Here is a 144,179-nt window from a genome sequence, read left to right as displayed (position 1 = left end):
CCTAGCTGCTATTTAGGTTTTCATCCCAGTACTTTGATGGGACTTAGAATAATGCAATGAAAGGCTAATCATTTGTTAGACGTTCCAAAGAAGGCTTTAGGAAAATTATTTCACAATTTGAGGTGAGTGAATGCATGTGTTATAGTTCAAGATGAGGGCTTATTTATATAATCTCAAATTGGCTAGTGAATATGTTCGTTCATTTAAAAGCTGTGTAATTATTTAACCTGATTTAAGATGTAAGATAACTTAAGAAGACAGGAATCCTGCTGTGAAAATAATTGGATAGTGGGTTAAGTTTGGAGCTATTGCTTCATATGGATTTATGAATTATGAAAATAAGAATTTCCCCCTTGGAGTTTCTGCTGTGGTGCAGTGGGTTAAAGACCTGGCGTTATCTCTGCAGTGATGCTGGTTCGAACCCTGGCTCAGCAGAGTGGGTTAAGGATCAGGTGTTACCACAGCTCTGGCATAAGTCAGTCCCTGGCCCAGGAACTTCCATTTGCTGCGGGTGCGGCCAATAAAGAAAAAAAAATTTCCTCCTTGTCTTCTTCATCCTTCCTCCCTATTGATACACTCCTAGCCTCCCAACAGGGCACCACTTTTTCTCCTACAGGTTTTCTGTGCCCCGTCCCCAGGGCAGAGAACGGAAGGGCCCTTTGGTACTTTCCAGGATGCTACAGCAGGCTAGGTCCTGACCTGGAACATTTGAAGCCTCTTTGTGTCTATTGCTGAGGAAGGTGCTTCTCAGAGGCTGGTACTATTATAAGCTATCCTTATCATTTAGATGTCTGCATGTAATGTCATTGGTAATTTTTTCTTTTTTTTTTTTTCTTTTCTTTTTGTCTTTTCTAGGGCCATTCCCGTGGCACGGAGATTCCCAGGCTAGGGGTCTAATCAGAGGTGTAGCCACCAGCCTACACCACAGCCACAGCAACGTGGGATCCAAGCCGCACCTGTGACCTACCCCACAGCTCACAGCAATGCCGGATCCTTAACCCACTGAGCAAGGCCAGGGATCGAACCTACAACCTCATGATTCCTAGTCGGATTCGTTAACCACTGAGCCACAACAGGAACTCCGGTAACTTTTTCTATTTTTAATTCTGAGAAGGAAAATTTCCCCCTATCCTATCCATTGCCAATATTTAATCATCTAATAAATACATGTTTTCTTATTTCTGTTCTTCGTGAAAGGAAGACACTAATTCAAATTCTTAGAAAAGGGATTACCTTCCCAGAAGAAATGTGCATTTTATCAGGGCCCCTGATCCAAAGACATTAATACCTGTATCTCTTATTCTCTGTAGGGTTGCTGAGGGTGGATTTTGGGGGAAGGGTCTTACCTAGTGGGTCCTAAAGCACGTAGCCATGTGGCTGCCCACACTGTCTTTGTATAAAGTTATCCTGAAAGCTTGGCAATATGAAAGTGCAGCACTGTGTGTAAACTCTGAGGGTCAAACAGTATGTGGCCTCCCAGTTCATGGAGCAAAAAAGGTCAAAGTCCAAGAGGAGCTGATGCAGGAGATGGGGTGATGGTGGCCTCTTGCCCCTGAGACCGGTATTTCGCCATCCTCCCCACAGCTCATGTTTCCATGACCTTCCTTAAGTGGCAATCAAGCAGTGTTGGGTCAATGTCACCATCTGGTGACTAGTGCCACAAACCACCTGACCTGAAAGTTGTTCCTACTTTCTGGAACAAATTAGACAGAACAAAACCCAACTCCCAATACTCTGCTTTTCCTCAAGGATTAGCATTCACAACTTTTCCCTCTTTAATTGTCATATTGTAATAATATTTTCTATTGTGAATACATAACTTTTTAATAGATTACTCGTTTATTTTTTTCCCATTTAAAGCATATACCTTAATAGTTTTCTGCATAATCACATCACCACAATCCACTTTAGAACCATTTTAAGCAGCCCCCCCAAAGAAACCCCATTCTCCTTAGCCATCACCCATTCTCCTTAGCCATCTCTGCTCCCTCGCCCCCTCCCTTTACTTCCTGGTCCCCTATATGATTTTAATTTTAAATTAAATTAAATCTTTGAAGGCCAGTTCAATGATCTATTTGCTTTTCTTTTCTTTCTTCTTTTTTATGGCCACACCCGTGGCATATGGAAGTTGCCAGGCTAGGGACTGAATCCAAGCTGCAGCTGCACCCATACCACAGCTGCGAAACTTCAGCTCCTTTAACACACTGTGCTGGGCCAAGGATTGAATCCACACCTCCACAGCAACTGAGTCACTGCAGCTGGATTCTCAGTCCACTGAGCCACAGTGGGAACTCCCTGGTGATCTACTTTCTATGCCTAACGTTGTTTCTATGGGTAAATGTGTTCATAGTTACAAACTATTGAAATGTTAATGGCATTGACTTTTGGTTTGCAGCTTCCTGATAATTTGGAAGAAAAAAATATAAACATATATTTGAACACATATCTATATATCATCAAATACATATTTTAATTCAATATCAGGGTGCAAAGTGTGTCATTTTCTTTCACCCTTTGAATAAAATATTTTCGGAACCTCCATTTGGCTGTAAAGGCAAGAAATCCATTCTCACTCATTGTTAGACCCTCATTACTGCAATTTGAAAGGGTTAGTCAAAGGTCCAAGGTGTTTCAGGCAAAGTCTACTGTGAAGGGTCCTCTGTCTTTGGCCTTCGTGGTCACTGCTGACTGTAGTGGAAGCCAATAGAGGGAAGATGTTTCTACTGCTTTGTCAGCTGAGGTGCAAAGGAATCTTTGCCAAGTATTGAGGTTCCTTTCTCAGGGTCAGAGCTGTGTAGATGCTCCAGACAGATGTTCCTTCCCCAGGGGTCCTGCCGTCTCCCCAGAGTGCTTCCGTAGCTGTTCTCTCCCTGTCCTCTCACTGCTCAATGCCACCTGCCCGGGTGGGGAGGGTCCCCATCCCTCCCTCAAGCCCCCATCCGGTTAGAGCAAGCTCTTTCAGTTCAGGCCACCCTGCATTCCCACTCCCAGCCCAGCAGACCCCGATCCCAGCCTCTCCACCCCCAGAAAGCAGATAGTTTCAAAATCTCTCAGTTCTGAGCTGGGAGTAAAGGAAGCCACAGATCTTCTGGATTTCAGTCCTTGCTTGTCACCAAGGTTGGGTTCTGTGGGAAGAACAAGTGCTCCTCACGCTTTCTCACCTCCATATGCACACAAATAAAATAGAAAGTAAGCAACAGTAGCAAAGAAAACAAACACAAATTAATGTGGTATCTTAATAAACTGCCTTTAAATATGGATTCTTGTGATGGGACTCTGATGTTCTTAATCTGCTGAGGCATCTTCCACATTCTCAGTCATTAAATGTCACACTTTATGAAATTGTGTCGCTGAGTCTTTGAAAAGAGTAATAGAAAATACTATTTGGATCTCATTTGGTGTCTCTAAAGACACATACCATTCTAATTTTTTAAAACTGGGATAGGGATTATTCCAGAAAGGTTTTCACCTTTGTGTAGTATGCACACTCAAACCCAAAACATTTAAAGCTAATTTTTGAGATAAGAGGCAAGTCTTACTGGCAGAGTTGCTGTCGCTCTCATGTGGTGTCTCCTACAGGTAGGGAGAGATCCGATGCTAATATTTCCTTTCCTTGCTCCCCTCTCTAGATATGACTCCCTCTAGAAGCATTAGCTTAGTCAGAAAGAGTTAAACATCTACAAGGAGCAAATCTATTATTTATCTTCCTTTAAGGAAAATCACTTCTAAATCAGCATATGAACATTGGATAATACATTTAAGAATTGAAGGGATTTTTTATACATATAATGGTTTTTATTTTTTTCATTATAGCTGGTTTACAGTGTTCTGTTGATTTTCTACTATACAGCATGGTGACCCAGTTACACATGCATGTATAGATTCTTTTTTCTCACATCATCATGCTCCATCATAAGTGACTGAATGATTTTTTTTTAAATGTTATTTTTCTTTGAAAACCAACTTCCTTCATTTTTCTTGAAAAATTTTGAAAAATCCTGCAGAGCTGGGTGATGATAAATGCAGCCCTTGGCCAGCTTTGCCTGTGTTGGAGTGTTGGAGGTGCTGATGTAGGGTTTTTTGTTTTTTAAGTTATTTCAGGGGATAGAGCTTATTTCAATTTCACCAATTTGGAAAAAAAAAAAAAAAAACACCCCCAAACAGTGCTGCTTCATTTTGGTTGAATAATTCACAAATGGGCAGATGGAAGTACACATATAGCTACAAACTGAGTGTCCCTTCATATAAGCATCCTTCTGTTCAACATTCCTTACCCAGTTCCATCATGGTTAAAGCAGTACTTGGGAGGAATGAACAAGATGAGGGTCTTCACTAAAATACCTCATTGACATGGTATTTATTAAAAACTCTTCTTAGTGAAGCTATAGGTCTCTGGAATCTTCTAGAAAAAGGATAGTAATCAGTATCCAGGCATTGTACTGAAAAATAAACATCCAGTGAAAGAAATCTGCTCCTGGTTCTGAGTTTATTTCCGCCCCCCCAAAAAAATGTTGTTTTGGAAAAACACAATTACTGCTCTACTCATTCAAAACATGAACAGAAAATCAGAACGAAGGCCTCTACCATGTTTTCCTGAGCCACTCAGCCCAGGGCTCCTGCAGAGCAGCAGTGGGGGTGGCATGACTCAGGGAATTTGGCACCAGGCTAAACTCTTGGGGCCATCATCTAATTTTCAGTGACCGTGTGAAAATTACTTCAAGGGTCTGTGCCTCTTCTTGCTTTTAAGGTGAGGTGAATAATATCAGCCTCCTACCAAGAAAGTTGGGGGTGAATAGCAAATGAGTACAATTGAAACTGCCTTGCTAATACATTGTGAAGAGCCATGTGAACTGTGAAAAGATAACCCCACCTGATGTAGCATGACTGAAGGTGAGGGATGACACATAGCCTGGTGCATTTTGAGATCTACAGTTCAGCCATGATGTAGCTTGCAGTCCTTTGAAGGCTTTGTCATGGTTTAAGGGCATGAATAACTTGTTTTAGTCCTAAAGAAATGAGACTTTAATGACTTGCACAATCAGGCACGTCAATAAGAATCTGGAAGACCTATGTCTACTTTTAGCTTATCCTAAGAGCGTAGAGGTCTCAAAAGTCCTTGAGTCTACCACTGCCCATACCCAGGGGTAGAGGAACCACATTCCATAAGTAGGGCCATTTCCCATGAGAAGACACTCCCATCTCCTAGTGAATATATTGGGCAGCAATTCTTCCTGATATTGACATGAATTCTGATTCCCTATAACACCCATCTGTTAGGTCTGGTCCTATTCTCTGAAGCAACAAAATCAGTCTATTCCTTCTTTCATATAACAGACTTTCAAATTGTTGAAGTCTCCCATTTTTCTTGAGTTTCTATATTCAGGTAAAATATTTCTGTTTCTGTTCCATATATGACAAGTTGCCTGTAGATTCTCATCATCAGTGACATCTTGTAATCAGCCCAGCTTGTTTTCGTTTCCCTTAAAATGTAGTCTTCAGGGAATTCCCATCGTGGTGCAGTGGAAACTAATCCGACCAGGAACCATGAGGTTGTGGATTCGATCCCTGGCCTTGCTCAGTGGGTTAAGGACCTGGTGTTGCCATGAGCTGTGGTGTAGTTCACAGACGCGGCTTGAATCTGGCGTTGCAGTGGCTCTGGCATAGGCCCTAAAAAGACATTAAAAAAAAAAAAAGTAATTTTCAAAAAGGATCAGTACCTTAAGTGGTGAGTTTAATAGTTCAAGGTTCAGCAAGGCATCTTTTATTTGAATTTTCACCAAATGGGTACTGATTACCACTATGGATATAATGCTGAACAATATAGACACAAGTCTTGTTCTTATGAAGCTTGTGTTTGGAAATTGTGGAAATGCATGGAAAAGACTCTCCTTCCCCCCAAAAAAGACAGTTACAAAAAGCCAATAAAATACTTCCAAGTCTTGAGAACAAACCAAGAAAAAGAAGAAACTCAGAACCCAGAGCAGAATTCTTGTGGTGAATATGGCTGAATGGAGCTCAGTGTCTATTTCCCCTCCTTCCTTTTCTGCATAGCCTGGAAAGCTAACACTGCACATCCCAGACAGCCTTGTAGGTGGGAGTCTGCATAGAAATTAGGTTCCACCAAGTAAATGCAACTCAGGTAGACCCTTGTTAGGGAGTTATTAATGCAATGAAAAGACACTAAATGATTTTAAGCATTGTTTTAGCATTTATATCTTTAACAGGTTTAGATAGCTGGTAAGACTAATTTCTTATTTCTTAAAATTTTTAAGCTTTTTTTTTTTTTTTTTTTGGCTCAGTTATCCTTTAGGTGAATTTCAGGATAACTTCATTGATTAAAAAATCCAACCATGGATGATTATAATGAGTTAAGCTTTAAAATTAATGTGAAAAGAAGTGTTTCAATTTTCCATCCTTGACATATTATTTCTCTCCACTGATATAAATTTCCTCTCTCTTAAAAAATGGAATACTGGAGTTCCCGTCATGGCGCAGTGATTAACGAATCTGACTAGGAACCATGAGGTTGCGGGTTCGATCCCTGCCCTTGCTCAGTGGGTTAATGATCCGGCGTTGCCTTGAGCTGTGGTGTAGGTCGCAGACGTGGTTCAGATCCCACATTGCTGTGGCTCTGATCCCGCGTTACTGTGGCTCTGGCATAGGCTGGCGGCTACAGCTCCGATTAGACCCCTAGCCTGGGAACCTCCCATATGCCGCAGGAGCAGCCCAAGAAATGGAAAAGAGACAAAAAAAAAAAAAAAAAAAAAAAATGGAGTGCTAAGCCAAACATACTAAATATTGCTACAATAAGGAGTCATTGGGGGTATTGTGAGAACTTACAGTAGTGGAACCTAAGCCACACTCACGATTAGAGGCAAGTCTTAGCAAAAGGGACATCTCAGTTGAGTCTTACAAAAGGAATTGGAGTTCACTGGGCAGAGAGAGAGGTGAGGGAAGAGACTTCCAGACAATTTGATCCATTTATGGGGAAATCCAGAGGCAAAAGAGAGTATGGGGTCATGCTTCTAGGTACCACGGGAGTTTAATATGGCTAGCACATAAATTTCAGAAAAGGGGAACAAAAATGGAACAACCCAAGTAGGCAATAGCCAAATTATGAATAGATTTGTAAGCTGTATTTGGGTATTTAGTGTATATTTGGAGTTTAGATGGCAGAACCAGCTTGAGGAAGTATGAGAAGGGCAGGGATGGTGACGGAAAGGGAGGTGTTAAGTTGAGTGCCCAGGCTTCTGGCTTTGGACCTGAGAGAAGGGCTAAGTTTTTCACAGAGACAAGAACAGGAGATGAGTCATATCTGGTGGAGGAAAGATCCTTAAGTCACTTCTGTACATGTTGGATTTGTGGTACCTGGGGACACGCAAGCAGCAATGTCCAGGGGATGTTTGGATTACAGTCAAAGAAGATCAAAACCAGAGATGAGCAATGGAGATGGAGAAACTGATTTTTTTTTTATCATTGTAACTGAAGACACAGAAGTGGACATTATCAGTGAAGGACAGTGTGAGGATCAAGAAGTACAAGAGAAACAGCATGTAACTTAGACCCTTTGCTTTGAAGCCCGAGGATAACCTTGGTGACATTAGAAGTCCCATTGCACTGGTGACTCACGCTGCTCTCATGTAAACTTTCTGACACATTTCACACAAACTCTAGCAAGGTCATCTGGTTGCAAGTGGCAGAGACCCAACTCAAATTACTTTGAGAAGGAAAAAAAAAAAGAAGCATGGGTTCAAAAAAGTAGGAAATCCAAGGTGAACTTCAGGCATCACTACATCCAAGGGCTCAAAATCTTATTTCTGATTTGTAAACTCCTGTAGAGAATCTCCTTCTATATAACAGACAAGATGAACCCCAGCCAATCCAGCTTACAACCTCAAAGCTTAGCAGTATCGGTGGAAAGAATATATACACATTAATCTTTTTTTTTTTTTTTTTGTCTTTTTGCCATTTCTTGGGCCACTCCCGCGGCATATGGAGGTTCCCAGGCTAGGGGTCTAATCAGAGCTATAGCCACCGGCCTACGCCAGAGCCACAGCAATGCAGGATCCGAGCCATGTCTGCAACCTACACCACAGCTCACGGCAACACCGGATCATTAACCCACTGAGCAAGGGCAGGGACCAAACCCGCAACCTCATGGTTCCTAGTCGGATTCATTAACCACTGAGCCACGACGGGAACTCCTATATACACATTAGTCTTAAGGAAGGCACCAATTGGTCCTGCCTAAGTCTTTTGTGCAGCCATAATTCAATTGCAGTGGCCAGGAAAATGGAGCAAAATCCTTAGACATCACGGATTAGGATCTCTAAGAAAAATTGCAATTCTTGAAATCCCCTCCAGCCCTTCTGAATCAGAGTATCTGGGGAAGAGTTCCAGGAGTGGCTATTTCTTACAAGCTGCTTGAGTGATTCTCATTGGGGTGGGATAAATAGGGCAGGCTCCAGAACTGGCTGGGATAGGATGCTGCCTAAGAGAACAGGTCTGTGTCTGAGAGGACTTCAGGTCTGTGTGCCCTATCAGTCTCAGTGACGTTGGAAAATGTTCAGGCTTTCAAGTGGACGTGAAATGACTTGGGGTGGAATCTAGTCTGAATCAGTTTATTAAATGTATGACCAGGGAATTCACTTCACTCCCCTGACATTTAGCGCCCCCATTTCAGCACAAAGGAAAAATACTTGCCCAGAAGTGTTGCACAAGGTTAAATAAAACAATATTTGTGAGGTCTGATTGCCCTCTAGCTTTTACCATTACTCAAGCTCCCCAACCCCATGACAAACCTTCCATATTTTTTGAGGTCCCTAACACTGCACTTCCAGGATGCTAAACTCTGCCTACCTGCCCAGACCCTCACTGTCTCTCTACTTCTCAGCCTCCCTACTCAGTGGCTCAGGGAACTTCCTGATCTCCATCTTCTCCAACTCTAAACCCAGGATACAAACACAGAATTTATTCTCGGAGTTCCCGTCGGACGCAGTGGTTAATGAATCCGACTAGGAACCATGAGGTTGCGGGTTCGGTCCCTGCCCTTGCTCAGTGGGTTAATGATCCTGTGTTGCCGTGAGCTGTGGTGTAGGTTGCAGACACGGCTCGGATCCTGCATTGCTGTGGCTCTGGCGTAGGCCAGGGGCTACAGCTCCAATTAGACCCCTAGCCTGGGAACCTCCATATGCCGCGGGAGTGGCCCAAGAAATGGCAAAAAGACAAAAAAAAAAAAAAAAAAGAATGTATTCTCATGTACAATCTGATGAAAGTGACATTGTCTCAAGGTGAAAGCTGATCGGGCTTTTAGAGAATGACAGATTGCAGGAGAAATAGCAATTATCACTCTTTTCCAGGAAAAAAAAAACATCTCATATAAAGAACCTGATAATAGACTGACTCATGAGACCCCTCCTTAAAGAGCCACGTTTAGATAAAATAGACAAAAACCCACAAATGCTGGGCTACATTCTCCATATATTTGGTTCTTCATTATGTTTTAATTTTTTTTCAGGTGCCATCTTGGGAGAAATTAAAAAAGCAAAGAGGAGACAGATAATTGACCGGTAATTTAAAAAGAAGATGACTCTGCTTATGAGAGCCCTGATGGTGTCGACACAGCACACATTAGAAATGGGACAATGAAAGAAGTGGTGTCAGTGGTCTGTGAACTCATGCCCCCCATAAGTACTTCCCCGGCTCTCAGAATGCTCCCGAATATGTGTGGGGAAGAGGTTTGTACAATTGCTCTTATGTGAAAGGACAACCTTTTTAGCTTCTAACTTTCTTGGATATTAAATGCACTGTGCTGTAGTTGACATATTTTGCACTGCTGTGTGCTTGCTGGTTTGGTGCCAGAAGATAAGCTATCGGAACTGTCACCCAGATCACCCAAAGACCTTTATTCTATGCTTTGTTTCTAACAGCTAAGTGGCATTTTTCTTCTAGAGAGCTCAAAGTGGTGGCAAGATACTATTTTGGTATAGTAAAAATACCATATTACTGTATTTTTTTCCTCCTTGTATTTTCTTTGTTGAAACAGCTCATAGGTCTGGACCTTCCTGCCTCCAGAGAGGAAGAGGCAAGATAAACTTAGAAAGCCTGGCTTTAATTTCTATATCCTAAGCCCTGGAGGGAGGAGAACATTTGTGGGTTTGGGGAAAGTGACCTTTGGTTAAAGGATTCTGCAGATGAGAAATATTCCTCAGGACCCAGAACCCAGGGCTGTGGGAAAAGAGGTGGGTGAATTTGTGCCCACCTTCCTGGTCATGCTTTGGGTCCCAGAAGCAGAAGGGACCAAGGCAAAGCATGACCATGGGGATCAAGGTGGTTCCCTAACCAGACTCACAAACTCAGTGTATCCAGGTTTCCCGTAGGTAACATACAGGTGAGCTTTGTATGTGGTGTGAGTGGGAGAGAAAACTCTAGATCGTGTGCCTTGCCCATGTGTTTTCAATGGACAACAATGAAACTAGCTGCCAGCAGAATCTTCTCCCAGGTTCAGATTTATAATATAGATGCCATCATTTTTCCTTTTGCAAATGTTCTGTTCTACTTGGAAGTCAAGGCTGGTGCCACTTAAGGGGGTTCCTGCTGCAAGGAGTTTAAGAGCATCCTCCTCCTTTATATGCAGGACATCAAGGGCTCCTGACATTGCAAAAGTTTCCCTTTAAGTGACAATAGGAACCCAGAACAAGGTCTTATGGACCTCTCTGTGGGTAACTCAGAAAGGCCAGAAAATCTAATTGAAACTTAATGAAGGTACTTCTATGAGGGCCTAAGTTGCTGTGGTCCACATGTATGGTCTTTGGAACTTTAACATGATTCCAGAGGTGGAATATTTGCAGAAGTGGAGTATTTGCAGAAGTGGAAGGATAGGCATGTGTCCCTTACACTGAAGACTTTAGATATCACTTCTCTCAGCTGGACTCCTGAGTTGTTGCAGCCCCTCCCTCCTGACATTTTGTTTCATTTTCTACTTAAACCCTTCACACTGGTGGAGAAAAAAAAATCACTCAACTCACGGGTGTTCAGCTGGTCTTTGAGTTTTGCTGGGAATTCTGGACTGTCCCAGTTATTTTTCTTTTTGCCATTGTCTGTGATGACAATTCAAACCACCTACTGTATGACCTCCTCCCTCTGGCTCAATAAATGATCTTGTTTTCTTCTTGTTCTAGATTCTTCTCTCCTGCCTCTGTGGCTGCCTCCATGAGTTTTTTTTTTTGTTTGTTTTGTTTTGTTTTGTTTTTTTCCTTTTTAGGGCCACATCTGCAGCTCCCAGACTAGGGGTCAAATCGGAGTTGCAGCTGCTGTCCTATGTCACAGCCACAGCAATGCCAGCTCGAGCCATGTCTTCGACCTGCATTGCAGCTCATGGCAACACCGGATCCTTAACTCACTGAGTGAGGCCAGGGATCAAACCCACATGCTCATGTTTACTGGTTGGGTTCCTAACCAGCTGAGCCATGATGGGAACTCCTCTCACTAAAACTTTTGAAGTAGGCTTCTGGCTGGGCTTATTGCATCTCATCTGGGTTCCCACTAGTCAACAGCACAGTCTGAGAGATCTCTCTGAAACAGATAAGCCAATGATTTCTCTTAAGGGCCAAGAGTAATTATTTTAGGCCTGGGGAGCTCTATGATCTCTATTGCAAGTATTCAAATTTACTTTTGTAACACGACATCAGCCATAGACAATATGTAAAAAATAGGCATGGATGTGATTCAATAAAACTAGTGACAAAACAGGCAGTGGACCAGGTTGGGCTCGTGATACATGGATTGCTGCTACCTGTTCTGAAGTATAAACTTGAACACATTCTTCCCATTGCCTTTAAAATAAATTATAACTTCTTGAAAAACAGCTTAAGAGCCCAGCCAGACTGCTTACCATCCGTCTCCAACACAAACTCAGCTCCAGCCATGTTGGAAGACTTGAATTTTCTGCATCATGTTTTGATCCACAGTGGACCTGGCAGGTCTATTTGGGGCTGATGTTCTTACAACACAAGCTTAAGAGGCATGAACTGAAGAAGGTTAGTTATAGCTCTGTCCTTACTAAAACTGTGATCTTGGGCAAGCCTCAATTTCTTCATTTATGCAAATAAATGGGGATCATTATATTATCTTGGAATAATAACATTAGCTCTCTCTTACGTAATTCAGTTGCTTAAAAATAAATGGTGTAGTGAAGAGGAAAAGCACTCATAAGTGTAAAGCATTGTATCACTGTCCATCTTGTCTACCTAGGCTTGGCCAGTCCCTGCCTCTTCTTTCCCCCATTAGACCATCTCAGCCGGTGCTCTCTCTGATCCTGATCTCTCTGATCCTGATCTACCTGCTTTTATGGTAGTGTGGGTCAGCTACAGCTCAGCGGAGCCCTGGAGGATTCAGGCCACCTGTACCCTCCTCAGATCGACTCATTTGTTCCTTTATAGAGCAGCCCACTCTCACTTCCCTGCCCAGCCCCAAATCTGGTGACGGAAGGTCTGGCCCTGTCCCCACCCATTTCTAGAGCAATTTCTCACTCCCATGAAGGCTAGTTAGAAAATGACCTCCCTCTCTCCCTCTGTGTGTATATGTGTGTGTGTGTGTGTGTGTGTGTGTGTGTGTGTGAAACAGAGTTGGGAGAGGTGGTGACAGACAAGGGGAAAATCAGGCTACTCACTGTACCTGGACCTCTCTTGTTCCCTTGCTGTCCTAGGAGGGGACAGTGCATTTCCAAATGGAGGAATTATGGACTGAGCAGATTGTAAGGAAAAACAAGTCAAACCAGTGCATGCTTCTGGATCTCGATGCCCTCGGTGGGCCTGGAGATTATTCCCACATATTTACAACACCAGAATGTGGTCCATAATTTAACATCAAACAGGACTTTTTATCTTTATATTTACCTTAAAAAAACCGCTTTATACCTTCTATCTTTGGTTAGCTTCTTATTTAAGATTTTTCCGACTCATTCAGGCTTGTTAACTAGCCTATTGAAATTTTCTGAGGGCTCAAAATAGGAAACCAATCTTCCATATTCTGTAAAGTTTTGAAGAAACAGCAGCCCTGACATCTGGGCATTGGGATCAATTACACAAGAGAACACTATAAAGGAACAGAGTAGAGCAGGGCTTTTTTTCACTGTCTCAAACTAGAGCAAATTACTTTTTCATAAACTGGAAAATGTACTTTTTTATGCTTGATAGAATATTCACTTTTTGGATTAAAAAATTACTAAGAATACCATGACAGGTATTTACATACATATATTTCATCTGCTCTGAATGGTGCCTCTTACGAAGAATCGTGTGTGTGTGTGTGTGTGTGTGTGTGTGTATAAATATATATATAGGATAATATAGAATTTTCACAAAGGAGGAAGTTCTGCAGGCTTTCCTATAATTGATTTTCATTTCAAATTTGATTAGAAATCCATTTCATTGTCTTAATCTTTCTCTTTTCCTGTTTTAAAAAAATTTCTTTATGTGAATTAATTAATTATGCAAATGCTTCCAGACCCTGCATTATGGCAACTACTATATATATATCCCAAGTATTATGTTAAATATTAACCTGCAAAAATAGAGCTACCCAATCTAGTGTTAGATTTTATGGCATCTTGGGAAAAAAAATCTGTCATCTCCTTAAGGTTCTGAATGAGTATAGAAAGGCTTCATTATGAATCAGATATAATAATTATAAACCTACACACCCGACAACACAGCCCTTAAATGTATAAAGCAAAAATTAACAGAATTAAAGGGAGAAATTATTTTATGATAGAAGGCTGAATGCTCCATACCCTACCTTCTGTAATGGACTGAACAGCTAACAGAAGATCAATAAGGAAATTGAGGACTTGAGCAGCACCATAAACAAACTGGACCTGACAGACATACAAAACACTCCACCTGAACAAGCAGAATGCACGCTTTTCTCAAGTGCATTTGGAACATTCTCCAGGATAGGACATGTGTTAGAATACAAAACAAGTCTCAATAAATTTTTAAAGTTTGAAATCATCTGAAGTATCTCCTCTGATCACAATGAAATAAAACTAGAAATCAAAAACAGAAGGAAAACTGGAAAATTCACAGGTTTGAAGAAATCAGACAGTGAGCTCTTAACAAAATTCAGTGCATAACAAGGATTATTATTTGTTTGTTTGTTTTCTCAATTCCAATTAGGAAACTGGAAAAAGACTCTAATGGTCCAACTGGAGATTAGGTACTTTTCCTGGGACAGTCAGCTGGGGCCGGTGTTAGAAGAGGCCAATACTCCTGCAGAGACATAATGGGGTTTGGGTGATATCTCAGGAACAGGAAGGGGAACTGATCAGACAGGATGGTAAGTCTACCACACTGATAGTGATCTGTATAAAGTTTAAAAAGTTCTAATAAAATTAATATTTAAGATACAGATGGAGAAAGGAGGCTGGTGGGATGGGTCCTCTATTGCTCCACTGGGTGAGGGGAAGCTTTGAGCTCTGTCATCCAGGCAATGTTGAGTCTCTGCATCTGGAAGTAGCAATGGCCAGTGAACCCCAAAGTAGGTATCTCTGGCTTTCTCAGCTGGAGAGAATAAAGTATATCCAAATGTCTCATTACAACAATGTCCCCTGAGCTAAACATACAGAGTTAGAATACAAAGAAAAAAAAGAGAGATATAAGAATAGAGATATAACTTAGAGGGATGCCAGAAATACTCTTGTATTTGTGCACATCTTTAGAAGCCTATGGGAAGGTTAGGTTATCAAGATCTGATGATTTTATGAATATCTTTTTCCTTATTTTAATTCTTTCGTATGTATTTCATTTCTTTCCGTCTTTGTCTCTGGAGATCAAATGGAAAGAGTGCTTCTGCATTATAGGAATGTGACTATGAATTAATTCACCATCTAGAAATATGCAGCTGGAACAAGATCCTTCTGCTATTGTCACTTAAAGGGGAAGACCTGGTAACAGGTAACAAGTCCCTTTCTCCCTTTTGATAATCTCCCTGTTTGTGGTGTCCCTCATTTAAAGGTGCTCTTCTTATCTGGATGCAGCTGAGTGACAGGAACACACCAGAAGCAGCTCAGAGCAGACAGGAGATGGGTGGTTCTCAAGGCAGAGCTTTCTTTTGTGCAGAATCTGCTGAACTTGCCTCTGTTTCTGGTAATTAACAGGCTCTTCTTTACCCTTGTTCTGGGAGAACTACCTTTACTTGCCCCTGGCAGTGACCAGTCATACTTCTTCAACAGCCTTGTGAAATCCCCAGGAGAGAAAGGATAAGAATAGCTTTCAGCAAATCTATGGCAAGAAGAAATTCTTTTCTAAGGAATTTAAATTAGGAAATATACTGACTTTAAACAATATTTGTGCCATATCAAAACCTGGGTGAAATGTCTTAAAATATTTTAGATTTATTTAAGTTCATTTGATACATAAACTATGTGTCGACTAAAAGAAACCTTCCTGAATATTCTAAAAATATAGATTTTTTTTTTACAATATTGGAGAAAACTTGAATTTTCCTAAAAATCCTCAAACTCTACGTGAACTTATTAAGATTTCATTTTGAAATCACAGATCTAAATTAATTATTCAATTAGTCACTTTAAATTGGAATTACAAGGCTGATCTGTGACCCTAATTGGCTAATTTCTTGTAAACACACTAAGTACAATATATTAAAAGTACACAGATTCATTAACAGAAATATTAATGTTGTGGATTTGATTACTCAAAAATTTCTGTATTTAATTCTAAATCTTTACAGAAGTGAAAGATGCTTATCAAGGAAATAATTATGCCTTTGAAAGCAATTTTGAAGATATTGTCTCTGCAGTTCTGTAAGTGTTGAGGTTTTCAGCTGGGACACTGGATTCTTGTGGATGACACTGATGGGACATGTTTCAGCCTATTATGTCATGACCCTCTAAATAGGATGGTCTGGAAGTTCCCATTGTGGCTCTGTCAGTTAAGGAAGGATCCATCGCAGTATCTATGAGGATGTGGGTTCAATCCCTGGCTTCGCTCAGTGGGTTAAGGATCCGGTGTTGCTGCAAACTGCAGCATAGTTCAGAGATGCAGCTCAGATCTGGTGTTGCAGCTGCAGCTCCAATTCCACCCCTAGCCCAGGAACTTCCATATGCCTCAAGTGGGGCTGTAAAAAGAAAATTAAATAAATAGAGAGGTCTGAAGTCACTCGTGGTCCCTATTCTTGTGATTACCCTATTCTTTTATCTACTTATAGAGCATAAGACTCTCATTCAGCAGCTACATAAATTATTCTCTTTACTCTTTCTGTTCTTTCAAGAAGAGCAGGGAGAAGGACCTTCTTCCAGCCACGTTTTTCTAGATGATAAACTAATTCAAAACTTGGTGGCTTTAAAAAAAAAACCAAAAAAACCTCCATTTAATTTTCTCACAATTTTGGGTGCTAGAAATGTGGACAGTGGATTTCCCATCGTGGCTCAGTGGAAACGAATCTGACTAGCATCCATGAGGATGCAGGTCCGATCCCTGGCCTTGCTCAGTGGGTTAAGGATCTAGCATTGCCATGAGCTGTGGTGTAGGTCGCAGACTTGGCTCAGATCTGGCGTTACTGTGGCTGTGGCTAGGCTGGCGACCACAACTCCCATGCGACCCCTAGCCTGGGAATCTCCATATGCCAGGGGCACAGCCCTAAAAAGGTAAAAAAAAAAAAAAAAAAAAAATTGGACTGGAATCAGCTGGTCCATTCTTCTGTTTCACCAAGTGACTTCCATTAATACCACGTAGAAGATCATCCCAGGAACCCCACGGCATTCCTGATCCACAAAACTGTAAAATATGATAAAATGGTCTGAAAAGTCCAAAGTGATTTCATTCTCATGTCTCATACTTTGGGAGAATGGCTGGAAGGCTGGGACTGTCCGTCGGAGCGCCTACAAGTAGCCTCTCCAGCGGTGTGACCTCAGGGTAGTCAGACTTCTTATGTAGACTCTAAGGCACTAAAAGCAAGTGTTCCTGTAAGCAAGGTGGAAGCTGCAAGGGCTTTTGTGATCTAACCTCCGAAGTCACATAGGGTTCACTTGCCACTAGACTTGACTGGTTGAAGCGTCACAAGCCCCCTCCATATCCAAGAAGAGGCGACATAGGGCCTCCCTTTCTGTAGCAGAAATGTCAACCAATTTGTGACCATGTTTTAAACCTGCCACAAAGCTATTAAGATAATTAAAGGTCTTTTCCATTTAGCTCAAAAGTCTTTGACTTTAATGAGTGTTCTTTTCAAATCTTTCCTGTAATTTGCGAAAACATAACTTACAGATACTGAAGCAACATCTAACTAAACTCTAGGTACATTGCATGGTATTGTCTCATAATCTGGTCACAACTTTGAAAGGTCAGTCTGTTTGGTAAAAAGACCTTGAAAGATCATTCTACTTGATGAAATCAGATATAAGAAAATGTCTGTACTTCATTTGCCATCTCCTGAAATAAACTCAGAGGTGAATTGTCCTGGTCTTACATTTACTATTTTTTAAAATTTTCCTAACTGATTAATATGCTATGAAGAATATTTTATGTTTTTAGATATTCAGTTCAACAAATATAAAATGAGTATCTTCTGTAAGAGAAGTGCATATTAAAGGTTTGGATTTTATCAAGTGTAGGTGGTTTGAAAGTCATTCAAAATGAATGAAATAAGATGAGCAATTGAAGTAAGACATTTTTGAGGATACTGTGCTAAGGTGTGAGCATGTCTGCAACTGCTTCATTCAGTCCGGCTTGGGAACCAAGTTCCTTATGCTTGTCTTACTGTATCTGTAAGTTGACTCCTTCTACAGGGTTCTTAATCTCTATTCCACTTTTTGAGTGATCTGTCCATTGGCCCTCATTGAAATAAGAATTGATGGCTGTTGAGTAAATATTTGTTGACTGACTAAATGAATGGCCAGTTTCAAAGAACTTGACTGTGATAAATCATCTTTTCACACTAAAATTATACTGTTCATGATTTAATTTTTCAGGGATCAGAAGGCCTTTTAGGTTCTCACTAGTACCTTTGGTCATCATTGTACATAATCGGTTATCATTGTTTTTGCTGTTCAACTTATTTTGCTTTTCTGAGTATTTTGATTCCAGATAAAGACGCACGTACTACATTTCTCTCCAATTCAGAGTCAATGGACTCATATACATACCAACCCCAGCTCTTCTCAGTGGTGACTGTAAAATAGCCTCAGGAAGAGAATCTTGTTTGGTTCCAGTGAAATGCACTGAAGAAAGCACAATGTTTGATGTGTCAAAGGCAAGATAATATTACAAAATTGCCACTCCCTTAATTCGGCTGGTTTTGATCTCACATTATAGTTGTGTCCTATAATGTGGGTTTGGAGAGAGATGTGCTTATGCTGCCCCTGATTTAGTTTGCAGGACTGCTTACCTTTTATTTTTCATTGCTTGCTTCCACCTCCACATTCACCTCCTCTTTCTTCTCCAAATACCATGATCTTTCTGTTTTGTCTTACATGCTTTGTGCAGCTCTTGAAAATAACCTACTGTAGTTAAAGGGGCCAGAGAAGAAAAGCTCTCTCTGTGATTTAGGCTCATGATTTCAACTTTCAAAGGCCCTCTAACTATAGCATCTACTTGGCTTGGGAAAAAATGTGTTTAGATTGGGATCAATTGATCAGGTTTCTTGTGCTCAGAATATCTGAAGGGAGTGCTGAACAGAGGGGAGGAATGAAATGTGAGATGCGATTCCTGGTCCTGAACCCTTGCAGGCTGAGCTGTGTCATGGTGGGAAACAATTTAGGGGAAGTGTGACATGGGCCAGTGGATATGTTTTCTCTTTATGCTATTGCAGCTAAGTGACTGGGCTGTCACTGTTTTGCTATCGTTTAAAAACAAGAAGTATTCCTGGTAGGAGGGCCTCTAGCTATTTTTGATTTATTACCCAATTTTCAGACACTAGAAATTAACAACAAGAACAAGAAATGAAAATGAGCAGAAACTAGCAGGAGCTCTACAGTGATTTTTTTCCTTCATAAGAATAAATAGCGTCATTTCAGCATTAAGACAAAGCAGGTGTGGCCTCTTGAGAAACACCAAGGTTTCTACTATCTTCTATTTTGGAGAATCTCATCATTGTATAATAACGAAATTGTGCAAAGAGCTGATCATGAACATTAGCCTTTTTGCCAAACTAGTCCATGAGGTTTTAACAAGTAATCTTTTGGGGAGAAACTTTTTTTTCCCCTCTTGAAAAATTAAGTTGGAGAAAGGAGGCTTGCTGAACTAGGGTGCCTAAAATTGTAAAAGCAAATATTCAGTAAAATAAATTTTCACACACAAAGATTCTCATTTGCTGACCTGGCCTCTTTTTCTGTGGAATATAAATTTGTCCGACTCAGCAAATTTTGCCACATGGTTTTTACTCAGCTAATGCAGTAATAGATTTTTTTAAATATTTAAAAAACATTATATTATGCTGCATTTGTTAATGATAGCAGTGATCAGTCTTATTCTGACTTTAGTGAAAATAGATGAATTTTGATTTAATTTAAAATTGATGTTTTTATTTGAATCCATGTTCCCTTTGGTTTGGAAAGGGTCTCCAGGACTTCTTTCCATCCTGATTACACATCGCCACAGTGTCATCGTGGTAGAATGTACTTCCCTGCCCTGTTGATGCTGGGCTTGTCCTTGTGACCTGATTTGGCCATCGGAGTATTACTGTACATTACTAAAGCAAAGTTTTCAAAAGTGTTCCTTTCATCGGCCCCAGGTAGCTGGAACACCTTTTGTGAAGCTCTAAGAATGAAAACACTTGTAACAATAACAGCAAAAAATTGGACCTGAAAATTATTTCACCCTGGGATCACAAAGCCCAGGCTAGAGCAGCCCAACCACTGCAGTGTGCAGACCTATGAGAATGCAAATAGTTGTTTATTGTTATAAATCATTGAATTCTGAGTTTATTATGCAACAAAAAATGACTAATACCTTGCTTCTAGAAGTGGTTATTGTCTTTACAAAAACCCAAAATATATGGGGGCAGGTAGTATGAAAACTAGTGTAGAAAGCTGGAAAACATACAATCTGTGTTATACACTGACAAAACATTTGGTTAAACTCTCATCTGCTATACCCTTGAAGGCAGAAAATGTAGCTTAATGACCTTGTGGAATTAGATAGTTCAAGGCAGAATGTTGATAGCATGAACAAGTTGGTGTAGGAAATGACCTCAGAAAAAAAACCTGGCCAGTTTACAAATGGAACTGAAAGAAAACAGAATCCAAACAATACTGTTTGGGTAATGAAACTGTTTCTCACTGAATCATAGCAAAGGCCGTGAAGACATGGAACAAAGACATATCAGAGATGGAATCTGTAGCATCCTTTTTTTTTTTTTTTTTTTTTTTTTTTTTTTTTGCTTTTTAGGGCTGCCCCCATGGCATATGGAGGTTTCCAGGCTAGGGACTGAATTGGAGCTGTAGCCACTGGCCTACACCACAGCCACAGCAATGCCAGATCCTTAACCCACTGAGTGAGGCCAGGGATGGATCCTGCGTCCTCATGGATGCTAGTCAGATTCATTTCTGCTGAGCCATGATGGGAACTCTGTATAATTGGATTGTTTAGTAATTTCTTTCTTTCTTTCTTTCTTTCTTTCTTTCTTTCTTTCTTTCTTTCTTTCTTTCTTTCTTTCTTTCTTTCTTTCTTCCTTCCTTCCTTCCTTCCTTCCTTCCTTTCTTTCTTTCTTTTTAGGGCCAAACCCTGCAGTATATGGAAGTTCCCAGGATAAGGATTGAATCGGAGCTTCAGTCACTGGCCTATGCTACAGCCATAGGCATGCAGGATCTGAGCCATGCTCTCGACCTACACCACAGCTCACAGCAATGCCGGATCCTTAATCTACTGAGCAAGGCCAGGGATCGAACCCACATCCTTATGGATACTAGTTGGATCCGTTACCGCTACGCCACAATGGGAATTTCCTAATAATTATTTCTCTTGTGTCTTATCTCTAAGAACTTTTTCTTATCTCAGAGAGTCAAAGAGATATTCCATTTTTTCCCAGGAAGTTTATAGTTTTAGTTTTCACATAAAGGTCAATGATTCTTTTTGAATTAATGTCTATGGTCTGAACAAGGAGTTAATATAAATTTTTTCCCCTCTATGGATATTCAGTTTCTTCAGTACTATTTATTGGAGAGTCCTTTCTTTCTCGTATTAAATTTTATTGACATCTTTGTTGAACATCAAATAAATGAGTTCTCTATTCTAATCCATTAATCTACAGATTTATCCTTATGCCAAATAGGAAATTCACTGTTTTAATTAGTGGAGTTTTTTGTTAAGTTTTGAAATCTTTTAGTATATTTCCTCCAAATTTATCTGTTTAAATCAAGATTATTGTACTATTTCAGGTCCTTTTCTCCACATATATGTTAAAATCAATTTATCAATATCTAAAAAAAAATGCCTACTGGTATTTTGTTTGGGATGGTAATCAACAACTTAACAATGATGAGTTTGATGCATGAGCCTCGTCTGTCTTTCCATTTATTTAGATCTTTAATTTCAGTAGTAGTAGTTTAGATTTCAGCAGTAGTTTTTTGTTTTCGGTTTTTTGTTTCTTTGTTTTTTTGGGTAGTTTTCTCATAGCTTTCAGCATAAAAGAATCTGCTTTTCTTTTGTTAAATTTACTTCTAGGTATTTGCTGTTTTTATGCTATTATAAATGGACTGTTTTTTAATATTTCGTTATACAATGGCTTATTGCATGTATGTGGAAATGCCATTGACATTTTAAGACACTGACCTTCTATTATGACTTTGCTAAATTCTCTGATTAGTCCCAACCATTGATGTTGATTCTTTTAGATTTTCTACTTATGTAATCATGTGATCTGCAAATAGTGGCAGTTCTACTTATACTTTTACTCTATTTATTATATTTATTCTTATTATATGAGCTAAGACTTTTATTTCCCTGTTAAATGGAAATTGTGAGAGTAAACATCTTTGCCCTCTTCTTAATCTTAGGGGAAAAGCATCCAATGTTTTATGGGATAGTATTAGCTCAAGGATTTTGTTGTTAGATATCTTTTATTAGTTTGAAAAACTTTCTCATCCTAATTGCTGAGAGTTTTGTTTGTTTGATTTTATCATGTACAAGTATTAATTTTATCCATTTTTTTTACTTCTACTGAGATGACTTTATATTCCTCCTCTTTATTTTCTTTATGTGATTGACTTTCTAAAGTTAAAATAACCTTGAATTCCTGGTGTAAATGCTCCACTAGATCACGATATAGTATTATTTTTATATATCACTCAATTCTATTTGCTACTATACACTTTAGGATTTTTTTCTATCTTTGTTTATGAGATATGAGACAAATTTCTTTTTCTAATAATATCCACTTTAGGTTTCAGTCACAGGGTTATGCTGACCTCATAAATCAATAGTGAAGTACTCTCTCTATTCTCTGTAAAAGTTTTTCTAGGATTGATATTATTTCTTCCTTAAATGTTTGGTAAAATTCTCCAAAGGAACATCTGGGCCTGGATTTTCCATTGAAGGAGGAAGTTTTTTACTTGCATATTTGCTTTTTAAAAACAATATACAGCTCTTTAGATTTTCTATATATTCTTGTGTCAGTTTTGGTAAGTTGTATTTTTAAAGAAATTTATCCATTTCCTCTAAGTTGTCAAATATATTTCCATTAAGTTGTTCACAAAATATCCATTTTTATTATTTTAATATTTGTAGGTTACATAATGGTTTCCTCTTTTATTCTACCCTCATATTGGTGATTTGTGTTTTTCCCCTTACATTTTGATCTGTTTTTTAAAGAACAAACTTTTGATTTTTATTCTGTAGGATTTCCTTTATGGGTTTCTTTTTTCTTCATTATTTCATTTTTTTCTATTTCCTATAGGTTTAATTTATTCTTCCTTTTCTAGATTCTGGAGACAGAAGTCTACATGATTGATGTTAATTTTTCTTTTTTTCTAATTTATCAAATACTTATAACTATAAATTTCCATTTATGCATTATTTAGCTGCATCTCAAAGATAATATGGTATATTTTCATTATTATTCAGTCAAAACTAGTTTCTAAATTTCATTATTATTTTGTTTTTGACCCTTAAGTTACTTAAAAACGTGTTACTTACTAACCAAACCAGAGATTGTTTGGAGAATTTATTATATTCTTTTTCTTATTGATTTCTAGATTCATTGTGATCAGGAAACAGACTTTAAAAAATTTTTTTTTCTTTTTTCTTTTCAGGGCCACACCTGTGGCATATGGATGTTCTCTGGCTAGGGGTCAAATCAGAGCTACAGCTGTTGGCCTACACCCCAGCCATAGCAACACAGGATCCTTAACCCACTGATTGAGGCCAGGGTTTGAACCCACATCCTCATGGATACTGGTCAGGCTCATTACAGCTGAGCCACAGCAAAACTTCCTAGGCTTTTAAAACTTTTATCTCTCCTTATGATCCTACACATGGTCTGCTTGGGTATATGTACCTTGTGAAGTTAAAAATAATGTATATTCTGTAGCTGTTTTTATATCATCTTATAACATCAATTAGGTTAATTTGCTTAATATTGTTCACAGCTTCCATATTGTTACCAATTTTAGCCTACCTGTCCTATCAATTACTGAGAGAGGCATGCTAAAAACTCCAATGATGGTTAATCTGTCCATTTTTTTCTTTATTCTTGTCTTTTTTTTTTTGCCTAATTTCTTCTGAAGTAACATTCTTAGGATTATTATGTTTCTAATGAATTGACCCATTTATTTTATGAAATATCCCACTTCATCTCTGGCAATATCCTTTATCTTGAAGTCTATTTTATCTGATATTAATATAATTATACCAGACTTCTAATTATTAGTATTTGGATGGTATAACTTTTGTCTTTTTGTTTCATCCTATTTATATCCTTATATTTAATGTGTGATTTTTTGCCTAGATATTTGTTTCTAAATTATTTCCTCACTAAAAGGAAGCAGATACCCTCAGAGAATGATTGAGTTCATGACTGAAGAGACAAGGAAAAAAAAAAAAAAGAGCTTGGAGAGTTCCCGTCATGGCTCAGCGGAAAGGAATCTGGTGATGCAAGTTCAAACCCTGGCTTTGTTCAGTGGGTTAAGGATCTGGTGTTGCTGTGTGAGCTGTGGTGTAGGTCACAGATGCAGTTCAGATCCTGTGTTGCTCTGGCTGTAGCATAGAAAAGCAGCCATAGCTCCAATTCAACCCCTAGCCTGGGAACCTCCATATGCTGCGGGTGCCGCCCTAAAAAGAAAAAAAAAAAAAAAAAAAAAAAAAAGAGCTTGGAATTTTCTTTGTGTGTGCCAGAAATTTAAAAAGCACTAAAAATGAAATTGGGGCATGTTGAAAGGATATGCGAGCCTGCTTTAAGGGTCTCCCATTAGCCAAATCCAGGACAGTTTGAACATCAGAATAGGTTAGGAAAATAATAAGTTATAGTGCAGTAAATAAGAATACACGTGTCCAAACTGGAAAGGAAAAAAGGAAAGAAAGAAGGAAGATGTGTGTGTGTAGGCTCTTCCTTACAGTAAAATGTCAATCGATAAATATAGAACAAATAATAGAGTTTTTAAAAATCATCAGAGCATCATATTAAAAATACAGACAAGAAACATACACAAAAGTAATTTAAATAATTTATGGTAGTATATAGTGTAATAGGGGGACAATCTGATGAAGAAAATGCTATTACATTATCTAAAAGAATTTCCCAGAAGTTATTAACCATAAAAAAATAGTAACTTTTCAAGTAAGGAAAACAGATAACACATCATCCAAGTCCTTAGTATTACCACTAAGTAGAAATAAACATATATCTCTAGATATGATACTTCCAGAAGATTGTAATATCATTCATGGAGTATTTCATCAAAAATGGGTAGCCTGAATCTAATCATAAGGACAAATCAGAAAGAAAAAACGAATTTAGGGAAATGCCATAAAATAATTGGACTATATTCTTTGAACATGTCAGTAAAGAAAAAGAAAAGCTGAGAAACTTTCAAAAATTGACTAGTATATATGTTATAAATCCTACATTACATTGTTTATTTTTGTTTTGGGTAGAAGCCTCTTTAAATTTTTAATAAAAATAGTATTTAAAATTTACCCACATGCTTCTCTTTTCTGTGCTTTTAATTCCTTCCTTGATTTGTGATTATTTCCCTTCAACCTGAAAAACTGCCAGTAGCATCTCATGTTTTCTACTTCTGCTGACTTCAAATTCTCTTAGCTTTTGTTGTTTGGATTTGTTTGGGGTTTTCAGCAGCTTGACCTAGGGTAAGTTTAAGTGTGTTTCTTTGTATTTATACAATTCTTTGAGATTGGCTGAACTGCCTCAATATGTAGATTTACGCCTTTCATAAATTTTTGAACACTCTTGGCCATTGTATATTAAAATATTTGTTCTGCCACATTCTCTGCTCCATCTGGAACTTCATTTGTATGTTAGAACATTTAATATTGTTGTTCATTTGGTGGTATCTTTTCCTTCTCTTTTTAGCTTAGGTAATTTATATTGATTTGCCTGGATGTATTATGTGTGCTTGAGGAGAGAGCCACACAAATATATTAGAATATCAAATGAACCATCTCCTAGAAGAGAAAACGGTCACTAAAGACCTGCACATCCATCAGTAGGGGAAACATTTTGTAAGTGATAATGATCTTCCTTTCCTCTGGTTGTTGCTCAATCTTCCTCTGTTTTCCTTCAGTGCATGTCAGTTAATTCTTTGTGAAGTAGTTGGAGTAAGTATAGTACTGTGTCTGTCAAAAAGTCAAAGAAAAAATAATTGATCGGGAAAATTAATTTTTTTAATTTTTTATTTTTTTTGTCTTTTTGCTATTTCTTGGGCCACTCCCGCGGCATATGGAGGTTCCCAGGCTAGGGGTGGAATCGGAGCTGTAGCCACTGGCCTATGCCAGAGCCACAGCAACGCAGGATCCGAGCCACGTCTGCAACCTACACCACAGCTCACGGCAACGCCGGATCCTCACCCACTGAGCAAGGGCAGGGACCGAACCTGCAACCTCATGGTTCCTAGTCAGATTCGTTAACCACTGCGCCATGACGGGAACTCCGGAAAATTAATTTTTAATTGTCAAGGTTGGATATTTCTGCAGTAAGTTTAGGATGAAAAAGCCCAACTCACTAGTAAATCAGTAAGAGTGGACCGTGAATGCAGGATTTCTTATTGATGCCGTTCAGATACTAATCTGATGGAGGATCCGTATGCGCAGATCTGGTCAGTCAGAGAATGAATATGTCCCGACAACAACCATAATGTATCTTCTAAAAAGTTTTTTGGGAGTTCCCATTGTGGTGTAGTGGAAATGAATCCAATTAGTATCCATGAGGATGCAGGTCAATCCTTGGCCTTGCTCAATGCGTAGGACATCCAGTATTGTTGTGAGCTGTGGTGTAGTTTGCAGACTCAGTTCTGATCCCGAGTTGCTGTGGCTGTGGTGTAGGCTGGCAGCTGCAGCTCCAATTTGACCACTAGCCTGAGAGCTTCCATATGCCACAGGTGCAACCCTAAAAAGACAATGAATGAATGAATGAATAAATAAATAATGCTTAACTTTGCTCATAAGAAGATGAATGAAAATGAAAATCATTTTACACTATTTTTCTTCATCATTGCAAAGATGAAAAAGTTGATAACACCGAAGTTGGTAAGACTGTGGGGAAACAGTATTATCTTATACTTGCTGATGGTCATTTAATTGGTACAGCTTTTATGAAGGGTCATTTAGCACCTCTTTTTTTTGATCCATCAATTCCATTTATAGAAACTGAAATGACATATTTACCCATTGAAATTATATTTTCATGAGTGTATTACTTTCAGTATTGTTTTCAGTAGCAAAAGATTGGAAATGACTTATATGTCTAGGTACAGGGAAACTAATCATATAAATTAGGGTGTACCATGTAATGTAATATCAAGGAAGTATTTTTAAAAACAGATAAAATCTTCTAGAAAGAGATAAAGTTATATTGAAGATATATAGTTTAAATTAAAAAAATAAGTACAAAGCAGTGGATATGGTGTGCTACCAATTATATAAAAAAGACAAAATAAAATTTTGGAGTTTATATATGTTTACATTTACATAAGTATATATTTTTGCAATACATGAACCTGCTCAACTGTAAACTATCTTTAGAATGAAACACAAGTAAATGATAGCATTTGTTTGCCCTCATGAAGGGAAATACATATATATATGTACACACACAATATACATGCACATGTTAGACATAGAACAATTTCTGGTAATAATTTTAAAAAATTGTTCTGGAGAATTTAAAGAATTTTTTCTCTAAAGCTGCATGTTATTCCTTAGACATGTTTCTTGATTAAACAAAGATGTACATTCAAACTTACTGACACAGACTCACAGACGTGGAAAACAGACATGCGGTTACTCAAGGGGAGGGAATGGAATGGACTGGGAGTTTGGGGTTAGTAGATACAAACAATTACATTTAGAATGGATAAGCAATGAGGTCCTGCTGTATAGCACAGGGAACTATATCCAATCACTTGTGATAGAACATGATGGGAGATAATACGAGAAAAAGAATATATATATGTACGTGTGTGTGTGTGTGTGTGTATGACTGAATCGTTTTGCTGTACAGCAGAAATTGACAGACTATTGTAAACAACTATACTTTAATAAAAAAATTAAAGAGATGTATTGACACAGAAAGATGCCCACATCACATACCACACAAAATTGCATATATAGGCATCTGTGTGTATGTGTGTGTCTATATATTGATAGACACTTAGAAGAGGGATGTATATATACACACACTTGCCCCTAGAGAGATGCTTGGAAGTAGCATAGGTGCCAAATATTATCCATAACATCTCCCTCTAGGTGATAAAATTTGCAGGATTTTTGCTTTCTTCTTTGTGCTGAATTTTGTAGTCGAATTTACTACACATAATGAATATGTATCTTTTCCCCCCAAAGAACAAAGTTTTTGTAAAAGAGTACAAAATATTCATAAGTTGGAAAAATTGATGCTAGAATGAATAATAGAATTAAGTGCAGTGTTTTTTTCTAAATTGCCACTTGAAATTAGAATAAAAACACCCCATTTTAAAATAATAATTGCTGATTCCCTTCCTTAATAGTGTACCAGGCTAGTAAGAGCAGTATTTTTCTAAGGTTCCAGCTATTTCCAGGTGTCACAGTCCCACACGTTTTCATGCCAATGCTTTCCTGGATACAATGTTGTTTTCTCTTGCAAAGAAAGACTGACACAGAAAAACATGTGGGAGAAAAAAGGCACTAATTCTCCAAAGTTTTTAGACTCTTTTATTAGATAGGATTTGCAGACTGAACAAGCCCAGCCTTATGTAGTCTCCTATAGGAGGGATGGTTTGGCCTGATACTTATACCCTTTCCTGAAGGGTCACTAGGTTATTTCTGCTCTCCACCCTGTCCTTTGGCACTGATTAATTTTCCTGAAGTTCCTCTCAAGTTTTGAGAAGCTGCCAGCACAGATGCTCCCTACACTAAATTGTTACCTGACCTCTTAACCCAGTAACTCCCAACTTATCATGACAATACGGAAGACCTACAAAAATTTCCAAGGCTGATCGCCAGTGTGCACCTACTAAAAACCAAAACATAACATACATTAATACATAAAGAGAAAAATATTGCCTTTTTCCTGTGCTCTGCCAGTTCTTCATGATGAATAGACTTAAACTTGTTTGTCTATCCAATCTAAATCATGAAACAATCTAGGATTTTAAAATATATCTACAATCTTAGTCTACTTAGCAAGCATTGGGAGTTACTTGGCATCTCAGGGGGTTACGGATCCACTGTTGTCACTGCTGTGACTCAGGTACCATCCCTGGCCCAGGAACCTCTGCGTGGTATGAGTGTGGCCAAAAAAAAAGTCTCCTCTTAGCAAGCACTGTAGTGCCAAGGACTACGGTAAGTAGCTTATGTTCTTTATCTCCAACTTGCCAAGGAAACTTCATAGTGTTTTCCATAGTGACTGTGCCAATTTGCACTCTTGGCAACAGTGTACCAGGGTTAACAGTGCACTCGTTTAAAGAATGAGAATTCTTTACACTAAGTTTGCCAACTATTCCACATCATGCACACCAAACCTAAAGGAAGGAATAAAGAGGGTGTGTCAGCTAAGCCTGTCATTTTTTATTACATAAGCAAAGTTTTCCAGATGCCCCATTCAACATGCTTCCACTTGTTGGTTAGAACCATAGCACAAGGCTAGTCCTGGCTGGAAGATGTCAAGCGAAAGGGGTTGGAGCTGACCAGAATACAGGTCAAGGAGAGAGCGTATAAGAGAAGACAAGAGAAGGGTGAATGGGGCTGAGCAGAAGCTGGGGAAAAGGACCTGTCGCCACCCCTGGGAAGGTTGTGGTTGGGGATGGGAGAAGGATGGTGGGTGATGTAGACACCTGTGCTATCTTTACAGTTTTGCATTAGACTTGACTTTCCAGCATGGCTTATGTAAAATGGATTTTCTGTGTCTCTCTTTTATTCATTCCACAGATATCTATCAAGAGTCTAGTAGATATTCCAGATGGTTTTCAAAGGAACACATAACTCATGATTGGGCTATATGTGTGTGGTGTGTGGTGTGTATGTGTGTGTGTGTGTGTGTTCTATGTATATTTGGTCTTTGTCCCTAGTTCCTGGCACAGAGCTCCTAAAATTCTTGAAAGGTCCTGAAGGATAAGAGTGTCTTGTATTACTCATAATGAACCCTTTGGGGGAACGCCTGAGCCTGTGCCCTTGAGGTGCCCTAGGGTGGGGTTCCTAGATGGTCTTAGGATGGGGGCTCCTTACCGCAGACTAAACTTGTGGTTTTACAGCTTGGGAACTCTCAGCCCCACCCCTAGATGATCAAAGAAGGGGAAGTGGGCTGGATATAAAACTCTTGAGTTTCTGGACTGGTGAACACATGGAGTTCTGGGCGGGTGGTGCCTCTTGAGAAGGCAGGTAAGCTCAGCACTACCCCTTCATACTTTGCTCTATGTATCTCCTCCACTTGGCTGGTTCCAAGTTGTATCTTTATTTATTTGTTTATTTACTTTTTGGCCACACCCACAGCACATAGAACTTCCTGCTTGGGCCTGGATCATAGCAGAGACTCAAGCCACAGTAGTGGAAATGTTGGATCCTTAACTTGCTGAGCCACCAGGGAACTCCTGAGGTGTATCTTGTATAATAGACTTATAATCATAAGTAAAGTGTTTTTCTGAGTTCTGTGAGCCATTCTAGCAAATTATCAAAGCAGAGGGTGGAGGGCTCTCAAATTGCAGTAAGGCAGAAGTGTGGACGGTCCAGGCACCTCATTCGAGCTTATTTTAGAAGTTGGGGCAGTCTTTTGGCACTGAGCCCTTTAACTTATGGGATCTGATGCCAACACTGGTACAGAGTGGAGGGTTTTTGTTCATTCCCTCCCCCACAAGCATATTCTCTTTACTTCTTTCAGAAAACAGCCTTTAGTCCTCTGGTCCTTGCAAACTTTTAACACAGTTGGTGTGAGATCAAACTGTAAGTATCTATATCCTTGGTCTGTGTGGCTGGGGTGAGTTTATACAAGGAGAAGTTGGAGCAAAGGCAGTGAGCCCATAGCATCAGCATCAGAAAATTGGTGTTGGAAAAAACATCATATGTTTGGTATCAGGAAACAAAACAAACAAACAAACAAAAAAACCCACACACCAAAAAACCAAAAAGGCAAAAATGGAACCAAAACCCCATGAACAACAATAAACTTACCAGTATGACCATCAGTTTTCACATGCTAGTTAGAACCAAAGCTCAGCAGTCCAAACCCTTCCTTCAAAGTTGCAAAATAGTGATTCTTTGAAGCCAAGAGAGCAGTCACATTGCACACGTCTCCAGAATTCACAGTGCAGGGAGCTGAGGTCAGCATGTTCTACATATATGGATAATCAGCTCAATTGTTCTGTCACCAGGTAACCCATTCCCATGAGACAAGTCTTTAAAACGTGGACCCACGCCCAAATGAACCCTGGTTTGCTAAACTATTAGAACACACCGTAGAGGTGTGTTTTCCCACAGTCATGTTGGAAAAACACAACAATATTGTGAGTTGTAAACACTTGTTATGGGTTGGATTGTGTTGCCCCCAAAAATATATTGATGTCCTAACTCCCAGTACCTCAGAATGTGGCCATATTTGGGAACAGGGTCATGGCAAATGCAATTAGTTAATATGAGGTCACACTGGTGTTGAAATGGCCCTTAGTCCGATATGACGGGGGTCCTTATAAGAAGAGAAAAAATACAGACACAGGAGGGGGGAAGGCCATGTGATGATGAAGTAGAGATGGAAGCATTGCAACTGCAAGCCCAGGAATGCCAAAGGCAGCCAGCTGCCCACAAGAAGTTTGGCCAAGCAAGGAAGGAGTCCCCCTTAAAGATTTCAGAGTGAGCATGGCCCCACTGATATCTTGATTTGAGATGTCTTAGCATCCAAAACTGTGAGACAATAAATTTCCATTTTTTTTCTTTCTTTTTAGGGCTGCATCTTTTTTTTTTTTTATGTCTTTTTGCCATTTCTTGGGCCGCTCCCGCGGCATATGGAGTTTCCCAGGCTAGGGGTCTAATCGGAGCTGTAGCTGCCAGCCTATGCCAGAGCCACAGCAATGCGGGATCCGAGCCGCGTCTGCAACCTACACCACAGCTCAGGCAACGCCGGATCGTTAACCCACTGAGCAAGGGCAGGGATTGAACCCGCAACCTCATGGTTCCTAGTCGGATTCGTTAACCACTTCGCCACGACAGGAACTCCAGGGCTGCACCTTCGACATATAGAAGTTCCAGAGCTAGAGGCTGAATCAGAGCTGCAGCTGCCGGCCTATGCCACAACCATAAGCAATGCTGGCTCCTTAACCCATTGAGCAAGGCCAGGGATCAAACCTTCATCTTCGTGGACACTAGTTGGCGTGGACACTATGTTGGGTTCTTAACCCCCGAGCCACAAAGGGAACTCCTCCATTATTTTAAGCCATCCAATTTGTGGTACTTTGTTATGGCAGCCCTGCAAAACTATTACAAAACTGATATATTTTTATTTCCTGTTATATGCCATGGAAAAAAATACCGGAAAGGAAATATTTAGGCTCTTGATAGAAAAGAGACTTTTTACTCCTTAGTGTTCTTTCTGGAATTTGACTTGAAATGATTTATTCTAGGATTCTCTTTCTCAAGGATTACCATAGTGTGTTTTATATCTTTGGCTAAAACACAATTAAAAATGATAATCTTTCCATTGAGACTGGAAAAATTTTTACCATTAGGACTCTATTCTTTCTACTGCCTGGACCACGGGCTATATTGACTCAGTGGCGATTTTTCCAATCTGTGCCCTCCTGCTCCACCAAATGTCACCTCCACAGCTCTCCCTATGATCAGGAGCTGGAGTGGTGCCTCGAGGCCAGTCTCTTCCTTGCATTCCAACTTCGTCCAATGTGGAATTGATTTTCCTTTAAGAAACCTTAGCTTTTTTTTTTTCTAATAAAGTATAGTTGACTTGTAATGTTTCAAGTGTATAGGAAAGTGATTTAGTCTCATATATACATATATAAGATTCTCTTCCATTGTAGGTTATTATAAGATATTAAATATAGTTCCTTCTGCTTATACAATAGGTCCTTGTTGGTTATCTATTTTATGGATGGAATTCATGGCAAGAACCATGAAGTGTCTGAGACCTTACCCTATTTACGAGCAAACAGGTAATCATGGATGATGGCAAAAGACAGGAGACTCTGGGGTCAGAGACAAAGATATGACCAATCATAGCAAAAGCAGTAAACTTTCACGTTCATTTGAATCAGAGTCCCATGGCCCCCAAGTCTCTTGGAGACACTGCAAATAGCCCTCGATGAATGCCTATAGACACACTGAGTTGGATTACAGAACACTGATCTTGGGGAATCTTTCACTTTTAGAGTGAGATTACTCCTTGTCTTGGGGAGATGTGCCTCATCCCTCAAGATTGCTTCCTGCTGATGGACTGGTAAATAGCATCAGGGCCCTGCATTTTGGCATACCAAGCAAGGCTGTGCAGGACCACTCAGAGCCCAGGGCAATATAGCTTCTCCCAAAGGGGCAGAAGGTAGAAAAAACTACAGATGGCGTGAGATGTGGCCTGTTACCTGTTCCTGTACAATCCATGAGCTAAGGATGGGTTTTGCATTTGAACTCTGAATAAGAAAATGTTTATACCTCACAAAAGAGAATGCTATTCTTTTCCTTCATAGATGTATATTACAAAAAATTTACTCAATTATTGTTAAAGTACCTGGACTTTCATCAGCAAAAAAACCTCTTTTTATATAAGTATCTATATAATATTGTTGTTTTGTCTCTTGGCCTGCAAACCCTAAAACTATCTGGCTCTTGATAGAAAAAATTTGCAGACTCCTGATCTAAAGTTCACAAAAGGTCCTGCTTATCTTCCATTTTTGTAACTGCTAATTTCACTGCTAAGCTTAGAAGAAATATATGACTAACCAAATTAGTTCAAGCATCTGCAGATTCTTTTTTAAAATATAATCTTTGAATAGGTAAACATGTATACTATTTAATTCAAATAAAAATTTAAAAGGCTTCTTATCAGCCTTCCTCCACTAGTGAGGTTGATCGTAAGTGTCCCATCACTAAAGCCAGGGTTTATCACTGAAAAACACCTTGGCTTTGTATTGAGTCTGATAATAAAGAAGATGAGCATGCTTGAATGAGAGAGATAGAATATTGCTTATCCAAATCATTTTTTACTTGTATCATTTCCTCTTCTTTTTCGGATCCAGCTTGCCCAGATTAACTTCATTTAGTCCTCAGACTCAGTACAAATGTCAAACTAGTTAAAGTTGGTGTTTCAGTTATGTATTGGAGCATAATAAACTACCCCAAACTTAGAGACTTAAAGCAATAACAGTGTATTATGTCTCGGATTCTATGGGTTGACCAGATTGTTCTCCTGCATTCTGCGGTGTCAGCTGGAATCCCAGGTTGGCTGAAGGACCCTAATGGCCTCAATCACATTGTGGGCTGTTAGTGCCAGGGGCCAGCCGGGAGCTCAGCTGGGACTATTGGCTGGGCCCTTGGCTTTTCTCTGACTGGGTCTCCCACATGGGCTGCCTGGGTTTTTTACTTCCTGGACATGGGGCTCTAAAAGAGAGCATTACAAACCTAGTCTAAGAAGTTATGCTCCAACTCTTGAATACCATCAATCAAAATATATCAGAGAAATATATCCTGGTCATGTGAAATATTAACATTATGAGAAGCTGGGTGAAGGGTACACAGGAACCCACTCTATTATGTGTTCAACTTTTCTACAAACTAAAATTATTTAAAATAAAAAGTTGACCAAGAAGTAAGTCACAGGTTAGCTCAGATTTAAAGGAAAGGGAAATAGACCCCATTTTTTGATGAAGGAATGAAAAGGTTATGTTACAAGAGAGCCAGTAAGATGAGAGGGTTGTTACAGCAACCTAGTGAGCTTCCAAACCCTGTTCAGGACATTTTAGTCATGGTATGATTTGGAGAGAGAGAGAGAGAGAGAGAGAGAGAAGAGAGAGAGAGAGAGAAAGAGAGAGAGTGTGTGTGTGTGTGTGTCTGATTTCTAATTCTTTCCCATCTCAACTTGACAATCTTCCTCTTTCTCTTTTGAACCAGATCTTAAGTACCTCTGTGGTCATATTGCCATTACGCCTCCTTGGATCATGTTTTCTGGGAATGATCCAAGAAAAAATAGGTTGTCTTAGGTAAAGTTAAGGAGCAGTCACTGACTTGACTCCTGTGATGTGCTGATTCCAAGCTTGAGAATCAGACACAGAAATCTATCACAGGCAAATTGTACATGAGCTATAGCAGAGAGTGTTTTTTCCTGGAAGACCTGGGTCTCTAGGTTGTAACCTCTGGAATCTAGATGAACCACTCATCCTCAGTATTGGCTTTGTGAGCTACTAAACCACCTTTAGATTTGAAAGCTTGGCTGTGATAATTTGGGAGTCATTTTTCAACACCTCAGAATTTCTTTACATTACATTTGGGAGTCTGCCTTGGTCTTTTCTGAAGTCTCAAATTCTTATTTCTGCTCCTTTAATTTCCTTTCCTACCATAGTATGGGAAAAGAGGATTTATGGCAGAAAAAGGAGAAACCTGGGATTATTTGGCACTGAAATTCTATCTACATCTTCACTGTTTAAGAAACCACCATATTCATCAATGAAATTGATCTGTGCTTTACCTTTTGTGCTGTCTATGTCGGATTTAGTATACTAGAATGCTAGTTTTCCAAAATGAACTGGAAAGACTTCAGTCTTTGCATGTTCAGCAAAAATTTAAATATCACAGGAGCCATCTGTTCTTTGAGTAGGGTAAATTTTTTAGAAACAGATCTTTGGTAAGTTTTTCAATTTTTTTCAGTGACTATTGAAACATTCAGATTTTCTATTTATCCTTGAGTCAATTAAAATATTTTTCTTCTAAAAAAATCAACACTCTCACCTAGACCTTCAAATTCATTGGCAAAAAGCTACACATGGTACCTTATTATGAACTTTCAAATGCATCCCCATCTGTGGTTTTACTGTCTTTCTCACTAAGTTGTACATTTTTTGGTTTAATCTCTTTTCCTCAATTAATCTTAGCTATTCTTTTTTTAAATTTTTTTTGGAAGAAAAGGCTGTGATTTTATTTATTAATTCTACTTTGCTGTTTGCTTTCTAATTCATTAGCTTGATTAATTTCTTCGGCTTTCTGAGGACTCTCTGTTTACTGATAAGGTCTGGGAACCAAGATAATTGAGTGGTAAATTTTCAATGTGGGTATGAAAGTTGTCTAAACTGGTGGCGGGGCACATGGTGGAGAGGAAGGCTGTTGGATGTGATAGAGGCTTCTGAATGGTCAGTAAATGAAGTTGGGAGAGGAGGGACCACTTCATTTTAGTATGAGTGATATCTAGAGATAGTCCTTTTGAGTGATTTCCCTGCAGTGCAATGAATAATTTAAAGACGTTTAGAGGAAGTAGAGCATAAAGAACAGAAAGGAAATAAAATGAGCACATTTAATGGTGCTTAGGTAGATCTACCCTGCTCTGACTACTGTCAAGTTGTTTTATAGCCATCAAGAGCTTATGACTTCCAGGGAAAAAATTACTCTGAAGGTTATACTTCTAAATTTGAATTTATGAAATATCTTGTTATTCACGACACTTTTTCTTCCATCCAGAGCTATGAACTCCCCACATCAAGATGTAGAATTGTCCCTTCTTGAAACAAAAGCATATTCGTAATGAGCAGAAAGAGGTTTTTGTGTCACTGGGAAAGCAAATTATCTTTCTGCCATTTTCATAACTCAGGGAGAATAATTGAGATTGAATTCAGAATGGAGGACTCTGTCTCAGGCTTCAACACCTTATAGACTATTATAGAGAAGCAATTCCTTGGATTCTGATTCCTCTGAGATCAAATGGCTGTCTTGTTGAATTTGAATGCAGAGCATATAAAACTTTTCCCAGCATTTCGTGCAAACTGGATAATGAAGTGTTCATATACACTGCTTTTAGCCATGTCCAACAATTTAATTACATCCAACATCTTTAATTCCCTGGCCCCAAGAATCTGGACCCCACAAACCTCTTAAAGTGATATTGTTTGTATTAGTCTCTTCCATCCTACTATTACCTCCTATTGGGCCTCTAAACCTTCTCAGTGGCCTCAGTTTTTTTGCTCTGAACTCAACCATCTTTGAATTTTTTGCCCACCGTCACTTTCCCCTTACAACTAATCACTCACCATCAATTCTAGCTGCAATGCCTTTTTTTTTTTTTTTTTTCTTTTTAGGGCCGCCCCCGCGGCACATGGAGGGTCCCAGGCTAGGGGTCGAATCTGAGCTACAGCTACCAGCCTACACCACAGCCACACAATGCAGGATCCAAGCCGAGTCTGAAACCTATACCAAAGCTCATGGCCCTGCAGGATCCTTAACCCACTGAGTGAGGCCAGGGATCGAACCTGCAACCTCATGGTTCCTAGTGGGATTCGTTTCTGCTGTGCCACAACGGGAACTCCTGCAATGCCTTTTAAATGTAGTTCAGACCCATTCTTGCTTTCAGAGTCAGAGGAACTAGGAGTCACCAAGCTCCTATCGTGTGTTAGACATCGTGGCAGACATTGCTGCCTAACGATGTTTATTCTCCCTTTTCCTTTAGTAAGAAAATCCTGATTTTTTTAAGCTGGATACATAATTGCTCAGCTAAAAGGAAATCTAATTAAAAGGGAGTGTGCTGGCCTTTCTTATACCCTTTCTTTATCCAGCTGCCCAAGAGAGGGGTCAGTCACTGAACCGTAGCCTGCAGGCAAGAACAGTAGAAAATTGGGTGAGGGGTGTTATTATGGACTAAATTGTGTCCTCTAACCCCAGTTCATATGTTGAAGCCCTAACCCCCAATGTGACTGTATGTGGAGAGAGGGTCTTTAGGGAGATCATTAAGGTGAAATGAGGTCATAAATGTGGCATACTAATCTGTTGAGACTGGTTTCCTTATTTGAAGAGGAAGAGATTCCAGATATCTCTGTCTCCATCTCTGTCTCTCTCTCCCTGTCTCTCCTCTCTCTGTCTCTCTCTCTGTGTGCACACAAAAAGGGCATGGAGGAAAAATAGTGAGAAGGGGCTGTCTACAAGCCAGGAAGTGATGCCTCACCAGAAACCAAGCCTGATGTCACCTTGATCTTGGACTTCTAGCCTCCAGCACTGTGTTGTTTGTGTCACCCAGGCTGTGGTATCTTGTTGTGGCAGTCCTAGCAGGTGAGTACATATGAATGGGGACTCTCTATACGATACTTGTAACTTTTCTATAAATTGACAATTATTTTTAAATAAAAAGCTTATTAAAGAAAAAAAGAGTGAGAAGAAAGAAAAGAAAGAGAGGCAGAACACAAAAGAGTCAGAATGCAGAAACACAAAAGCAGGCTGTGTTGGAGAATGGCTCCCCTCCACCGCCTCCCTTTAGATCACCCCCTGCCATTTACAAATTCATTCCTTTCACTTTCCTGCTTTACCTCCCTGCCTTCTTCCTCGTGCTTCCATTTGAGTAGAAATCCTCTGCTTTTACAGTCCTGCTATCTTCCTCCCCGCTTACATCTGTATATTTAACTTTCTTGGATATAAGAATTAAGCAAAGTATGATATGTACTACAGGTACTGCCTGCAGCCGTGTTGTTTCATGATTATGATGTGATTCTTACAAAGCACAAGGCCACAGGCAACACATATCAAATGAATGGCATAGATGCTAAAGACACCTGGATTCCAGGAACCAAGGGAGTCTGGTAGGGCCTGAACAGATTCTGATAATATTCTCTGTGGGTGTAATGATATAACAAATGAGGAAACTGAGGTTCAAAGAAAGCAAGTAACTTTCTAATGTTACCCCCTGCTATGATCTGAATGTTGTGTCCCTTTAACATTTCGTGTGTTGATATCCCAACCCCAAGGTGAAGCTCATAGAGGGGAGGCCTTTGGGAGGTAACAAGGTCATGAAGGTGGAGCCCTCCTGAATGGGATTAGTGCCCTTTCAAAGGCTCCAGAGAGATCCTTTGCCCATTATTCTGCCAAATGAGGATACGATGAGAAATCTGCAATCTGGAAAAGACCCTCAGCCAACTCTGCTAGAACCTTGATCTTGGGTTTCTAGCCTCCCAAACTGTGAGCAATAAATGTTTCTTGTTTGTAAAGCCACCCAGTCTGCAGCCTAATTGGACTAATCCATCCCCTTACCAATCCCAGTATGTCTGCTTTAGTAGAGAATCCTAGCTAGCTATTTAGTCCCAAACCTAGAAGTGCCTGGCCCACAGAGGCACTGATTAAATGCCTGTTGAGTGAATGACTCAGTCCTCTTTGATTATTACATTGGAGTTCAAAGGGCACAGGCTTAAATTTAAATCCCTGGCTACTTTGCTATATTATCATCATCCTCGAATGATGGTTGTTAGGACCTTTGCCTAAGAAAAGAATAATTGAATATTTCTCCAAATATTCTCCTTTTATGCTCTGACACTGTCTTTGTGCTTAACAACCCCACATACCGTCACCATGACAACCCACTGTCCTTAGTCCCATTCAGACCATTAGACATACTTTATAAATAGAATATTCAGTTTCATTCTACCCAATTTTGCCTTAACTTTTTTTGTGTGATAAAGCTGGAGATACTAAACAAAGCATTAAGTTTTTGCTTTAAGATTCAGAACATGGTGATTTCCTGAGCTTTTAATTTAGTAGTTCAAACAGGTCATGTGAGACTTGTCATGAGCATTTAACATTTAGAAAATATTAATTTTGTTCCCATAACAAGTAGCAAGAATCTTCCATCTGGGTAGGTGTAAAATTAGGTGACAGAAACACGAAGATACGCAAAAGTGCCTTTCTTTCCCCGGGGAACCTAACAACACAATACCTCATGTATTTATGTATATGATGCATGAATCTGTAAATTTAAAATTCGACATAATATGGTCAGAGAGTGTTCCTCTCATTTCTTCTAACACAAACACAACCAATTATTGATGTCTTACATTTGCAGTTTATTTTTGATTTTACTCTGAGAGTCTCAACACTGAATGAAGGGTTTGAATCTTAACACTGAAGGGTTTATAACTAGTCACATGACAAGAAAGCCAAATTAGGGGAAAAAGAGACTGCATATTAATTCCAATCAGTGGGTTTCTTCCTGTTTTATTTCAAAATACATCTGGTAAAGAAGCATTTTCCTTTACCTCAGGTAATAAAATGTGCTCAAGGAATCTTTTTGAAAAATAACAGAATCCCACCTTATTTAATTATATTTTATATCCAATCATAAGATTATCTTTCAGATTTTTCTAGGGATGGGAAAATGTGCAGAACTAACTAGGATTGGTAGTAACAATGATAATGCAGTTTATTATATGCCTTAGGCATGGGGATCTGCCTATTTACATCATTATCTCACTCAGACAATCTTTATGAAAACCTAGTGAAGGATGTACTAACACCGGCCCCAAGGAGGAATCTGGGGATTAAAGAGATTAAGTCGTCTGTTGAGCTCCTAAATAATGGAGGTGAAGGGGAGGAAGTTTTGGATCTTGTTGGTACTCAACTTCATTAGCAAAAGGTTGACCTTCATTTGTTCTTTTTTTTGGCATGTGGAGGTTCCCAGGCTAGGGGTTGAATTGGAGCTACAGCTGCTGGCCTACACCACAGCCACAGCAACGTGGGATCTGAGCTACATCTGCAACCTACACCACAGCTTGCAGCAACGCCAGCTTCTTAACCCAATGCTTGAGGCCAGGGATTGAATTCATATCCTCACAGGCCCTATGTCAGGTTCTTAACCTGTGGAGCCACAATTCTCACCTCCATTTGTTCTCAAGGTAACTGTCACATTGACCATTTGCAGCAGAATTTTTTTACTACGAGCAAATATTCTATTAAGCCAAGACATTTCTAGCCCTTGGCCATACACCTTGGGTTATTGATGTCTCTCCTGTTATGAATAAAACCTACTTCTTGTCACCCTGTAATATCAAGGTATCTCCAGCTAGACTCTGGAATCCAGAACACTATCCCTGAGGTCACTGCGATGCTGATGTTTTCTTGTAGATCTTCCTCCTCTTCTCCAGGAGCTCTGTTCTGCATCCCTGACTCACAGCACATTCTAATGGATCCAAGAGGCAGTGATACAATGTACCTTAGTTAATAAGCCCATTAGCAGTCATCACCATTGTGGGTGGAAGAGAAAACAACTCTCAGTTTGGGGTGAAATAAAAATACACACAGTACACCAAAGCATCGGAAACGGTTGGGAGTACAACCAGGAAAGTCACAGTTATTCCCTTAGGGACTCCATGCTGTAAAAAAGCTCATTAAAATATTTTATTCCCATCTTTCCATGACTGAGAAGCATTTCTTAGTGTTAAAAACAGAAGAAGAAGGAAAAAAAAAAAACCTACTGAAACTAAAACCTAAAAGGTAATGGAAAGAATTAGTTTTCACCCAGAGGCCTCTAAAAGGTCCAAGAAGAAAAAAATCAGAGTTGTTAAAAAAAGAAAGATAAAGCAGAGCTCTTTAGGATTTCAGAGTTAATGGGTAGACCTCCAGAGTGCTGGCCACTTGAAAACCACTGAGATGAACATCCAAAAGACTTCACTAGGGAGCAGCCTAATTACTCAAATCTACAGTGACTGAGGGGAAAAGAGGTTGCTCTTCAAGATTCTTATCTTCCAGGGGTGATTAAAATATGGCCCTAATTCCAGGATGCATGGTTGGATGGCATGGACCAGGGTTTCTCAGTCTCAGCACCACAGACACCTGGGCCAGGTGATTCTTTGTTGTGGGGGCTGTCTTGTTCACAGTGGGATGTTTACCAGCATCCCTGACTTCTGCCCACTAGATGCCGGCAACATACCCCTCCCTCAGTCATGACAATCAAAAATATCCCTAGACATTGCCAAGTACTCCATATGGAGCAAAATCACTCTAATCAAAAACCAATGGCTTAGACACTCCTTTTTCAAGCTCCTATTACGTTTATGACCCAGCAGACCTTCTTTAGGAAACTCAAATACATCAGGTCAGGCCAGGGGTATGGACGTCTGCACTCCTTCAGAGGACCTTGAATCCCAGCTCTTTCACTTACTAGCTGCATGGCCTTGGTCAAGTTACAAAATAATAAAAGATCAGTAGTTATTATTTATTAAGTGTTTATGCATTCACTTTTTATCCAGAACGTACTGAAGGAGCCAGGAAACATCAGGTCTTAAAGATCATGGAACTAAAAGCCTAGTGATGAGATGGAAGTTAATCAAATTACTGCTCAGGTAAGTGCTTAATTACCCAGTCAGATGAGTGCTTTGAAGTAAAGTACACAGCATTAGCATGTAAATAGGTCCTGTGGTTGGAGAAAGATTCAGGGTTCTGAAAGATCGGTATGGTTGAGCCACAGAAAGCAGGTTTGCTGGAGGCCAGCCATTCTGCTAGGCACTTTCCTTGTAGGATGGCAGGGAGTGGATTCTTGCCACAAGATATAGGTACTGTGGTTAATACCCCTATTTTTAAAAACTGCTATATTTAAAAGTTACATTTTCTGTCTAATGCAGTTGATTTTTGTATATTGCTCTTCTATCCAACAGTCTTGCTGAAGGCTCTGCTTAGATCTTATAAATTGTCTGCAGATTTTTTTGTGTTTTCTATGTAGACAAGCATAATGTTTATACTCATATTGCTAAGACTCAAATTTATCACATGAGGCTCTGTGATGTTGTCACCAGGCTACTGTCACATGATTTGAGAGCAGGGAAACTGGGGTTCAAGACCACATCTGTTGTACTTCACAGACTGTGTTCTTTCCCCATTCAATTGTGCTACCTCTTCATTATCCCATCTTTAGTATTTTGTTTGAAGTTTGATTGATTTAATTTTAATAATGAAGTATTTCATACATATCACAAAGATACAGAGAAGAATGGAATAAATACCCATCTATTATCGTTCAGCTTGAGAAATCCCAAGTTACCAATGGAATTGGAGCCCCGACTGGGCTATTTTCTGATCTCGGTTCCCAATCCCAAACCATGTTCGCCAGAGGTAACTACCACCCTGAATCTAGTCTGTATCTTTCTCATACATCTCATTGACCTTTCTTCCATATAAGAGCAGCTAACCTAAAAATATGTTGTGCAAGTTTTTAAGTTTTATAAAATGATATAAAATTATAGGTCTCTTTTAATAATTTGGTTTAGTATTTTCTTTTGAGGTATCTATTTTCTTTTTCAGTGTATCCATGCTGACACCTGAAGCTTTAGTTCATTTTTTCATTGTTCTGGAGTGTTCAACATATAAATATGCCACAATTTATTTATTATTCCCCTATTGCCAAAGTGGATTATTTTAAAGTATTTTTACTATTATAAACAATGCTACCATAGTATTATTGTACATATCTCTGTACACAAGTGTAGGAGTTTCTCTGGAGACCGTATCTAGAAACTGCTAGATTGAGAGTATGTTTCTTCGATATTGTTAGGCATTGTCAAATTGCTCTTCAAAGTGATACCAGCATAGAAACCCTGAGTATGTGAGAGCTCTCCTTGTTCCATATCTTCTCCAGATTTAGGACCTGTCAGTTATATATGATTATGTATCTTCCAGTCTGTAGCCTGTTGTTTTACTCTATCTATTGTGACTGTTATGCAATAGTCAATCCTAGTGTCATCAAATCTATCAGTCCTTTTATTTATGGTTTGTGCTTTTTGTGCCTTCTTTGACAAAACCACAGAAATGAATGGTTTATAGAGGTTCTTTACATATTTGGAAAAGCAGTGGTGTGTTAGCCATAGCTAATGGTTTCCTTTTAATTTCCTTGTCATGTCTTTGTTATTAGTCTATCTTTTTCATGTTGACTTGTCAGTTATACACGTTGCAATATCTTTTCCCAGTTCATAGATTATTTTTTCACTTTGTTACATAGTGTTTGTTAAGCAAACATCACTAATTTTGAGGCTGACAAATTTATCATCTTTCCTTTATTGTATATACATTTAACATGTTATTAAAGAAAACTCTCCTTACTCAAAGCCATGAAGACATTTTTTTTTTTTGGTCTTTTTGCCATTTCTTGGGCTGCTCCCACGGCATATAGCAGTTCCCAGGCTAGGGGTTGAATCGGAGCTCTAGCCGCCGACCTGTGCCACTGCCACAGCAACGCAGGATCCGAGCCGCGTCTGCAACCTACACCACAGCTCACCGCAACACCGGATCCTTAACCCACTGAGCAAGGCCAGGGACCGAACCCGCAACCTCATGGTTCCTGGTTGGATTTGTTAACCACTGAGCCACGACAGGAACTCCCATGAAGACATTTTTTAAGAAAATGGTTAAAGATATATTTTTCAGCGTAAGTTTCTCATAAACCTAGAGATGACTTCTGTAATGTAATAATGTAATTACATAGGGATCCTATTTAGTATTTTCCTATATGGATAACCAATTGTTCCAGCATCCCTGAATCCCTCCTGAACCCTACCTCGGTCACAAAAACATTAACCAAATGTGTACAGATCTTCTTCTGAACTATGGCTTCTCGTCTATTTTTCTTTTCTTGTCACATTGGTTGCATTGCTATAGTTTCATCATAAATCTTAATATCTAGTAGGTATGTATTGATCTTATCCAATATTATTTTTAATATGCCTTACTCTGTTTCTCCATGTAGATTTTAGGGTAAACTTTCAAGCTCTATCAAACCTTGCTGGCATTTTTTACTGGAATTATATTGATTTATAGAAGAATCTGAATGAAGAATTATAATTTGATTACTTAAATATGTACAACTCTCTACTTATTTTGGTCTTTAATATCGTCAATAAAGTTCATAATTTTCTCTGAGTCATGCACATATTTTATAATGTTTATTTCTAGATTACTCATGTTTTAAAATTATGTTTTCTAAATGTTGCTAGCATGTAAAAATACAAAAGATTTTTATTTTGCTCTTATATCAATGGTCTTGCTGAACTTTCTGCTTTGAGTTCACAAGTTGCCTATTTTCTGGATTTTCTGTGTAGACAACCATAATGACTATATCATATGCCAGTACTCATATTTATCACATGAGGATCTGTGATCTTGTCACCTAGCCAAGGTCACATGTTTTTTTTTTTTTTTTTTTTTGGTTTTTGGTCTTTTTGCCAATTCTTGGGCTGCTCCTGCAGCACATGGAGGTTCCCAGGCTAGGGGTTGAATCAGACCATAACCACCAGCCTACGCCAGAGCCACAGCAATACGGGATCCAAGCCGCATCTGCAACCTAAACCACAGCTCCTGGCAAGGCCAGATCCTTAACCCACTGAGCAAGGCCAGGGACCGAACTCTCAACCTCATCGTTCCTGGTCGGATTCGTTAACCACTGCGCCACGACGGGAACTCCAAGTCACATGATTTGAAAATAGGGAAGCTGAAGTTCAAGCTTGTGTTGTACTTCAGATCTGTTGTACTTCATAGCTTGTGTTCCTCCACCACTCAGTTATGCTACTTTTCATTAGTGTTTTGCTTGACAGTTTTTTTGGGGGGGGTATTTTTCAATTGTTATTATTTTATTTTGCAGACTTTTTCTTTTTGAATTGTTATATATTTTATGTATATTTTTCTTCCCGCAATTGCTAAGACTTCCAGCGGTAGCTTGGACTTGTATTAGAATACTAAATAGAAGCAATACAGTGGACATTCTTGATTTATTCTGGTTTTAAAGGAATGCTTCTGCATTTCTACCATCAGGCATGATATTTACTGTAGATTTTTAAATATATATTTAAATATATTTATATATTATATGTATATTCATATATATATATATAAATTTCTTAATAGATTAATAAATTCCCAGAGTTCCCTGATGGGCTAGTGGGTTAAGGACCCATGTTGCCACTAATATGGCATGGGTTCCAACCCTGGCCCAGGAACTTCTGCCTGCCACTGGTGAAACTAAGAAAAGTAATTCCTTCTGTACAGAGATGGCTCAAACATTTTTATCGTTAATGGAAACTAAAATTTTTCTAGTGCTTTTTTTCTGCATGTACTTAGATTTTTTTCTCTTCAGTCTATTACTGTGATGACTTCTACTATTGGAAATGGTGAACTACAGTAAGAGATTTGAGCCTCAGTTTCTCAAGTGCAAATTGAGAAAATCTTTACTTTGCATAATTATGGTTAGGTGAGAAATAAATTAGATTGTGTCTATGAAGAATTGCCGGGGGGGGGCACAAAATAAAGGCCACACCCATGTCTTCCCCTTTCCCCACCAGACCCACTCTGTGCTCTGGCTTTGAGCCCTAGTCCTGTGTTAATAATTATGACTCCCTTGTTTCTGTTTCTGGCTAAGTTCAGCCAATGGAAAGTAGTAGCGGCTATTGGAGCAGTATGGGAGAAGAGTGAATGGGGTGTTTATTGTGCCAGCCATCTCTTCAGGCCACACCAGATTATCTGTATCTTTGCTCAAGATTTTGGTTGCTATCATGCAGCCCTCTATAGAACTGCCCCATCAGATTCTGCTAACACTCCACCTCCCGCCTCTTTGAGCCCAGAGGTGATATAACTCTTCATGCCCACCTGCTCTTACCAAACTCTGAGTCCTACTCTCTTCACATTGGATTCCTTAATCTCTGCCCACATCTTTGTAAAATGTCCTTTTCCTTAACTATCTTCAGATGATTCAGTCTGAGTGCCTTTGTTTCATCTTAGGAATCTGATGAATACAGAGACAAATAAATGCATTTTTTTATCCCATCCCACTATAACCTGGGTATGGAAATGGATGAGTTTTAAATCAAGCATTTCTGTTCAGTGGAACATCTATTCATTGTCCTGATTTAAATATTGAATTAATAATTATTATCTCTGATGGTGTCAAAACTGTTTTCTCTGGTTATTGATTGGAACTACTTGCAGCTTTCAAATCAGAGTTAAATAAGCAATGTACATAAAGAGCCTAGCATGCTACTTTGAGGCATTTTAAAGGCACTTTAACATTTGTTTTGTTTAAAAGAAAGGAAGGAAGGGTATTATGAAAGGTTTCAGGAGCGGAAATTTGAGCCATTTTAGTAATTTTCAAGCTCACTGTGCTCTGCAAACCTAATATTACCTCTAATTTGTGATATTATAATAGAAATTACAGAGCACAAGTCAGATCTGGAAAGCAAAGATAGGAGAAATTATTTAACGTATCAAAGGAACTCAAGTTTAATCTGATTTTCCTCTGGGTTATGCCGACAATCTTTCTCATTTGGAAGGTCTTCCATAGCTTTGTAAAATGTCCTGGGCCAACATAATGGGCCCGGTAGAAGCTAAGTTGGAACTGGAAAATTGTTCAATAGTCATCCCAGCAAGAAACTAGCAATTCTTTATTTGATGGAATTCTTGCTTAGAGTGTATTTTGAATTATTCCAGGATAAAAAGAAATTTCAAGTGAATTAAAAAACCCAAGGTATTAGAAACTACAGCTCCCAGCTTTTTCAAAGGTTAAACAAATACCTCTGGAAAAAAAGAATTATCGCAAACAATAATCCACTGACCAATCTCTTGCTCGGTGTTTAAAATTCTGTATTTAATCTATACAAAGTATGATACAGAGTCTTGCTTAGAAAATAGATAATATGATATTACTGAGTTTGGTTACTTTCAAAAATATTCTAGATAGCCCTATATATAATGTCATATCATTGAATCTCTATATATTCCATCTTCCTCACCAGTAATGTTAGAAGAACATAGACTTGTGTTTAATAATGTATTTAAAAGCTCTAATAATTATATGAAAACAAACCAAATAGAAAACAAAGAATGTAGACTCTCTGGATTGACATTTAAAATCCTACAACGCCAATTCTATTGTGCCTTCCTGTGCTATAAAAGAGTTACTTCCCCAGTCTTTGTTAAAGGTGGAGTTCTAGGAGTAACTCAGGTTCTAGCATTAGAAGAGACTCTTACTCTGAGTTACACAGAGGGAAAAGCAGAGTTCGGGGCACCATCTCTCTCCCCAAGAGAGCTTGTCACCGGTAGCATGTTGGTATCAGCAGCAGTGGCTTTCTGATTCAACAGCCTCATGCTGTGGAAGAGCCAGCAGTTCCTTGGAAGTTCAGCCCATTTTTGCAGTCGTCTCAACAATTCTGGGAGTTGCTTCTATCCCTTAAAAAAAAAAACAAAAAAAACAAAAAAGCAAAGAAACAAAAAAACCTTACCTTAATGGAGTTGCCTACTGCTAAAAACCCTGCCTAAGACAGTTCTAGTGTATCACTGCACCCACAGTAGAGCTGAAATCAGTAATAATAGGAAAGGAATATGACCTCTGAAACTGTAGGGTTGATTCTCTTAGTCTTGCACAGATACTATGCAAAGTTTTTGGAATACAGCCCCCACGAAGAGCTCCTCATGAGAGTTTTTGAACGTGGTTGTGGGGACTGGGGTGTCCAGGGAGGGGGCAAGGAAAAATTAACAAATTAAAAACAACAAAATATTAAACATGGCTGCAAGACACCTGACACTTTTTGAAATCAGAGAATTTAGGAAGGGACAAAGGAAAAGAAAGAGGAGAGAGGAGTTCCCACCCTGGCTCAGTGGTAATGAACCCAACTAGCATCTCTGAAGACACACGTTCCATCCCTGGCCTTGCTCAGTGGGTTAAGGATCCGGCGTTGCTGTGAGCTGTGGTGTAGGTCGCAGACGTGGCTCAGATCCCTCCTTGCTGTGGCTGTGGTGTAGGCTGGCAGCTGCAGCTCCAATTCAACCCCTAGCCTGGAAACTTCCATATACTGTGGGTGCAGCCCTAAAAAGACAAAAAAAAAAAAAAAAGAGAAAAGAAAGAAGTATATCCAACACTTTATAGATATTATTACATAATAAATAATGCCATCATGATATACCAAATACATTGAGAATGTCGATCTTCTTTTAGATATGAGAAAACTGAGGCTTTGCACCTGGGATTTAAATCCACATCCATCTATCCTAAGAACATACACTGTTTTTAATTTAATGTAGTGATGGGAACAATGGGGATAGGGAGAGACTTAGTAAACTTTTGGGTTATCTTTAAAAAAGTATTAATTGAATACCCAGTCTGCAGAATGAGATTTAGAACTGTGAAAATTTTCCCCCTTGGACTTTAATTAGAGATGTCTGATTTTTTTCCTCTACATAAATTCAAATCTTTATACTATGGACATTTACTGGACAAATTTGAAATGAGGACATAAATGTTTCCGGATATTTCTTCCCTCTCCTGAAAATTTTGCTGATTTGTTCTTGATAGTTCCTATAAATACCTCTGTGGGATGGGAAAGTGTAAAGTTAGGAGGAATGACCCGGCCAGAATGAACTATGATTCATGATAACATGTAATTCCCTTAAATGTTTAAATTTAAAATCCGTGTAAATGAATAACCTTTTAAAAGACATGCTGCATCACCAGTGGAGTTTGACAAATGCTTCTAATTACTTAATGCATTACATAGGTAAGAAAGCTAAATACTCTTAGACCTCATTGCTATTTCAGATCAAATGAGAGATGGGTGCATTGATTTGCCATGCATGTTTGTGTGTGTGTGTGTGTGTGTGTGTGTGTGTGTGTAGAATTCATTCAAAGAAACTTTTGAAATCTCAGATGTAAAAAGAGATTAAATTCCACGTGGAATGTGAAAAAAACTCTTCAATTGGTTAATACTGACAATTCTCAACTATAGCTACAATTTATTTTATGTTAAATTATATTCTAAAGCTAATTTGTCTGTTCTTTTACGAGATTAATTTATTATATGTAATCTAGCGCCCCCTTGTGTAATAGATTTTATTAACAAAGTTTGGGAACCAGTATTTGTATACTACGGATACTTTCCTGTAAATCATGTATCTGATAAAGTTTTGGTATCCGTGGCATATAAAGAATTCTTACAGGAGTTCCCGTCGTGGTGCAGTGGTTAACAAATCCGACTAGGAACCATGAGGTTGCGGGTTCGATCCCTGGCCTTGCTCAGTGGGTTAAGGATCCGGAGTTGCCGTGAGCTGTGGTGTAGGCCGGCAGCCACAGCTCCGATTAGACCCCTAGCCTGGGAACCTCCATATGCCACCGCAGTGGCCCAAGAAAATAGCAAAAATACAAAAAAAAAAAAAAAAAGCAATGAATTTGAATATGCATTTTTTCTCTAAATGTATATTCTTACATGGCCAATGAGCACATGAAAATATGGTCACATTTGTCCTTAGAGAAACGTAAAATAAAACCACAATCCAATAGCACTTCACATCTTCTTGGATGGCTTATATATTGTGTTTTGATTTCCAATTTTAGTCCTTGGATCATGGTATTATTTTATCTTTATTTTTTGGTTTGTATTTCCAAAGTCATACACAATAAAAAAAATATAGAAAGGAGCAAGGTTGAAATTTTCAGGTTTCATGCTTTGCCTATAACTGTCATTGAACCAAAACCACGTATGCATTGGAACGTTTCTTAAGAAAATCAGATTCATTCTCAGGAGGGAGGAAAAATAACTTTGTAAAACAGGAGAATTAGTTCTCAGAGATTCTTGGAATTTCAGGGTAAGAAGAAATTGTGGTGATGGAGCGAGGGGCAGAATGTGGCTGACATTTGTTTTTCCTGTGCAAATACAGCTGTCACTGTGTGGTGTGGCACAGGCTACAGGGCATGGTTAGTCCTTCCATGGAGCATGGGTTTATGACAGACTTCTCTTTTTTTAAAAAATTGTGGTACACATACAGAGAACAAACTACTCATTACCAGTAAGACGGGGAGGGGCAACATAAGAGGTGGAGAAGTGGGAGTTACAAACTATTGGGTGTAAGATAGGCCACAAGGATGTATTGTACAACACAGGAATATAGCCAATATGCTAACAGTAAGTGGAGTGTAACCTTTAAAAACTGCATATGTTGGGAAAATGAGTCATCGTCTGTGAGTCTCCTCTTCAGGAAATATTGCTGTAAGACAAAAATCAGTTGAGCAAATATAGTTTGGGGTGCTTTGTTCAAAAAATGTGATAAAAATCACGTAACATAAAATTTACCGTCTGAACCATTTGTAAGTGTGTAGAGTACAGTAGTGATAGGCAGAGGTACTTTGCTGTGCACCAGAACTCTAGACCTTTTCATCTTGTAAAATAGAAACCCTGTATCCATTGAACAACTCCCCTTTTCCCTTCCTGACAGTTTTCCTTTTTTCAGGAAATCTCATGTGAACACCAATATGTGAAGAGGTAGAAGCTATGTTGCCGTAATCCATGGCAAGGGAGGTGGCACCCTTTCCCTGGGACCCCCCTCCCTGTTGATGCTCAGGCTTGTGCACTCTGTGACTCTAGGCTTTTCAAGACTGTGGTTTCACACAATCAGAGACTTAGCTCTTCCCCACTGTAAAGGGTAGAACAGTACCCTATCTATCCCCCAAGTTCATATGTTGACGTCTCAACCCCCAGTACCTCAGAATGAGATCCTATTTGGCAATAGGGTCTTTATAGAGGTAATCAAGTTAATATGTGGTCATTAGGGTACACCCTAATCCAACAGGACTGGCGTCCTTATAAAAGGGGGAAATTTGTGACAACCAAGGCAGAGGTGGCGGTGATGCTTCTAAAAACCAGAGCACCTAGAATTGCTCATAAACCACCAAAAGCTGAGGAGAGATTCTCTCTCACAGCCCTCAGAAAGAACCAGTCCTACTGACACTTTCACCTTGGACTTCTAGCTTCTAGAACTGTGAAAGAATAGATTTCTATTTTTTTTGATGACAGCCCTAGCCAGCTAATACTCCCACATTTCCCATCAGTGAAGCTGTGGATTGCTATGGCTGCTGGATATGGCCAACACAGCCAACAGAGACTTAAGTTTTAGGCTGAGTAGTTACAAATCCCCAGAGATATGACAACTTTGTACTATAATGCAGTTACAGGTTATGGAAAATAATTAACTCAGTGAAAAATGTGCTTTCTAATTGGCCATAAAGGAGAGCAGAATATGCACCCCCAAATATGCCTCTTTGGCATAAGGATTGTCTTGAGCTGGTCTTTTTTAAGAAATAGCAGACACAAGGGAAGCTTTGAAAACTGAACAGAAGTTACCCTTTGGTCAGGGACATTTCCATTTATCAGGGAAATCTTCATTGGTGAGGGTGTCTCCCTCTCTGTACCAGAAAGAGAAAGATGATGAAATTGCTACAATCTCTTGTCAGTGGAGAAGGCAGCAACTTAAATTGATATAATAATTAAGTGAAATCTTTTTTAAAATTGTTATTTCCCCAATACAGTTTTTTTTCTACTGTACAGCATGGTGACCCAGTTACACATATATGTACACATTCTATTTTCACACATTATCATGCTCCATCATAAGTACTAGACATAGTTCCCAGCACTACACAGCAGAATCTCATTGCTAATCCATTCCAAAGGCAATAGTTTGCATCTATTAACCCAAAGCTCCCCATCCACCCTACTCCTCCCCCTCCCCCTTGGCAACCACAAGTCTATTCTCCAAGTCCAGGATTTTCTTTTCTGTGGAAAGGTTCATTTGTGCCATATGCTAGATTCCTGATATAAGTGATAACATATGGTATTTGCGTTTCTCTTTCTGACTTGACTTTACTCAGTATGAGAGTCTCTAGTTCCATCCATGTTGCTGCAAATGGCATTATCGTGTTCTTTTTATGGCTGAGTAGTATTCCATTGTGTATATATACCATATCTTCCTGATCCAATCATCTTAGGTGGACATTTGGGTTGTTTCCATGTCTTGCCTATGGTAAATAGTGCTGCAATCAACATGCGGGTGCACGTGTCTTTTTTAAGGAAAGTTTTGTCTGGATATATGCCCAAGAGTGGGATTGCTGGGTCATATGGTAGTTCTATGTATAGATTTCTAAGGTACCTCCATGCTGTTCTCCGTAGTGGTTGTACCAGCTTACATTCCCACCAACAGTGCAGGAGGGTTCCCTTTTCTCCACACCCCCTCCAGCATTTGTTATTTATTAATGATGGCCATACTGACTGGTGTGAGGTGGTATCTCGTGGTAGTTTTGATTTGCATTTCTCTAATATGATATCAGGGATATTGGCCATCTGTACATCTTCCTTGGAAAAATGTCTATTCATGTCTTTTGCCCATTGGGTTGTTGGTTTTTTTGCTGTTGAGTTGTATACGTTGCTTGTATATTCTAGAGATTAAGCCCTTGTCAGTTGCATCATTTGAAACCATTTTCTCCCATTCTGTAAGTTGTCTTTTTGTTTTCTTTTTGGTTTCGTTTGCTGTGCAAAAGCTTGTCAGTTTGATTAGGTCCCATTGGTTTATTTTTGCTTTTATTTCTGTTGCTTGGGAGACTGACCTGAGAAAACATTTGGAAGGTTGATGTTAGAGAGGGTTTTGGCTATGTTCTCTTCCAGGAGTTTGATGGCGTCTTGTCTTATATCTAAGTCTTGAAGCCATTTCGAGTTTATTTTCATGCATGGTGTGAGGGTGTGTTGTAGTTTCATTGATTTGCATTCAGCTGTCCAGGTTTCCCATCAATACTTGCTGAAAAGACTGTCTTTTCCGCATTTTATGTTCTTGCCTCCTTTGTCAAAGTTTAATTGACCATAGATTTCTGGGTTCTTTATTCTGTTTCATTTGTCTGTATTAAATTGACATAATAATTAAACCCTTGTTTACTATGTTTTGCCTGACGACTTCCTATAACTGGAAAATTAGGTTTCCTCCCCTTCATCTAGCAGCTTTCTTAACATTTATTTTTATGTAGAAAATTGTTTTTTTTTTTTTTTTTTTGTCTTTTTGTCTTTTGTTGTTGTTGTTGTTGCTATTTCTTGGGCCGATTGTTAGTGCTTTAATCTCATTTTAATCTCGCCAGGCTAACATTTTAATGGGACTGTCTTGCTCAAGAGAATGGTTTACAATGAAGAATATACCCCCAATTCTGGATTTATCTGATCATTTCCTCGTGGTATCATTTACCTTTTGGCTGTTAATTGGAAATTAGATATAAAGGCCTGATTTGATTTAAACATTTCTGGCTATAATACATCCTAGATGATGTGTTTCATTTCATATCGCATCTCACCATAGGACTCTTGAAATCTGGTTGTCCACCAGTAGGATGAAACCACGGGGCGGGGGAGGGCAGGGGGGATGTAGGGTTAACCTCTTGAGCCGTCCATGGCAACCAAAACCTAATCTTTGTGGTGTTATTGTGGCCCCATTCAGTTGTCCGCTTCTCCAACAATTATTCTCCTAAGGGTCAACACCAGTTCCTTGCCTGAATAAATGATTGGATGAATTGTAGTGAAATGTGTATTTCCTAATTTTATTATTTCCTATGTATTGATTGGGAAATTTAAATGTGGACTGGTTATTAGATGATACTAAAGATTTTAGAACAATGTTTTTAGTTAGAAAATGTTACTTTAGCTATGTAGCTATCTTGTTATGCTGTAGGAGAGGGAAAATAATTTTCCCTCCACTTTTCAAGGTTATTGGCTGTGAACCTCTATAATAAAAAGATACATGAATGAGAGAAAAACAAATAGAAGTTTAATCATATGTGTAACTCCTTGAGATGGGCCAAGCTACTACCTTAAATACCATCTCCAACTAAAGATAAAAGGAGATATTGGGGGTGAGGGTGGGGAGATAGGAGAGCTTAGGCAAAGCACAGTAAACAAAGGTATGTTTGTTGTGTAGATTTAAGTCCTTGACTTTTCCATTGATAAAATTTTCTAGATAGTTTGTTATCGTCCTCTTTCTGGTACAGGAATCGATCTTCCTTCTTTCCTTCTTTCCTTCTTTCCTTCTTTCCTTCCTTCTTTCCTTCCTTCCTTCCTTCCTTCCTTCCTTCCTTCCTTCCTTTCTTTCTTTCTTTCTTTCTTTCTTTCTTTCTTTCTTTCTTTCTTTCTTTCTTTCTTTCTTTCTTTTTCTTTCCTCAAAGACATTGTTAAAGGGAGTACATGTCACCTGGAATTGAAGAAGCCCATCCTCAGGTGTCTTGTCCCACTGATTTCAGGAACACAGCAGGGAGCAAAGGCTTGAAGTGAGATCTTAATTTCCCTTTCAGGAACTGAATTTGGGAAACCAGGAATCCTAGCCACTACACCATCTGGGACTAGAGGTTAAAAGCAGAATTGCCCTGATTCTTGCCCCTGTTGAAAGCAAGAATGTTTCAAGGAGGCGAAAACTGTAAAAACAGGCACAAAGTTTATTATTGTAAGCACATCATATGTAGGAGATATGGAAACAGTTTAGAAGAAAAACGGCAGACTCAGAGAGGAGTGTGCATACCCCTGTTAGAGGGGAGCATCCAAAGGGCTGATTTAAATCGCTTATATAAGGGCAGTTCTTCCAGTTCTTTGTTTTCCTCTGGCCAATTATCTTGCTTTGTTTTTCTCACCTAATCCAACCCAGGACCCTCCCTCCCAATATGCCTGCACATTTTTAGCCAAGATAGATTCCAGTGTGTGTGTGTGGCAGGGGGGGGGGGGTTATAAGAAGATTGACAACATCTATCATGGGGTAGTGCCCCCACCTTTTTGAGCCCAAGGAATCTTTCTGCACTTGTGTAGCTGGGGGTATCCCTGACCCCAAAGATGAGAAATCTGTGCCCTCTTGATCTTTTGCCTATGTAGGGCTTAGCCCCTCTCTGCCCCTGCTATTACCATTATTTTTTAATGGCCCCAGGAGACAAAGCCCAGCTACTTACCTGTTCCTGTTGTTATTTCTACCTCAAAGTATAAACAGGAACCTATCTATTTCCTGCCTCACCATGAAGGGTGAAAATGACAAGTTCATTTGAACAACAAAAGGAATGAGAAATGACGAGTCTCAGTCCTACTCATCTAGGGTGAATAGTTCAGTTTTCATGGTCAGTTGAGTTTTCAGATAAGCATACAAACAATACCCTTAATGCTGCATACCATGGAGACTATTATGATAATTATAAGCAGAATAATTCCCATTGTCTGGAGTACACCTCAGAGCCATGGTTTCCAAGACCCTGATCAACTGGAATCAAAAAGTCAAAGAAAAATCCCACTTAAGGAGTAACTTTCTTTCTTTTTATTTATTTATTTAAAAAATTACTCAATGAATTTTATTACATTTATAGTTGTACAATGATCATCACAACCTGATGTTATGCACTTCCGACCCAAACCCCCAGCCCATCCCCCACCCCCAACCTGTTTCATTTGGAAACCATATTTTTGAAAGTCTGCGAGTCTGTATCATTCACCAATACTGAAGTTCATTGTGTCCTTTTTTTAGATTCCACATATAAGTGACAGCGTATTATGTTGTTCTCACTGTCCAACTTTACTGATCATGATAATTTCTAGGTCCATCCATGTTGCTGCAAATGCCATTATTTCTTTCCTTTTAATGGCTGAGTAATATTCCACTGTGTATATGTACTACATCTTCTTTACCCACTTCTCTGTCAATGGACATTTAGGTTGTTTCCATGTCTTGGCTACTGTATATAGTGCTGCAATGAACATTGGATTACATATACCTTTTCGAGTCATGGTTTTCCCTGGATAGATGCCCAGGACTGAGGAGTCACATTCTTAAACCAGCTGGTTTGTTCAGTGGTCTTATGTAGCAGAGTCTCAACTTTCCCAGAAGTATCAATCCAAGTATAGCAAGTGGTGTTGACCGTAGAACAAATAACCTCCTTGCTCTGCTAGTCTAGCATCTAAACCAATCTTGGCCAGGCAGTCTAGGGATTTTTGTTGGGCAGCTATTGCTTTAGCAGCAGATTGTCCAGTGTCTTTAAGAGCTAAGAAGAGATTCCCAATCATAGCCTAATTTTCACTTACTCCTAGCCAGGGAAATAGGGATGTGACAAAGAGAATGAATTAGAATCATGAATGCCTCCTGGTAATTCCCATCTGAGTCTGTGGCTCAAGACTGGAAGGAAAATTGACAGCCACGGAAGCCAGTAAAGTATAAGGTCTGGTAGCTCACACAGGTGGCTTTATTTTGGTTACCCTTGCCTTGTGTCCTTTCTTTGTACAGGGCCTGGGATGCAGAGTTCCCAGGTTTGGGGTTGGTAACCAGAGGCAGAGAAATGGACCCCTATTAGGGAGTCTGACAAGATTGAGAAGAGGCTGAGTTTGTTCCACAGAAACTGAGACTATAGGATCAGCAGTGTTGTGGCAAATCCAGCAGTCATGTGGAGATTGGATTATCCTCTGTGGAATGACCTAAGATACTCGAATAATGTCATCATTTTTCCAGGTCAGAGAATATTTCGTAACCCCTAGAAATGTTACCTGAAAATTGGGTTCACCTTTTGGTGGATGTGGAGCCAAAAGACACAACCAAGCCAAAGATTGGGGAAAGGGGAGTTCCCTTGTGAAGCAGTGGGTTAAGGATCTGGCATTGCTGCTGCTGTGGTGTTTGATCACTAGCCCAGGACCTGCTGCATGCTGCAAGTGAGAAAAAAGAGGGGGGGTGATGATAAGGGTTTATTGCTTATAGCAAGCAAGAAGAATGCTGGGGATCTTTCCCAAAGCAGTGCATCTCCAAACCACAAAACTGTGGAAGTTTTAAGCTAAGGATGCATGCATATTCATGAAGGGGCTTGAGCAAAGGAGAATTCAGCATAGATTTGGGCAAAGGTTGATCAATGGAGTCCAAGCTTTGGTTGATTAAGGTCATAAGGTTCAGAATGAAGTTCATTGTCATCCTGTAGGTTTCAGATCTGTTGACTGAGCTCTTGGGGAGGGTGGTGTAAAATTCTGCAAAACAGCTCAAGAAAATGCCTTGGACTAATCTTTGTCATTCCAACAGAATCTTTACAACTGATGCATTGTCTTTGCTATTGTTACTTCTCTTGCCTAACAGTCATTTGTTTGGGGATTCCCTTAAGATTGTTATCACTGTTCAAGAGCAAGCATTATGGCCAGGTGTACATCACTAAATGGCTTAGGCCTAAGATGCTTCTCTTGTGTCAAAAAGCTTTATCTAGTCCTTTTCCTCTGGGACCTCCTACCCAAACTGCTTACAAAATTATGTTCTTCCTCACAGTACAGTTTTCAATGTGGCACAAAATGTGCTTATTAACAGAACAAAATAGTTTAGTTCCCCTGTAAAAGGAAGTCAAAAGTAGACAAACTCACGTGTGGTATTTAGTCTTTTCAGTTTTTTATATTATTTGGACATGATCTAGATATTATTTAATGCATACTATCAATCAAGTTATCTCCATATGACTTTAAGGTTTCAAGTAACCAAAAAATTTTGGAAATTATTTTTAAGTACATAAACCATAAAGCACAATTATTGTTGAAAATTTTATTTATAAACTATATCTTACTTATATTAATTTAATTTACTTGTTATTAACAATTATGTTTAGATTACTCATAAAATTTTCATTGGACATTGAATAGACATTTTTGTCTATTTAGGGCTGCACCCGTGGCATATGGAGGTTCCCAGGCTAGGGGGTGAACTGGAGGTATAGCTGCCAGCCTACACCACAGCCACAGCATGCCAGATCCTTAACCTGCTGAGCGAGGCCAGGGATCGAACCTACAACCTCATGGTTCCTAGTCTGATTTGTTTCTGCTGAGCCCCAAAGAGAATTCCTTAAGTTATCTTTTCTTGCTGACTAATTCTGTGACAGAGATAACACAAGCTTATTTTAGTAAACCTAGGTAGAATAAAGTCTTATATTTAATGCTGATGACTCTTAAAGATATGATTTTAAAATTAAATCAAAAAACTAAACTAGGTTTTATTTATTAATGTGGACAGAAAATGTCAGCTTGCTATGTGTTTATATATACATATATATATATATATATATTTTGTCTTTTGTCTTTTTAGGGCCACATCTGCAGCACATGGAGGTTCCCAGGCTAGGGGTCTAAACCTCCATCACAGCCACAGCAATGCCAGATCCAAGCCACATCTGTGACCTACACCACAGCTCATGGCAATGCCAGATCCTTAACCCACTGAATGAGGCCAGGGATCAAACCCGCATCCTCATGGATACTAGTCAGGTTTGTTAACCACTGAGCCATGACGGGAACTCGAAACTTCTTTATAGAAAACAGAGGATGTTGAGCCCTCAAGCCATCAGCCACTGCAGCCACCCTTGAAGGTGCATCCTGAAAGGATTCAGGGTGGAGAAAAACAGGATCCTGGCGCTAGATAGATAAGGTGCATATCAAAGGAACAATTTCATTGCATGAAATTTGGTTGAGTTTCATATTCCTGAGAGTCCAGAAATACTTAATTCATGTAAGCGCTTATTTTTCTGTAAGCCAATTAAATAGAACTCTCTTACAAATTAATGTTGGCAATACCCTCTGCAGGTAGAAAAATATCATAACTATCACATACATACATAGACATACATAAACATGCACGCAGAGATGCAGAGATCTTTGAATTTTTGTTTTAGCGTTTGAGCCACGAGACAAGTACAATAAAGCAAAACTCACCAGTTTGTAAAGAACAATTTGATCCAAATTGTGTTTCTGGAAATTCCCTTGTGGCGCAGCAGGTTAAGAATCTGGTGGTGTCACTGCGGCAGCACAGGTCACTGCTGTGGCATGGGTTCAATCCCTGCCCTGGGAACTTCCACATGCCTCGGAATTTGTCAAGGTTTTCCATTAATTTTTATTTTAGATTTCCCTTGGCTGTTTAAGGGAATAACTGGTAGCAGTTATGGGAGAACCCCAGCATCCCATCAACCCTATTGGGGCTCAAATGGGGAACTTCTTCCAGGATGAACATGAGGATGTCTGTAAGGCCACTAACTTGGGGGGCTTTTTAAGAGATTGTATCATCTCTTCAAAATGGAAAGACAATTCAGGCAGAATATTAGTAGAATGAATACTCATGTAAAGATGTTGAAGCAGTAGGTGTTTTGTGAATGTTACAGTTTTGTGTTTCAGATAATTCTTGGATCTTTAATTTTTCCTGAGCCTTTTACCGTAAATCTTTCAATAAGTTATTTTGGAATTTTGAAACCCTTTGGAGTTTTCTCCATGCCAGTTAAAATAGGTATCCCATTCTGTCTGACTTGGGAGTACTTGCTTTCAAATGCCCTTTTAAATAACCAATCTTGTCTAACTGGAACATTCTTCATAAGGCCATTGTAATTCTAGGTTGTCTTCAGTAAATTGATGCATGCCCCTAAAGAAAGATCATAATTTTTTTTAAAGCATAAAATTGGCTAGGGTTCCTAAAAGGGGAAGGGAGGGGGTAACTTTAGAACATTTAGATGACTGAGATCTCATTTTTGGAGTTTTCCTGAGAACAAAGAAAAAATTTCTACATAACTTATGCCTTGGGACTTGGGTATTTTTTGATAGTATGTTTTTCATGGGATACTTCTTTTCCTGGTAGATGGCCTTGGCCTTACTTGAGCCATGCCCCGGTGTTTCTCCTTGCAGGGAATTTTTCTTGCAGATGGCTAGTGACCTGTTGTGAAACTTGCTCACCCATGACCACTATAGGTCTTTTTTTTTTTTTTTTTTTGCCACATTCATGACGTGTGGAAATTCTCAGGCCAGGGACTGAACCTGCACCACAGTAGCAACCCGGACTGCTGCAGTGACCATGGGGGATCCTTAACCCGATTCACCACAAGGGAGCTCCATTTGTAATGATGTCCCTTTTAATCTCCTATGTTTATTTTTGCCAGTGCACTTAAAAGAAAAATTTCTTCCTTTCCTACACAAAGAGTGGTCTGTTATTGACTTTTGTACTCCCTTGCTTTTGTACCTAACCATGTATCCTGGTAATCTCTCCACAGTGTGTTATTTCTATCCTTTTCTAAGGGTATAGAAAGTCTCTCTTATAGTCTTCATATATTGAGTTTTTTAATCCAGCATCTCTTGAATAGTCTCATTATGTTTAGGAACTATGTAGCCTCACAAGGGTAGATACTGAGACCAGGCAAATTGATTCCCACATCTCCCCACTCCTAGCATCCCCCTTGCAAAAGTGCATTGTCATATTTCTTGGGTCCCTCCAATCAGGCTGAACTGGCAGTGAGCCCTGGGGGAAGGCAGTTCTGCATGATACCTCTTATGATGACCTCGGTGGCAGCAGGATTGTGAGGCTTCTGCGTGGTTCCCGGTGCAGATGCGTCATGGGTGACTATGGCGTTTGCAGATGTGATAAAGTCCACTCGACGGCATCAGGACAAACAGTAGCATCTGGTGCTCTGTGGCAGCAGTCACCGTGAGGACCCCCTTGTCAGGCCCCCTCTGTGGGCATGTTTGAGGTCTTGTTCCCAGAAACAGCCTTGAGTGGCTTTCCAGCCCTCTCTGCATTTCTCTGAAGCTGCCTGGGATCCTTTTAATAAATTCCTTTCTCAGCCTAATTGGCCAGAGTATGCTTTCTTTGCTTACAACTAGGAACTCTGACCTAAATCCTCTTTATGAAAAGATAATGACTTTAATGATTAAACAAGACTAAATATAGAGAGTGAGAAAAAGGAGTGTACCATCTGCCCTCACTTCATCTGTAATAAATTATCTTTGACCCACTCTCTCTAAGCCTGTCCTCAATATTTCTATTATCCTCATTATTCTGCTTTAAAAAAAAAAAGCAAACAAGTTTTGAATTCTATGTTTTGCTTCCTCATTGTGTGCCAGGATGGTAAGTGGAAGTGGTGAACTGCAGGTTAGCCCTCAACCAGTGCCAGCATTTCTCAGGGTCCGTGGCCCTTCTCCTCTTGTTGTGGCAGCAAAGATGGCTTTGAACATGACTACTCTCAAGACAGGAAAGGTAAGAGAGGAGTCGAATGGCTGACTTTGGGATCTCTACAGAGATTCTTGTGAACTTCTGGGTAAGGGAGATGTTGATTTTTTTTATTTTTTATTTTTTGATTTTTAGGGTCACGCTCATGGCATATAGGCTAGGGGTCTAATTGGAGCCACAGCTGCTGGCCTACACCACAACCACAGTGATGTTGATCCGAGCCACATCTGTGACCTATACCACAGTTCATGGCAACACTGGATCCTTAACCCACCAAGAGAGGCCAGGGATCGAGCCCGCAACCTCATGGTTCCTAGTTGGGTTCCTTAACCCTTGAGCCATGACAGGAACTCCCCAAAGAGAGATGGTAATCTTCAAAACATAATTTTCAATTTCAAGAGCCAGTATTTGAAGGTCCCAGTATTTGAAGGTCCCAAGAAATGTGATTATTTCATTTTCAGAAGTCTGAAAATCTTATCTTCGAATGTCAAGAACAAAATCAGGAGAAATTCACACATTAATGTTTGCACCAAGAGGCACTGAGAAGAAAGAGGGCTACCATGGGGGAGGTTTGGGTTTTCTCCCACTTCTAGAGAAGATGTGGCTGAGTGGATCCGTGGACCCGAAGATTCCTTGGGGTGGTGCAGTAGGAGAGAGCTTTGTGGATCTTGCTGCCTAAAAGCAGAGGGGTCCGGGGCAGCGGCCACCAAGGGACTAAAAGACCATTAGCATCAGCAGCATGTGTCCACAGAGACGTGGCCACGTGACAGACTCTCGCCTGCCCCTGATGCCATGATCCTAGCTGAGCATGGTTAAACTCACTGCCTGGAATATGGGATCTAACGAATCATGTTCTCCTATTGTTATCACATTGTTATGAACAGGCTGGAGCTCTTCTTGGGCACGGCTGGAACCAAGCGCTTGCTTAATGAAGTTACGCTAGGCTACCGAAAAGAGGGACTGGCTGACTCCTGAGAGGACAGGGGGCACGGCAGTGTGCTGAGCACACTCAGACCTCCAGCAAGGGTCAGAGATGAGAGTGAAAGAGAACACTGGGCTCTGGGAGGCCAGGCACCCTTCACCGGTGCCTCTCCCGGGCTCTGATGTTGAAGGAGCTGTAGTCAGGCTGCTTACATTCAGGAGGGAGAAGAGGGGTCCTGGGAGGTCCGTGGTGCAGAGAGAAGATGTCGCACCTCAGACACAGATCCGGGAAAGCCTGATGTGACCTGGATGAGACCCATAACCAGGGACGTAATTTTCTCCTTCTTCCCTTGTGTTCTCCAGCCCAGAGTGGTCTTGGATGCTTTCCACGACTCCCCTCTTCATGCCTAAGCATCCCCTGACCCTGAGACCCCCCCCCAAATCTGGGGCCTCCACCTGGCTCCTTGACCCCCACTGCTTTTGTTTTTCATCACTTGATTCCTTCCCGCCAATCTAGAAGGCTCAGGCTACTTTTACGGTTCACATACAACTTTATTAAAAAAAAAAAAAAGTGGGAGTTTATTTTCCTTTCCTTATAATAGATTGTAAACTCCTTTGAGACAGGGAACCCACCTTCTACAAGGTGCTTTATATGATGGACTAGGCAAACAGGGGAGGATTTCCAAATGTTGCCTGATGGACATCTGGTCCCCTCCATTCTGATGGGAATGCTGACGCCTCTGTCCTCAGCGTCACAGGGGAAAATTACAAATAGCACTAGATGTTCCAAACGTGTTTGCTTTTCTTTCCCAAGAGGACTACTTTGTGCTTCCCTAAGTCGTTCCACTTGGTGGCTCACCCAGCTATAACTGTCCAATAAACTTGTCTGGCAAACGACCTCATAGAAGCTGACGCTAATAACCTCGAGGACAAACCAGGATTTCTGGCTTCGCCTGTTGACTTCAAGTACCTGGAGCACTTGTTCATGTTTTCTTGACTTTGTTCCACATTTAATTTTCTTAAAAGATGCTGTATTAACTGGAAAATTCATGGGGTTTAATAAGATGATAATGTAGAATACTTAACACAACTTTGACAGCAAGCAAGCTCTCTCAGTGTGAGCTAAGCTTATTACCCCATCGACAGAGAAATCATTGTATTCATTCTCTCTCCGGTAACCATACATGACACAATAGGAGAAAGCAACGTCTAGGTGGTGGTTCTTTTTGCTTGACACATATTTTAAGGTTTGCCCCCTCCTGCTTTCCCTGCATTTTCTACGTTCTAAAATGGTCACAAATAGTAGCACAGTAAGAACTGCATGAAAAGAAGCTGCATGCTCTGTACATTATTCATGGCCTCCGTTACCCACAAAGGGCTGGCCTAGTTTTCTCTCTCCACAGGGACGTTGCACACAGCCCACGGTCCGTGTGACTGTGAGCACTCATGGCAGGTAATATTTTATTTAGCCGACTCCAGACATCCACACAACCCTCAAACTTGGTAAGAAAGCTGAAGCCCCTCTTGGGAAATTGATTTTCAGGAAATGTGCTGCCTGTTCCAATAGGGTGCCCACTCTGAGATGGTACTTCAAAGGACCCTATCATGGGATTCAAGTTAGTGAAATGTGCACACGAGATGTTTTCCTGGATTGAACTTGCTTCTCCTCCACTCAAGGAGGTACTGTTACCTTTTCCTACGAGGGAGCTTTATTTATTTAGGGCCACACCCTTGGCATATGGAAGTTCCCAGGCTGGGGTCGAAATGGAGCTGCAGCTGCCGGCTTACACCAAAGCCATAGCAATACTGGATCTGAGCTGCATCTGCCAGTTATGCCACAGCTTGCAGCAACACCGCATGCTTAACCCACTGAGGGAAGTCAGGGATCGGAGCCGCATCCTCAAGGACATTATGTGGGGTTCTTAACCTGCTGAGCCACAGTGGGAGTGGCTCTTAGATGAAGAGGCTGGTGTCTTTATTGGCTGATTTATTTATTTTTAAAATTTTATTTTATTTTTGGGGGGCCACACCCACAGCATGCAGAAGTTCCCTGGCCAGGGATCGAACCTGTACCACAGCAGTAACCAGATGTCCATATCTACATATCCATGGCTCCCAGCTTGCATGACGGCACCAGGATAGGGGGTTTAAAGGTGTCCAGGATGACCAGGTAGCCCTGCTGTGGTCATGAGGGCATTCTAATGCTCTTCCTTCTTCCAACTGACATTGTTTAAGAGAAGGAGCTCCAAGCCCTACTTTCTAGTTGATAAAAATTAATTTATCTTTTATTTATTTATTTTTATTAACAAATTTTTTATTGAGGTTCACACTGTGGCTCAGCAGTAATGAACCCAACTAATATCCATGAGGACACAAGTTCAATTCCCAGCCTTGCTCACTGGGTTAAGGATGCAGCCTTGCCATGAGCTGTGGTGTAGGTTGCAGATGCATCTCTGATCTGCTGTTGCTGTGGCTGTTACATAGACCAGCAACTTCAGCTCTGATTCGACCCTAGCCTGGGAACTTACATATGCCTCAAGTGTGGCCCCAAAAAGAAAAAAAAAATTATTAAAGTATAGTTGATTTCCAATCTTCTATCAATTTCTGCTGTACAGTAAAGTGACCCAGTGAAAAAGAATATATATATATATTACATATTATCTTCCATCATGTTCTATCCCAAGTGATTGGACCTACACAGTAGGACCTCATTGCTTATCCATTCTAAATGCAGTAGCTTGCATCTACTAACCCTAAACTCCCAGTTATCTTTGAGAGTTATTTTAATGAAAAAGATAAAATACAACCTCTGAGGAGTTTGTATGACACTAGAGGATAGAAAATCCATTCCTGGGGTGGAGGTTTTTAACTTCCAATTGTCGTCCTTAATGATAAATAGATCAATTTTTGTTACTGATCAGCCACTCTGCTAACAGTTTCTGTTAAGACATCTATTTCACAACTAATGGAGAAATTTTTGTTTTGAAGAGTTCTTTCTACTTACATGAGAAGGAATTTTTGCAAGTCACTGTCCTCTAGAATATCTATACGGGGTCACTCGAGTCAGATAAAAGACACTGCCTTGCCCAATAGTGTGAAGTTAAAGAGATATAGATATATACATATACATACACATTAAAAAATAATAGTAGCCACCACTTTATTGAGCTTTTGTTATAAAAGACACTGTATTGGATATATACATACATTAGTGAATATATTCTTCACAAGAATCACTCAAAGTTTATTATTGTCCCCATTTTGTAGATGCTCTTCAAGGTCTAATACTCAAGATTCAAAGCCGGACTTTTCTGATTCCAGAATCTATGAACTTTTCACAATATCGCACTATCTTCAATCCTATTATGACACATAGAATCCTAATATTCATATCATGCTTCATAGATTACCATGGGGAAGATTATGCAACAGAACTCCAAACTCCTCTTGCAGTTGAACGTTTGCAAGAGCTAGCTGCATAATGCTCACCATTTCCCTTTGCAATTCCTATAAGAGCTGCCTCTCTTTTAAGCTGGTGAAATACTCTCATTTGATATTAGTTTTATCTTGGCAATTGTATGAGAGCCTGTAGAGTGGATAACCTTTAAAGTCTAACACAGTAATTTGACAGTAGTGAAGAGTGAAGCAATCTAAATATTCATGACTCAAATTAATTATGATATGATAATGCGATAGACTATTGATAGCACTTTAATTAAAAATCATTACTACTATAGGAAATGTTCAGGAAATAATTCTAAGAGAATAAAGAAAGATATAAAATTGTTCTCGATAAGCAAAATTTTTTCTCATGAATAACATATGTAGATACATAAAATATTAGACAGAAACATAGCAGAATATAAGCAGTATTTATGTATGGGAGGTAGATTGTGGGTAATGTTCATTTTCTTTTCTCAATATTTTCAATATTTTACAATAGGCACATATCAATTTTTAATGATAACTTTATGTTGGTCTATCATAAGGAAGAAAAATAAAAATTATGAGGAAATTTACAAATCATTCAACAGATAATTGAGTTGTCTAACTGAAATGATAAATGACCCTAGTCATTCTCAGTCTCATTAGAGATATTCATGTCTGGATATACAACTTTTATGAAATTATGTCTGTTTTATAGAAAACCACTGGTTATTAACACTTTCTTTGGGAATTTGGATTTATAAGATATTGGTTTGTATCTATCCATTGTTTTCACACTAGAAATAAAGTAGAAGTTGGCTGATACAAAGGACCTTCTCAATAAATATTTGTTGAATGAATGAATGGGTGAGAGGTGATGCCTCAGGTTGTAATGAGTAAAGAGGTCATTTTTTGTCAACTTGCTCTTTTTTTTTTGGTCAACTTGCTTTTACCATTGCAGTTTTGGATATGTTCAGGACCATTGTCCTCTAAATATTTTATTTTATTTTATTTTATTTATTTATTTTTTGTCTTTTTTCCTTTTCTAGGGCTGCTTTCCAAGGCATATGGAGGTTCCCAGGCTAGGAGTCAAATCGGAGCTGCAGCTGCCAGCCTTCACCACAGCCACAGCAATGCCACATCCGAGCCGCATCTGCGACCTACACCACAGCCATGGCAATGCCAGATCCTTAACTCACTGAGCAAGGCCAGGGATCAAACCCGCAACCCCATGGTTCCTAGTTGGATTCATTAACCACTGAGCCATGACAGGAACTCCTCCTCTAAATATTTTAATCATAATTTTCTCTAAGCCTTCTCCTGGAGGATTAGCTTAAATATGCTTACAACATCAATATGCATTCAACTAACACTAAAACTACCTACATTTTATGAGGGTGTGACTTCTTTTTGTTAATACAGAAAAGAAAGCATCAAACCTTACACTTTCATACAATTGTCTGAAAGCCCTGAAAACAGTAGAAGTTCCTCCCAACAGCACAGGTCTTCTTGGAAGTTCACTTGTAATAGAATTTGGCAACCATATCTATGGACATTACATAATAAATACTGCCTATAGCCTTGCTTCCAAGAGCATTGTTGGCAAAAATTTTGAAACTCTGGAAGTACCATACTCAGAAGGTAGACCTCATTGGGAATGGAAAGCAAAGGATGTTCCTAAATCAGAGAAAAAAGCAGTAACAGGATGCACCCAATTGAGAAGCTGCCTATCCCCTCCCCCCTTTTATTTATTTATTTTTATTTATTTATTTATTTATTTTTAGAGCTGCATACAGACAGCATACGGAAGTTCCCTGACTAGGGATCAAATTGGAGCTGCACCTGCTGGCCTATGTCACAGCCACAGCAACGCCAGATCCGAGCCGAATCTGTAACCTACACCACAGCTCACGGCAGCACCGGCTCCTTAAGCCGCTGAGAGAGGCCAGGGATAGAACCCAAGTCCTCACGGATGCTAGTTGCGTTTGTTACCACTTAGCCACAATGGGATGTCTGAGAAACTACCTATCCTTAACTAAAGTTGTACTTTTATATTCTTAGGGCTTTCTCGCTGTTTCCCGGTCTCTGTTTGCCACTGACTCTCACAAACTATTTAGGGCCACTTTTTCAACAAATACAAATAAATCAACCTCTGGCATTTAAAGAAAAAAAAAAAAACATGGTATATCAAAACACTTTAAATTTGGCTATTTAATAGCTTATTTATTTTTCCCATGCTTTGAGACAATGATGAATTTGAGGGTGCTTTTAGGCAACATGTAAAATCTAATAATCAAAAATATATTAAAATTAAAATGTGTTAAAGTAAGATTAAAAATCAAGATCAGATAAAATGAAAGTGAAATGAAAACACACACGCACTCAAGTAATACTGTCCAAACACACACATTCAAGTAATACTGTCCAAAATAATTGACTGCAGTTGGAACATAAATTTAGCTTTGAGCTTCCTAGAGAACATGGCACAGAAGAAAAGTCAGTTGCATAGTACTTATTGTTCAAAAAGAAGAAAATTCAGTTTCTCAAGTTGATATTTTATAGCACTCAGTTCTGAAAGAAGAGGACTGCATGTAGGGAGTACTTAAAGATATGGCACACAATGACTTCAATAATATCTCCACTGCAAACAGACATAGATTTCATATGGCTGCTTCTTATTGTGTCTTTCTAAAAAGATTAATTTCATAATACTAACAGCAACCCAGAGAGATCAGTCTGCAGTGAATCAAAACAGAGCCCCAGGATATCAGTTTCTTAGATTGTGGTTCAAACTCTAAATAAAACCTACATTTAAAAAAAAAATCAGAAGCAATGGAATCCTGCTGTATAGCACTGGGAATTATATCTAGTCACTTGTGATGGAGCATGTTGGAGGATAATGTGAGAAAAAGAATGTAAATATGTATGTGTGACTGGGTCACTTTGCTGTACAGTAGAAAATGGACAGAACACTGTAAACCAACTATAATGTAAAAAATAAAAATCATAAATAAGTAAATAAATATTTCCACAGAAAATATCAGAAAGGATGAATTTTTTCACTTGAGATCATTCATCTATTAATAGATGTAGGTATAAAGTGTCATTTATTGAAGGATATTCCAGCCAAATACTATATGATCAGCAAACAGAGGAGTGGCCAAGATGGCAGGGTGGGAAGGCCCTGAGCTCATCTCCTCCCTTGGGCACACCAAAACGGCACCTATTTATAGAGCAACTATTGATGAGAAAAACTGGAAGACTAACAGAAAAGGTCTTCTACAACTAAAGATATAAAGAAGTAATTACAATGAGGTGGGTAGAAAGGGCAGAGATGTGGTACAGTCAGGACCTGTATTTCCAAGTGGGCAATCCATAATTACAATTGCAGGGTTTTCCTCAAGGAGCGAGTAGTCTGAACCCCATATCAGGCTCCCCACCCCGAGATCCTGCACAAGAAAGGTAAACATTCAGAATATTTGGCTTTGAAGGTCAGCAGGACTTAATTTCAGGAAAGTCAGAGGGCTGCGGAAAATAGAGACACCACTCTTAAAGGGCACGTGCAAAATCTCACATACTGTGGAACCAGGGCAGAAGCAGTAATTTCAAAGAAGCCTGGGTCAGACCCACCTGATAATCTTGGAGAGCCTCTTAAAGAGGTGGCGGGGCAGGGGCGGGGGGGTGGGGGCGCAACTGGAGCTCACCCCGGGGCCATAGACCCTGGTGACAACCATTTGGGGAGCTTGTTCTACCATGTGGACACTTGGGCTGGTAAGCACCAGTTTGGAATCCTCCTTCTAGCTTGTTAGTACAGAGACCAAGCCAGACCTTTCAGGGTGCTTCAGGCCAAACGACAGCTGGAGGGAGACACAATCTAACCTGTAGGCAAGCCTACTGCCTTAAGACCCACAGCTGCCCTGGAACCTGGCCCCGTCCACCAGAGGGCCCAGTATGTGGCCCCACACCGCCATGATGGCTGTCAACCAAATGGACTGGGGGCCAGCTCTGCCCGCCAGACCACCCACAGTAGCCAGCTCACCACAGCAGAAGGACCCTGCAACCCAAATAGGAGGCACCCCTAGAGTATATAGCTCTGGTAACCAGAGAGGACTGTGCTACTAGGATGCACAGGGCACCTCCTACAAAAGGCTACTTCCACCAGGCCGGGAAACATAACCTACCTACCAGATGTATGGAAATAAAAACAGCAAATTAGGCAAAGTGAGGCAACAGAGGAATATGTCCAAAACAAAGGAACAGATTGAAACCCTCAGAAGAACAAAGAGAAGTGGAAATAGGCAATTGACTCAATAGAGAGTTCAAGATAACGATTGTAAAGATGTTCTAAGAACTCGGAAGAAGACTGAAGTTTAAGAGACAACATCAAGCATAGCATTTGCATTAGATGGGGTCCCAGAATGAGGAGAGAGAGAGAAAGCGGAAAATATATATAAAGATTTCATTCAGATTTGACAGAGGCATCAAAAGCTTTACAGACAAGCAAAAGCTAAAAGATGTCAGCACCACCAAGCCAGCATTATAGAAATGTTAAAGGGACGTCTCTAAGCAAAGGAGAAAAGGCCACAATTGAAACATGAAAATTCTGAAGAGAAAAATCTCATTGGTAAAGGCAAATATACAGTAAAGTTAGTACATCAGCCATGTATAAAACTAGTAGGAAAGTTAAAAGATAAAAGCAATAAAATTCACCTACATTTACTATAAGTAGTTAAGCTAAGGGAGACCCAAAACCAAAATGTAAAACATGTTGCAAACTTAGTGGGAGAAGAAGTAAAAATGCAGGGTTGTTAAAATGTGTTTGAACTTAAAAGATAAGTATATATATATATATATAGAGAGAGAGAGAGAGAGAGCAATCGAGCAAGAGAGAGACAGCTGTGTACTAAATGTAGTCGATAACTATGTAGTATGGTGACATATTGTAACTAGACTTACCATGGTGATCATTTTAAAATATACATAAACACCAAATCACTATTTCATGTGATAGTAACTAACATTGTGTCGTAGGTCAATTATACTTCAAGAACAAATAAACTCATAGAAAAAGAGATCGGATTTGTGGTTACCAGGGGTGGGGAAGGTGGGGGAAGGGGGAATTAGATGAAGGCAGTCGCAAGGTACAAACTTCCAGTTATAAGATAAATAAGTACTTCATGTTAAATATAATGAACCCTGCTGTATATTATCTTTGAAAATTGTTAAGAGAGTAGATCTTCGGAGTTTTTGTTGTTCTCTTTCTTTAATTCGTATCTGTGTGAGATGAAGGATGTACACTAAATTACTCTGATCATCATTTCATGATATTTGCAAGTCAAATCGTTGTGCTGTACACCTTAACCACATATAGTGCTGTATGTCAATTAGATCTCAATCAAACTAGAAAAAAACAATAGCAGACTGGGACCAACTAGCTCAGAAGCTTGCCAGCCCCAAATTCAAATGTTAACGCATCTAGTTGTCTTAAGCATAGCCCAAATAAGCAGACTTTTAGCCATTTAGAGTTGCCTGCCTGTACCCAACATCTGCTAGTCATAGATAAGATAAACCCTGCAGTCATATAAGTGCCAAGCTGCTGCCACCCTTGGAAGCTTTCTGACCCGAGACATCCTGCTAGACTGCTGAGCAACATGACATAAACCTGTAAGTCCCTTCTTTTCCGGGAACTTCCTCGCCCTTCTCTCTTTCTGGATGTCCCTCCTCCCCCAAACAGTCTTTGGATTGTCTGGTTCTGTGAGGGACTATTTTCATGTGGATGGATGGTTATAGGAATAGGTGTGTATGTGTGTGTATATTTCCCAGCTTTATCTGCTGAAAGACCACAGAGGAAATGAATTCCCAGGACCAATGGGCACTCCTAGAACCCAGATCTTGGTTTCCATATACCACCCTCAGATAAAAGGAACTGGGTCTCCTTGGACCAAAGGCTGGGCCCAGAGCTGTCACTGGCAAAGCATAAGATGAGCTTGGAATCTATTGCGATGCCAGCAAGTAAGGAAGTGCTCAACGGGGGGGGAGGAGGGGGGTTGTCATCAAACCGAGATGCAGAAGTCACCTTGAAACTTTGGACAAATCTAGAGTAATCTGAGAACAAAATAATAAATGATAATAGCATAGGTCAGAAAGCTAAAAAATGCTATAGACTAAGTGGCTAAAACAACAAAAATTTCTTACAGTTCTAAAGTTTAAGATCAAGGTGCCAATAAGTAGTTTCTTTCCTGTGGTTTTTAGGCACCCACAATCTCTATGTGCTCACACGACTGCTTATTTTTGTGCCCCTGGAGAGAGGGAGCAAGATTTTGGTGTGCTTTCTTATAATGGCAATAATCCCATTATGAGGGCCCTATCCTCATGACCTCATCTAACCATAATTTCCTCCCAAAGACTCCTATTTTCAAGTATCATTGCATTGGTGAGGGGTTCAACATATCAGTTGGGGCTGGGGGATGCAAACATTTGCAACAGATAATAATGGATCACAACCTTAGAGTAGAATGAGAATCCATGAGTACATGGCGATGTAAATAATTGAATAAAAAAATAAATGGAGAGGAAATAAAAAAATTTTCCTTAGAGTAGAATTCCAACTAATGTAAAAAATAGAGGAAATAAATGATCACAATTTAGCAAATATCAGGTCAAGAATCATCAATGAGGGCATTCCATTTATGGCTTAGTGGTTAACGAATCCGAGAACCTGAGTAGGATTCATGAGGATGCGGGTTTGATGCCTGGCCTCACTCAGTGAGTTAAGGATCCAGTGTTGCGGTGAGCTATGGTGTAGATCGTAGACTTGACTGGGATCCTGTGTTGCTGTAGCTGTGGTGTAGGCCAGTGGCTATAGCTCTGAATCAACCGCTAACCTGGGAACTTTCATATGCCATGGGTTTGGCCCTAAAAAAGAAAAAAAAAAAAACAAAAAACAGTCATCAATGAATGCTAAACTTTGTGTTTTGAAGTATGATGAGAAATAGGATAATTATGTAAACTTGATTAACCCCACAAGCTATTTATGAATTACAAACAAAAAAAAATAGTAACTTTACAGTGGAGAAAGCTGGCAAATCCTACTTTGACAAAGTGTTCGAAGTTAACCTCAACAAGGAGTTCCTCTTGTGGCTCACTGGTAACAAACCTGACTAGTATCCATGAGGATGTGGGTTCAATCCTGGCCTCACTCAGTGGGTTAAGGATCCAGCGTTGTCGTGAGCTGTGGTGTTGGTTGCAGATGCGTCTTGGATCTTGCGTTGCTGTGGCTGTGGTGTAGGCTGGCAGCTGTAGCTTCGATTTGATCTCCAGCCTGGGAACTTCCATATGCTGCACATGTGGCCCTAAAAAGCAAAAAACAAACAAACAAACAAAAAGTTAACCTCAACAGTAATGGGACGAATAAACATTACTCACTTTTCTAATGTGGTACACTGAGAGTATGCAATAAGAATATTTTCGTGGTATTCTTGCAAAAATGTGAAACGAATTTAATCAGAGACTGAAGTCTGAAGTTGGTGAAACACAAAGAAAAACTGAGGAAATTGATTATAAAAGACTAAGCGATCAGGTCAAGTTCATGCCATCTGTGATCCTGGGTATATCCTGAGTGAAGGGTTGTGTCTATTACACCTTTGATTCCACAAAACAAAGGAGCAGAGAAGCAAGTACTAGATAAACTAGTTTTTAGAAATACTTACTGTACTTAGTAATACTTAAGGATTGATTACTCACCACAGAATCTAGGTGGGTAGGGTCCTCTGCCTGCATCAGCCTCCCTCTCTTTAACAGAACTATGTGTTTTGAACAACCCATAGAGAAGGTGGGGTGCTTATACATGTCAGAGGAGCTCTGTCCTTCACCAGAGAATTTCTAGCACGGAGGCTGAAAAAACTGAGTGGTTGCCTTGAGCGTGCTAGACTCTGCCAAAGAAGGATGTTTCATAATCTCAGAGGTAATTCTGACTCATTCGTTCTTGACTCTAGAGAGCCAGAGAGCTCCCCCTTCTTGCTGAGCTGTCCTCAGTACACAATTTCAGAGTGTCTACCCAAAGAGTGGGTATCTTGTTGACATCCCTTTGGGAAAATGTCATTGGAAGATCATAAATTAAACTTCCTACTGTATTTTTGCCATAGCACTCACAAAAATTCACCTGTAAGCTTTCAGTTTCCAAGAAGAGTAATCTAGATTATTGAGACCAACTCCATTGATGAAAATAACTAAAACTAATGGCACAACTCACTTAAAAGCAGTGATAACCTAACATGATAGTAAAGAATGGTGAGGTTAAAATTAAGAATAAAGCAGTTCCCATTGTGGCTCAGTGGGTTAAGAACCCAACTAGTACCCATGAGGATGTGGGTTCTATCCCTAGCCTCACGCGATGTGTTAAGGATCCGGTGTTGCCACAAGCTGTGGATCTGGCATTGCTGTGGCTGTGGTGTAGGCCAGCAGCTGCAGCTCTGATTTGACCCCTAGCCTGGAAACTTCCATATGCTGCACCTGTGGCCCTAAAAAGAAAATAAATAAATAATAAAATTAAATTAAAAAGGAAAATAGGAGTCTTGAGGAGTAAGCTAGAACAGAAGCTGCTTTTGCTCTGGGGCATTTGAAAACAACTAGATAAAAATCCACATTCCTCCAGAAATGCTTCATTGGAAATTAGATAAGTTAGTCTCCAGAGCATGAGCTATTTTTTTTTTTAATCCTGCCATCTCTTAAATTAACCCCCCCGCCCCAATTCCTTTAAGACTTATAAGAGGGGAGTTCCCGTCGTGGCACAGTGGTTAACGAATCCGACTAGGAACCATGAGGTTGCGGGTTCGGTCCCTGCCCTTGCTCAATGGGTTAACGATCCAGCGTTGCCGTGAGCTGTGGTGTAGGTTGCAGATGCGGCTCGGATCCCGCGTTGCTGTGGCTCTGGCGTAGGCCGGTGGCTAGAGCTCCGATTCAACCCCTAGCCTGGGAACCTCCATATGCTGCGGGAGCGGCCCAAGAAATAGCAACAACAACAACAACAACAAAAAGACAAAAAAGACAAAAAAAAAAAAAAAAAAAAAAGACTTATAAGAAATCCAGGGCCAATATCCAGGGCCAATTAACATACGAACACACTAAAACTCCTCAGCAAAAAATAAAATTTAGCTTTTCATTTCAGTTTAATTTTCCAAAGAAGTTAGACTTTGAGGGTACCCATCGTTTAGTGGAACAAATCAAAAGAAAGAAAGCGCTGAAACATAAGACATAATGATTTGATTCTCCTGGTCTGGGTAGAGACTATGATGAACTTTCAATTTTTTCAGAGTATAGGGTTTACTAGTCATCAGGTTTCATTTCTGAAAGCTTCTCAAAATCCCTTTAATCTTTTAAAAGCTAAAACTTAACTGTCTCATTTATGAAAAGGAAGGGGTCTTGCAGATGAAGAGAAGCAGCATCCGATCGTGGGCAAGCATTAGCAGGGTCCAAGAAATGCAGACCCCATTCTCAGCTCTAGGCTCAGTGTTGTGAGTGGAACAAACGGCTCTACCTCAAGAGCACAGTTATTTCATATGCTTGTCACCCTACATTCTGAGCCGCATTTACCTTGGCGTAATCTAAGTCCCAGTACTAGGCAAACACAGTAGTTTTCTGGCTCCAATCTTTGCCCGCCAGTGCAGGACGGTAAGTGTCCATACTATTTTTAGGGTACTTTGAAATGACCCATACGCACTCATGAACCTAGTGATTTTGTTTCCTGAGATTCATACCTTCATTCCTTCTCTCCTAGATTCTATCTGGGAGTCTGTAGCTGCAGCCACCAAAATAAAACTTAAATATCTTCCCCAAGTTGGCTGCGGTTCAAGGTCCCCCTGGGAACTGAGTGATTGCTCTGGAGACTCCGGGACCCCAAAGTGGGTTGCCCTGAGCTCCTGTGCTCATAGAGTCATCAGTGACATTGCTCTTCCACACGTTGTTTCCTATAGCCTGCACACTCTCAGGAGTGCTGCCTCAAGTTGGGCTGGGTTATGGGAGAACCGCAAAGGAAGAGGAGGAAGTTACACAACACACAGCCATGAAGCAACGTAAGCCAGACACTCAAAAGGAACCTTCTCCCTTGGCCGCCCACTGTGCCTAGACATCTCGTGTGCCTCAGAGGGTTAGAAGTTCCTTCCTAGAGACATGACTAGGTAATGTAGCAGGGATCATCAGTTTGAATATTTCTATAAACTCAGTGTTTCAGGAGCAAGCCCAAGCTTCCTCTATTGGGTTTAAAGAGTTTGAGCAATGTGCCAGACAAAATGTTCCCTGAAATCACTCCATGAGTGATTTAGTCCTTTGGATTTTGTGCACCTTCTAGTTCTCTATAAAAGTGTTAAGAATCTTGGCCTACATCAGAAGAGAGTCTTGTTTGTTAGTTGGCTGCTGAAAAAAGAATGCATAAATGGGCCACAGTTTGAAGGCTTAGAAAAAGAAAGGGGTAGATAGTAAGCACTAGATTTTTGTTTCTTTCTTTCATCATATTTATTCACTCTTTTATTTTTGAAAAAATATTAATAGAGGACTTGTAGGGTTTGCACTATGTTTCCCAAAGATACGGTGAAGTCTCCTTATCTCCAGTCCCTCAGAATATGGCCATATTTGGAGATAGGTTCATTGCCTATATGTAAAATTGAGGTCATACTGCAGTAGGGTAGGACTAATCTAATATAACCCGTGCCCTTGTAAGAACATGACCTTGTGAAAACACAGAGACATAGGGAGAATACCGTATGACGATGGAGGATTAGAGGGCTGCATCTACAAGTGAAGGGAGCCAAAGATCACCAGAAAACTGCCAGAAACTAGGAAGAGCAAGGAAGCATTCTCCTATTGGTTTCAAAAGAGCATGTCTCTGCCACATTTTGATTTCAGACTGCTAGCCTCCTGAATTATCAGGTAATATATTTCTGCTGTTTTAAGGCATCCGGCTTGTGGTATTTCTGTTTTGGTATCTCTAGGAAACTAATACAAAAGCCTATATGCCAATCTCATTCTACTGGCTTTGGATCAAAGTCAAATAAAATGTGATTCCATCTTCAGAGAAATGCTAGAGAGAGAGGAGATAATGGTTAGGAGATATGTTATATTAAAAGAAGGGCTTTAAAAACCCTATATATATGTGTGTGTGTGTGTGTATTTATTTATATATACTCTTAAGATAAATGAAAAGATAGAGTTGGAAAAAAATGGAGCTCAGATAAGATGATGTAGGTAAGATGCTTTCTGTCTTCTTTTAGAAGTTCTGAGATGACAGCTTTGGAGCCTGATAAGAAGGTTTATGCTTACAACAAAAAAGAAGCAGTGATCACTAGAAGTCAGCATGGATTTCCCAAGAACAGGGTGTGTCAGGGCCAACTCATCTCATTTGCCAAGAAAGTCAGACTGGTGGATGACAAACTATAGCAAGAATTTATTGGCACATCTGGTAGTTTCCTTATGACATCCTATGGACAAGACGGAGTAGTGGAGTTGGGAATTGGGAGAACAGCTGTAGCTACAGATTGATGATTAATTAATGGACCTATGGCAGTCTGGGCTGAGGTTTCCAGTGGAATGCCAAGGAGCTCTTACATAGGTGCTGCCCTGTTCATCAAAGTCAAGCATTACCATACTTGACTTTGATGGGCCAGAAACTCCAGCTCCGCCTGCATGCGTGCACTTTGCTTGAATGGAAACATGCGCTTAAGGAGGGCATAGGGAAAGCTAGAAGGTGTTTTGAAGGGAATGGCCAAGTTGATGACCTGAAAGAGAGTAGCAATCATCTACTATAAAACACTAGTGAAGTATCTGAGGATATTCTAGCTAAACAGAGGACCCAAGAAAGAGAAGAAGCCAAGGGATAGTGTGTTTTACCTGGACTGAAGCATTATGATCCTTGGGTCAAATAACAGGAAGATAATCTCAGTTTACTATAGGAGGAACTTTCAGATGTTAGAGGGAAAAATAATATACCCACGATCAAATTTGAAAGGCCACAAATCTCTATGGACTAACATAAATTTAGTAAAAATTCTAGCAGGATTTTTTTTTAAGGAAGTGACTATTTGAATACATAGAAGAATAGAGGCCCATAAATAGCTAAATTAGTTTTGAAAAAGAAATGCAAAAACATTACTCTTGACCAAAGAATCATAAGATATGCCATAAAGCCATGATGATAAAACAGTGTGGATGTGGTACACCATAGGTGAATAAGCCAGTGGATCATAAGAAAGGGTCTAGTGGCAAGCCCATGTGTTGAGGGGAACTTGGTGTATGAGGGAAATCCACCAAATCCATGAGGCAAAATGGATACTTGTCGCAATGGATGTTGTTGAGAAAACTGATGGACTCTACAGGGGAAAATATAGTTGGAAAATGTACACATTATGCAAAAAATGGGTGTAGACTGGTTAAAGAAAGAAATGTGAAAGATGAACTGTGAGTTCCCATTGTGGTACAGTGGAAATGAACCCAACTAGTATCCATGAGGACATGGGTTCGATCCTTGGCCTCGCTCAGTGGGTTAAGATCTGGTGTGCCATGACTTATTGCCTAGACTGGCAGCTGTAGCTCTGATTTGACCCCTAGCCTGGGAACTTCCATATGCTCTGTGTGCAGCTCTAAAAAGCAAAACAAAAACCAAAAAAAGACAAGCTTTAAAGCAAATAGAAGAACTATAGAAACATATATTTTGATTTTGGAGTCGAATGGACCTGAACAAAACTCCCAAAGCACAGAGCATAAGGAAAAATTATTAAATTGTCTATTGCAAAATGAAAATTTTTGAGTGATCACAAAGTTTTCAGATTACTGACAGATGTGGAAAAGTTATTTGTGATGTGAAACCATAAGAGATTAATACTTAGCTATACAAAATATCACAAGTAAATAACTAGGATATACAACAAATCTGCAAGTAAAAAATAGAAAGTCCGTGGAAAATGGTCCTATTAAAAAGGGACATTATGGATTCCCATTGTGGCTCAGGGGTAACGAACCCAACTAGTATCAATGAGGATGCAGGTTCAATCCCTGGCCTCCCTCAGTGGGTTAAGGATCCAGCCTTGCCATGAGCTGTGGTGTAGGTCGCAGACGAAGCTTGGATCCCACGTTGCTGTGGCTATGGTGTAAGGGGTGTTGTTCAACCCCTAGCCTGGGAACCTCCGCATGCCACAGGTGTGACCCTAAAAAGACAAAAACAAAACAAAACAAAACAAAAAAGACCTTATGAGACCTTGGTTTTCTCATTTACACATTCAGTAAATATTTATTGCGTGCCTATCACATATCAGCACTGTCCTAGGCACTGGGGTTGTAGCAGACAACTCTCTGCCCTTGTGAAAGAGTCCACAATGTTCTGTCCTACTAATAGGAAAAAAAGAGATTCATTTCTACAAACAAATTTTCCTTTTACATTACTATCATATTTTTTTAAGGTTCAAAGATTTTTTGGGGTGTGTTTCCTCTAAATCCACATTTGCACTAAACAATTTCCCATGGGCATGCTAGTCTGAGAGGCTACCACTTCATCTGTGTTTAGACTGTAAAGCCCAGTGGTTAGGGGATCCAAATGCCTACAACTGAATCATAGCTTTTCTTCTACGTGACATTTGGCAACGTCTCTCACTCCGCTTTGGTTTTTTAATCAGTAAAATACTGCTAATAATGAAACTGGTCATTAAATTCCTCTAAGGATTAAATGAGATAATATGAAACAGAACAGCACTTGGCACACGATTAAAAACTCAGATTTGGCTGTTTTTATATCTATATTTAATTGTGATACTCTGAGTCCCGAAAGTGCTGTTTTCCTGCGCACCAAATTCCAAAATTAGGGTGGTAACACCTCTGGATTATTAATCAGGCAATTAATTTTACCTTTAAGTAATCATCAGAAAAGGGAGTCATACGCCTTCCCTGAGACTGTACCCTGGTGCTGTATGAGGTGTGTCTTGTGGATTAACCATTAATCCCAGTGTGAAAAGTAAATTCAGAGTTGTGGGGCTAGAAGAGGGCTGAGAGACCATCTCACCAGTCCCAGCCCTTTGGACACAGGAGGAGGCAAAGCCCTGGGGGAGGCAAGTGCTGTGCCCTGAGTTTGCACAGCTAGAACCACGGCATTGCTTCTGTGGTTATGATGAAGTGATTATGATTAGAAAAGATGATTGGGACTAGGAAGTCAAGGTGGTGATGCAGAAAGATTGATGTCACCAGCCAGCTTTGTCAGATGGGTGTGAGCTGGCCACATGGATGATCTCACTTAACGAGGAACTCAGACTCAGAGTCGGACTCATGGTCATTCCAGGTATGAACTTGCTGGGCTTCCACCTGACTGTGTCTTCCGTTCAGTAGGTGGAGCCACTCTTCCTCATTAGAATAAAGTCAACAGATTGAACTCAATTATAAATAGGAAAAAAAATGTGCCCTTGGCCACTGAGTGTTGCTGAGAGGGAAGACTGGCTGGAGGACTCTGGTGTAGCGGTGAGAAATATTGGAGCATGAGTTTCAAGTCACAATCCATCGGGATCATCGGAGCTCCTTTCTCCAAGGGTCAGGTGAGTAAAAAGCTTGGCTTTGAGAAGCCAGAATTTCTTAGAAAATTTAGACTTTCAAAATGAGTAAGGAGTTAATGTCTGGTTAGTTAGGTTCTCTGATGCAACTCTGGCCCGAAATATATAGTTTCAAGTTCTCTTACCATTCTGTGTCATTGTAGAATTATGGTCACAAACCCACTTATTCTTGTGGCTCCTGACCTCAGCAACAGCCAATTTTATTTAAATCCACTGAATTTTTCCTTGTATTTTTAAAGAGAAATGTTTTTATTTGAATGGAAAGGGGCTGTTTCTGCATTGTAGCTCTTCATTTAGATTTCCATGCTCTCCTTGCTTCTGAGGTTCCCATGTATAAGCAGGAGAAAGAATTTGAAGAATACACATTTGTTTATTTATGTAATGATCACCTAAAAAATTTCAGAGATGGGTGGCTTCAGACTTTTAAAAATGTGAAAAACCTAAATATTACTGCTTTCCCAACTTCATGAGTGGCTTATTTTTTCTTGTCTTTAATGAGTCTATAAAAGCGTTAATTTATGGTCTAGGTAGAGTCCTTTGTATACCTCTCTTGGAGGGAGGAAAAAAGAACACAGTAAAAGGAAATTTGGCCGCATCAAAAGGACTAATGGATTTCTGAAACTCCCAGGTTCCAGAACATGCCAGCAGCACTTAAATAGACAGTCTTTTTCTTCTGCCCAGGCACACTCATTCTGATAAATCCAATGAGATTGTAGACACCTTGCAAGAATCTGTGCTAAAAGGGAGGGTGGGGGTTGCCAGAGAACAAAAACAAAAGCAAACAAGATAAAGTGTGAATTGAATTTTTGTTGTGGTTGTGGTTGTTTTAAATGTTTCTTGGTTTCTCAGAACTTTCTCGTTGCCCATCTGGGCAACTTTTTTGCTTCTCTTAGTTTTGAACTCTTGCTTTGCATCTGGATTTTTTACAGGTCGGAGGTTAGAGACACAAACTGCATTTGGACTGTCAGTTAATACTGCTTCGCTCCCCCCTTTGAAATCTGTCAAAGCTATCTCCCAGAACTTGGGGACATTTTGCTGACGCAGAAGTGTTTCTTTTAATGCTGGGGTTAATTGCAAAATCCACAATGTGCTCCTCTATTCTTGGGACAGGTTTTGACAAAAGATAGCACTGAAATAACTAAAGGAAGGAAGAAAGGGAGAGAGGGAGGAAGGAAAGGGACTGAACATGACTTTATCCAAACATGAGGTCCCTAGACCTCAGCAGAAGGTCTTATGCTAATAACAGCCCCTCTGTGGGATACTATGTTGAAATAGAGCCTGATGCATTTGCTGTTCTCCGTAATTCTCCCCTTCCCCCGGCCTCCTCTAGCTCTTCTTTATTAAAACCTGGCCCCAGGAGAATGAGGCTTATCGTCTCATGATAGTAAGGACAAAGAGAGAGAGATTTGTCTACACTAAGCCATAGCCTAGAGGGGGAACAAATGACCAACCATACGTGTCCGTCCCACCAAAAGGAGGCAAAAATTTGATAAACAGGTAAAGGAAGAAGATTAGAGGTCAGATGACGAGAAGGTTGAGCCCGAGAAAGAATTCCATCTCCTGCCTCATTCTCTTGCAAGGCAGTGGTGGGGGGAGGAGGTGATGTGAAAAAATGAGGTAGGTGTTATGTTTGTTTTACTGTTAACTAAGGCTCCGAGAGGTTTGGTCATCTGCTCAAGGTCACACAGTGTTGACTATGTAATTCCAGACAGCGCTGCTGGATACCAAAGCCTCTGCTCTGACATTGGTGCCTCTTTAGTGCTACAGCAGATCTCAGAGTGGTGGTCAGTTAGGGATGGGAGTCCTGCTTCAAAGTCAGCTGAGGTGACAAACCAATCTTTGTTGAGAAGCCATTTGAATCAGACAAAACAAACAACAGCAACAACAAAATCATAGAAAGTGTCACTCTGGGAAATTGAACAACTGTGTTATTGTAAATATACAGCCACCCTCCATATCTGTGCGTTCCACATTCACGAGTTCAGAAGCCACCAAAACGGAGTGCTGACTTTACAAGTCATTTTATGTAAGGGGCTTCAGCATCTGCCAGCGAGGGCAGGTGGCAGAGGAGGTATGTTGTCTAGGAACTAATCCTCTACAGATACTGAGGGATGACTTTAGTATCAACTAGGGGGTGTATAAAATCTGTTATTTTTTTCTAAATAATTCTTAAAGTTCAGAATTTTTTTTCAATTTATTGAAATGCAGTTGGTTTACAATGTTGTATTAGTTTCAGGTATACAGCAAAATGATTATCTTACATATATGTGAATGTATGCATATATGTGTGTGTATGGTTTTTTAGATTATTTTCCATTATGTTCTACATTTAGAATGGATAAGCAATGAGGGAACTATATCCAGTCTCTTGGGATAGACCATGATGGAAGATGATGCAAGAAAGGGAATGTATATATATGTATGACTGGGTCACTTTGCCATACAACAGAAATTGGCACAACATTCTAAATCAACTATACTTTAATTTAAAAAGAAAGAGATTGTGTAGTTAATAAGTCAGCTGTAAAGAAGGAGAAATAGTATCTGCTTGATGAAGAGGTGAGGAGTGGAGGGAAAGAGTAAAATGTGCCCGGCTGAGTGGCTGGGGTCCCTTTGCCACCAGGGACAGAAAATTGACAGGGAGGCTTTGCCCAGCAGCCAGGGCAAGTCATCTGATAATTTGAGTTGGGAGAAAATACCGGCTTAGTTTGGTGATGCAGCGCAATCCTGGGGATAGACACACCTGTTTTTGGCACATCTTCCCACCTGACAACACACAATCACTTTCCGTATTGAAAAGTCTTGCTGGAAATTAGAATCAGAGAGATGCAGAAGAAAACTACTTCTTTAGATGGCTCATCTGCCAGGAGGATGGAGACGATTTACTCTAAGGAAGAAGTCTGTTAGCTTCCCTGGCATAAAAACAACAGGGGTAGGAGTTCCCGTGGCGGCTCAGTGGTAATGAACCCAGCTAGCATCCATGAGGACTCAGGTTCAATTTTTGGGCTCGTTCAGTGGGTTAAGGATCCACATTGCCATGAGATGTGGTATAGGTCACAGATGCAGCTCAGATCTGGTGTTGCTGTGGCTGTGGTACAAGCCGGCGGCTACAGCTCTGATGCAACCCCTGGCCTGGGAACTTCCATATGCAGCAGGTACAGCCCTAAAAAGACAAAAACAAAATAAAAAACAGCAAAGGTAGAACTGTGCCAAATGTGCTTAAAACAGGTCACAACCTGAAATACTGGGTTGGTCTTTGGTTTTAGCACCCAGGTGATAATTCTCCCTGCTGCCTGCTTTCTCCACAAGAACCCTACCTTACTACGTAAGGACCAGCACGTAGGTCTCCTTCATGCCATGCTCCTTCTTACCCTTATGCTTTTACTCAAGTTGTTCTTCCTGTTTCCAAAATTTCTCCATCACCCTATTTTCCTGAACAGCTACTCATGTTGCAGGACTCAGCAGAAATGACATCCACTCTGTGTAGCCTTCCCTGACTCACTCTGCCCACATCCTGTGTTTATAGTTATGACATCTTGTGTCTGCATTGAAGCAATTGGGATTAAATATCCAAATTTCCTTTCAGCTTGTGAGTTATTCAAAGACAACACCGTCTCCTTTTAATCCTTGTCGCTCCGTCTGTCAGTGTGCTTTTATACAAAATACATGTTCACTGGGTGGCTGACATGGTGTGATGGGAAAGGACATATAAGTTTTGAAATCCAAAGGACTTGGGTGTGAATTAAGGCTCTGCCACTTGTTAACTGTGTGTCTGTAGGAAATTTATATAGCTTTTCTGATTCAAGATCCTCATATTCCACAGACATAGGAATAATTCAGCCTACCTTGCTGTGATGATTAAATGAGATAGCATAAATTCCTGACTCTCTAGGTCCTCAAAAAATGATAGTTATTTTTCAACTGATTAAAGAAATGTGTTCCCATTGTGGGCATCTTATGGTCATAATAATAGTGTCTGAATTACCCTATTTTTCAATTGTTCAGCCACGAGGAGGGGTGGAAGAAGGCCCTACAGCATTGAGAAAGGCTGGTCTGCTTGAGAAACTTAAAGAACAAGGTAATTTTAAAAAATGAACTTTTATTGAAATACAGCTGATGTACAATATTATACGTTACAGGTGTACCATATAGTGATTCACAATTTTTAAAGGCTATACTCCATTTATAGTTATTATAAAATGTTGGCTATGTTCCCTGTGTTGTACAACAGTTCCTTGTAGCTTAATTAATTAATTAATTAATTAATTTTTTTTGTCTTTTAAGGGCCACACCCACAGCATATGGAGGTTCCCAGGCTAGGGGTCTAATTACAGCTGTTGCCACTGGCCTATGCCAGAGCCACAGAAGTGCCAGATCTGAGCTATGTCTGCGACCTACACCACAGTTCATGGCACCCCACTGAGCAAGGCCAGGGATCGAACCTGAAAACCTCATGGTTCCTGGTCGGATTCTTTTCCACTGCACCATGATGGGAACTCCCTTGTGGCTTATTTTACACCTAATAGTTTGTGCCTCCTAATGCCCTCCCCTCCCCACCCCCCCGCACTGGTAACCACTTGTTTGAACAAGGTAATTTTTTTTTTTTTCTTTTCAGGACCTTACCTACAGCATATGGAAGTTCCCAGGCTAGGGGTCAAATCATAACTGCAACTGCCATCCTGCACCACAGCCACAGTGATGTAGGATCCTAAACTTGTCCGCAACCTACACCACAGCTCACAGTGACGCTGGATCCTTAACCCACTGAGCAAGGCCAGGGATTGAACCCATCTCCTCATGGATACCAGTCAGTTTCGTTACCCCTGAGCCACAGTGGGAATCCCCTGAACAAGGTAATTAAGTTGAGAGATGATCAGCCTGATCTCCTTCCCGTTCTGAAGAAAAGAGCAGATTTCTGCTAAAAGAAGGTGTGTCTAGAGTGATATTTATACCACAGAACTGCAGAAGGCTATAACCTTTAAAGTACATCCTATTAAAAAAAAAAAAGCAGTGGAGATCCCGTCGTGGTGCAGTGGTTAACGAATCCGACTAGGAACCATGGGGTTGCGGGTTTGGCCGCTGCCCTTGCTCAGTGGGTTGAGGATCCAGTGTTGCCGTGAGCTGTGGTGTAGGTTGCAGACAAGGTTAGGATCCTACATTGCTGTGGCTCTGGTGTGGGCCCGCCGCTACAGCTCCGATTCGACCCCTAGCCTGGGAATCTCCATGTGCCACGAGAGCGGCCCTAGAAAAGGCAAAAAAACAAAAACAAAATGAACAAACTAAAAGCAGCAACAGGGAGAATGCTCAGTAAATACTGTTGGATGAATACCCCCACTTAGATATTCTGTCTTTACAGCAAGACTATTGTATATGAGAATCTGTGTGTACAAAAACTAGTTGTGGGGGTGGGTGGGTGGTAGAGGAGTCAGGGGATTGAAAATGAAAAGCTAGGGGCAGCAGAAAGTACACTACTAGCAAGAGGACCCTTATTTGTAAAAGGAAATAAAATAAAACACTAATATAATGATAATAATATCTAGTGTTTGCTTAGTGTGTATACGTGTATGTGTACACACACACATATATATACATGAGCATGCAAATAAAAAATGATGTAGTTTTAAAAGTATGGGCTAAGTAAACTTCATCTTTTTATATAAAACCCTGATAAAGTGTTGGTGAGGATACGGAGCAACTGGAACCCTCATGTATTTCTGGTGGGAATGTGTAATGATACAGCCACTTTGGAAAACAGTTTGTAGGTTTCTTAAATAAATATATGTTTACCTTTTAACCCAGCAAATCTCCTTGATATTTACCCCAGAGAAGTGAAAACATATACTACAAATACCTCTCCTTGAATATTTGTAGCAGAATTATTTATAGAAGCCAAGAAATGGAAGCAACGAAATGCCCATCAACCAATGTGGTACATCCCTTACTGGGGGCTGGTACTCACCACTAAAAAGGAACAGACAATGGACACCAGGCAAGAATGTGGATGACTCTCAAAGATATCACACTGAGAGAAAGCGGCCAAACACAGCAGAGGCCAAAGACAAACTATGACTAATATTCTAGCAAAGACAAAAACATAGCAAGAGAAAGCAGATCTGCAGTTGCCTGGGAATGGGGACTGGGGTTGACTCTAAAGAGACACGAGTGGATTTTTGAGGGGTAATGAAAATGTTCTAAATCTTGATTATTGGTGGTGGTTGTAGGACTGTGGATGTTTCTAAGTCTGATTCACACTTAAAATGAGTGAATTTTACTGAATAATCATTATATCTCATAAAGCTAAAAAAAAAAAAAAAAAAGACTCCAAGAGAGAGCATAAGGCTTAGGTAAATGGACTAGACTAATCTTCCAGCTAACAAGCATAATTTGGTCATATTTTTATCAGGTTGAATCTCTTGAAGTTGTTACTGAACTATGGATACACACAGACATGTGATAAACTCAATGTACAATGACTAGTTGATGCAGAGCATGGTATTGATCCCATAACAGTTTTCCATGAAGCTCTGTACCTTGAAGGCTAAGCAGGACCATTTAGGAAGTGTACCCGGGTCCTTAGAAACTTCGGGTTACTTGCACTTTCTCCTTATTAAAAAAAGCTTGGGGGTTCCCGTCATGGCTCAGTGGTTAACGAACCCAACTAGGATCCATGAGGAGGCGGATTTGATCCCTGGCCTCTCTCAGTGGGTTAAGGATTCGGTGTTGCCGTGAGCTGTGCTGTAGGTCACAGACATGGCTCGGATCCAGCGTTGCTGTGGCTGTGGTGTAGGCCAGCGGCTACAGCTCTGATTCTACCCCTAGCCTGGGAACTTCTATACACCATGAATGCAGCCCTAAAAATAAAAAAATTTTAAAAAAGCATAGTAATAGAGCCTTTATTTCTTGACCTCATGGAAGTATTAGCTCATTGCTAAGCATGTGTTTTTTATTAAAAAATTACCTTATTATAGTTGATTTGCCATGTTGTGTTAATTTCTGCTATACAACCAAATGATCCAGTTTATATATATATGTGTGTGTGTGTATACATATATATATATATATATATATATATATACACACACATTCTTTTTCATATTCTTTTCCATTATTGTTGCCACAGGATTTTGAATATTATTCCCTGCGCTATACAGTAGGACCTTGTCTATCCATTCTCTGTATAATAGGTTGCATCTGCTAATTCCAAACTCCCAATTCATTCCTCCCCACCTCACCTCCAATATATTTTTATTTAATTCAGACAATACCCCTGTGAGGCAGATACAATGGACAGAGCAAGGAGCTGAGCTCCTTCAGGTGGTGACAGATTGGATTGAAACTAAGGACTGTTAATATAGTGTAAGAAAATTTAGAAAATATTGGTGTATTTTCTTCTGGGCATTCATATATATGTATTTTTTTCTTTTTAAATGATTTCTTTATCATATATACAAGACATGCTTATTTTAGACAAGTAGACAGCACATAAACAGATCAAGTGTAATGCCACCCATTACACTTTCATGTCTAGCCAAACTGGCTCAATTCTAGAAGTATGTACAGAGAAGCCAGTATACAGCAGGCACCAGTGTGCAGCAAAGGTGGCTGGTGAAGTCAGGCAACAGTGGTCGTGGCTTTGCCCTTGATGAGCTTTCATAGCCATTCCAGACATTTTGCGTGTATGTGTACCAATTTACCTCTTCAGTAAGATTGGAATCATTCTGTTTTATAATGTTTACTTCATAACCTGAAACTTATAATTTTCATTACAGAGTGTGATGTGAAAGATTACGGGGACCTGTGCTTTGCTGATGTCCCTAATGACACTCCCTTTCAAATAGTGAAGAATCCAAGGTCTGTGGGAAAAGCAAATCAACAGCTGGCTGATGTGGTGGCAGAAATCAAGAAGAACGGAAGGACCAGCCTTGTACTGGGCGGAGACCACAGGTCTCATTTAATGATTATCTCTGTGGGAGTCTGGCACAAATACCGTAAAGGAAGTATAACCAAAACCAAGAGAAGAGCGAAAATAAGGGAGAGCACTGATCCATATTTTATACCAAATTTTCTGCACTTTTTCTAATTTTACTGGTTATTGCTTTGTTTGGAAACATAGATTTAGGTTCTATTTGAAGTCTGGCATTATCTTTTTCTACCTCAGCAGAAAATACATGGGCTTATATTTCTAAGTAGATGAGCACTGAGGAAATTTATCATCAGCGTATTGTATTTGATTACTGATAACAGAAACAACGGATTTAGCTCAACAATTAAAACATGTGTTTCCCATTATTAAAGTCATAACTATAAAAATTTGAGGGATTCCCACTGTGGTACAGTGGGTTAAGAGTCTGACTGCAGCAGCTCCGCTTGCTGTGGAGGTGCGGGTTTGATCCCCAGATCTGCCATTATCGCAGCCGTGACTCAGATTCAGCCCCTGGCTGGGGGAACTTCCATATGCCATGGGTGTGGGCATAAAATAAAAAAAACTTTTTTTGGAAATACACACACATATATAACAGAAAAAAAAAACCCCCCAAAAAAAACACTGGCCATTGTTCTCTAACAACAATTTCCACTGGAATTTTGAAAATCCGGCCCATTTCCTTCCTGTCATGAGTTTTTCCTTTGACATGATTTTGTTTAACAATTGTGTATGTTACCTTGTTTTGTTAATCTATACTACACATTTGTTAATCTATACACACACACACACATATATATGGGTAATTTTTTTTACTGTTATTTGATTTTTCATCAGAGTATTATATCACCTATCCATATTGTCAGATATTCAGGTTATTTTCAGATTTGCACCATTAAAAATAATGTGGCAAAGATAATCTTTGCACACAAGCCTTTCCATGTTTACTCTCAAGGTCTCAGGATATGGTATCCGAAGAAGTGTAATTAGATCAAAAAGTACAAACATTAGAATGGCTCTTTTCTTCTCTAAAGCCAAAGTGTTACCAGGGCTTCTGAGACAAAACTGCCATTGGGAGCTCACTTTCTTTTGTAAGTAGAAAATTTGAAAGTGGAAATTTGTTAAGTGTGGCCAAAGGAAAAGAAATCTGAAGGGAAAGACAAACATCAAGCTGAATCATCAATAACTGAGCATTAGGAAACCACTGCTTTCACTTTGAGAATCTCAAAGTTAAAGGTTCTCCGGATGATCCCTGAGCATTTGCAAGTGGGAGAAGGCAAACATTGTATGGCTAATCCTGATCTCTTAGCTTTTGCGTAGATATTACTTAGCTTTTCCATTCCGGCAAGTTTTCCAAAGTTTGGAGCGTTTGAGATAAACTTTGAGAGTTCTGGAACTGGCAGAGTGGGTCTTTCAATATGCAGGAGGAGAGTAGAAAGTTTCAGCAGAGGCTTTGAACATTGAATAGAGTGAGTGAGCTCCAGGATATGCCGGGACTTTTGAGTGATGGGCTCCTATGGTAAAATCATTGTATTTTCAGAAAAATGGAAGGCTTCCATCATAATTCACTTGGGAGAATTTAGTGTTTGCCAAGAGAGATGAGAGTACAGAAAAAGAGCCTGATTTAACCCTGAGAATTGAGGAGTGTCTTATGTTAAAATGAGTTGTTGTGTGGCTAGTGTCTTTACATACATAGAATTTTTAGTTAAACTATAATTTGCAACTTTATTAGCAGGTGATTTTGAAAAAAAATACAAATTTTTAGCATGCCATTGAAGTGATATATATAACATGTTAGTAAATATTAAGTGTAAGCTATACTTTCTCTACTGTTACAATTATTTAACTGGCATCTCCAGCTTCAAATCTCTCGGAAATACTAGCCATTTAAAGGAAAATCAGGCAAGGATATTGTACTAATGATATGATGTATGTCGTGATATTGCAAACCTAATGTTCACACAAACTTCTTCTCTAAAGTATGGCGATTGGCAGCATCTCTGGCCATGCCAGGGTCCACCCAGATCTCTGTGTCATTTGGGTGGATGCTCACACCGACATCAACACTCCACTGACAACCACGACCGGGAACTTACATGGACAGCCTGTGTCTTTTCTCCTGAAGGAACTAAAGGAAAAGGTAAACAGAGGATTGTGCTCAGTTATAAAAGAATGATCATTAGCACACATTCAAGAGGTGGAAGGTAAATAGGAATCCTTTTGCCATCTTATTCTTGATTAACTTCTCAAGCTGGCAGCTGGTAAGCCATGGGCAGGGGGATGGATAAAAGTGGTGAGGTGCTCTTACTTGATAGTTTGCAAACTGACGTCATGTGTATCTTTCCTTTTGGTTCCTAAACTATCCTTTCTCCCCCTTCTTTAGAGGGCTGCACCTGCAGCATATGGAAGTTCCCAGGCTAGAAGTCGAATCGAAGCTGCAGTTGCCAGCCTACACCACAGCCTATGCAGCAGCTCACAGCAACGCCGGATCCTTTAACCCACTGAGTGAGGCCAGGGATCGAACCCTCATCCTCATGGATACCACTGAGCCATAGCTGGAACTCCAGGGAGTAATCCTTTATAAGCAAGTTAGCAGGGGTTCAGAGGTTAACAGACATGCTGAAGGTGTAGCAAGGCAAGGACCAGAACTGGTCTCCTTGGGCCTCTTCTTTTTACTACCTGTCCCACCACCTCTCCTTCTAAGTATCCCCTCCACTCATAGGCTTTTTCAAAAATGGAGTTTTTAAATGTGGATTATTATGGTTTGTTACATAACATCTTTACTATGAGAAGCACATATCTAAATCACAAGTGGAAGAACAACCTCCTTGCTCCCAGGAAACTTCTTTTCTAAAAGATGTAAGATGAAATTCCAGAATAAGGGTTAACATTGTGGTTCATAATTTGCATTGGTATCATAGCAATTGTTATTTTTATTGATACAACCATAGTAAATTGGCCTCTGTGCTGATACTTGGGGATCCAAACTCTTTACATGAAATGTCAGAGGCCACATTTCCTGAAAGGCTGACCAAAGGGATGGGCTTCTGCACTCGCAAAATGTGTAGCTAGCACATGGGATCAGCCAAGCTCGGCTCCAGAACATTTGAAGATAAGGTCAAACCAAAGATTAAAAATTTCCCTCAGCCGGAGTTCCCGTCGTGGCGCAGTGGTTAACGAATCCGACTAGGAACCATGAGGTTGTGGGTTCGGTCCCTGCCCTTGCTCAGTGGGTTAACGATCTGGTGTTGCCGTGAGCTGTGGTGTAGGTTGCAGACGTGGCTCAGGTCCCGAGTTGCTGTGGCCCTGGCTAGGCTGGTAGCTACAGCTTTGATTCGACCCCTAGCCTGGGAAACTCCATTTGCCACCAGAGCGGCCCAAGAAATAGCAAAAAGACAAAAAAAAAAAAAAAAAAAAAAAATTCCCCTCAGCCATGCTAAGTCATCCTCTGGCTGTAGTTTTTATTGAGAAAGAGGAGAAAAGGAGGAGGCTATGAAAGTAGTGGGAGCACAGATTTCCTGATGGGAGAGTTCTGGGAAAGCAGGGCCCAGTGGAAATGGGATGCAGGGCAGGTAAAAGCTGACAAATGAATGATCCAGGTCAGGTCTGGGCCACACAGCGAGGCTGGGTTAGGCCAGAGCAATCAAGGGTAACACAGAGGTTAAGAAAACATTCCCTTCTTAATTTTGTATTCTATTTTAAGGATTTCCTTGCAATTTATATTCTAAATTAACATACATGCAATCTAACAGTGTCCTTAACTTTCAATATAAGATTTGCTCAAGAGAAGCTTGTATAACCAAATGGAACCATTGCAATTTCAGATTCCCGAGGTCCCAGGACTTTCCTGGGTGACTCCCTGCCTATCTGCCAAAGATATTGTGTATATTGGCCTGAGAGACGTGGACCCTGCAGAACAGTAAGTGTATTCCTTGATGAGATTTACCTTCCAGGTTATCCTTTTTTTTTGCTAGATGTGCTGGTCAAACCAATGAGAAAAGATTACTTTCAGCACCAAGTCTATAAATCTATACCTACATATGTATTTATACACACACACACACACACATGTACATACATATATAGGTATATATTCCAGTGATTTTTACCTTACTTGTTATTAACAGTATATTGAAATACATAGTTCACAGAACTTAAATCTTTTTTGTATCTTACCACATTGACCTTTCCTTCAAAAGGAAACAAGAGGGTATAGAGCCAACCTCCTTATACATTGTAGATCATCTTAATATCTCCTCTTTCATAGCTATATTTTGAAAACTCTGGGCATTAAATACTTTTCAATGATTGAAGTGGATAAGCTGGGAATTGGCAAGGTGATGGAAGAAGCATTCAGCTATCTACTAGGAAGGTATGATGCTTTGTGTGTCTGTGTCTGTGTAACATAAACATTATTAAAGGGACTTGCTACTGATACCAGTCAATGTAAGTTATTAACAAAGCCTATAAGTACAATCATGGAACTTCATTGGGTTGTTGACTTTTTATAAAGCAAAGTAAGAACTGTGTTTTTCTACTAAATATTAAACCACTAACTTTAAACTGAATTCCTTTCCCACCTCTTAAAAGAAAGAAAAGGCCAATTCATTTGAGCTTTGATGTGGATGGACTGGATCCATTTTTCACACCGGCCACTGGCACACCAGTCCATGGAGGTCTGTCTTATAGAGAAGGTATCTACATCACGGAAGAAATTTACAAAACAGGTAGGTAAAAATCTGAGTGAATAAGAAGTGTACACCTGGCCAATAATATAGTGATACCTCCCTGATCGGAAAATCAAGCCCCAACCGACACCATGTGATATCACCGTGGTGTAATGACTGTTTGTTACCGCCTCTTTGCATTCCTGGAAAATATGCCAAGTCTGTCTGTACTAAAAATGTCAACGATTTAATGACATTATTTCCATTTTGTTGTAGGGCTACTGTCAGGATTAGATATCATGGAAGTGAATCCATCTCTGGGGAAGACACCAGAAGAAGTAACTCGGACGGTGAACACGGCAGTAGCACTGGTCTTGGCTTGTTTTGGAGTTGCTCGGGAGGGTAACCATAAGCCTATTGATTACCTGAAACCACCTAAGTAAATGGAAACATTACATGAAAATCTCACAGCTGATGACATAATTAGCAAATCTAACAGTTTAGTTAAACTTACAGTTATCTTCCCGATTGGACTTTCAGAAAAATGTTTTGCCCTGGTAAATATGAGTACCATTAGTATAAACTGTATCAATTCCCTCTTGGTGTGAAAATCAAGATATGGAACTGCTAGCTTTTGTGAAATTAAAAAACTTATTATTCCCAATTTGGCAAAGGACTTATCTTTAGAAAGAAATATGCATTAATTCCAAAGAAAAAATTGGTAGCATTAAATATAAACATACACCTCCATCAGCCCCCACACATAGAGTGGGACTCTTGATATCAGGAGATAAAGCTACCCAACCTGGAAAGGACCATAGTTCCACATTCTTCAAAGATGTAATCTCTAGAGACCTCTTTTTTTCTTTATCCCAAGATTCTGTTGTCCCTACAAAGGTTTCTAAACACATGCAAAATACACACACACACATTCTGCTTAAGACTACTATAAATATTTAAAAAGCTGCAGTGAAATCATTATCTCCCAAACACTGTAAGAATTTGTGAAGCTACTTAAACTCTTTGGCTCTGGTTCCTTCACCTGTAACATGGGTAATCACGACACTTGGGCCATCTACAAGCTCATTAATGTTAGATGAGTTTGACTTTTTCTAAACTTCAAACATGATATTGGTTGATATTTTAGGCATGGCTTCTATTCAGATAGCCTTTCGGGAAATAGAGGAAAGACATCAAACTACTTTGTTTCCAAGATATGCTAATTTAGACAGGGATTTGACCTAAAATTATCTGTGGCTTCCAAGTGCCCCCTTTCATTCTTTGCAATGACAGTGTATCTCAATGGTTGAATTCCTAAACATCCTAAAAACTCATCTTGGCTCTGTTATATAGTGAAGAAAATAGACAAATGAGAATAAACTATAATCAAAACAAGGCAAGCAAATTCTTTTCCTTTCCTCCAACTTATATAGAACTCAAAGTGGACTCCATAATGAAGCAGGTTCCATGGAAGAATTTTTTATTGTTATTCTTGTTCTAACAGCTTTATATGTTAAAGAGACTCTACCATCGGATTTTTTTTTTTTTTGCCTGCAACTCATAGTTGACACTATGACTTTGTACTGAAGGATTTTTAGATAAAAGCAATTATGAAGGACCTAACTCTACAGTACATTGTCCAATACAGTAGTCACAGGTGGTTAAACTAATTAAAGTTTAGGAAATAAGAAATTCAGTTCCACATTTCAAATGCTCAACAGGCACATGTAGGTACAAACTACTACCGTGGACATCACATAGACTGTTTCCACCACTGCAGAAAGTCCTAGTGAACAGAGCCACTCTAAAGTTACCAGTTCTCAGAGTTCCCATTGCGGTAGACTTGAAACAATCTGACTAGTATCCATGAGGACACGGGTTCAATCCCTGGCCTTGCTCAGTGGATCAGTGATCCAATGTTGCTGTGAGCTATGGTGTAGGTTGCAGATGTGGATAAGATCCCACATTGCTGTGGCTGTGGTGTAGGCCAGCAGCTGTAGCTCCAACTCAACACTGAGCCTAGGAACTTACATATGCCGTGGGTAAGGTCCATAAAAGCAGAAAAAAAAAAATTATTTTCAAAAATAAGAAATTTAGATCCAACAACATATGAAAAAGATCATACACTACAACCAAGTGGGATCCATCCCAGGTTCATAAGGATGGTTCAACATATGCAAATCAATCAACGTCATATACCATATTAACAAAAGTCAAAACCATATGATCATCTCAATAGATGCAGAAAAAGCATTTGACAAAGTCTGACATCCATTCATGTTAGAAACTATTACCAAAGTGGGTATAGAGGGAACACACCTTAACATAATAAAAGCCATTTATGACAAACACACAGCCAATATAATACTCAATGGAGAAAAGCTGAAAGCCTTCCTGCTAAAATCTGGAGTAAGACAAGGATGCCCACTCTCACCAGTTTTAAAACATAGTATTGGAAGTTCTAGCTATAGCAATAAAACAAATAAAAGAAATAAAATGTATCCAAATTGGAAGAAGTAAAATTGTCACTATATGCAGATGACATGATATTATATATAGAAAACCCTAATGACTCAACCCAAAAACTAGTTGAATTGATGAATGAATTCCACAAAGTAGCAGTATACAAGATTAACATGCAGAAATTGGCTAGATTTCTGTATACTAACAGTGCAATATTAGAAAAGGAATACAAAAATACATATCTTTTAAATTTGAACCCCCAAAATTTAATACCGGGGAATAAACCTGACCAAGGAGGTGAAAGACTTATATGCTGAGAACTATATAACATTAATCAAGGAAATCAAAGAAGATGTAAAGAAATGGAAAGATACTCCATGCTCCTGGGTTGGAAAAATTAATGTTGTAAAAATGGCCATACTACCCAAAGCAATCTACAGATTCAATGCAATCTCTATCAAATTACCCATGACATTTTTCACAGAACTAGAACAAACAATCCAAAAATTTACATGGAACAACAAAAGACCCAGAATTGCCAAAGTGATCCTGAGGAACAAAAACCCAGCAGGAGGCATAACTCTCCCAGACTTCAGGCAATATTACAAAGCCACAGTCATCAGGACAGTGTGGTACTGGTACCAAAACAGACAGACAGACCAGTGGAACAGAATAGAGAACCCAGAAATAAACCCAGACACCTATGGTCAGTTAATCTTCGACAAAGGAGGCAGGAATATAAAATGGGAAAAAAACAATCTTTTCAGCAAGTGGTGCTGGGAAAACAGGACAGCTGCATGTCAATCAATGAACTGGAACACACCCTCACACCATACACATAAGTAAACTCAAAATAGCTTAAAGACTTAAACAAGACACCATTAAACTCCTAGAAGAGAACATAGGCAAAACATTCTCTGACATCAACCTTACAAATATTTTCTTAGGTCAGTCGCCCAAGGCAACAGAAATAAAAGCAAAAATAAACCAATGGGACCTAATCAAACTGACAAGCTTTTGCATGGCAAAGGAAACCATTAAAAAAAAAAAAAAAAAAAAAAAAAAAAAAAAAAAAAAAAGACAACCTTCGGAATGTGAGAAAATAGTTTCAAACAATGCAACTGACAAGGGCTTAATCCCTAAAATATACAAACAACTTACACAACTCAACAGCAAAAAAGCCAACAACCCAATTCAAAAATGGGCAAGAGACCTGACTAGACATTTCTCCAAAGAAGATATACAGATGGCCAATAAGCACATGAAGAAATGCTCATCATCAGTGATTATTAGAGAAGTGCAAGTCAAAACTACTGTGAGGGACCACCTCACATCAGTCAGAATGGCTGTCATTAATACGTCCACAAATAACAAATGCTGGAAAGGAATGTAGAGAACAGGGAATCCTCCTACACTGCTGGTGGGAATATAAATTGGTATTACCACTATGGAAAACAGCATGGAAGTACCTCAGAAAACTAAATATAGAACTACTGTATTACCCAGCAATCCCACTCTTGGAGCACATATCCAGACAAAACTTTCCTTGAAAAAGATACATGCACCCGTATGTTCACTGCAACACCATTTACAATAGCCAAGACATGGAAACAACCTAAATGTCCGTCGTCCACAGCTGAATGGATTAAGAAGATGTGGTGTATATACACAATGGAATACTACTCAGCCATAAAAAAGAACAAAATAATGCCATTTGCGGCAATACGGATGGAACTAGAGACTCTCGTACTAAGTGAAGGAAGTCTAAAGAGAAAGGCAAATACCATATGACATCACTTATATCTGGAATCTAACATATGGCACAAATAAACCCTTCCACAGAAAAGAAACTCATTGACTTGGAAAACAGACTTGTGGTCGCCAAGGGGGAGGGGGAGGGGGAGGGAGTGGGATGGACAAGGAGTCTGAGGTTAATAGATGCAAACTATGGCATTTGGAATGGATAAGCAATGAGATCCTGCTGTATAGCAGTAGGAACTATATCTAGTCACATATGATGGAGCATGATGGAGAATTGTGTGAGAAAAAGAATGTATATATGGGAGTTCCCATCGTGGCTCAGAAACAAATCTGACTAGCATCCATGAGGACACAGGTTCCATTCCTGGCCTCGCTCTGTGGGTTAAGGATCTGGCATTGCTGTGAGCTGTAGTGTAGGTTGCAGACGCAGCTCGGATCCTGCCTTGCTATGGCTGTGGCATAGTCCGGCAGTCACAGCTCCAATTTGACCCCTAGCCTGGGAACCTCCCTACACTGTGGGTGTGGCCCTAAAAAGACAAAAAAAAAAAAAAAAAAGAAAAAGAATGTATATATGTATTTGTGACTGGGTCACTTTGCTGTAGAGTAGAAAATTAACAGAACAATGTAAACCAACTATAATGGTAAAAATAAAAATTAAAAAAATAGGATGTTATGGATATATATTTTTTCCTCAGCTGCTTTTTTATTTATTTATTTATTTTTTGTCTTTTTGTCTTTTCTAGGGCCGCTCCCGTGGCATATGGAGATTCCCAGGCTAGGGGTCTAATTGGAGCTGTAGCCGCCAGCCTACATCAGAGCCGCAGCAACTTGGGATCCGAGCCGCATCTGCAACCTACACCACAGCTCACGGCAACGTGGGATCCTTAACCTGCTGAGCAAGGCCAAGGATCAAACCTGCAACCTCATGGTTCCTAGTCGGATTCCTTAACCACTGTGCCACGACGGGAACTCCTCAGCTGCATTTTAAACACAAATAAAGCTTCTGTCTTCTACTAATATCTCTGATTATTAATAATCTCTTAAAAGCTATTTGGGGAAAATCATGTTCCCATTTTTAAGCTGGAGAGGAAAAACTAAATTTTTTATAAAATTATTTGGAATGTGTATGTCCTTATATATTTTCATTTCCTTTTATTCTGTTTTTATGCAGTATTACAATTATTCCCACTCTAGGATCTCAAAACAATATATACCTTGCGGCAGCAAGAATATATTGCTGAGACTAGGTTAAGAGTAATACTTGAAATCATTTCTAGCATAAAATTTCTGGAGAATTTTAAGAATATTATTAGTTTGGAAAAATTCTTATATGATTATATAAATTTTAAGGTGTCCCTGCACAGCAATAAAAATTAAATAATTATGATAATATGAACCACCAAGATAAAGGTCTAGGAGGAATGTATGTGGAAATTAAAATTTGAAGTATAGTTGGTTAAACTTCACTAATTCTTTTTTTTTCTTAAAAAAATCAGTAACTCTTTAACTCCTAGGTCAATGACGGTCACCAACTATAGTGTACAGCCTGTGGAAGTAGCTCAGTTCTCTGTCCTAACCCAGACAGTCCACTGCCTGGCACAGAGCAGACACTCATTCAAACTGGGTAATTAATCAGTTTATTCATTCAACAGGTTTTACAAATTATTTTTCAAATCTTTTACAATTTTAATGTCATTCCTCCCCCCAATTAACAGTCTCTCAAAATCTAATAAATTCTAAAGAACCAAAATGTACATGATATTTAAAAATATAAATACTTAAAAATTTTAAGATTATAAAAATTCAAAGAATCACATCATCTGCCAGATAAGAATGGCAATCTCGAAAAGCAATTAATTTTTAAAAGCAGAGATTGAATAATCATCACTTAAGCATCATTTCATTAAGTTTATGCATTCTAGCTTTGTTTTCTTACATGGCTTTCAACTCATTTCATACAGTAAGTTCAAGTCCACAGCAAAGGCAAAAACTTGCCAATATACTGTGATAGAAAAACTAGCTTATTTACTTGGGTATCTATGATAAAAAAAAAAAAAAATAAGCCATTTTAAAAAGAGTATGAAAGTATTCTTGCTCCAGTAATGCAATGAATTCTAGAGTCTTTTACTTGACAATAATCTCTTATCCCAACGATATCCCAAAAGAGATGTATGTATAAAAGGATTTGTAATAACTATTTTATATGTGTGGTGACTTTAAAAAATGTATTTAAAGACTGAATAAGTCATTAATACTAAAAAACAAAACAAAACAAAAACAATGGCCAAAATAGGAAAGATTGAGAGTGCCTTGTACAAGTCACTTGGTAGGTACTTCCCTGTTCCCAGGTAGCTCTAATGCACTGTTATAGGTATGAACAGCGTGTAGCTTACTTGATCTCTTAGAGACAACATATATAGGGGGAAGGGAGTTGGAGTCAATAGATTCACCATTTGAATCAAAATAAAACAATCTGAACGTCACTGCTTTGACTACTCACTATGCAGCATGACCATGTTCAGATTTAATAATTCGAGTCCATTTTCAAAGACGGACGCCTTTCCACTTCACTGCAGCACACTCTGACTTCACTGAGTCACAGGTAGAGACACTGGCCCCTGACTGGACTGCGGTGCTGGAGACCCACTACTGATGGCTTGTGGAGGCACTGCAGCTGGCTCCATCTTGCTGATGTGAGTGATGAATCGAAGACGAAGTTTTAAAGCTGGTTTTAAATTACAGATAATCTTCTCTACCTAAAATGAAAACACATTAAAAAGATATTTTAACCAGAGAACTTCGACTTCCTACCTTTAAGGAAGCAATTTACCCAGATCATGAGACAATAAACTAGGGAGTGGAATGAGTGGATGAGAAATTTTATGTTTTAACAAAAGCAGATAAAACTACTTCTCTCTTACATGAGGAAAACATGTGCTGTCTCTTATATATATATACATATATATATATATATACATGCACATACACAAAGATATTCACGTACCCAGCTAGCCAGTTATCCCACTGCCAAGAGCTAGTATAGTTCACACTGGGAATTCTACACATCCACGAGGGTGACCATCCTTTTAAAATGCCATCTTCACAGAAGCATGAAGCATGATTCTATTTCAAAGTTCTTTGAATAACTAATGTTCATAAGATTTATCTATAAAGCTAACATTTTTTTTGGTTTTGATTAACAGTTGGAATTCAAACTAAATATTAGCTCTATTCTTACTTAAGATACCTTAAAGAAATACTTTAAAGAAAGCAGTTCCATGGCTTTCTTAATTTATTCAAATGTTCATTTGATCAGCCCATTAATAAATCTCTCTCTCTTTTTTTTTTTGTCTTTTTAGGGCCGCACCCACAGCATATGGAGGTTCCCAGGCTAGGGGTCAAATTGGAGCTGTAGCCATTGGCCTACACCACAGTAACAGCAATGCAAGATCTGAGCCACATCTGTGACCTACACCACAGCTCATGGCAACACCAGATCCTTAACACACTGAGCGAGGCCAGGGATCAAACCTGCATCCTCATTGATGCTAGTTGGGTTTGTTACCACTGGGCCAAGACAGGAACTCCGATTAAAAATTCTTCCTTCCTGTGTTCTGTATTGGGTCAAAGTTTCCTAGGCCCAGATAGAAGGGATATGCTAAACACAACACTTCTGTACTAGTCCCATTCAGTGCTCTTTGACAATCTTGCTGAGACATAAAGGAGTCAAGCTCCAAGAATGAATCCCGAAGACTAGAATTCACAGGTTTATGCGTATCAATTTATGTTCCTTTCTCATTTTAGAAAGAAATAACATTAAAGAATGGAGAGGAGATCACTTAACTTCACCTCCACCTACCCTCCCTCTACCCTTCTAAAAGAGCCAAGATTCTGCTTCCCACAGACAGAAACCTCAATTATGATCTAAGGAGGTCCTTTCTACTTTGAGACCACCTTACCAGGGGGTGGCTCTTTGTACATTGGGTCAGAACAGGCCTCCCTTTAACTTCACCAGAGTTTGTATGCCTTTTAAAGTGATGCAGAACAAATTTAATACTGATTCTAGATGTCAACCAAATAGTAATAAGGATACAATTAAATAGTAATGAGGATACAATTAATTCCCTGGGACTTTTAAAATTCAAGTTAAGCAGCCCAGGTTCCCTCAAATACCTTTCATTAGTTATTCTCTTGACAGCTTTAGTCCTCTAGTTACACTGCAGTTTGTCTGATGTCCTGACAGTGTATCCTAATCACTGTGGGGAAAGCTAGGCCCTGCTTCACTCATAACGTAAGGCCTCTCTGATCTTTCCAGTAGCCATAATGTACTGTTTCTTCCTAATGAGTTTACTATTAATAAACCCCCCAGGTCTTTTTCGATGTTTTGTTGCAAATACCAAGGGGGGAAAGTGTGAGAAATTATAATAGGTATTTACTTTAATACTACATCCAGAATAATGTGCTCGTGTAACCTAAAAAGGTCCATTAGCCTTGTCCCCTTAAAAGAAAAAAAAAAAAAAAAAATGCACCAAAAAACCCTACTCACTCAAACAACAAAGTCCAATGGTGTATGTTTAAGTTTTCTAAACTAAACATCATTTAAAAATAAAGTTAACTTACTTGCTCTTTCACACTGTCGCCAGTGAACATATACTTCATGTGATACAGGAAGTCACAGATAGGATCCATGTAGTTTAAGTGGGTGCTACACTGGTCTACATTCAGCAACATGTCATAAAAGGCCACACCAATCTATTTAACAAACAAGATAAAATGATTTAAATGGTCAAAAATGAGAGGATAGATAACATATTCGTTGAGGAACTGTCACTGTTATACAGACCTCTAAGCACATGAAGGACACTATATTGCTTGCATTTATAACGGAATCCAGAGAGCTACAGGGTGTCTGCTACACTAATAGGGCTTAAATGCAATTTCTTTTCCTAACGTAGTAATTTCTCTTCAAATTAAGAGGCAGACAATCCCTTTTCTAGAAACCATCTCTCTCTGGGATACCTGCAGTCTCAGGGAGCCTTTATACTGTACCTTCTTGGTTCCATTTGGTGGCTCATACTTGACGATTCTATTTCTGGCTCATTTTCTCTTCTCTACACTCTTCTTACAGGTGATCGACTTCAGCCATTCCCATGGTTTTAAAGAATCCCTCTGTCCCATGGTGCCTGTTCTCAAATGCACTTCTGCATCCTTAACTTGCTTCTCAGCCTTGATGATGGGTATTTCTCCTGCATCTCCAGTGCGTCACACCCCACACCAAACTCATTAGAGGCATACTAGGTTATAGGGATACTAAGTCCTTAAAAACTTCTCTAAGATCCTCCTAAACTGATTTTCCTACTAATGGTAATAATATGCAGTTTGAAAAACACTGGGTAAGAAACCTAAATATATCTTTCAGAATTTAATCCTATCACAGAAACCCCAGATTATATTTTACCTCTATCATACATCGAGTTCTCTCTTGCTGAAATCTTTGTAAAAATGGTCCCACAAGATGGTACACATAAAGCAACTGGAACTCAGTTTTCACTATAGGAAGAAGTACTTCAGTGAGAAATCTAAAATTTAAAGATAAAAATAAAAATTTCTTATGACCTGAAATCAGTTGAACTGTTTGAATTTTGTTAATACAGCCTATCTGAGTATTTGCAAAATTTATAATTTTGTTAAAGTTTCTTTTAATTTTGGTAAAATTTCTAGTTAAGCTCACATCTCTTACTGGCTCTTATTTTCTACTGAAATAAATTATTTCATATTTAGGAATTATTCCTAAAAGTAAAATTACTGAATGTTAGTTATTTGAAATAAAGAGAATAACCAACCTAATACAAAGGACATTCTTGAGAAATGTGAACTTAAAAAGTTAATGCCAACTTTGCAGTAAAAAAAATAATCAGAAGATAGGCTATGGTCAGTTATGAACTTAGTTAATGCCAACTTTGCAGTAAAAAAAATAATCAGAAGATAGGCTATGGTCAGTTCAAAAGGCAACTTTGAGATATATTCTGGAAAAAAGCATGCATTTGACTAAAACCCCCCAAAATGGTAATGGAAAACTAGATACCAGGTTATTATACATACAAATTAATTCCCTTCAAATAATTTTGAAATAAAGTAGGCTTCTGATTACCTAGAAACTACTTAAGACTTTTACTGTGAAGTTGTTCTACTGAATGAGATACATACCTCAAGTGTAAATGAGATTAAAAAACAAAACCAAAATGAAGTCAACATGTCTTTAGGAAATAATAATACCTACTTGGGAATGAGAGAAAGTTGCCCAATGCTGGAATGGTGCCACACAGCATGTGCCAGAGCTAACGTGTAGCTACAGCTCATCTCAGAGTAAGACTGATGACAAGCAGTGAAATCAAAGAGGCGGAATGGATAGCCGACCCACTCTGTCTCAGAGGTCAAGCTGGGGCTGCTGATAACACTCACAATTCGATCATGAAGGACAATCCAATATGGCTCCTTGAAAACCAGAAGAAAGCCTGATGAAAGACAGCATTTCTCCAGTATTCTATCCCCTATTCTTGACTCTACTGAAGCCTAAAATATAGCACTTTCTTATTCTTTAATGTTTTCTGCTTATCCAGCTTCACAATGAGTCAAATTAAGTCAGTGACAACCTGTGGAAAGGTGTCTGTGAGTTAGAGGGTTCCATACACACTATACAGTAAATTGACTTTACTTAAATTTATGATACAGATAACACTGGTACACATTAAAATTCATACATACATATACACACACACACACATATAGGAGGTGTGTAAGGAATAAAGGTGTATAATCGAACAAGTTTGGAGAGCATGGGTTTAGACAGTATTAATGGCATTCAAAGATACAGACAACTGTGTGGTGCTGACTAGACACATGGAGATCACCAAAGGGAGACTTTACATGAGCAAAGAAGTCATGGAAGGCTTCACTGAAAAAGCAAGTCCTGAGCCAGCAAAGAATGAGTAGGCTTTAGAGAAGATGACAGAGAAGTAAAGGGTTTTGGTATATTCTCTTACATGACAGAAGCACCTGAAACCTGTCTCAATGGGCATTAGCTGCAGGAGCAAAGGTTGTAGATACATAACATGTTAAAGGGTTGAAAGCAGATCAGATTTTAATGAGAAAAGTAAGTTGGATAGATAAGGTGGGACCAAAGGTGCTGAGACACATAAGCTGGGTGGATTCATTTAGATCTGATGCAAAAGGCAAACAAAATAGTCACTGTAGATTTCTGAAGTAATAATAATGCGAAAACTTTAAAAATAGGAAACACTTCATTAACTGAATGATGTCCTTACACAAATCACAAGGATTAACTCACTGGTAGGGCAGTGATGATCAATCCAATTGCATTCATCCATGCTGTGATGTTCTCTCGTGGCACTAGAGGCTGACTGTTAGAAGGGAAAAAGAATAAAAAAGTGAAATTATAAAGACATTTTATATGGTTGACAATGGATCTTACTTTGAGAACATAGTTTGGAGAATTATTTCAATAAAGCTACAATGACTTTTTATTGAGTAAAAATTTAATATAAACAAAAGCTAAATATAAATAAGGCTTTTTTTTTTTGGTTTCCTTTAACAACGGTTACCAAAGACTATTTCACTTATTTATGCTTCTCTTCTTCAATCATTATCCCCTACATTATGGTGGTCTTTAAGAAGGGAATCTTCAAAGACTATCTTTAGTAAGAAGTTAATATTATTCCTAAATTAAATATCAAACAGCTAATTAAAGTAGAAGCGGGAACAAACCCAAGTCTTCTGACCCTGTTCAGGGTTCATTCTATTTCATTTATATCGCAAGAAAAGTCTAGAACTAAAAGGCAGTTGCTATACATTGTGCATTGGCCTTGGGACAACAGGTTAGTCTAAGAGTTCCAAATAAAATATCATTCTCTACAAATAAACAATGACTGTTACTGCATGAAACAGGATACACACCTTTTCAAGACAACATTTAGAAGAGCATTTCCAACATCTTGGCCAGAAACAGCCAAGGCCATGAGCTCCACACAAGTAACATGCAGCGCGTGGGCAGCGGGGTTGGGAAACTCATTGAATCTCCAGTCACAGTTTGGGAATGGACCAGGAGACTTGCCAGCCATGGGTGCAGATGATTAAGGCAATATAACTAGTGGATGATTTTGAGATTAAAGGCTCACATTTGTACAGTGCTCTACAGTTTTCAAAATGTTCACATGTAAACATTTCATTTGATTATCAATTTATCTGATATGAGCCTTCAAGAAGGGGTTTATCAGAGCGCTTTAGGCAAACAATGCAAACCCAGTACAAATTAGTTTGATATGACTGAAATGTATTGATAGCTCCTATATGATCAACCACAGGTATAAACGGTTGGTTTTATGTAAGTGGGCTCTTATATCTGTGACTTAAGAGCTACAGATGCAGCCAAGCTATCCCTAGGCTTTATCAACTTATTTCTTTTAGTACCTATAGGACAGTTAATAAGAAAATTTCTTTAGCCTAAGTAATTCTTTTACTTCAGGAAATAATTCCTTTGTGTAGTAAAATAAACCTAGTAAATAGTGGCATGGTGTACAATGTGCTATTAAATACAATGTGCTAATTACTTGAAATAAAAATATCAATATAGAATTTCTCACTAAAAAAAAGAAAAAGAAGTTTTATTACTATCTATTAATGCTTTAAAAAATTCAGGTTTTTATTTAAAGCAACAAAATTCTATGTTCTCTGGTGGTGAATAGATGCATGTACTACAAGACTTAGTACATTTATTTAGGAATAGGATATTTTTCTTTGAAATAAATCTCTTCTCTAAGGTCTTTTTTCTTTTTTTAGGGCTGCATCCACAGCATATGGAGGTTCCCAGGCTAGGGGTCTAATTGGACCCGTAGCGCTGGCCTACATCATAGCCACAACAACGCAAGATTCGAGCTGTGTCTATAACCTATACCATAGCTCACGGCAACACCGGATCCTTGACCCACTGAGCGAGGCCAGGGATCGAATCCTCCTCGTTCTCATGGCTAATGGTCAGATTCGTTTCCGCTGAGCCATGAAGGCGGAAATATAAATTTTTAAATATAAATTTTTTTAAATATAAATTTTAGTGGAGTAAATTTCTACCTACATGGCATGCTGCTACTAATTTAAGATTTCAAAACCTTTACAGAAGCAAAAATTAAAACATAAAACATTAAAAAACCTGAAGTCTTGGAACATATAAAAAGACAACATATGTTCACACATATCGACATACAGTTATTTCTGCAGAGACTGGAAAAGCACAATAAAAAGGATATTATCTACTAGTCTGCCAATCAATTTGCAATAGTAGGAGTCATCGGGGACCCAGGGATTGTCTTCTCGTGCGTTCATAGCACATTTCAGGTAAGTGTCACTTAGACACCAGCCCTGTGGTCGGTTATCCTTGAGCGACCCAATGATTGCATGGACAAGTTTTCGTTTGAGACTTTCACGATTTCTCAGGTGCATTTCATAATAGTGCAGAGTATTATACAAATAAGTTACTGGACGATCTGCCAAGAAGAAAAGAGGTCACTACAATGTTTACCTGGTTACTGACAACTGTGAAAAAATAACCTTCTATTTTTAAGATTACCAATAAATAGCTCAGAAGGTTATGAAAACTACTTCACATGTTGGCCAAGTGCATACAATGAATGTTTTTATCCTAGGACAAGGCAAAAGGCTTCTAACAATATACAGAGCTTATATTGAAGGATATTTATCACATTCTGAGGTCACAATTCCACTTCTGGAAATTTACTCTGCAAAAAATGTCATAAATGTAAGCAATGTCGCTGAAGCCCTGCTTATACCAGCAAAAGATCAAAACAGCCTAAAGAGTGAAAAACAGTGGACAGGTTAACTTAATTACCGCATATAAGAAGCAGCTTTGTATGTACTGATACAAATTTATCAACCCCAATACATTAGAAAGGTTAGAAAGGTTAAAAAAAAAAAAAGGTGCAGAACAATGTGTAGTATTACATATTTGTGGGAAAAAGACTACCAACCTCACAATATTTATGGTACGATACACAAGAAAGTGGTAACAGAAATTGCTTATAGAGAAAGAAACTGCTGAACTAGAGCACAGGCTTGGGACTAACTACTTTACACTTCATTATGTGCATATATTATCCGATCCAAAAGAAAAGTATTTTTATTTTTAAAATTTTTTTTCTTTTTAGGGCTGTACCCACAGCATACGGAAATTCACAGGCTAGGGGTCACATTGGAGCTGTAGATGCAGGCCTACACCACAGCAACGCTGGATCGTTAACCCACTGAGCAAGGCCAAGGATTGAACCTGCATCCTCATGGATGCTATTCAGATTTGTTTCCGCTGAGCCACGAAAGGAACTCCAGAGAAGTGTTTTTAAAAGACTGCTCCCTTGAACTTCATACTTACTCTACAGTGCTAAAACATAATTCAGATTTGTTTTGGAGGAAGACTTCTTACACCAAGGATTAAGAAGAACTACCCCCCAAATAAACACTCTGTCCCCATAGTGGCTACTCCAAGACTTCCACACTCTGTCACTGATTTCACTATTCTCCAGTTATCAAGCTTAAAACATCATAGAGCTGTCTTTGCTTTCTTTTGATATTCCCCCCATAACTGGTCAATCAAGCCCAATTCTTACTTCCTTGACTATCTGTCCCTTCTTTCTCATTCAAGGCCATCATACTTGTTTAGATGCTAATACAACTGAATGTCTTGTTATAAGTCTTTAAAATGACTTCCTCCTTCCAAGTTGTCCATATTGGAATTACAACTGACTAGATTTATCTTTCTAAAATAATACTATGACATGACTTAACTCAGTAACTTCTAGTTAATGCTTGATTATCTTTAGGTTATAAAATCAGAACTTCTGAGCCTGGCATTTACGGTGATCTGCCATCAGGTACAATTTAGCCCAACGAGACGACTGTTTTCAAAATGCCTTGTTTTTAACATCTCCATGATTCTTCCAAAAGATTTTTTCTGCCTAGTATGTTCTCTTCTCCTTCCTATTTATATAAATCCCATACATCATAGTTCAAACCCTAACCATCCAAGAAGCCCACTAAGATCTATTTAGTTCACAGTAACACCAGTCTGTTCTGAACTTATTTTTTTTCCTTCTGTACTGATTTGGAAATTAATCACACAATATATACAACAAGGCTTCTCTTGCATATTACTTTTTTTTTTTTTTTGCTCTGATCTGTTGATATTTTTATGTCATTTATTTTACATTTCATGGCATCATCACACATACCTCCTCTCAAAACACTTATATTAAAATTATTAAAATAAAACCTTTAGAATCACCATTATCCATTTGGTCATGACCAGCCTACTTTTGTCTACAGGGCTATTAGATGGAATTAAAATTTGAAAAAGCTCACCATGAAATTTATACAAGCCTCCCAGGTGATCTAGTAGAGTCTCCAATGATTTGGATACTGGGAGCAATTCTAAAAATCTGTGGATTACTATATCAAATACTGGAAGGAAGCGGAGACACACATTTCCAAAATAGATGGGCAGGTAGGGAGACTGGATCGGCACAGGAGGATCAACCTGCTCTGCCAGGCCCTCAAAATAGAGCTTCTCCGGATATTTCTGTGGAAATGAGGAAATGGTAAATGTTGAGGCATGTTTTTTTTTTTTTTCTCCTTAAAGGAGCTAAACTTGTCGTTTTTCACAGAATCTGAAACTGTTTGCTGCTACAATAAAATGAAACTTAAGAGTCCTTTTATCCAACAAAAAATCTCTACTGTTTCAAAGATACATTTACATACATAATTCTTTTCATTTTTTAAGTACTCATGTCTACTAAAACTATAGTTTTAATTTATTCTGAACATTACAGATAGCCTCTAGAACCTTGAGAAAGTTAAGAGAGCTAATTCACTTCTATACGGACCAGAGAGAAAACAGTAGAGCTGCAGAGAAAACAGCCAGGTCAATTAGCCAAATACCTACAAGAATGGCTTTAAAAAGGATTAACTGAAGCACTAACTTGAATTAGTACCTTGTGATAATTCATGTGCTTGGTGTGCCAGTCATTCTGTAGCCAGTGCTCTGGGGAATTTTCCTTCACAAAGTCACTTACTCGATTTCTAAAATCATTTGGTTTGAGCAACAGCAACTGAATTATGAAATAACAAACCTGGGCTTCATTCCCTTCATGACTACGCATGGCCTTTGAAGAAGAACAGAAAAATTATATGAAAATGCCTACCTGTACAAAAGCATGCCTTTGAAGAGTCTAAATCTGAATACAGTAAAATTTCACCAATATTAGAATTTCATTATACGTCTAGTCTACCCAAAACAACTGTTCAACATTCCCCAAACATATATGACCCCTTCTTGCCTATTTTTGGTTCTCACCTGGAATGTTCATCTTTACTTTTTCAAAATTTAACCCATCCTTCAAAATTCATCAGCTAGGTAAATGTGATCTCTCACTGTTGCCAGGCAATATATTCCCTAACCTCTAAGTTATTCTTTTATTTTATTGATTTATAGACTTACCTTATTTCTCCTACTAGACTATAACCATTCTGTTATCTGTGCTCTACAACTAAGAGGTTAATATTAACCAATTAAGCCCCCCAAATATCACCACTACAGTATTTTTAAAATGTGGCATTTTCCAGCCTGGTTCAGTGATTTTTCTTAAAATTTGACCTGAAATAGACATTAAAGTCAGGAGGAAAAACCACTTGGGGAATATTAGGTGGCTATAAGAAAAATTCAGTTATGGCGTTCCTGCTGTGGCTCAATGGAAACAAATCTGACTAGTAACCATGAGGATGCAGATTCAATCCTTGGCCTCCATAAGGATCTGGTATTGCCGTGAGCTGCGGTGTAGGTCGCAGACGCAGCTCAGATCCTGCATTGCTGTGGCTGTGGTATAGGCCAGTAGCTATGGCTCCAATTCAACAACTAGCCTGAGAACCTCCATATGCTGCATGTGCGGCCCTAAAAAAATAGACCGAAAAAAAAAAAAAAAAGAAACATAAACATTCAGTTATGACTATGGCTACTGAAGAGTACAGAAATGTTTACTAGCACTCTGCAAAGAAATTCAGTGACCTTCTACTACTTCCTGCCTCTAAAAGGAGTCTTTGAGAGTCAACTCAGAGCATCACAAGGCCAAGACCACATCTGTCTTACTTACTTCTATACCTTCTGTGCATGTAACAGAGAAGGTATTCCATACATCCTTACTGAATTAATGAATAAAGAAATTAGGGAATCTAGTTCCTTAGGGAACTGATAGCAATGTTTGACTTACAGTACACATTTATTAAATCCTTAGAAACAATATAATATAGATCAGCATGAGACCCATTAGTCATACACACTGATCCAAAAGAGAATGGGACTGCTTAGAACCTTGTTCTTAAGTAAGTGTATTCTTACCAGGCAGAGAATTAATCTGTCCAGTGTAACAATGTTGTACTTCCATACCATGTCATTAAGAATTTCAATGCACTTGTTGAGTTGCTGACCCCCAGCTGATGTAGAAAATTCATATACGAGGAAATCTGCAAATGTTCTCACGTGGACTACCAAGGCCCTGGCTCCAATTCTCTCTAATACTCTGGAAAACAGAGATTAAAACATAAATTATATTGCTGTATGGTATAATGGATTGCCAAGTAGAATGCAGATCTAGAATTCCGGCTTACCGATAGCCAATCTGATTAATATGATCTGTTTCCAGGAGCATTTTCCAGAGGAGACAAAGGAAGAGAGGAGGAGAGCGTTGTGCAGAAAAGTGGGTAATGATGTCATTTTCATTGGTCATTGACTTCCACTTCCTATACTCCTCCTCCACGTTTTTTTTCAGATTAAAACGGCTTTCCTGAGGTACATTATTTTGTTTAAAAAATGCCTAAAAGGAAGATCAGAAGTTTATTTCAATGGTGGTAGTAAAAAGGGCACTGGCTATAGTCAGGAAACCAGTTCAGTTCTAGGCTTGATCCTGACATTAACACACTGTGGGTGACCTCATGCAACTCAGTGTTGAAGACCTGCATTTCTATATTGGGAAAATACAAAGGCTTGACTAGATTATCTACAAGACTCCTTCCCTAGACTTCCTAAACGGAAATTCTAAGCGAACTTGAATTCAAAGCATCGTCAATCATCTGTTGATACTGCTGCTCATCCTTGCAAAAAAAAGAAGAAAAAAAAAGGAAAAGAAAAATCTATGTACTCATCGGTTACATACTTTTGGTATCTAGTAAGAGGAAGGATTTTTTTAAAAAAGTAAATGAAAGCTAATTTTCTGTGGATGTCATTAAAATTCTAGGATAACACTGTAAATGGGAAGAATAATTTCATATACTGTATACTAATTATGCAAATCAAGACAAAATTACCTGTAGTGGGCCTGGAAAACAACTAAGAGTGTGGGAAGCCCAATTATGAGGTGTAAAACTCATGATGGTCTGAAGTATGTCTTTACACCAAGTTCCCTGAATTGAATCAGAGCCTGTAAAAAAATCTAAACATAAACAAACAGATGTAACCCAGATATAAAATATCATGGCCACAGTTCATAAATTATGTCACAAAGAAAGTCACAAGTGGGTACAGTCAGAGAATTTCATTCCAGTGCCTTCACAATTTAATTAGTTATATTCAACTTAGGACCTACATTCTACTAGTTTATGAATGATTTAAGCAATCACATCAGTAAATATGAACAAAACTGGTGAAAAGGTATTCTAGCTGCCTCACCAAAGTATGAGGGGTATCGAGGAAAAATACTTGTGTAACTGATTATTATGTCAAATTAGCTCTTTTTTCATGAAATTCCAATTTTACTTGAAAACACCTGCCAGAAAACTAGTTATTCAGATTTGGGCATTAAGCACATTTTCTTGAAAATAACAAAGGGAGCCTGTCACTTTAAGAACAAATGACTGCATCTTTTACCAATGGTAAAATTTGAACTTTCAGGTGAAAATTAGAATTTTGGAAAATTTATATATTACCACACATGTAATAATTTTCCAAAATTTAAAGATTTTTTCCAATAAAATTTGTAGTGAGATTAAAAAATTTTCTGATCCTGGAGTTCCTGGAGTTCCCGTCATGGCGTGGCGCAGCAGCAATGAATCCACCTAGGAACCATGAGGTTGCGGGTTCGATCCCCGGCCCTGCATAATGGGTTAAGGATCCAGTGTTGCTGTGACGGAGGTCGCAGATGCAGCTCGGATCTGGCATTGCCGTGGCTGTGGCATAGGCCAGTGGCTACAGCTCCAATTAGATCCTTAGCCTGGGAACCTACATATGCCGCAGGTGCAGCCCTAAAAAGACAAAATAAATAAATAAATAAATAATTTCTGATACTTTATAATGAAATTGTCAACATTTACAAGCTCTACATAACTCAGTAAAACCAACATTTTTCAAAAAACGAGTTCATGCAGTTACAAAATATGCATGAACACAAAATCCATTAAAAGCTCAAAATAGACCAGTGGATTATAATATAGTATAAAGAGTTTACTGATAGGACTTTGGATTCCGCATTTCAACTAACACTTAAGAAACTGTCAATTTTCCAATTTTGTGTTACATGAAAAAAGATTCACAATCAGCTGAAAAAGCTGTTAAAAGATTCTTCCCCTTTCCAACCTCATATCTGTGTGCAGTCAAATTTTCTTTACTTACTTCTACTAAAATAACATTTGTAACAGATATAGGTATAAACAAACATGAGAATCCAACAGCAATGTTCCTTTATATCAGATGCTATAGAAAGGTGCAAAAAATGTAAAACAATGGTATTTCTTCTTACTAAACTTTTGTTTCAGAGAACACAAGCTCTATTTTTCATAAAAATTACATTATTTAAGTTAACATGTTTATTACTTTTATTATTGTTATTTTAAAATGAATCAGGTACTTTAAAAACTCTTACTTTAATATCTAACAAAGTAAATATTTTAGATATAATCCACATAAACAAAATCTTTGGGAACTTCAATCATTTTTTTAAGAGTATAAAGTGGACCTGAGACCAAAAAGCTCAAGAACCATGACTTTAAAATGATGTCAGATGACCAAAAATTGATATTCAACCCAGTTAAAATGGTAGTATGCAGAAGAACTAACATTGACTGAAGTGGTGAAGATATCAGAACAACTGGTTTTTGAGGCACAAGTGAGAAATATCTTTCCAGTATGTTACTCCCTTAGTAATCAGTAGGGACACTGCACACTCTGACTCATCTGTTTCTGTTGGCAGTGGTTGGATAGTCACTGTACCTGTTACGTGAGTTGCTCTAGCTAAGGTCAATATCAAGGCGCGGTTCAGTTCTTCGGATTCCGCTGAGAGCACAGTTTTGGGATCACTAAGGAAGCGTGTAAACTGAGGCTGTACCTCCGAGCTACCTAATGCTGTTATAAGCCTGAGTGCAGTGCTCTCAACACTGAAAGGAGAACAAAAAAAGAAAAAAAAAAAACATGAAAAATTTAAGTTGCAAATAAAATCTAAGAATTAAAGAATTAAATCTAATTCAAGGTTAAACACCATGAGAAAACATGCAAATTATAAATTTCCCTTCCTTGATTATTAAAAAAAAAAACCTCTTCTTTAGTGTGAGAATGAGCTTTGCTTAATTTGTTTTGAAAACCTGAGGTGCCAAATTTTATAGCAAAAATAGTCTAACATTTTTACACATTTGAAAAAGACAGTTTGTAACCTGCGGGACTAAAAAATTTCACTTGGATATACAGCATTTCAAAAATTACATTTTTAAAAATTTGAAATATGTTTTTTCATTTACAAAATCAAAATGATATGATATTTTAATGATAATCTAAAATATATTTAAATCTAGTATTCTAAAGGGCTAAGTCGGAACATAATGTTAATGGCCCTGCCTGGAAGTACCTATTTTCAGTCCAAAGATCCCCAGGCAATGATTCAACTATCTTAGTAAGTTTCTATTTGAAAAGCTGAACTCTACTCCTTTTATATTGGAAATAAAAACTCCAGAAGCAGAGGAGTTTCATGACAAGTGAATAAAAATACTACAAGGTAAAGGATTAAGTTTTGCCACCTCCAACAAAGTTTCTAGTAAATCCAAGGAAAGACAGTCTCAAGTGAGCTCACCAGAGATGGAGCTGGTTCTGGTTTGTTTGTGCAACTGCAGCCAAGGTATGAAGATGACTCAGGAGCTGAACTCTGTAATGAGGCTGAATGTGGTGCATCCGATAGCTGAACATCTCAAGAAGTGTGTGCAAGATCCCCCAGGCATGAGACTTGAAAACAGTTGGCAGAAGCTGACCTTGAGGAACAAGACAAGGTACCAATTAGTAAAAGCTATGTATTAAAAGATATTTGGAGAAAAGTCACATCAAGTAAAAGCCATGCAAAGATTTTGATCATGAACACACACATACACGCACACACACAAATGCACATGCACACATACATATATATATATATACACACAAATATACTTTCCAAATTTTTTCCACAATTTATACTTTAATTATAAGTAAGAAAACCCACATACTAATTATAATACTAAGTTTCCTTTTTTTCTCTGGAAGTTGATAAGTGATATTCAAGTTCATCTGGAAAACTAAGAATTAAGATATGGGAAAAAACTTTCCTCACTTACTTATTTATCTTTTAAATTACTTTTACAAGTTAATGTTCTTAACTTTTTCAAGCATGCAGATCACTTTTTTTTTTTGATTGCATCAGCAGCATGTGGAAGTTCCAGGGCCAGGGATAGAACCTATGCCACAGTTGTGATCTGTGCCACAGGTGCAGCAACACCAGACCCTTAACCTGCTGTACCACACAGGAACTTCTGAGGATCACTTTTGAATACATAAATTGTATCACACCTGCTCTTACTAACTCCTCCCTGCTAGGAAAGTTTAATCTGACTTTCAATTATCTGAGAAGAAAAGTAACCACGGTTAAAATTATACTGTGTTGGCAAAAAACTTAGAATTACCATAAATCAGAAAAACACTTCCATATTGGAGCACAGCTATTATTTAGAACAGCCTAATAACTAGCAGACATTGTAGCTGTCTACTGCAATGCAGGAATGATCCTTTCTTATTGCCAGTCAGGCTTAGTACCCACTGCTATCCTGGGTGGGGCAGACCAGCAAGAGAGGCAAATGGGACCATGGATTTTCACATGGGTACAAGGATCATGTCTGTCTGCTCAATGAATCCCAAACACCTAGTGCAACTGCCACCCTCCTGCTGCCCCCTTTTTTTTAAAAAAACAAAAACAAAAATATAATTTTACTTAAAAAATGCAACCCACTTCCTTGACCCTCTGTGAGGGTCTTATCCTTCTCTTTTGCTTTATTTTTCTCTATATGATTTATCACCTGAAATATTCCATATCTGATTTATTTATTTTTTTGTCTGTCTTCCTCATTAGCAGGTAATCTCTATTAGGGCAGTGACTTCTGTTCACCACTGTGTCCCTAGCAACCAAAAAGTACATGAATTAATAAAAGAGTTAATGGTTAAAAACACCAGAAAGTCCTGCCTTACTGATAAATCCTTTGATGCCCAAAGACTCTATTTCCATGTAGACCAATAAACGGCTGTAAGTTTCCACTAGGGCTGGAGCCAAGGCCACACTGGACTTTGCATGAGCAAGTTTTATCACTCTGGTAGCAATGCTGTGGATAAGGCTGAGAAGAAACAAAAAAGAAAATAAAAATCCATACTTAAATCCGAACTTAAATATATGAAATGAATCAGCTCCATTTTATCACTTAGGTTGTGCAGGGCATGGTAGTGATGCACTGTACAACCTGAGACTAACCGTGGTTTTTATGCTGCTTTTCAATGTGCATCAGGATCCCTCTGCTCACGGAGAAGCAAAATTTGGGCACTACTCATGTGAATATCATTGAATAGTTTTAGTCTGAGGTTCTTTTTCAAATATATAACTAAAGCCATTTAAGAAATTAACTTTTGTTACAGAACTACTTAACAAGTCACTGCTAAGACCCAAATATTAGGTTCTAACAGGGCTTTCCTCAACTTTGCATATGCCAGTAAACTGCGTGTAAAATTCTTTTTTTTTTTTTTTTTTTTTTTGTCTTTTTGCCATTTCTTGGGCCGCTCCCGCTGCATACGGAGGTTCCCAGGTTAGGGGTCGAATCGGAGCTGTAGCCGCCAGCCTATGCCACAGCCACAGCAACGCAGGATCCGAGCCACATCTGGAACCTACACCACAGCTCACGGCAATGCCGGATTTCACCCACTGAGCAAGGCCAGGGATCGAACCCGCAACCTCATGGTTCCTAGTTGGATTCGTTAACCACGACGGGGAACTCCTGCATGTAAAATTCTATCACAATGTTTACCATCTGAAAAAGAGCGTGCCCACTTCCCCAACACGCCTTCTTGTTTGACCTATACAGTGTTTAAAGTTTGAGCTAATACTGCTTTTTTGTTTCTTTTTTCTTTTTTTTTTTGCTTTTTAGGGCTATACTTGAGACATATGAAAATTCCCAGGTTAGGGGCTGAATCAGAGCTATAGCTGCTGGCCTATTCCACAGCCACAGCACTGTAGGATCTGAGCCCTGTCTGTGGCCTACACCACAGCTCAGGGCAATGCTGGATCCTTAACACACTGAGCGAGGCCAGGGATTGAACCTGCATCCTTATGGATTCTAGTTGGGTTCATAATCCACTGAGTTACAACGGGAACTCCCTAAGCCAATATTTAACAGCTGAAAGCCTAGAAATTAAAAAAAAAAAAAAAATCCCAATTTCTAGCCCTTTTTAAAAGAAATCTTAGAAGAACTAGCTATGCTAGTATGTATTTGTACATTACAGATAATAGCCCAAGTGGCAGCACCATGAGTTGAGCCCTGCACACTCCATCACTCCCTCTGTCCACATAGGCTTCCATGTGCAAGGTTATCTGGCTGGCCTTCACACAGCACTATGCATCACTCACATTATCAGCGTGGCTCCTAGGGGCACTTGAGGTTCTAGATTCATACCCAACAGAGCCTTTTCTGTCTAAAATACACAGTCAATACTGGAAAGGTATTACAGTTTTTGCATTCTTGGACTCAGCTATTCTACTTCCAGCAAATTATTTAACAAGAATGGAATTGTGGATAGATAGGTGCAAAGACAGCCATGAAGATAATCTTCACAGCCATGTTCACAACACTGAGACATTGCCAATAATCTTAATGCTCAACAACGTCAAAGTGACTAAACAATCTGATAGAGCCACACAAAAGACTTCTTGGTCATAATTAAGACATACGTTTCTGAAGAGCATTAGTTCTAAAAAAGGTATTTAATTTAAACAAATAATAAAAAGGTGTTTAATAGATTACTATGAGAAAAAGGTGGTTATAAAATAGTTTTGCAGTAGAGAACACATTTTGTAAAAACAAACAAAAAAAACCCCTATAAATTCATGTATTTATACATAGAAAAAAAGACTTAGTTTTTACACACACACACACACACACAATTTTACAATACTTACAGAGGGTTTATAGTAATTATTATTATTTTTTTTTTTAAGTGTTCCAACTTCTCCACACTCTCAACACTTGCCATTCTCTCTCTCTCTTTTTTTTTTTTTTCTTTTTGTCATTTCTAGAGCCGCTCCCACGGCATATGGAGGTTCCCAGGCTAGGGGTCTAATCGGAGCTGTAGCCGCTGGCCTACGCCAGAGCCACAGCAATGCCAGATTGGAGCAGCATCTTTGACCTACACCACAGCTCACGGCAACGCCGGATCATTAACCCACTGAGCAAGGCCAGGGATCGAAACTGCAACCTCATGGTTCCTAGTCGGATTCGTTAACCACTGCGCCATGATGGGAACTCCCCTATGGTAATTATTTTCTTTGGGTTTGTTTGTATATCCTCTAAACAATATTTTTGTAATAAAATAAACCTAAATGTTTTTTTAAAATGTACCTGACCATAAAATTTACACACATAATCATGAAATCAAGTCTATACTATACTGATATCAATTCCCTTACATAGGACCAAATAAATAAAAAAGAACATACCTCATCTTGGCATGAACTGTCAGTGAATCCAGGAGGTTCATTGGTAAGGGAGTAATAGATCCTGAAGCCAAACAGCTCGTTCCAGGAAGCGGTATCCTCATAATTCCATTTCCATAAATAGTTTCTACCAGAGCTCCCATGGGTAATGTAAAACATTCTGAATTCGTAGAATATGCATTACACAGTAGGGCGATCTTATAGTCATTCATCTGTAAACTCTTATTTCTAAGACTTTGCTGCAGGAACCTAAAATTTCAAGTTTCATTAAGCAGAAAAAAATGCAATAATTTCCAGAAAGGTAATTCATATTTAAAAAAAAATTTCAATGCAACTATATACTATCTTCATTCTTATAGATTTCATAATTCCTGCTCAAAACATAGAGTGTTAACACACGTAAAAGTTTAAGAAGCATTTCAGAAAGAAGTAATTATAAGTTAACAATTAATGGTTTTATTAAGTATGTACTACATACACTGCACTAAGATTCAGATAATGAAGAAATAACTCACAGATTCCTGAACTAGTCTTCTATTTATTATCTATTTGCTTAAGTACAACAATATGCCTTCATTTCAGATGTCACTTAGAAAAAATGCTTAAGGGGTCATTTCATAAAATGAAAGTCAGATGTGAAGTCTGACTACCCTACAGTCTCCTATGAAGAGATCTGACAGTCAGCCCTTTCCAGAAGCTCTAGGTGGGAAGTTCAGCTATTCCTAAAACCCTTGACGGAAGCCTAGTCTTATCTGAAAAAGGGCACCTTCTGTGAGTAATCACAGCTTTAGAAATGATGTAAGGGAGCTTGCTGGCCAGATCAGCTCAGTCAACCCTGGCAGCCCAAGAAGTGAATGATATCTCAGTCAGGTCACACTCAAACTCCAAGCACTTAAGAAATTCTGAAACATTTTCCGTTTTGGAAACGATTTCAGCTAAGGTAAAATGTGTTCAATCAAAGATTAGACTTGAAATTATGTATTAATAAGATGGGTTAATCTTCTAGTTGCTTTCTAATGCAAGTATTGATTAGTTTCTCTTGGTTATGACACACACATTAAATATTTACCCTTATCTCTGGTGGATGTGGGAAGAGTTCCATATTTCACATTAACTACTGCAACCAATAGACTCTATTTATTAAATCAAAAAAACGAACTGTTAAGTTACAAACAACTTACTCATGGTGAAGTTTTAGGGAATGAGGTATTGGAATCTGTAGCTTGGAGTTGTCATTTTGGGCTTTTCTGTTGAGGTGAATCCAAATGCAGGTCATTGCAAAGGCATGAGTTGACTGAGGTTTGTTAATGTCAGGAACTGGGATAAACTGAAGAAAAAAAATTTGCATATTATAAGAAAGTAGAATTAATTACATATATCTCAGCAATCCCATTTCTGCTGTATCTTTTAAAAATATGCTATATAAATTTAGCTCCAATTATTCTTTGTTCAAAAACACAAATCAGAAGATCTAATAGCTATCAAACATTGAAACCATTACCAGATTGTTTTTAACTGCCAATAAAATAACAGAAATCTACTGGTATTTAGTCAAGCTTTTCCCACTGCCACAAAGCATTCACAATCATTAAATTTTTATTCTTTAAAAATTAGGAGTTCCCTTGGTAGCACAGCAGGTTAAGGATCCAGTGTTGTCACTTCTGTGGCTCAGGTTGCAGATATGGCATGGGTTCAATCCCTGGTTCCAAAACTTCCATGTGCTGAAGGTATGGCAAAAAAAAGAGACGTAAAAATAAACACATCACTATGAAATCTTACTGAATGTGATAACTATGAATACACAGTTTCTAAAAGTCATATATGTGCTTTTCAAGAATGCATAAAATTTAAGAAACACGTGATTTAAATGAGTAGCATTAAGCATGAGGATGAAATGACATGGATGTCTGGGATTTGCTTTAAAATTATTATTTATTTTACATTTTTTGTGCATTTTAAAATTCCCATAATAAATATTTCTAAAAAATGGCTATCATCAACATATACCGTATTTTACTCAAACACCTTACATAATAAAACACTAGGGCAACAAACTTAATTGGCAAACAACCAAAAAAAGTTATTAACAGACACCGATGTTGTATGGTCATTCAATATGTATAGATGAAAACAGTTTTATGCTTTTTAAAACTGTAAACCTCTTTAGAATGTAGAGAGCTTGCCATATTAGATGTTTGATAATGATTTAAGATAAACTTCAAAAATAACCTAGCTAAATTTCTTCATTTTTCATAGGAGTAAACTAATGTCAAGCAAGAATGAATGTCCATCCTGTGATCACAGCTATCACAAAAACTGGGAGAAGAACTCAATTCCAGATTTCAAGACCTGTGCCCTTTTCACAAAAATCACACTAAAATCTTTAAACATAAATTAGACAAAATTCTAATCAGGTTGTTAACTATTAAGTAAAACTTACTTCTTTTTCTGGGTACAGAAGATCAAAGAGCTTCATGACAGGGAGAAAATCAGCTAGCGCATTTTTCTGAATACTTCCAGAAATGAATTGTAAGAGAACCCACATCAGGTGATCTCTGCCTTTAATCAGTCCTCGCCCTGCTAACTATAAAAGATGTTTAAATACACAGCTACACAGCTAGTTAAAAAAAACAGATGTAGTGAAGTTTAAAGAAAGAAAAAAGGGAGAGAGAGAGAGAAATCTTGCTCTCAGAAAGTTAGCATCTAATGCTGGCATTTACTAACTACTCAGTTTCCATTCAAGGCACACCCAGCAAAACCATTTATTTATTTATCCCAATTTCTGCTGTACAGCAAAGTGACTCTGTCATACATAGCCATTATATGTATGTTCTTCTTTTAAATGTTATTTTCCATCATGGTCTATCCCAGAGATTGGATATAGTTCCCTGTGCTATACAGTAGGACCTTACTGTTAATCCATTCTAAATGCAATAATTTGCACCATTAACTCCCAACTCCCAGTCCATCCCACTCCCTCTACCCTCCCCCTTGGCAACCACAAGTCTGTTCTCTACGTCTTTGAGTCTGCAAAGCCTTTTAAATTATTTTAATATTATGTTTTCTTCCTGACCTCCAAAATAACTATACATACCAAAAACTAAATGTTTTAGAACATAATAAGTCTACCATGTGTGCATGTGAATCATGTTTAATACGGTAACATTACTAAAAATATTCCATTAAAACACAAGGAGTACTTTATTATACAAAAGCGTTAAAAAAATTTTTTTTAACTCTACAAGGACTGGTTATCAAAACACTTTTCCTGGTTTCCTGTAGATTATATCAGAAATCGGTGGTGATGATAGGAGTGGTGGGTAAGTGGTGACTGAAAGGATTTTAACAACTCTTATGAAAACATTTCCCCCAAATAATCCAGGCTATAGAGATGTCATAGCTATAACAACACTTATCTTACTCCCACTGAAGGTGGCTAAAGCTTTATGCCTAAAACCAACCCTTCCCACAAACTCACTCTTCTACTCGTATTCCCTGTTTTGGATTTACTGTCCTCCTCTTTCATTCACTCCCAAAGCAGAAACCAGTGAGGGATCCGAGGCTCCTGTAACTCCCTCCGTCACCTACTGTCAACCAAGTCCTATTCACCTCTCAGCATACTTGCTTTCTGGCTCCTCCTCTCTGTCTCGGTTTAGGCCTTCCGCATCCCTCAACCCAGACCATTCAAGAGCTCCCTTACTAATTTCTCTGATTTTGGCTCCATTCATCTCTACATCACTGTCTTCGTACATGGGGTCATTAGCAGTAATTTTTCTAACCTGTATTTGAGGATGTCATTCTCTTCCTCATTTGCTTCCTAAAGCAAATTTGACTCCTTAGAATAAACACAGGGCCAAAGAGAGTTCTCCACGTCTGGTCTTGCCTTCCTGTTTTCCTCATCTTGCCAAAACTTCCCATTTTATATTTTTCTCTTCAGTTATCAAACGTTTCTGTCTCTTTTCCAAATGATGATCTTATTTCTATGGAAACACTTTTATATCTGTTCCTCTTGGCAAATTTCTACTTGTCTTTCAAGTCCCAGTTTTAAGATCCCTTCGATAGTCATTCCTGATGTCTTTAATACCTATTCTCCTTCATTCTTTTTGCAAGGAAACATGCTTCCATTATGTGAACTATTACCATCAAGTCATTTATACCTATATCTTCCCACCAGTAAGGAGCTCTCTGAAGGTACTATACTAGTGCCTTTTCATTTTGTATCCCCTGGTCCTTACACTGTGAATACGTAAAATGAGTAAGTGAATCCAGTTTTTATAGTGACAAGAAAGTGAAAGGTAAATAAACCCTAAAAGCACTGAACAAAATAGAAATCAGCGCTCAGACCTCCACTGGTAACATCCACAGCAGCCTAAAACATACTAATCAACAGGGAAAGTAGCTCTGACAAAAGGTTTCTGTTCTTACCTTCTGATGAAGAGAAAGGACCATATGAGGAAAACTTGCAAACTGGAAAAGCACAAAGAAAATGAGCTGACTTGAGAGATGCTGCCACAGGAGTTGGCTTGTTCCCCCATCATCAAACTTCTCCTCCGTCTCAGATCGCTCCATGGCATAAACTACCAGATCCACCAACTGGTCCTCCAGCACTGGGCAGCGCTGCTTGTGCTGTAGGGCAGAGATTAAATACAGTATTCCAAAAGCCTCCCGGTTAGTTTTAGAAGTTACCAGTTAGTGGGCATTAATTGTAACAAGAGGCTGAGAAGCATGGAATGAAGTTGAACTTAGAAAGTTAAGGTTAGATTTAGTCTATTAAAGCTGCATCATGTTACATGATCATAGAGGATGAGTTTCATAAAAAATTATTTTTCAAGTCTCACACAAAACAGGCTTCCCATTAACTTTTGACTTTCACTAAAAACATCACTGTTCCAATTTGACAAGGAGCATTACACAGTAGAATATTTTGTTATTTATTTTTTGAAAACAGATAATTGAAAAGTATGAAATGGGGACAAGAGATTTAATTTTGCAATCTAATTCAAACTATGAAAATCCTGGATTTCCAGGAATCAAATGCCATGACAAGAGAGCAAAGTTCTGTGTGTGTGTGAATCTATTTATTTAAAGTAATCATCACATGTTTATACTAACTTTATATACAGACGTATATCTAAATAGCTGCCAGATTATTCAATGTCTGTTTTCCAGTGGGTGGTATTGATTCGATACTGAAATGGAAACTTCCTCTTCAAAAAAACCCACACTTGATCTCAAAGTAAAATCTCTGCTCTTCCCTCTTAGAAGCCAAACATAATGCAGCTTTAATTTTAAATTAGACTATTTTAAAATCTAAAACAAGAAAAAGAATTGAATTTACACTAAAAATGAAAATGCAACTTCCCTTTCTAGAGGCAAAAAGATTTATGCTTTTTAAAGTGATTTTTTAAAAATACACTTTTATCAAAATATTTTAAGCCATATTTTAAGCCATTTTCATATTTTTAATAAAATGTTACATGACTTAATAGCCAGGCAGTTGGAAGCCTTTCTAATGAATACAGTAACTAATACAGATGCTTTCTCTCTAAACTTTAGATGAGATTATTAGTCTTTTGCCATGAAAAAGGGATATGATTTCTTCAAATTTAGGGGGGAAATGCAAAATGGGGACGAATTTGGAAAAAAACAAAACATAATGATAGCATCCCCTCTTTTGCATGCTTTTTGCCAGCTCCAAACTTGTAAAGCTCCAATATAGCTGCACTTTCTTAAAGCATGCAAATAAAACAAACATCTTTTCAAAACAGTAAGCATCAATGGTTGTTTCATATTTTTTCCAAAAACACAATGCCATGATCACAGTTCAACCACATTACAGATTTACAAAGAGCAATATTAACACCACCAGTTGAGACTACAGTACTTTTCCTCCAAATGTAATTATCATTATGAAGCAGAGCAAAGTGCAACAGACAACACTACAAACTATTTCTTAAGTCAGCATGCAAAACTACTGTGTACAGGGCTTGAAATTCACTAGTTCTGCCAACCACCAACAACCTACGAAATGTGTCAGACAACACAAAATTTAGAGTGAGATCATTCAAAGTATATAAGAGTCAGAAAAATTTGTGAAAAGAAGTAAAGCCAGGATTTCCAGTAGGAATTTTTCATTAGTGATGGGAATTTGCTTCTGGTTTGGAAACTAACCAATCTGCCAACTATTCCTCCATTCATGATGGTCTTCCATCAATCTGCTTCAGGAAAAAAGAATAAACTAAATAAAACTGGTTTTTAGCACCTGAGTCATTTTTGAGTTTCCGTTTTTGGCATCAGCTATTTGTTTTATAGAACTGGATATTTAACTACATATTTTTGGGGATAGAGTGATGGCTATATAGTTAATGATTTAAAGAAGAAAACCAAAACTATTAAGATTTTGGCAAAGTAAGAGCAACTAGGAAATTCATAGTTAAAGCGGATGATTCAATATACACCATGACTCAAGATTACTCCCAAATTTTTTTAAGAATTAAATCAGTCAGGAACCTCTATGGCACCAAATGCCCTGGTTAGTTTAAGGGTAGCAGAACATGCATTAGAATTAACTCTATATTTCCCACATGTTTTTGGTTAAATCAAAGGATTGTTCTCAAACCAAGTTTAGGGATAGCTTAAACATGTTTTTTTTTTTATTTGCCAATTTTAAAAATACCAAGGAAAAAAAAAAAAGGAGGGAAAAGCCTGGAGTATAAAATAATCTGTGCTGTTAACTACTTTAGAATAAGTTTTGCTTTAGTTTTCAATTGCTAAATTATAAGTACATTAAAATTAAGACTCTTCACCACATAAATTACTTTATAAGGTGGAATAAGTGAAAATTTGTAAACTATTCAGTCTAATGATCTGTGAATAAAGGTTAATTATCAATCACTAGGTTGTGATAATTCTGGTAGCTGATGGAAGCTATGTCTACTGCTACTCACAACTTACTTTCTGAATGCTTGTGAAAACTGGTCTTCAAGATATAGACATACAAGTTGAATTAGTTTACATCAAATGTACATGTGTGTTTCGTTAAAACCTGTTTTAACAATAAGAATCTAAATTCAATGATTTCAACAATTCGATTTTTGCACAATAGAAAAAAACTGCATTGGAAACGTTTTAAATTTTCAGCTTTGACAAAAGCTGCGAATCAGGCACAAGGTATTAATAGAAACATTAACATTAACCTCCACCCATATTCCTGCTGTTTTCCCAGCATATATTTCAAATGGTAAATGATAACGGTTTCAGTCTTAGTAACCACATCCTATACTAAGTGCCACTGACCTTTTCATATAACAGTTTTGATCCTGCTGCAGTGGTGCAATTTTAACATACTGTATTTAGGTGAACTTAAGTTAATTTACAATCATTCTTTCAGGGCTAGAAGTCAATTTTACAGCAGTATCTATTCAGGACAAGTTCGGGAGGAAAATCCCTTTTATGTTATGTATCATACTCTCTACCATTCAGAACTGGAACCCATGCTAGTTAATACCACTTTCAATGGGTAAGGATAAACTGAGTGATTAGTCCAGTACTTCACTGTCTCAGGACAGCCAGAGTTCATATACTATCACATAAGAACTTGAGCAGTGAATCTGTTTTGTAATGCTCCTATTCAGTAGAAAAAACACAAACTCTCCTGGAAACACAAAACAGGATTCTCCCACTGTGAACATCTACCCTGCTGGTCACAGACCGGGCTATTTATTTATGACTTTCCAAATGCACCTGATTTTAGGATGAAATACCATAGCCCAATTCCTACTGGAAAATGCAATATGGACAGCTCTTAAAAGGTTTCAAAGCTTTAGGTAAATTATTGCATTGCTAGAGAAAAGGACAAGAAAGTATAGTGAAGGATATATAGTTCTGTAATGATAAAAGATGTGATCAGATAACTTATTTTTAATCATACGCTTCTTAAACAGTGTGCTCTCATTTTGTACCCTATTTTCCAGGTGGTAAAAATAATATATCAATTCAGCATATCTTCTATCTTCAAGTCCACTCACTACTGAGTTTTCTACCAAAGCAATTAGTGATGAATTGTGAACTTTTGACAATGTTTACACTACAGTGGGATCAAGACTAATAATGTTCTGTCAGCATTTCCATTATAAACTTTATTTTTTATGGATTTATGTCTTAGTCATAAACTTTTTTTAGGTTGAAACTTGTTACTAAAAGGATCAGATCAGAAATACTCTCCTGTAAATTTTGTCAGTTTCTAGTTTGAGAAGAGCTGCCCCCCAAAAGCAAAAAGCTAAGGATGACTAATGATATCTGGGGGAATGTACTTGCAGCTCAAATGACCGTGGGTACATTCATCCACCAAACTGCAAAAAAACGGAGTCAAGTATGACTTAAAGTTCATTGCAAAAATTAGCTTTAAAACATAGCATGAAGCATTTTTTTCAAAGTTAACTGAATACTTACCTCTAACTCAAGTGAAAGCTGATCAGAATTAATGACTTGGTATTTAAGATGCTACATTGACAGGTTATGTGAGGTAACTGTCAGATACTGTAGTGTGAAGCAGTTTCAGTTTCACATGTACAAAGGCTTGTCCAAACAAGGAGACTTGGTAAATTTTTCAGAAGAAAAAACTTAAAATAATAAAAGAGATACTGCTACTAGGGTGAGGTTTGGCATGCAAAGTTTCAACACTGAGCAAGTTTTATGGCCAAGCTATATGTCCTTAAAAATAGGGCTTTATAAATGGAAGCACTGGCACAACCTTCACTATAGTATTGCAAACAGCAACGCTATTTTATATAACCTAGACAAGAACGTCTTTTTAAAATCAAAAAGCTGGTCTATTTTAATATCTTGGGCTCAAAAATTTTTAACAAAAATAATTGGAACCACTATTTTGCTTAAAATCTCAAAGGTGAAAAGTCCTGGAACAGACTTGGGACTGTATAAGAGTTTGGTTTATAAAGTTTGGCCAGGTGGTGTTCCTCCTGCTACAGGCGGGCTTCAACTGAGAGGCGCTCACTCCAGGAGAAGGACACTTCTGGCAAAGACTGACAAAGAAGGGTGTTTGTCAAGCAGGTGTGGGGTCACCTAAGAGTGTGACATTTCTTAGTCATTCCCCATGTTTCCAAAAAACACCTTCCCTGTGTAAAGCTTACCACTCCAACTTTTAAAAGTAACATATCTCTGTTACAGTGCTTTTTTCTCTCTTTTTCGTTTTGTTTTTCATTTGTTTTTGTTTTTAGGCAAAGCAACGTACACATTTTTTATTGATGTTTGTTTATGTTTTAATAATCTGGAAAGATAAAGGCCACCACAAATCTTTCCATCTCTGAAAATTCCACCAGGCTAGCTTTAGCCCTAAAGTATGAAAAAGAGTAAAATGGAGTGGGAAGGAAAAACAACCCATCAAAAAGTGACAGGCTTTATCATGTGCCAGGTGTTGTCTCTTGGTTTAAAAAAAAAAAAAAGAAAAAGAAAAAGAAAAAAAAGAATATATAAAAAAAAACAAACACCAAAAACCAAAATCAAAAACAATCCACCAAAAACAACTCTCATATCCCAAGAAGAAATTCATTTTAGTGGCCTTGGTCTCAGCATGGTCCTGCCAATTTCAAGCCCCGACCATACACGTATTCTCTAAATGGAATCAGTGGCTACAAAGCGGCCAGCGTATCGTTAGTCACAATACAACAGTAAGGTTGTGAACATACCTGAGCAATGTTCAAGGTCTAGAGCATTGGAGGATGGGCAGGACAAGACAGGACAGAACAAAAATAAAGGAAGAAAAAAAGAAAAGACAAAACAGTGACTATGAGGCCAGCCTCAAGGAACCCAGAGTCAGCACAAACCCTCCCACATGTTAAACCATTAAAAAAACATACACCAAAAAGAAAAAAAAAAAAAAAAAAAAAATCAGCAATGAGGCCACGCTGAAGATATCAAGGGTTATAAAAAGAGACACCCAAATAATAATTTTAAAAAAGCCAAAAATCATGGTTAAGTCATGTGTAGGTTTCTCTGGCAAAAGGTATACTTGAAACTGGCCTTATAGAAAAAAAAGCAATGCAAAATAAACCAACTTTTAAAATATCTCCTTTTTAATTTAAACATTCTTAAAGCAATAATATAAATGATAGGAACAATACATTGTTTAATAAACCATATATTTAAAAAAAAAATCACCAAATAGTTCTTAACTGTTTTGCTCAGTTAGCTATAGCAAAGAAAAGAGAAAAGAATAGTGCAGATTCTATGCAGAATTCACTAGGTTTCCAGCACAGTACAGTACCTGCTTATTTAAACCTAGCATATTGCAGACCATATCCCTGGAATAAGGCTGCTCCAAAACATATCTCAACAAAGCAGTCTGTGGTTCAAACAGATCCTTTAAAGAAAATAAAGAAAATTATTGCTTCAAGATGAAAGTTAATGTAAATTCAAATAATTTGAAATTGGGATTAAAAAATCCTCTAAAGGCACTTGTTACCTTCACACAGTAGGCAGTATCTAGTGGAAAAAAATCATAGGATTTTAGTGCTTACAATTAATCTGTTCCCACCCTTTATTAAATAAGTGATGTATCTGCAGTGAAGGGACTTGCCCAAGGACATAGAGAAAAACTTAGAAATGGCTTCAGCACTATGAAATTCTTAAGCATCACTGTAAGGAAAGGATTTTTGCCCAGAAATCCAATCAAAGAGGAATAGTGTTTACATTTACACTTGTACATTCTCATACAGGTGTAAATGTTAATACTATTTTCCAAATTTGGACAGAACGAATAATGACTGGACAGCACAGAGCTGAAGAGTTTAGATGCCAGAATCAGATTGTCTGAGTTAAAATTCTGACCATACTATTTCCTAAATTGGCGGGGGGGGCTAGTCAAGTTACTCTCCCACTTTGTGTCTCAGTTTCATCATCTGAATAAGGGAAATATTAAGATGATTGCTAAGAATAAAGTTTGTTGCAAAGTCAAACTCTTAAAACAGTGCCTGGCACATAAGTATACAATAAGTTTATCTGTACTCATTATTATTATCATGATGATGGCATATTCCATTTAGTTTACCACTTTTTCACATTCCAAAGTTTTGCTAACTAACGTGCCGAGAGCCCAGAACTATCACCTCAGTTGCACTATTTAACCCTCCTTTTAGACAAGTTTCCTAATCCCTCTGTACATCATTTTTAACATGAAACATTTACATGAAAACAATCTTGCCCTCTGCACCTCCTGCTCTGTTACCACTGCAAACCCCAAGATGGATAAAATGAATTTATCAAACTTCATTAGAACTTTATGTCCATATCTCATATTTCATTTTATGGGTGTTTGTATTTTTTTTTCTTTGAGAATTTTCTACTCTACTTTTGTCCTCCCTTGCCCCTTCCCTTTTGAAAAAAAAAAAAAAAATCTAACAAAGAGGAGGCTCACTCTTCAGATTTTAGCAATACTGCAAATTCATTTTTGGTCCTTGCTTTGTAAAGAAAAATGAAAACAAAGAATTAATTTAAAAGTTCAATTTTCTGATGTTCCTTTGTGAGGCAGTGGGTTAAAGATCCAGCGTTATCACCGCAGTGGCCCAGGTCACTGCTGTGGAGCAGGTTCGATGCCTGGTCTAAGAACTGCCATATGCTGTGGCAAGGCCAAAAAGAAAAATTCATGTTTCTAACTGTAAGTGTTTTGCTAGAGGTGGACCACTGGAACATAAACATCAGCAATATGAAAAACCACATGCTATACTTGCATACTGAAATCATATGATAAATCATAAACTATCTTTCATTAAATATTCACTTCTTTAGTCTATGAAAAGATAATTTAGCATTACACATCATATAATCCAGGATAAAGACTCTTAATGGATCAAAAGTTCCATTATACTTAGTAACATACCTTATCATATGGCAATAGGCCTTTCAAAGGAAAACGGAGAGTTGCAGGGTCCAATTTCCATGAGTTACAAATGGCACCCGAGTTATTTACAACTGGCAGAAGGCTGCAGCGGCCTGTACATATTACAAAAAATGTTTCTAAATAAATGTGAACACAGTAACACCTGGTTTTTCAAATATTTAATGAATACATATGCTAAACCAGGCACTGATTTAAAAAATATTTTAATTAAATGGAAGTTTGGGGATTTCCTTCCAGATGGTTAAAGACCAATTTGCACGGGCCTTCCAAACTCACAGATGTTCCATCTATCCAGGGACAGAGGTCGGCAAGCTACGACCCATGAACCAAATCCAGCTAGCCACCTGTTTTGTAAAGTTTTATTGGAATCCTTCTGCTTTTGCACTGTAATGACAGAGTTGGGTAGTTGCAATTGATTGTATAGCCCATGAAGCCTAAAATATTTCTTACATCACCATTTACAGAAAACGTTTATGGACCTTTAGTCTAGGGTCAACATGAGTAACTTTAAACATGATGTTCCTAGAGGCCTTGGATGTTGTATATGACCATCAGTCTGCTCATGCATCCAACTGCCTGATGAACACTATCACTGGGATGCCCTGCAGGCACCTCAAGTTCAACAACACTTAAGCTAAATTCATCATCATCCTTCTCAAACCTGCACCACTTCCATAATTCATTAAATGATGTCAATATCCACTCAGTTACAAAAGCTAGAAGCCTGAGGTTTATCCATCTTGGGTCTCTTTATTTTTGTATTTTCAGTGTCTAGAATAGCACCTGACTCATAGAAAATGCTCAAAATTTGGTCACTGACTAAATAATGGCCTATACTGGACTTCCTGTCGTGGCGCAATGGTTAACGAATCCGACTAGGAACCATGAGGTTGAGGGTTCGGTCCCTGCCCTTGCTTAGTGGGTTAACGATCTGGCGTTGCCGTGAGCTGTAGTGTAGGTTGCAGACATGGCTCGGATCCCGCGTTGCCATGGCTCTGGCGTAGGCCGGTAGCCATAGCTCCGATTAGACCCCTAGCCTGGCAACCTCCATATGCCATGGGAGGCAGCCCTAGAAAAGGCAAAAAGACAAAAAAAAAAGTCTATATTCCCAGGCTGTTCAGAGGCTACCAAGATTTCTAGAAAAAATTCAGGAAAATATATGATCCCTGCAAAAATTGCAAAATAAATATTTATTTTTAAAAGAAAACTCAGAGAATCTAACAAACATGAAAAAATGGAAAATAAACGACATACAGAGCAAAGATGTAAATTAGTATGGGCTGAGAGAGTCAGATAATGTTGTATACTACAGCCAGAGAGGGACAGATCCATTGAGACTTTCAGTTGTCTACAGATTCCATGACACTAACTATTGAAAGTTCCCTCTAATCACTGGGAAATACACTTTCTAGAATGGTTCTATCTCAAGCTTAGACCCAGTCCAGACAGTTGCTTTTCCCTCCTTACGCTCAGCACAAAGTACCTGAAAACAAGCAAAAGGCCATTATTAAGCTCCTAGAGTTATACCTTGTGTAAGTCATGAAGACATGTACTAGATACCATGCATTAACTTTGTTCAATAGTCAGATCGCTAAAAATTGGGTACTGTTTGGTATATTTTAGATTATAGTCCTACCACAAATGGAATTTATCCTTGCTGTAGGCCTGAAAGTATCCACAAAGTCTGATACCAGGTTTCCAAGTAACTAAAACAAAACAGAAAACAAATAAGTATAAAAATAAAATCAAGATTTTCCTCAATACAAGGATCATTTATATAAAACAATATGTAAAGATTTAATACAATTCCTGACACATAAAATTACTCAAAGATTAGTTTTCTTTTGCTTCTTCCAAACAATTATTTACCAGTTCATTTATCCCTGAATTAAGCCAGGTCATACCACCATGTCCTTCACTAATTAATGAAGCTGAGTATATTTGATCACAATGATATACAAACTGTCTCAACAGAATAGCAAAGAAATGAAAGAAATATATCATCTCATAATAAAAAATGATTATTATCTACAGATAAAATGACTTTTAAAAAGCAAGCACATAAAAATAAAATCAATATAACTATTTTTAATACAAATTTCTAGTAAAAATTTTAGAAAAATTTACCCAGTGTGGAAGTTTTCCCTCAGGATATAGTTTCCTGATCTCTGTAACTGCAAAATATGCTGGTAGTAAGCAAGCATTTCTTTCCAAGATATATGCAATAACCTAAGTAAAATAAAAGGGCAATGTTATTATTTTGACTCACCTTTCCCATAGATAAGCCCTTCAAATGCAACAATGGTATTAAAAGGTAGCGATATCATTTCATTCATTCATTGGGCTTAAGCTATAGCATTAAAAAATTATTTGTAAGTGGAGAATATCTAAAAATGAAGAATAATAAGCAATAGAATGGATTGCTGACAGTTCATAAATGACATTGAAAATGCTTTAAATACTGGTAGACTCCAACAGGAAGCAACAGACTAAGAATTCTTACAACATTAGTTACAAAACACAGCAATCTTTTGAGTGTTCCTTAGGCTGACTTCCTATAAGGGTTGAAATACTTTAATATATCTATATTGTTCTTTTCCTAATTAAAAATTATGAATTAAAATCTGTTTTTTTTAACTAAAAATTATGAATTAAAATTTAAAATTTCAGAGTTCCTGTCATGGCTCAGTGGTAACAAATCCAACTAGTATCCATGAGCACATGGGTTCAATCCAGGGTTGCAGTGAGCTGTGGTGTAGGTTGCAGATGTAGCTCAGATCCTGCATTGCTGTGGCTGTGGCGTAGGCTGGCAGCTACAGCGCCAATTTGATACCTAGCCTGGGAATTTCCATATGCCACATGAGTGCCCCCCAAAAAGAAAAAAAAAATTTAATTTCCTCTTCAAATATAATGAAAGTGAAATAGCATTTTTAAAAGTAGACATGATTTTTAGGTGTTCTGGCTGTGGCACAGTGGGTTAAGGATCTGTCATTGCCTCCGCAACAATGTGGGTTTGATCCCCAGCCTGTCACAGTGGGAAAAAAGGATCTGACATTGCCACAGCTGTGGCATAGGTCACAGGTGCAGTTTGGATTTGATCCTTGGTCGAGGAATTTACATATACCATGTGTGCAGCCAAAAAAAAAAAAAAAAAGGCCTGATTCTTGCAAAAGTAAGCAAATGGCAGATTTTACAAACTACCATTAAGTTTTACAAGCACAGAACTATGTAATATTAAACTTTTTTTAAGGCATGATCAACAAGTTGCAGAAATGTTTAAATTACCTCTCTTGCTGCTAGGAGCTGCTGTACAACAGCGGAGCTCACTGTATTGGGAATTGTTAAGATTTTCTCCAAAATCACTTTTAAAAGATCTCGAACACCCTGATATAATAGAAAAGTCATATGTTAAACTTAAGTAATGTCACCTGTGCTAGTTAAAATATCTAAAAGTTCCAAGATTATATACTTGGGGGGAAAAATGTTATCTTCAAGGTAATACTTTTAATTTTTCTGAACTAGAGCTAATATTCAAGCCCTTAGGATTAACCCAAGAGAAGTATCATGTTCCAAAACAGAATTGTAAAGAACAGCTTGCAGTATAAATGAACAAAGAAACTCGCTCATAAATAAAAATTAAATTTTCCACACTCTACTAAGCTTTTTTGACCTTCATAACATTAAAAGAGTTTCTATTATTATGAGTGCCAAAAAAACCCTTAATTTGAACTTAACAGACAGAAATACGTTTGAATAGAACTTGAAAATATTCTGAAAACATGGATAATGATATAAAACTTTCTGGTAGATGACTCCTTCAGCTCCTTCCTGTCGGCATATTCTAACTTTATTCCCCTCCTCATAATCCATCACATACTTTAATCCTCCCAACTTATCTAATAAAGCTATTCTGTTAATGGTCATCTACTCATATCTACTACCAGCTGCATTATTTCAGAGCAGAATGCGATATGTAGAGAAATTTCATTCTATAATATAAACCATGAGATCAATCTTGTAAAAGAGATAGATGAAACATATACATGAAAGAAATGAGAAACAATTATAAAGCACCATACAAGTAAGTAAAGAAGTAAAAACTACATATTAAAATGCTAAGGAAAGTGAAGTACAAATAGAGAGAAAATAATCAGAAAAAGCTTCTCAGAAGTGATTTTATACTAAATCATGATTCTAACCAATAACTGTCAGCTAAGTCATTTTAGATTAGGGAAAATACGGACATAAAGCACAGGGGAGGTACTGGCAAATCTTTCAAAATGGAAAAAAACAAAAGTAGCTTGATGAAGCAGCAGATTCTACAGCTACAGGGCTCCTGAGCTGTATTATGAGACAATCAGAGAGGGTATGCTGTTGTTTTTGGTCAAGAACAGAGTGCTGAAAATACCAGTTTTGAAAAAACATGTACCCAACAGAGGTCAAAGGGAAGCAGGACCCGCTCCTTTCATCAGCTGATGTCTGTGTCCCTTCTCATTCCACACACCCCTGCTCTGTGCCCTTTGATTTGAAAGGGGCCCAAACACCATTCAGATCTGTGGCATGAAGGGACCCAGAGTCTGCTTGCTGACTTCCCTACTTGCTACAGAAATTTATCAGCCACCTCTAGTATTAAGAATGTTGGGATGGGAGCCGAGAAGCTGTGGGAAACACAGGAATTTTAAATCCCTTCAGGAAATACAACAACAACAAAAAAGATTTTGTAAATGCTTCCACTTTACTCCTCCCATGTGAAATTAAAATATATACACTGAAAAATTAATCCTGCCTGACAGCAATTACTTCTTATAATCAAGAAAAAAATACCTTGTAATCTACTCCTCCAATTATTTTCCGAACCAGTTTAAATGTTAATGCCCAAAGCTGTGTTCTTTCCCATTCAAGAGTGTCAGAGTTTATCAGGGATTCACAAACCATCCTGGAAAAAAAGGAATACCTATTCCAGTTACAAAGCAGAATTTTTCCAAGTTCTCTAATTGCTAAGGTCTGTGTACTCTGTATAGTTGTCATAATAAGTATTTTTCCATAAAGGTATGTATTATCAAGCACACTTTCAAAAAAGTACATATGTATTTTACATTTTTTAGTTGTATGAAAGACTAAACACAAAGTAGAACTAGACAATAATTATGTTATCTTTTAGAAAGAAATCTACCAAAAGCTACTAGTTAAATGTTTACCATCCATCAGTTTGTGGCAAACTGTCTTTTTCCCAAGACGGCTGCAAAACCACTTTCAATCCCACATGCTCTTCTAAATTGATACTCTTCCCATGAAGACTATCAGTGTCATGCTCTATCCTTCAATCTGGGCAGGTCTACAACTGGCAAATGGGATGCTGTATGACTTCCAAGGCAAGGTGAGAGAGCTTCTGCCAAGCCCTCTTCTGAATGCTTGCTCTTGGACTCCACCATGCAGTGACAAAGCACAGGTCACATGGAGAAAATATATGTAGGTTCTGGTCAACAGTGCCAGCTAAAGTCCCAGATGACAGCCAGGCATTACCCACCAGATGGGAACAAGAAGACCTTTGTCATGACTCCAGTTCTAGCCACCATCTGACTGCAGTCACAATACCTGAGAAGAAACTACCTACTACTTGGCCAGTCAAGCACCATGAACGTTAATAATAAAAGGATTATTATTATTTTAAGTCACAAAGTATTGAGGTAATTCATCATGAAGCAAAAGTTAACTGGAACTGACCCAGCAATTCCACTCCTGAGTACATATCTGAAAAAACCAAAAACAGGGAGTTCCCATTGTGGCTCAGTGGTTAATGAATCCAACTAGGAACCATGAGGTTATAAGTTCGATCCCTGGCCTTGCTCAAGTAGGTTAAGGATCCAGCACTGCTGTGAGCTGTGGTTTAGGTCACAGATGTGGCTCAGATCCTGCGTTGCTATGACACTGGTGTAGGCCAGTTGCTATAGCTCCGATTAGACCCCTAGCCTGGGAACCTCCATATGCCGCGAGTGTGGCCCTAGAAAAGACAAAAAGACAAACAAACAAACAAACCAAAAACACTAATCCAAAAAGACAGATGAACTGTAATGTTCACAGTATTATCTGCAACTGCCAAGATATAGAAGCAACCTAAGTGTGTATCAATAGATGAATGAATAAAGAAGATGTGGTGTGTGCACATACACATGCACGCACGCACACACACACCAGAATACTACTCATCCATAAAAAAGAATGAAATTTTGCCATTTGCAACATCATAGATGGACCTGAAGGGTACTGTGCTAAGTGAAATAAGTCAGAGAAAGACAAATACTGTATGGTATCACTTATATGTGGAATAAAAAAAATCAACAAATTAGTGAACAAGAACAAAAAGTTAACTGGCCCAAGCTGGTCAAAGAAAGTGATTTTAGCCCCTGGGCTGAAAGGCAAAGACTCCCTGGGTTTGAGCATTTTAGGTATACAATCCTGAGAATACTCCATCCTAAAAATTAGACATTATGAAGGATTTCTTGCTGAATCTAACTTCCTTCTTCATTCCCTTATCCTTTTACAACAACAACTTCAACCAATTTCTAAACATATGTAAAAAAGAAAATTTTTTAGATTGCTTATATCCACCACTAAACATACCTGGGTGGAAGAAGACCAGTCTCAACTGCCATTGCTAAGCAGTCATAAAGAAAAGAAATTCTTTTAGGACTATGCTGGCCATGAATGAATTTAACAATCCACTGGATGCACTGTTCATGAGATTCCTGGAAAATTAGAAAATAATTATATTTTAAGTCTAAACTTACAATCTACAACAAATAGCTTATAGTAAAAATGAGAGAATATCAAGACTATGAATGAGATAATTTGTGGATGAAAACAATTTCTAAAAAAACAAACTGAAAAAATTCAGGTTTAGTACTTCAGCTATATTAAGCTTAAAATCATACAATTACATAAATTAAACTCCTACCATTTATATTACATGGGACCTGCAAAAGGAGTATGATCTTATTAACATATTCATGATCAATACAAAGTTCTAGCAAAGACTGTATAAGCTATCGTAAGCGGTGCTCTTAATTGCAGACATAAATATTCCTGTCACTGGGGTAAAAATCAATTATGAATTAGTACATTAGTCTCATGAGAATTTAGTGTGCATCTAATCTCTAAGAGCCCAATCAGTTATGAATCTAATGTCATATCCAATTTCCAGACTTGGCAAAACTTTTAATTTGATACCAAAATGTAGTGCCATATCACAGTCTGTCCTGCTCCTCTGCACTGCCATTGTCCTTCAGTCACACTTCTATTATAATCCTGATTTAGAAATTCTTATTTTCCTCCTGACTCCCCCTTAGATATAAAATTCTTAAAGACAAAGGCCATATCTTAATTCATAAAATGCTTAATGAATTATTAAAAAATTAAAGTATGTTGGAAAGATGTTCAACATTACTCAGAGAAATGCAAATGAAACCATACTGAAATAAAATTTCTAAAGTTTTAGATTGGTAAAGATCAAAAAGTTCTTTAACTCTCTACTGTGAGGCTCTATGGAACAGATATTCTTATACACTGCTAGAGAGAGCACAAACTAGTAAAATCCTTACAGAAAGCTATCAGACAATTACACACAGACATACCTTTGACCCAGCAAAACTACTCTCAGGAATTTATTCTGTGTCCAGTCCATACAAATATTCATTATAGTACTATTTAAAGTGGAAAAGTTAAGAACTGTCAGTTGTTAGGAGACTGGTTAAATAAAGGAAGGTGCAGCCATATAAAGAATATTATACTGCTCTAAGAAAGTAGGAAAGGAAGGCAGAAGTAATTCTTAATGGACTGATGTAGAACTACATTGAGAATTATAAATTAAGAGGAAGAAAATCAAGGTTCTAATGAACAGTGTACATACACAGTATATAAACATTCTATAGAAATGATTCTATGCATAAAACACTTCTAGAAGGAAACATAAACTAAGAATACTGGCTGCAAACAGGAAAAGGAACAAGTTATTAAGTTAAGAGAGATGGAAAGCAACTTATTCATTGGGTCCAACTTTTGTACCCTTTGCATTTTGTATCATATAAATATTACCTATTATTACAAAATAATTAAAAGTAAAAGGAACTTAAAAAAGAATGTATTGGGAGTTCCCGTCAAGGCTCAGCAGTTAACAAATCTGACTAGTATCCATGAGGATGCAGGCTTCGATCCTAGGCCTTGCTCAGTGGGTTAGGATTCCAGCGTTGCCGTGAGCTGTGGTGTAGGTCACAGACCTGACTCAGATCTGGCGTGGCTGTGGCTGTGGCAAAGGCCTATGGCTTTGGCTCCAATTTGACCCTAGCCTGGGAACTCTCATGTGCCACAGATGCAGCCCTAAAAAACAAAAACAAAAACAAAAGAATGTATTGCCACTATGTGATTCACCTCTTGAGTAGTAAGTCTAAAGCAGCAGCTCAATCGCAAACAGTTCTCATTTTCCTACCTATAATGAACCATGAGAAGATAATGTACTACTGCACCATGAGCTCTCTAAGGATTACACTTGGGAGTTCCCACTGTGGCACAGCAGAAACAAATCTGACCAGTATCCATGAGGTTTCGGGTTCGATTCCTGGCCTCACTCAGGGGTTAAGGATCCGGTGTTGCCGTGAGCTGTGATATAGGTCACAGACATGGGGGATCCTGTGTTGCTGTGGGATAGGCCAGCAGCTGTAGCTCCAATTCAAATGCTAGCCTGGGAACTTCCATATGCTGTGGGTGCGACCCTAAAAAGCAAAATAAATAAATAAGTAAATAAATAAAATTTAAATAAAGTATCACACTATTGCCTTTTTCAAGGCTACATTATCTGGGGAATGTTCTTTGTTACTAAGTTTTACTGTTACTTTCTTCAATGTTGTCATACTATCTTTGTATCCCTATTATGGCACCCTTGTATCTCTGCTATGGTATCCTTATTATAGGATCTTCATGTCAAGGCTAAACCAGTTCCTTTGTTGAAATGAGTGAAATTTTTATCCATTACAATCACTAACACAGCTGTTCTGAAGTGCACCAAATAAATCAGAATAGGTTGAAAACGGTTTTATATAATCTACCATGGGAAAGACTTTTAAAAACATCTCACACTGTGCTGTAGTTAACCTGATTTTTCTATACAGATTCTCCACTGGAAGAATAGGAATTGAAACAAACAGGATACTAGAATAAACAAAAGACAAGTTATTTCCTTTTCCAGAAAGACCTTAACAGCAACATCAAAGAAAATGTAAAGAAGTCAAAAATCATCAGCCAGGTGTATTAAAAATGCAGTGCTCACCTGAGAAAGACCACCCCAAAACTGTCGGAAGGCTCCCAAACAGCTAATTAGTTTTGTTTTTTCATCTTCAGGGTTGTCCATAAACATGCTAAAAAAATAAAAATCACGGTGTTTGCCACTAGTTTTAAAAAGGTAATTCAACGTAACCAGAATAATGGATCTTATAAACCTACATACAAGACAGACCTAAATAATATCATACAAAGATACACTCAGGTAAAATGTGCCATGCATACACTCACCCAGGGAAAGCCTCTTCTATAATTTCTGTTTTCTGTAAAAAAAAAAAAAAAAAGTAAATGGTGAACGCGAATTTAAAAAACAAAAGGGGGAGGGGCCTCCCCGAGCAAAACAATATAATGCAACAGAGAGCAAGTCACCTTAATCAGCCACAAGCGGAAGCAAACAATACCTGTCTTGTTGGCCTGTAACAAAGCGTGTTGTGGATTTCGAAGGAGACTTTGAATTTGACAGCAATTTCAGAATTCCTCAGCCGTTGCACACAAAAGTGGCATCACAACAAAGAAGTCTAGGAGAGGTTGCCCGGGCCGTTGTCCCCTCGCCACCCCCTCGCCCAGCCATGGCCCTGGGTCCCTAGCCGTTCCACTCACCACCACCTCCTCAAAAATGCTTTGCAGTTGCGTCTCCATCTGGACCATCGCCCCCTCCTTCCTCGGACGTCAACCGCGCGGCCCGGACCGGCCGGAACTCCGGGAATAGAGGGGCAGAGGGCCAGAGGGCTAAAGATGCCCGCAGGAAACTGCAGCGCGCCAAAGTCGCGTTCCTCTTCAAGGATCCAGCTGAGGCCGAGCCCTCTAAGGCCCAGCAAACAACTGGAGCCTGCCCGGAAGCCAGGTAGCGATGGGTGCGCGCCGATTACGAAACCCGCAGAAACCAGGGATCCAGCCATTAAGGTTCCGCCTGTGGGAAAGAGCGGCCCGCGAGCCAGGCGAGAGTGCCCCCCAGTGGAGCCTGGGGCCTAAGTCATCCCGAGGCGTCGTTGCCTGCAGGCTGCCACTTCTCCGCTGAAGCAGGAATTTCCTCCTCCTCGGTGCTTAAACTTTGGCATACTGGGAAGTATAAAAGTTTGAGACCCAGGGGCTGCAAAATCGGCCGGAAATGCTCCTCCAAGCGGCTGACCTTTTGGATGTCCGTCAGCAGAGTGGAGTCAGGAGTTGGAATTGCACTTTTCTTGACGACAGGAACCAATGTCTTCTCAACTATGGTAACCTCCGTGCCTTGCACAAAACCAGAAAAGCAGCAGGGTTTCAGTGAAGGTTAAAAAAAAATGAATGAACGCAGCGTATTAATTTTTCATTAGAATAATTGAATAATAATATCTATTTTCAATTAATCATCTAAAATAATAAAATTTACCAATTACAGAATATCTATAGCCTCTTTGGCAGGGATAGAGATGGACAAGGGTGGTAAAGAGAAAGACTGATCCACAGGCATGGTCTGAAAGGATGCACTGAGTCGTGTGTGCCCTCCTCCCCGCCCTACTCCACTTTATTCTCTCAAGCATCAAGTTTGACATTTTGGTAGAAACTTACTCTCATTTGTAGAAATGGTAAATGTTTAACTCGTTCCCTCAGTACTAGACTTGTGTTAGGCATTTAAAGAACTGTATTGCAGAATGTATTTTTCAGACTGCCCAAGCTAGAAGGGTAACAGAGTCAGAATGATTAAACTTTAAAAGCTAGGAGTTCCTGTTGTGGCGCAGCAGAAACGAATCCGACTAGTAACCATGAGGTTTCGGTTTGATCCCTGGCCTCGCTCAGTGAGTTAAGGATCTGGCATTGCTGTGAGCTGTGGTGTAGGCCACAGTGGGGGCTGGAATCCTGCGTTGCTATCTATGGCTGTGGTGTAGGCCAGCAGCTGCAGCTCCAATTCAACCACTAGCCTAGGAACCTCCATATGCCTGGGAATTTCCATATGGTGCGGGTGTGGCCCTAAAAAAGCAAAAAAAAAAAAAAAAAGTCTAAAGCCCTCTAGCTTTCTTTTTTGTTCCTTTTGTATGCTAAACAGATTATTTATTGTGTATTATCTTTAATCATATTCATTTCTAAGACAGTTTTCATTTCATCTAGCAGACTTCCATGTTTCGGCTCTGTATTACAAATGTTGCCCATGGCTTGTACAATCAAGTAGGTAAAATGGTCAGGTAAGAATTACTTGTCATAACTAAATAAAATTAATTTTTATATTATACTTGCTGATATTTTATTCATTGAACAAAAGTTGACCATCCATTTCTAGACCTTCTTAATGCCCTTCTCAGTCATTCTATATTGATATATACTTTACATACAGTGAAATGCATAAAAATTTAATTGTGCAGATCCATGAATTTTGACATATGTTCATACTTGTTTAACCACTCCCTCAGGCAAGATATTTCTATCTCCCCCAAAAAGTTCCTAAAGTCCCTTTGCATCCAATTCCCCTCCCAGAGGCAAACATTGTTTTGAAATCATTAATTAGTTTACCTGTTCTAAAAGTTTATATAATTGGAATCACACAGTATTTACTCTTTTGTATCTAGCTTCTTTCATACAACCTTATATTGAGATTCACCTTATATTTTGTATAGCATTTCATTGTGTGAATATACTATAGATTATTGTTCAGTTTATCTGTTGGCAGGTATTTCAGTTGTTTTCAGTTTTGCTATGAACATTCTCAAGTCTCTCTAGAGACAAGCTATTTTTCTATTATTTTTCTAGGAGCAGAATTTTGGGGTCATATTGTAAGTATATGCTTAACTTTATAAGAAAATCCCAAGCAGTTCTCCAAAATGGTTTTACTGCTTTTACATCCTACACATTTGTGGGATTTCTAATTGTTCTGCTTCCTTATCAACATTGCATGGCGTCAGTCTTTTTACCTTTACCCATTCTAACAGGTGAACGTTCCCCTAGTGATTAGACTGATTTCTTTTTAATTTATATCTTATAAGCTATTCAGATATCTTTTACAAAGGGTCCATTTAAGCTTCTGCTTACTGTCAATCAGGTGATTTCTTATATTCTCATTTATTTATAGGAGTACTTATATATTCTATATACAAGTCGTTTATCAGATGTATGTGTGGTGGACATTTTCTCCCTTTTTTGACTTGCTGTTTCAATTTTCAAATAATGTCTTTAATTAGAAATTTCTAATTTTGATAAGTCCAATTTATTATGTTTAAATTGTGTGGTTATTGTTTTAAGTAGCCTATGAAAACTTTGTCTATGTTAAGGTTGTGAGGCTATCCTCCAAAGTTTTCTTCTAGAAGCTTTATAGTTAGTATAGATAGTGGGTATAGATACGTACTATAGACATTTGGATCCATGATCACTTGAATTCTTTTTTGTGGATGTGTATTAGTGTGTGTGTGAAGCTGAGGCAGAACTGTTTCCTTCTCTGCTCCAGAGTGGTCATGGCTGCTGCTTAGGGCTGAGCTGCTTGGCTGACCCCTGATGGGCCTAGAGGATAGAGCCTCAAACTAAAGAGAATTATTCTTGAGCCTTAAAATCTAATGGAATTTTCCCTGCCAAGTCTCAGGCTTGCCTGGAACCCGTGTGACTCCTTTCTTCTTTCTGATTTCTTTCTTTTGCAATGGGAATGCTGGTCTCACCATTATGTGTGTGTGTGTGTGTGTGTGTGTATGTGTATATATATATATATATATATATATATATATTTGGCAGACAAAAATCTTTATGTTTAAATTTTTCTTCTTACCATAAAACCTGAATTTTATGTCATACATTGTATCTGCTAGTTTGCTCAGCAGTCTACAGCTTGCAAGTACCCTCCAGAAAGAACCGAATTTTTCTGGAATGTAGTAAAAGCTGAATGCTCCCTTCTCTGGGCTTACAAGCACTGAGTTTCTCAGCCGACTTCTAGTTACTCCTGGTTCTGCATATTCACAAGAGGGCAGCGTGAAGTCTGCATAGGTGCTCGGGTGTGCACGTGTGACTTTGCTATCGCTGCACAGGTGTTGAGTTTAATAGTACAATATATATATATATTTTTCACAGTCCCAGGGGTCTTCTGGCTTGCATAAGCGTCTTCCTCATCCCACACCCCCGTGGAAGTCTTGCCGGTCTCACGTGAATGTTTGATCCACAGGCTACCTGGTTCACAAGCATTGCGCACGCGCGAGGCAGGGGTTGGGCAGCAACTTCTGGGCAGCCAGGGGTGGGCGGGGCAGTGACGCGCCTAGTGTGTCTGACCCCAACACCCCTTTCTGGGTCTTCCGTTTGGGCTCCCATGTCCGACACCAAAAGCAGGGCCCAGGAGTTTGGGAGGAGGTCCGGAGGAGCAGATGGGGGCCGCAATCATGCAGCCTGGGTCACGCTCAACATTGTTTTTTGAAACAGATAATTTATGTAGTTTTACAAGTTCACAGTCAGAAAGGAATTTTGCCAAAGGATGAGTCATACCTCTAGTCTCATCCATTTGTTCCAGTGTCCTTTGTTGAAATAACCTTTTTTTTCTCCCATTGAATTGTCTTTTATTTGTATGTATACTTTTAAACACTATTCAGTTCTTTTGATGTTTTTCTACCCTTATGCCAGTATCATATTGTCTCAATTGCTATAGCTTATTAGTAAGTCTTGTAGTAGAGTAGCGTAAGTTCTCCAAATTTATTTTTTTCCAGGTTTATTTGGTTATTCTAAGTCCTTTTCATTTACATGTAAATTTTAGAATAAG

At 38.7% G+C, this 144,179-nt stretch overlaps 2 protein-coding genes and 1 long non-coding RNA gene across 9 annotated transcripts; 2 read left to right on the top strand and 1 right to left on the bottom strand.

Annotated features, from left to right (window-relative positions):
- LOC106508846 lies at nucleotides 27,690-64,079 on the top strand. Its single transcript, XR_001305923.2, has 6 exons — nucleotides 27,690-30,596; nucleotides 32,723-32,809; nucleotides 37,731-37,892; nucleotides 41,852-41,944; nucleotides 61,289-61,421; nucleotides 61,530-64,079. It is a non-coding gene; the product is annotated as an uncharacterized LOC106508846 (long non-coding RNA).
- ARG1 (arginase 1) lies at nucleotides 71,355-94,303 on the top strand. Of its 5 annotated transcripts, none has more exons than XM_021082747.1 (9): nucleotides 71,355-71,405; nucleotides 80,161-80,305; nucleotides 84,326-84,398; nucleotides 88,090-88,264; nucleotides 90,222-90,381; nucleotides 92,066-92,160; nucleotides 92,509-92,613; nucleotides 92,832-92,968; nucleotides 93,185-94,303. In XM_021082747.1, the coding sequence occupies exons 2-9, from the start codon at nucleotides 80,249-80,251 to the stop codon at nucleotides 93,349-93,351; spliced, it is 969 nt and encodes a 322-aa protein (XP_020938406.1). In that variant the 5' UTR covers nucleotides 71,355-71,405; nucleotides 80,161-80,248; the 3' UTR covers nucleotides 93,352-94,303. The 5 variants fall into 5 exon arrangements, with proteins under 5 accessions (XP_020938406.1, XP_005659247.1, XP_020938398.1 ...); XM_005659190.2 differs by having other exon boundaries at nucleotides 80,103-80,305; XM_021082739.1 differs by having other exon boundaries at nucleotides 80,100-80,305.
- MED23 (mediator complex subunit 23) lies at nucleotides 98,747-140,404 on the bottom strand. 3 transcript variants are annotated; one of them, XM_021087970.1, is made up of 30 exons: nucleotides 140,084-140,131; nucleotides 139,715-139,746; nucleotides 139,473-139,560; nucleotides 136,775-136,899; nucleotides 134,978-135,089; nucleotides 133,439-133,537; nucleotides 132,281-132,382; nucleotides 131,790-131,859; nucleotides 130,133-130,245; nucleotides 128,522-128,617; nucleotides 127,944-127,961; nucleotides 122,665-122,865; nucleotides 120,680-120,823; nucleotides 119,421-119,566; nucleotides 118,243-118,488; nucleotides 115,734-115,876; nucleotides 114,316-114,490; nucleotides 113,466-113,629; nucleotides 111,569-111,693; nucleotides 110,873-111,078; nucleotides 110,604-110,784; nucleotides 109,204-109,374; nucleotides 108,575-108,791; nucleotides 106,453-106,689; nucleotides 105,107-105,272; nucleotides 104,481-104,553; nucleotides 103,413-103,627; nucleotides 102,591-102,711; nucleotides 101,753-101,884; nucleotides 98,747-99,888 (listed from the first exon to the last, which is right to left on the bottom strand). In XM_021087970.1, exons 1-30 carry the CDS (start codon nucleotides 140,129-140,131, stop codon nucleotides 99,721-99,723), a joined length of 4,134 nt encoding a protein of 1,377 aa, XP_020943629.1. In that variant the 3' UTR covers nucleotides 98,747-99,720. The 3 variants fall into 3 exon arrangements, with proteins under 3 accessions (XP_020943629.1, XP_020943638.1, XP_020943631.1); XM_021087979.1 differs by lacking the exon at nucleotides 140,084-140,131 and adding an exon at nucleotides 139,885-140,041 and having other exon boundaries at nucleotides 98,756-99,888; XM_021087972.1 differs by lacking the exon at nucleotides 127,944-127,961 and having other exon boundaries at nucleotides 98,756-99,888; nucleotides 140,084-140,404.

Source organism: Sus scrofa, chromosome 1 (assembly GCF_000003025.6).
Source record: "Sus scrofa isolate TJ Tabasco breed Duroc chromosome 1, Sscrofa11.1, whole genome shotgun sequence".
NCBI classification, from domain to species: domain Eukaryota; kingdom Metazoa; phylum Chordata; class Mammalia; order Artiodactyla; family Suidae; genus Sus; species Sus scrofa.
This window is presented reverse-complemented; position numbering and strand designations above follow the sequence as displayed.

Coding starts and splice junctions, on each gene's coding strand:
- ARG1 (XM_021082747.1), top strand. CDS start 80,249: ATGAGTTTCAAGTCACAATCCATCGGGATCATCGGAGCTCCTTTCTCC. Junction 84,399..88,089: donor TGAGAAACTTAAAGAACAAG/GTAATTTTAAAA, acceptor TTTTCATTACAG/AGTGTGATGTGAAAGATTAC. Junction 88,265..90,221: donor GTACTGGGCGGAGACCACAG/GTCTCATTTAAT, acceptor TCTTCTCTAAAG/TATGGCGATTGGCAGCATCT.
- MED23 (XM_021087970.1), bottom strand. CDS start 140,131: ATGGTCCAGATGGAGACGCAACTGCAAAGCATTTTTGAGGAGGTGGTG. Junction 133,538..134,977: donor TTGGAGGAGTAGATTACAAG/GTATTTTTTTCT, acceptor CTATTATATCAG/GGTGTTCGAGATCTTTTAAA. Junction 108,792..109,203: donor AGCACATGAATTATCACAAG/GTACTAATTCAA, acceptor TCATTTCCACAG/AAATATCCGGAGAAGCTCTA.